This window comes from Daktulosphaira vitifoliae, unplaced genomic scaffold, assembly GCF_025091365.1.
Source record: "Daktulosphaira vitifoliae isolate Bord-2020 unplaced genomic scaffold, ASM2509136v1 Scaffold_5, whole genome shotgun sequence".
NCBI lineage: Eukaryota > Metazoa > Arthropoda > Insecta > Hemiptera > Phylloxeridae > Daktulosphaira > Daktulosphaira vitifoliae.
This window is the reverse complement of record NW_026099576.1, coordinates 15,592,209-15,717,444: the sequence shown is the minus strand read 5'-3', so window position 1 is coordinate 15,717,444 and position 125,236 is coordinate 15,592,209. Positions and strand designations below refer to the sequence as shown.

General features: G+C 25.4%; 6 protein-coding genes across 21 annotated transcripts; 2 read left to right on the top strand and 4 right to left on the bottom strand.

Moving 5' to 3' along the window:
* The first annotated feature begins 7,496 nt into the window (after window positions 1-7,496).
* LOC126906935 (uncharacterized) lies at window positions 7,497-27,988 on the top strand. Of its 5 annotated transcripts, none has more exons than XM_050687890.1 (3): window positions 7,497-7,604; window positions 27,405-27,603; window positions 27,669-27,988. In XM_050687890.1, the coding sequence occupies exons 1-3, from the start codon at window positions 7,594-7,596 to the stop codon at window positions 27,876-27,878; spliced, it is 420 nt and encodes a 139-aa protein (XP_050543847.1). In that variant the 5' UTR covers window positions 7,497-7,593; the 3' UTR covers window positions 27,879-27,988. The 5 variants fall into 5 exon arrangements, 2 of the variants coding, with proteins under 2 accessions (XP_050543847.1, XP_050543846.1); XR_007704389.1 differs by lacking the exon at window positions 7,497-7,604 and adding an exon at window positions 12,532-12,957; XM_050687889.1 differs by lacking the exon at window positions 7,497-7,604 and adding an exon at window positions 16,777-16,813.
* A 30,682-nt stretch (window positions 27,989-58,670) lies between these two features.
* On the bottom strand, window positions 58,671-80,844 carry LOC126906896 (cationic amino acid transporter 2). Of its 3 annotated transcripts, none has more exons than XM_050687819.1 (12): window positions 80,395-80,844; window positions 68,014-68,245; window positions 67,813-67,941; window positions 63,810-63,965; window positions 61,997-62,101; window positions 61,730-61,888; window positions 61,546-61,670; window positions 61,062-61,159; window positions 60,834-60,973; window positions 60,308-60,583; window positions 60,023-60,183; window positions 58,671-59,962 (listed from the first exon to the last, which is right to left on the bottom strand). In XM_050687819.1, the coding sequence occupies exons 1-12, from the start codon at window positions 80,416-80,418 to the stop codon at window positions 59,741-59,743; spliced, it is 1,827 nt and encodes a 608-aa protein (XP_050543776.1). In that variant the 5' UTR covers window positions 80,419-80,844; the 3' UTR covers window positions 58,671-59,740. The 3 variants fall into 3 exon arrangements, with proteins under 3 accessions (XP_050543776.1, XP_050543775.1, XP_050543777.1); XM_050687818.1 differs by lacking the exon at window positions 80,395-80,844 and adding an exon at window positions 69,821-69,968; XM_050687820.1 differs by lacking the exons at window positions 58,671-59,962; window positions 80,395-80,844 and adding an exon at window positions 69,821-69,970 and having other exon boundaries at window positions 60,037-60,183; window positions 60,288-60,583.
* A 1,708-nt stretch (window positions 80,845-82,552) lies between these two features.
* On the bottom strand, window positions 82,553-87,511 carry LOC126907147 (high affinity cationic amino acid transporter 1-like). Of its 3 annotated transcripts, none has more exons than XM_050688243.1 (15): window positions 87,377-87,511; window positions 86,958-87,035; window positions 86,675-86,903; window positions 86,278-86,406; window positions 86,063-86,218; window positions 85,532-85,636; window positions 85,309-85,464; window positions 85,066-85,190; window positions 84,888-84,985; window positions 84,691-84,830; window positions 84,529-84,631; window positions 84,306-84,448; window positions 83,612-83,772; window positions 82,900-83,008; window positions 82,553-82,796 (listed from the first exon to the last, which is right to left on the bottom strand). In XM_050688243.1, the coding sequence occupies exons 2-15, from the start codon at window positions 86,979-86,981 to the stop codon at window positions 82,696-82,698; spliced, it is 1,779 nt and encodes a 592-aa protein (XP_050544200.1). In that variant the 5' UTR covers window positions 86,982-87,035; window positions 87,377-87,511; the 3' UTR covers window positions 82,553-82,695. The 3 variants fall into 3 exon arrangements, with proteins under 3 accessions (XP_050544200.1, XP_050544201.1, XP_050544202.1); XM_050688244.1 differs by having other exon boundaries at window positions 86,675-86,888; XM_050688245.1 differs by lacking the exon at window positions 86,063-86,218.
* A 557-nt stretch (window positions 87,512-88,068) lies between these two features.
* On the top strand, window positions 88,069-92,127 carry LOC126907148 (uncharacterized). Of its 2 annotated transcripts, none has more exons than XR_007704436.1 (2): window positions 88,069-88,261; window positions 89,583-89,771. XR_007704436.1 is itself a non-coding variant. In XM_050688246.1 (2 exons), exons 1-2 carry the CDS (start codon window positions 88,244-88,246, stop codon window positions 91,843-91,845), a joined length of 756 nt encoding a protein of 251 aa, XP_050544203.1. In that variant the 5' UTR covers window positions 88,129-88,243; the 3' UTR covers window positions 91,846-92,127. The 2 variants fall into 2 exon arrangements, 1 of the variants encoding a protein (XP_050544203.1); XM_050688246.1 differs by lacking the exon at window positions 89,583-89,771 and adding an exon at window positions 91,108-92,127 and having other exon boundaries at window positions 88,129-88,261.
* A 4,875-nt stretch (window positions 92,128-97,002) lies between these two features.
* Window positions 97,003-108,468, bottom strand: LOC126907150 (cationic amino acid transporter 2-like). 2 transcript variants are annotated; one of them, XM_050688247.1, is made up of 14 exons: window positions 108,169-108,468; window positions 106,716-106,941; window positions 105,730-105,858; window positions 105,353-105,508; window positions 104,750-104,854; window positions 104,530-104,685; window positions 103,860-103,984; window positions 103,708-103,805; window positions 100,464-100,603; window positions 100,292-100,394; window positions 100,095-100,237; window positions 97,651-97,817; window positions 97,478-97,586; window positions 97,003-97,239 (listed from the first exon to the last, which is right to left on the bottom strand). In XM_050688247.1, exons 1-14 carry the CDS (start codon window positions 108,190-108,192, stop codon window positions 97,142-97,144), a joined length of 1,779 nt encoding a protein of 592 aa, XP_050544204.1. In that variant the 5' UTR covers window positions 108,193-108,468; the 3' UTR covers window positions 97,003-97,141. The 2 variants fall into 2 exon arrangements, with proteins under 2 accessions (XP_050544204.1, XP_050544205.1); XM_050688248.1 differs by lacking the exon at window positions 108,169-108,468 and adding an exon at window positions 106,544-106,653 and having other exon boundaries at window positions 106,716-106,843.
* A 4,523-nt stretch (window positions 108,469-112,991) lies between these two features.
* On the bottom strand, window positions 112,992-122,859 carry LOC126908568 (high affinity cationic amino acid transporter 1-like). 6 transcript variants are annotated; one of them, XM_050690751.1, is made up of 16 exons: window positions 122,673-122,855; window positions 122,192-122,423; window positions 121,087-121,215; window positions 120,787-120,942; window positions 120,476-120,580; window positions 120,252-120,407; window positions 120,066-120,190; window positions 119,901-119,998; window positions 119,679-119,818; window positions 119,518-119,620; window positions 118,869-119,026; window positions 116,300-116,463; window positions 115,822-115,930; window positions 113,855-114,038; window positions 113,598-113,786; window positions 112,992-113,507 (listed from the first exon to the last, which is right to left on the bottom strand). In XM_050690751.1, exons 1-14 carry the CDS (start codon window positions 122,685-122,687, stop codon window positions 113,953-113,955), a joined length of 1,776 nt encoding a protein of 591 aa, XP_050546708.1. In that variant the 5' UTR covers window positions 122,688-122,855; the 3' UTR covers window positions 112,992-113,507; window positions 113,598-113,786; window positions 113,855-113,952. The 6 variants fall into 6 exon arrangements, with proteins under 6 accessions (XP_050546708.1, XP_050546707.1, XP_050546706.1 ...); XM_050690750.1 differs by having other exon boundaries at window positions 112,994-113,507; window positions 113,569-113,786; window positions 113,957-114,038; window positions 122,673-122,856; XM_050690749.1 differs by having other exon boundaries at window positions 112,994-113,507; window positions 113,569-113,786; window positions 113,846-114,038.
* Window positions 122,860-125,236: the final 2,377 nt, after the last annotated feature.

The window sequence follows — 125,236 nt, the reverse complement described above, 5'->3', positions numbered from 1 at the left end:
CTGTAAATATAGTTATAAATGTATATCTAACCGTGTATTGATAAATAATTGCAACATAAAATTACATTAATGTAATAATAATTGTCATAATTAATTATATTATTTTAGTAAAAAGTATAAATATCTAAAAATAAGTTCACAATGTTAATACTGACTATTAAATTAATATACGTTGGGGGTCGATTATTTAGTAATCAACAGGTGGTCTGCTATTGTACAAAGGAAATGTAGTTATAAAGTTAAAATCAATTTATTTTGTATGATTAGTGAAATTTAAAATAGGTCATATTTTTTATAAAGCCAATAAATAATAGCTGATAATGATATAGCCAATAAATGATGGTTCCGCTTGTCGTAAAATGTTTTATTTGACATGGATTGCCAAAGAAGTTCAAACAACACCATTTAATCCAATATTAGATAGCGAAATTACTATTTCAATTATATATATTAATATTTATTGTCATATTTTTTAGGATTTTTTTTTTGAGTGATATGAAGTCAATTATCATCTTAAATATCATTTTAAACTTGTTTTAGAAATTTTATGGTCTTTTTTGTGTAGATTTAATTTAAATAAAAATAAACTGTTAAACAGTTTTATTTTGCTAAAATACTTTTCCTAGTTTTGTGTTAGTAAAGATAGCAATTAAAAGATATACACTATTATTTTTTGAATCCAACAATTAAAATAAAATAAATTATTAAATTGTTTAATCAAAAAATTCAATGAATTTTTGTTATCTTGTTAAAAACATACGACGAAAATATTACTCTAAAAAAATTGTAGTTAATGTAATCAATAATATCAACTACTATAAACAATTAATGGAAACAGTTATCTTGATTACATTATATTTATGGTTACAATTCTTACCGTTTCTCTTATGTTTGTCACAAAAATGTTTCTTTTTTTCTTGTATAATCTGTATTTATAGTTAATGAGACAATTGAGTTCATAATTAGTTCAAATATAGCTAATTATTTGGAAGAAGGGTTAACAACCCCCTAACAACTCTGGTTGCACCACCACTGAATGTCAATAAACTTTATGTTAGTATCAACAAGAATATTAATTTTCTATTGTTATGTTGACTGGTACAGAACTCATTGTAGATAAATTATGACTTTAATATTAAATTGTTGAAACGCTTATATTTTTAAGTCGTTTAAAATTGTTTAAAGTGACCTACTCAAAATGCCTTTTCTGAGCCTCTTGACAAGTTGAATAACACAATTATATCGTGCAAATGTGTACGTTCGAATGGTTACAGTGCACAATGACATAACACAAAATGAATGCGTAGTTATGTCTAGTATTTACAGTGTTATAAAACGATGATAACAAATAAATCGCTTTCTACATTTTATTATGATAAGACATCTTTGTATTCAAATTTAGGCTATCATTTTTTTATTAGAATAATAAAGTCATGATTTATTTCTGGACATTTTATATAACATTTTTATTCGAGAAATCTTCTTAGTGAAATAAAACAAACCAGCAAGTGTAATTCTTATATATTAACAATAATGACATACTGACAGAATATGATTCAACTTTTTATTCTGTTGTTAATTCTGATGCAACATGTACGTGTCACCCTACGATATTGTTGTTGTTATTTTTTGTGATAAATGTTATCACATAAATAAAGAATTAAAATATTATGTTTTAAAATAATTTAATTAAAGTATAAACAATAAATTACCAATGGCCAAAAATTAATTAATAATTATAGAAATTACTGGATGAAGTATTAAATACGCATAGTTTGAATTACAATGTTAGTTTCATACTCAAACAATTTCACAACTTCAAATATCAGTATTTTCATTATATTCCCTTTTGATGATTCAATTCTTTATATATTAATCTTGATGCAAAGCTGAGAAGGTATTGGTTTATTTTTATTTGTTTAATTACTAGGATATCAGTAACAAATAAGTATTAATTAATTTTCAAGTTTTTATTTAGTAATAACACCCATATAATGGAAATACATGAATTTCGTTTGTTTGTTTATTATGCTCAGTTCGTTTCAACTTGGCATTTCAGTTAAGGGACTGTTTGTGTTTGGATTTATTTGAGGCACATTTTTTTTTGTTTTGTTCAGTGTGACATCTTGTATGATATTATAATGAATGCGGTGTAACATTGACATATTTTTTGGTGAACACCTTATTACTGGAACGGTATTTAAAGCAATATCGTTTTCTAAAATTTTACAATATATGATTATTCATAAACGACAGTGTATTATGTCAATGGGCGGTGGCCTTTTTTTGCATTTTACATTTATACCGATGGTAAGGACCAAGTTTCATCTTACACACGCGGGCCAGATAGTACAATGGCACAACGATATTTTGTTGTAAATCTTAAAAAAGGTAAGAAGAAAAAAGTAGTATACGAGTCCACAATGAGGACGGGCGCAAGGTGGTCGGCCACCTGGCGCTATGTGCGTCTACACCTGCTCCCCCGACGACTATGATGACGTTTCCTCCTTCTTAGGTCGCTTCTTTTCAGTAATGCTTAGCGTACGCGTTCATTTCGCCCTTCGTCCTGCTGTTTCTTCATCTTTATTTGAAGGTGGTGGCGGCGGCTTGGGCACGTGCACAGACAAGTCCAGAGATGACCATTAAGAAGACAGCGGTGGCATGAGGCTCGTGCCTAGTAATAAAAAAAAAATACTAAGAAAAAACACATAAATATATGTTCACCATTATTTTTTCATTATAATCACCGTAATGATAATATTATAATACTGATGCTTGATACACCTGCTCTGGTTTTTCTCCTATTAGATGACATTTATGAGAGTACACTGCCGAGAACCAAATAATCTGATACTTATCATCTTCAATACATCGTTGACCTCGTTTTAAATTTTTTCTAAAAACCCGAATGCTGTTTGTGTCCTGGGGTCAACTATCTTTCGATGTACACCCATTATGCATTTATTATTTTGTATATTACTTGTTTTTTATTTTCAAAAATCACTAGTCAACAAAGCTTATGCCAGGTGCTACTGGCCGGGTGGTGGTTATCAACAACGAGCACATGACAGTGTAGTGCTCAAAATTTGTCTGATACGATCAAGTAATGTTTTGATCTACTACAATCGATTTCGAAAGTTAAACATATATTGGTTTTATTTACACTATAATATTAGTTTCTTGATTTTTATAAAAATTGAAATTGGAATATTTTTTAGGGAATATAATGAATATAAATATGTATCAATAAAAGTCTCGGCGAAGGCAAATTTGATTATTGTACCTCATTTTAGACTGTAAAACAATTTTTTAAATTATTAAAACGCAGTTTTATAAAAAAAATAAGTACACGATTAAAACATATTGGAATAAAATTTTAATATTTCTTCTCGAGAAACAAGAATAAACAGGTAGGCTTAAAATGTGTGTTTGTATCAATAAATTATAGATATTTAGAATGTGTTTATATTGATAATTCAAGGAGTTATGCCAATATTGTTACTTTACGCGATTTTTCATAATAGAAAATAAAGGTCAATTAGATTACATTATTTACTTTATAATAGAATAGAATTATTCAAATGTACAATTATTATTGTAAAGAAATGCTCAAATCCTAAAAGTCATTAAATATATAATGAGATTTGGTAAAAATAAATGTGATGGATATTTCAAATTTACATTTTATTTTTACCTATTTACTATAACAATTAAACTATAACATCAAAATAAAATTTCAATATTTCACCACTTGAATATTTATTTATTTTTTGCTTTATAGTAATAAAAAAAATTGTTTTTTATGTTTTAATAATAAATAATCAATCATATAAATTACAAAGAAATGTAATTGATATGGTAATCGCAAATCTAATACTTAGCATTTGTATACAACTACTGTCGAAATTAAGTGAAAAAATAAATAATTTTTATAATTTGTAAGGAAAAGAAAATTTAAGTATGATTAGTTTATCTGTGTTAAATTTTCGATTTAATGTACTGACTAATGTACATCAATGATTCACGAATACAAAATACTCATTGTTAAATGTTCTATTGAACAATATAAAAGAAACCTCATTTAAAAAACTCGTTTTAAAAAACAAAGTAGTTTTGAAATACAGTAGTATTTAGAAATTTACTGTTCTCATAGTTAAGGATGCATACACAATTTTTCATAAGTGCTTTAAGAAAACCGGTAGATTTCGAACAGTTTTATCCATTGCATAATTTTTATGTTACGGAGCTCATTCAGATATTACAATATATATCAGAGTTTATATAGGTATAATATGAAGGTTTAATAGCCCAGTAACATAAGCGTTATGATAATAAAACTCTTTGAATCGCTAAACGCACCGCTCTCGACCTGCACCAATCGTGTTTCAAGTAAAATACCTAAAAAAAAAGAAAAATACTACTATATAACAACAGGTGTTTTGAACGCTTGCGGGCGCATCTCTTCCCCCATTATTTTTTATAGAAATAACTAAATAACATATACGTGATCCAATCTGGACACTAATTATGGACACGCTAATAATTCGTTTTCAATGTTGCCTTTAATTGGGGTCTAAAGCAACCTGCAGCAACTCTTACCTCGTTGCGCGCCTTATGTGTAATTAAATTATCTGACTCGCGAGTTCTTGGCCGAGTGTTTACACTGCACAAAATCATGACCGCAGTGCCGACAGCAGGGGAAACATGATGTACTGTCTCCTACCGAGAAATCTTTTGGATTCGCCTCTTGCTGAGACACTTCTTGGCAAATGCCAACCTTTTGTTATTTTACTACTGTTCTATTTGTCATCGATAGCACTTATAAATAAATTGTTTATTAACGAAAACGGAAAATCTATATCTTCTTGATCACATGCATTTATAGTTTAAGAGAGCATATTTTGGCCAATCGTGAATTTGACTTTTAACTTGAAATTCAATGGCAACTTTTGTCAAATTAATAGATGTTCTTGTTGTTTATGTAATGATAATATTTACATACAAATGCGCGACACGTGTGTTATTTTTTACTCAAGGTTCGTCGACAATAAATATGGCCTAGTAATATTTGTTGCAACGGTTTTTTATGGTAGACTTGAAAAGTCGAATATCGTACTCATTTAGGTAAAATAAATAAATCCAAAAATTTCAGTAATATAAAGTTTTTGTCCTATAAGAAAAAAATTTAGGAGTTCACCGAGTAATAGACGTATTCGGTTGTACACAATATAATTTTAATTATATTATATATTGATTATGGTACATGTATCAAATAATATAATTTTATGCTGTATCATTAATATTTTATTTTAATTATATACTGATAGGAAGCTAATAAATTAAACACATGAGATTTAAGCAAGTTTGTAAGATTTGGCCGAAAACCAATAATACAATTAAATATGTAAAACCTACTAATAAGGTACCCTGTAAAATAGTCTAATCTATTATATATATTTACTTAATCTGCATTAAATTTAATCGAATTAAACTCGATAGTTAATTGTTTAATGTATTAAAAATAAAAAATAAAACAAATATAATCATTTATTTCGAAATGATTGGTTTAATGAATTATTGAAATTCAAGGTAGGTGAACTTCTAGTTTTGAAAAAAATATTTCACTCGAGTGCCTGGAATAAAATTTAGTACATTATTTTTTGAAGTTTAAGGTGTTGGCATGAGTGGTTTGCCTAATTTATTGGTCCAAATCTGATGTTGGTATCGAACTGAACCTGATTTCGAAATATTTACAAAAATAACATAGGAATATTTTGAGTACAATAATTGTATTCCATTGAGTTAAAAAAAGCAGGTGAGTTTTATACACGACAGTCACTGAATATATTATAAAACGCCTATTCGATACATGTGCGATGAATTTTGAAAGATATCTTTTCGTCGTGACACATATGTTCTTTAAGATTGTTTAGGGCGTATACGTCATACGTGTAAAGTGTCATAAAGCAGAACATTTCAATCAGGCGATTTTGAAAGGCTAAAAAACCCTTTGGGAGAAGACATTTATACACGCCTTTCGGAGATACTTGTACACATATCAGCAGACATAAGGCTTCCGGATTATTATAATATAAAAAGGACAGAAACTTGTATACTTCTTCGCACCGTGGGAATATTGTTATTTTCCAGTGGAAGGGAAAGTATATTATAATAAAATTTAAAACTAATGAGAGATAATTCTCATCCGTTCGTGTTGTACCATGCAAGTACATAATTGTTTGTATACAATTTTTAACGAGCTCTATCCTTTTATAAAAGGTATCATAACTGTTGTTCTTTTCAGTAAAATATATTTCCAAAGTAAATATACACCCACACACAAACCTGTGTACATATTATATCTAATGTTCCCAGTCACCTGCAAAATCGATGTTAAACAATCACTTTATGTATACAATTCACTAAACCCAACGGTTTTTATCGATAAACTGGCGAGGTTTCTTTGAAATCTAACAATTTCTAAACCATTACTCGTAGGTAGACGTACCGATATACCTTACTACCTCTTCAGATTGTAAAATGTATCCATTTGTAAATAGGTATCCACAAGTAACTATCCTCTGTAATGATAGTTTTTTTTATTGCTTAGATATTCACTTACTTTATATATATATAAGAGTGTAACAGATATAACTTATAACTCTTAAAACATTAGATATACTTGATTTTTAAATTCNTGTAAATAGGTATCCACAAGTAACTATCCTCTGTAATGATAGTTTTTTTTATTGCTTAGATATTCACTTACTTTATATATATAAGAGTGTAACAGATATAACTTATAACTCTTAAAACATTAGATATACTTGATTTTTAAATTTTTTTATACAATTCTTAAAATCTTGGACTATATTCTAAGATTAATTTTTTTTTTCTATTGCATAAAGTAATTGAAAAATGATTGTTAAATAAAAATTGATCACTTGTGGTAACATTGTTTCCGAAATACCTATTTGTGATTTTTAAGTAATTTTTTGTGGCATTTTGAATTATATATTTTTTAGCTTTAATTTAATAATTTTATATATTTTTTATTTAAAGCTTTTGGAGCATTTTAAGATAGCATTTATTAGATTAGTTTAAAAAATGCTGATATCAAAAACTTTTATTTTAATTCTATTTTTATATGCCACAACTTATTGAAATTTATTAAAATTTGATTTTTTTACGCCTTTTAATGTGGGAGAATATGTAGTATAAATATATACTAGTACGAGCACAGCCCACCGCGTTAAATATCCACTCTATGTATTGAAATGCTTGTAACCCAATAATTACTTATCCATAAGTTGTTATTGAACTATCAACACTTTTTTATAAGAATCATGTTATATACGTATTTAAAATGAAAATATTTGAAAGTCAATAAAAATATACAAAAAATGTTACAATATTATTTTTATTAATCAAAGAGGTTGTATTTTACCAGCTGATTTCGACTATGTAGTGATGCTATGTTATGAAATTACATGTTTATTTATTTAATAATAATTATCTTAATTTTAAACAAAATATCAAAATTCAAGCTCAAGTCTTCAAGTAACTTTTTTTCTCAATTAGTTTAAAAAGAAAATGACTCTAAGGTAAGATTGTCATACATTATTCAACTTAATAGTTTATTGTAACTATTTGATGCATAGATCACTTTTAGTGTTTCATTTTATTGAGATATTTGTCTTGGCCGGATGTATATAAATTAAGGACATAACTGTAGTCGTTCTTTGCATGCGCATATTAATACTAAATTCATGCAGATTCACTTGCACTTGAATAAGAATGAGACAAGTTTTTTGGCAAGCAAACAATACTTTGGAGTGGTGTTTTTTGATATAATAATTCTGTGGGCCATTAATATCGACGAATAATTACAATAGTTTTTTCAACGTACATATAATATACTTATTCTTGAAAAACAGCCAATTCACTATCCCCTCGGCTATTGAAAACTATGTTTTTATATCTACTCATTTGTATATTATTCACTTAGTAAAAAAATTATTAACGTATAAACTATTAACTAACGCAAAGTACGTGCTATTGTCAACTGTCTCGTCTCACCCTTTCTTAGCGTTACGATGTCGCTTCATCGGCTTTGCTTTTTCTGCATCTGTTATTACATCTTGAAGATGAATTCGGACATATAGTTTACTGGATATTCAAAATATTTAGTAAAATGCAACTGTAAAACATGATTTTTTGAGGATAAAAACCGTTATATGATATCATTAATAAGTTATAATATTAATAGACTATTTCTAAGTTTTTAAATTCAGTTCCTCAAAAGACATATTATATACCTCTGAATCAATAGCTACTTATGTGAACCTAAAAAAAACTTATAAATCAGTTTGAATGGAAACATTTTACACCCAGTGTTCATTTATTATTTAATAAGTATATATTACCTGACGGTAGTCAATAGAATCAATTATGGTTAATTTTTTCGTTGTTAATTAAAATTCATTTAAAAATCTATGTTTAACGTTTAAAATTTATATAAATAGTAGTTAGTTGTAAATATTACTACTATATATTGTAGAATTTGGTTGAATAATTGTTTATTTTGGTTATTAACTAGAATATTGGTATAATACCAGCTAACTAAAGTGGAACTGATGTATTTTTAAATAAATTGGAAAGGTTTAATGCAGTGGTTTCCTATTATCTTCTTCACTGGTTATATAGTTAGATCTTTAAATTTTTTTGTCAATTAACAATAAAGAAATGAAATGTAAATTGGCTGGGTTATTTTTTACATTTAATCTCTGTACTTACATATGTATAGTACTAATACTCATGTTTAATACGTACGCTATGGATATACAAATGCCTAGAACTTGACATTATTTGTTTCTGTCGTCGGGAAATATTGGATCCTTCATTTGCCACTTTTAGTCGGTAGGAAAATGATTTTCGTCAAATTCAATATAGACGCACCGGTAAAACAGATATGATGTCGGTGGCAGATGTTTTGAGAAATGAAAAGATACATGTGAAACAACTCAAGTCTCAGATTAATTTAAAAGTATTAATACGCACATAATAAAGTATTATCTGTGTACTTTTATAAATATGTGTGAAAACAAGTTGCATATGATTCTTTCATCATTATCAAAAAAAATTATTAGATTAGACAAGCAATTTACGAATAGGAAAAAAATTCACCACAGTGAAGCTGAATTCGTCCTATAAATAAATATCTTAATTTGGATATATTCAATAAAAGTACTTTTTATGAAATTCAGAGTTGTAATAAAAAAATATTCATTCTTCCATAAATATTGCTACAAGACGTTGATGTTATGTAAAATATATTTACTGATTATTGGATTGGATTGATTCAATTGACGAGTAAAATAGTATTTTGAATTTATCAACTGTGATAGGGTCTTCAAGTTTATTTGAGTTAGGAAAAGATTATTAGACGCTAATTAAAAATGTCTGATAATATCTAGGCTACTTAAGGTTTAATTTAATTATCAAATGAAAAATAAAACAATGCGAATTAGTTTTTATTATCTTTGATATGCATATGAAATGGACATAAAGAACAATCGTAACTTTGCAACTCCTCTGTGTTTAATGTCATGGCCGTGTAACCAGACATGTGACAACTGTACAACACCTATACATAATATTATAGGCGTAATAAAGATAAAGGGAAATAAATCACATTTTTAATGCAAATTTTTGAATGACAAAACACAATCGTATGATCGCGTCGGCTGGCTTGTTTAATCCGAGGCCATTATTACGGCGTAAACCACTGTCAAAGTCAAAGATTCACAAACATATTCACTGATAACATGTTCAAGTTTATCTGATGACATTATTCAACAGTTTTGTTTGTCCAACTTTTTGTAATGTCCACACGTTTGAGATCTTTATTTTATAAAGGGCCAGTCATAATTTCAAAAAAANATTCAACAGTTTTGTTTGTCCAACTTTTTGTAATGTCCACACGTTTGAGATCTTTATTTTATAAAGGGCCAGTCATAATTTCAGAAATCAATGTGGCAAGTTACAAATAGTTTCTTATTCCCCGAAGACTTTAAATTTTGTAGTGTGTTATTATAACATCTTATCACTTTCCCAAATTTGATCATATGTACCTACACAATAGTTGTGATTGCACACAGAATAGTCTCACGGTAAAGGTTTCAGGTGAAAATAATAATTATTGAATGGATATTGACACATTCAGTCTCATTTCCATCGAAATTTAGCCATTTGGCGTGTCCATTGCTAATATCCAACCAACTCTGTGTGCAACTGATTTTGTTGATCTTGCGTATACCTGTTTTTGTTATATAAAAATCTCACCTTTTTTCTGCCCACCGGGTAAACGGGGTTGTGCAAAACAATTTTGCGCAGGTGCAACTTGTACTCTCAATTTTCGCAAAAACCTTTTTTCTTTCATGGATCTGTAGAATCTTTTTCTATTGATGATGGCAATAGCGGTTCAATAAACGTATTGATCCAAGTAATATTTCTTGATACAATGTGTGAACGAATCAAAATTCAGTGTACAGAAATCTGATTCAAATATTGCTAAAAATAAAACGTTCACACGAATGCAGGTTAAAAAAAAAACTATATCATGTTAACACAAGTCCAGTGTGATATGATTCGGTATGATATTACATACATATATGGTTACAAGCAATTTAGAGATTTATTTTTCCAATATCATTTATGATCTTGAATAATCCATTAATTTCTATGTGAAACGTAAAAATACAGTCTGGAAAATAGGGAAACATTTCCATTACTTTTTACAAGTACTTGTAATATAAGAATCAATAAGGACAGTAAATAGGAAGATGAAAGATTGAATTGGTTATTTTGAAATTTAAACAAAAATCTCAACTGACCTTATTTCTAAAAAAAAAAAGAATTATTTATCTCTTTAATATGATAACATTATTTTACTACAATAAAACAATTTTTATTGATTTTAATATCAAAGTTAGAAATAATATATTTATATATATATTTATATTTTATTGCTTTAAGCACATTAATGGAGAAGTTAAAAAAACCCCGAAGGATGTAAATAAAAATAAAAATGAAATACCCATAAAAATATCAATACTTTTTAATAATAAATTATATTAAAATATCATATTATAATAGCAGTAAAATAATTAAGAAAACGAACATTTTTCGGCTGCGCCTTATCGTTAATTTCGAATAAGCTAATAATAATAAAAAAAATGCTATTGTCTTTATATTATTATGAAAGTAATTAAAGAGTGTCGTATGATTTAATTGAATTAGTCTAGAAGCTATCAATAATTATTTTTAATTGGATAATGTATATATTATTTACGGAGTCACCAGCTAAACAATTATATTAATTAAATCGACAACGTTTTTGATATTTTAATAAGTCTTGTGAAATATTTCAACTAATTAAAACGTCAACTGATGGAAAATTTATTTTAGATATTAAAAGTAGATTCTTTGTTATAACTGCAATACTTGCACATTGGATAAAAAGAGAAGAAGAAAACATAAAGTTGTCGTCGTTTAGTAATTATATATCATTGGTGTTGAATATGAGCTCTATCATATTGAAACAATTTTATTCAAATGATTCAATTTTTTAATATTTATGAAAAAAGAATGAATAATAAATACGAAATATAGAATCAATATTTTTTATTCGATGTTTTCTTAATTTAATATGATTCAACCATGCACCCTCATTGAACAATTTCTATAAACAATATTGGACATCATTATAGTTTTAATTAACTCAATTGTTTACAAAAGCATGTTTGCACGTTTTAAGTGAAGTCTTATTAATTTTATATAAAAATTCATCCGTTATTTGTTTAAACGTCATATTGTTGTGAGATATGTTTTTTTTTTGTCATTAGAATATTTTATTTTTTTATTTGTGTATCTAAATTTTAACTATGAAATAGTCCATTGATTGAAATACCACAACTATTTTTCAAGTTTTTAATTTTTATATTACGGAAGAGAGAAGATTTTCTTTTGGTTGGTTAAAAATATTTATATCGATCGATTTAAATATTTTATTTAATATTTGATAATTTCAAATTAATTGTCATTTAGATTACTAGAAAAAAAAAATTTATATACTTGAGATTGTTAACTCTCAAATGTATCTTTGGAATAGGTTTTAAAAATTACGTGAACTAAAAATTATTGCTGTTGGTTCACAACTGCAAGCAATGATACTCGTATAGTTTTTTTTTTGTTAGAAATGTAAATAAATGTTGAGACTTGTTTAAATAAGTATACAACTTTATTGAAGACTTAATATACACATTAAAAACGCACCTCCCGTGTATGCATATGTTAAATACCGAATCTTGTCACATAATTTACGACTTCTACGCAAATACAGAAATTGAAGAGAGATACGAATTAAAATTAGACAGAAAAGGAAGTTATGTGATAGTTTGTTAATTTGCATTCCGTACGAGGACGGTGTCGGCGAATATTATAATACATGTTAAAACAGCGAACGAGTAGGAGAGATAGACTGGGCCGCAGGACGAAGAAAGAACTAACATCGAAAAAAAAAAAAAGGATGTATTTAACAATCAAATTTTTGCGACCGATACTCGTGCGCGGGACCGTTTCCTGTGCTCGTTCCCACGACCCCGTCATTTATGCCATTGCTACCACGCACAAGGAATGCGATTATTATTATGATTTTTTTTTTTATATTTCCGAATGAATCATTGACGGTTGTGAGCGTCGTCTACTTATTTTATATATTATTTTTTTTTATTTTGCGTCCACGTATGACATTTCATATTTGCATATCTATCGCGTACAGGGTGAACTGAATTTTGTCGAAGCCTAATGTACTCTCTGTAACAAAACAGTCGGCCCGTCTAATACTGACGAGTCAACAGAGTTGACATAGCACGTTATCAATACTTCAGTACATATGTAATATATACTTCATAAATTATAAAACTTTTTATTTTGTTTAGCTTGAATTAGATTAATTTTTTTTTTTTTGTAAAAATTAAAAATATACTCTTTTATTTTCCACTATAATGCGTAAGATATAGTTGAATAATTATCAGGCATTGAATTTATTACACGTTTTAATTGTGAATAATTAGCAACGTCGAGTTCTCCCTAGCAACCGTTCAATTTTATTTTTGCTAAAAAATTGATATCTATAACTCGAGGTAGGAAAATTTGTGTGTTTTATGAATACATATTCTCCTCCCATTATCTGTTTATCTCATATTTACTTTATACTTGTGTTATTATTTCAAAACGATTTAATGGAAATATTAAAAATTAGTCATTTAAAGGAAAAAATACGCAAGTATGTGTGTGTAACAAGCACTGTTTTTTAATTAGTTCACTTGGTTTTTTCAAATATACTTCATTCAATCTATCTAGATGGAAAAATTGTCTTTAAAATATATTGGCAATGTCAAGATTTTTTTCAATTTCATTAATACTACTTCGTATTGAATTGAAAAAAAGATTTTTTGGCTTTATTTATATAAAAAATGACCAATTGCAGTTGTAATTTTTTAGAACGCTATTTATATCTAATTTTAGAAACATGATAAAGAGTACTTAAATGTTCTGTAATATAACATTACGAATGCTTTAACTCTTGAATTAATAGTTTTTTTTTGTTTTTTACTACTAGATTATGTCATTGTGGCGACTTATAAATATCATTCAGTGAATTAATCCTTTTAACCTAACATACTAATTATATACAACATTAATAACAAATCGGTACGATAGTAAAATTATGTGTTCCTATAGAAACGCCTTCATGATAATACAAATAGATTCGGTTGATGAATTTTCATTGAATATTCGTGTCTAAAATTACTCTGTCGACTAAGATAGTTTTTTTGTATTGTTTAATAAAAGTTGTAACGTGTAATCAAACTATCTGTGACTACTCGAATTATATATGCATTGTAAGGTACACACGAGATTCTCACATCTTATATCGCTGAATAAGTTAATTAGACGTCGAATTCAGACAATAAATTATACGAGTAACCATCTTAAATTTGCGGACACATGAATTTTATCAACACGAACAGTGCACTTGCAGATCTTTGTACCGTATAAATAAGCTTCACGTGCAATTCAAAATATTGTGGGTGGCCCAGGATAAATAATCGGTTGGCATTTAGGCTATATCTGAAAATACCATACGTGTATAATAAAGATGTACACGAGTGAATACCACTTTTGTGTCCAATTTGTATGATAGCCATAGCCGATAAAAAATGGCACAAGAAATCTTACAGAAAATTGGTGAATTTTGTTTTCTGGAGTGGTTTAATAATAAAGCGTTAAATCTTCGATTGTGATTTATAGGCCGTGTTATTAATCTTCGGTTGAATTACACACCGAATAAAGTAAAAGTTAATGATATGCATACAACAAGTATTGTAACTTAATACTGTGCATAAAATTTAAAACATTTGACGTAACACCGGATTGCTTTAAAATGTATTAAACTCAAGACTAACGTTGCCCTTATTTTAGAAAATGGTCATTGAATATTCTCAACCAAAAACCTAAATACTATGTAGGCTGAATTATATTAATGCATTTTAATTTTAAATTATGAAAAACTATTGGGCGACTTTTTTTTATTTCATAATTTTGATGAATTTAAAACCATACTTTGAAACTTTTATGAAAAAACAAATTTTGAACATTCACCGATAGTTTAAATATTCTATTATGATATATTTGGTTAATTTTTTTGCGGGCTAGAATGATTCTTAGCACGAGTTTCTTTCCAGCACCTCTATTGCTCATATAACAATATTTAATTACTAATATAATTCTAATATTAATGCATAAAATGATACTGTTAATAATATTCAATATTATTTTAATTTCAATTAAATATATATATATATATTTTACAAAATCCGCATTTTACCTTAAATCCGTATTGTACTTATTATGTACTCTTTCCGTTCATTATCAAATACAGTCTTAAATAAGGTACTTTAAAGTAACGATGTTAAATCTAGGCTAAAAATCTGTTATTATCTGAATGAAAAGACAATAGTATAGAACAATTATGAGCGGCATCATTGTACGATTTATATCGCCATATGTTTTCAGGATATTTTACAATTTTGAAATTAAAATATAATAAATAACAACATCGATTAAAAATATTTACAATCAAAATAAAATATAGTTATACCAATATTTAGAGTAATGCTCAAATTCTAGGGGGTTAAGCCTCCTGATGTCCGCTATGGACAAAACACATAATTACACGACTGGAGACACATTAAATATTTATATTGATTTAAATTTATATTTAAAAAAAAAATGTTTAAATTAGTTTAAATAATTAAAAATTGTCCGATTAAAAAGATATTTATTTATGTATAAGTATAATTGGTTTGAATACTATTGTTCTACCTAACTATATCTAACGAAAAATAAAATAAAAGCCATTTATTTAATTAATTTAACAATAAGTTTTAATAATGTAATAATATGATTACGTTAATAATAATCGCGCAAAAGCAATTTCATACATTTAAATGCCAATCGCATGGATATTATGATCACGAAGCGCATGTCAAAACACTCAACCACCAAACGATCACGATTTTGAAGATTACAATTTTATTTATTTGTTTGGTTTAAGGGCCACTCCACACCTTGATTAATTTAATACAAAGTATTTAAAGAGACGGTCCACTCGTGATTTACAAACGTTGATAAATTAAAAATTTTCTTAATTTTTAATAATTTTGTGCATAATTTACTATTTTGAATTAACTTTTAAAAACTAATTACCAAGATTTCGCCAAGTTTCAATAACTGGGTTTAATTCTTTTGTCAAACTAAATACTCTAGTTGTTTTGTTTTTTATAATTTACAATTAAAAATGATGAACTCATGTTCTTGAAGAATTTAACGATCAATTAAGAAAATACAATTTCATGTATAATATTAATAATCAAACAGTTGTTAACTGGCTTGACATCTTTTTTTAAATAGATTATCTGATTGTAAAATATGCTATGGATTTTAATCTGAATTAGTGAAAAAATTAGGATCTACTTTGCTTTTAAAAATTATTTATTCATGTATAAGTAATCATCGAGTGTGGAATTTCTACATTCAAGTTTATATTAACAAGAGAATAAGTAATTGACGATTTTCTGCAATTTTTGCAATCAAATTTTTGTAATAAACTATTTTTTCAAATGCTTAGACTGAAACATTTTGAGAGTAAATTCATACGCAATCATACTCCATCATATACAGACGTTATCTTAATAATTTATAGATTTTTTTTTAATTAATTATATTCTAATGTTAATGCACTCTCTAAAAGTACAGTTCGTGTGAAGGTCGGATTGGACCTTATGAATTACGATTATACAATTATGGGACACGTAAATCACATCAAAACAATTTTTTAGTATGTTTTTTCCCTAGTTTAATCACATACAATAATTTGTCACCTTAAATGTAACACTGAGCTTATGATCTAAATAAATATGTGTGTATTTAAAGTTTTTCTAAATTTTTTAAGAAGATGAAGCATATGACACCACGTTTTCTCAGGTCATCGAACTCGTCGTTTGTTTAAGGCACGTGCTGGTGTAATTCTATACAATTTTAGGCTGTTTTTCCTAATCGTTTATCTACTCCTGTAACACCCACGTTTAATATCACCGGGAAAACAGTATAAATTATAACAATGGGATACAAATTGTACACAAGCGCCATAATATTTACACACAGAAATACATATGACGCCCCTGTTGTAAGTAAAAACTTAATACGTATAGGTACGCTAATACTTTACACATTTAGGGTTGTTGAATATTCATAGTATATGAACCATGAAATTATAAGTAGAATTAAAAAACAATAAAAATAAATATAATTAAATTTAAATAATGTAATTGTTTATATTTAACTATTGTACTTGGGATATTTTTATGTGAAATTAATTTATTACTCACACACAAAATTAAAACAATAATCCTATTTCTTATTGTTACTAGTAGGAATGATTTTGCTGTACATCTGAGTGAAAATTTATTGTTTTCAAAAGTTCAAATATACTGGTATTTTCATTTAAAAGCATAAATGGTAATATTTGTAGTAAATTGTTTACTTAAAAGCGTTATGAATTTTATTCAGACATATAATTAAAATAAGACTATTACGACCGTGATGATTTTTTTTTTATTTTTTACAAGTGTACTACATTTCTAAGCACTCTAAATATATCTAGGGCTATGACTGATTAAATTCCGGGTTATCTTTTATCCATACATAATATGTTGGCGCGCGTCAAGTAGTTGAATGAAAAAAAAATCATTTTTCTTTTACAAATTAAATCAAATTGAAATTTTTTTTTTATGAATTTAATCATATCTTACTGATTACAATTTTGTCTGATGCCTAGACAGTATTGCGAAATAATCTGTGTATAAAGGTCTACAGAAAATAAGTGCAGGTCTTTTCTTTGTCCATTGTCTGGTGAAATAGATGTACGATTTATAATAATGTTTTAGAAACAAAAAACTTTAATAAAATATAAAGCACTGTATGCAATACAAGTACCTTTAATCTGATATTTAATGTCAACAACGATTGGTAGTTTTAAATGAATAGATATAGATTATAGCAAATGCTATAATAACACTCAAATGTAATTAATCATACAAAAAATGTACTGCAGTCTAGTAATATGCTAGCCAGTTAGTAGAAATCGCCAATTTGCAGTAATGTAATTTTTTTTTACGATCAGGCAACGTTCAAACAGGTCGATGACCCCGTTAATATTCACGAATCAATTAAAGCTTTTAAAAAAATGTGTTAATTTGTAGTACACTTTCAACAACTTTATCGTTACTTACTATACAATGTCTGCTGTGATATGAACTATGAATGATAATTCTCAACATATTATCGCACGCTTTTAATTATGATTATAAACTACAACGATTACTACTGTCCTTTTTTTAATTACAACATTGCAGTATCACTAACCATTAATTCGATAATTTCTAAGATATACAAACTAATTCAAACACAAAAAGCATATTTCCTCGTGGCCATAACTTTTTTACATGATGATTATTCGATGTTATCGACCTAAATCAATAATTTCTGACATTTTTCTATAAAAAGCTTTGAAGAATTACAAATATCCATTTCTGAATATCTATTCTTATAAAATTAATATAATATTTTTAATTTAGTTGTTTAATCATTCTTGGTTTTAACGAAATAATATATTAAATTTTATTTGATCGTTTACAATAAAACGTGTCTCGTAATAAATGATTTTCTCATGAATTTTAAAACAAATGATTTATTTCTATTATTTAAACTTTATTTTTAATTTAATATTGAATTAAAACACAATTAAAGAAATTTTTTAAAACAGTTTTAAACAATGTATTAATGTTTTTTAGTAAATTATTTATTCATTTTGTGTACTGATGACTTATTCTAATATTTAATATTGTATTGCAGAGCACGAATAAAGTTAGTTACCTGATCGACATGGTCAGATTGAATCAGAAATTTAGAAATAATATTACAGTTTGAAAATACTTATATTTGTTTAATACTCATAAATTAACTAATGATTTTTAGTATTATTCAAGTTTTTTTAGGATATTCAATGATAAATTAATCTTGTATTACTCTAAGTAATCAAAAATATTTTATTATAGCTTGTTTGTTTCATACTATAATATATTATAATGAATTTTTCAAAAAATCTTTGCATATTATACTTAACTGATAAAAGCTCAATAAATTCATTTTTATAATATTTATTAATTTTTTCAGTTCCTGTCATTATTTTATAAAATAACTATATATTTAATTTTATATCATGTAGTACAGTTTTCACAGGGATTTTCAAGTTCCCTTCATATTTTGATAATTTTATAATTTGTTGTGCATTTTATGTAGTATTGCATGCCAAAAAACATAATAAACAATTAATATGGCATTATATTACTTATGTTAGTTAAAAATATAATATATTTTACTATTTAATTATTCATATTGACGATTAATTATATATTTATATATTTATTTCTAATGTTCAAATATTTGATAAAATAAATAAAAAGTATAGAATAAAATGTTCATTGAAAGATAGCTAGCAAAGTAATAAAATTGTATTAATAATCAAATGTATATTTAGAAATCACAGTAAAGATCACAAAAAATTCTGAAATATTTTTTTGAATACGTTACTATATCCATTTGAAATTTGACATTAGGTGCATTTATTTAGAAAATGACAAAAATTTAAATCGTTTCTAAAAAGATGGAGTACTATTCATTTTAATTATATGAAAAATAATTTTATGTTATTTGTATCTATATATTTTATTAAAATCGAATATTGTTTGAGGTGAATATAATAATTTGTTATAAAAAAAACTTGTAATGGGAAATATCGAATAGTAACTATCGAACTATTCGATAGTCATTCAAAAACTATTCGAATAGTAAAAATAATGGATAGTGACACAATATATTCGAATAGTTTGTAAAACTATTCGATAGTCAATACTAAAAATTAACTATTCGGTTATATAAATACTATTCGAATAGTTAATCGATAGTTTAAAATATTCGAAAATGGTCATCACTAAAAAAACCTATTTTTGTCCTTATTTTTATCTTGGTGATGGTCTGCGCTAAAAAAGAAAAAAGTCATTGTAAAGAGCAAACATTAATTTTTATGTGTAACTAATCCCAAATTTTAACTAAACGTAAACAATTATCGTTGTAATACTCAACAATTTAATTTGAGAAACATATTTTTGACTACATAAATGTATTATATCCCGCTGGTAAAATGGCACTTAATCGGTACGATAACGTTTCTTTTCGGTAAGCTATAATTTTTTATTGTCGATAATATACAATGTGAGTACATGATATTCGTGCTGCAAAATATTCTAAAGACGTCATATAAATAACAATTATCAGATTTTATTGGATTTTTTTTATAATGCAATAATTTTATTTTAGTTATCATTTTTACTTAATGGCATGTTATAGATCATTTATTTTAGTTTAACTAATAATTTGCTTTTTGTTTTTTTATTCTTATCATTACTCGAAAAATGTTTTACAAATATTGATCACAAAACATTAACATAATACAATTTGGTTTATGAACAGTCTTGAATAAAGAGTTTGTCTGCTCAATATCAGATAGTTATCTTATTGTATCACATTAAATAATAAATTAGATAAATTTCAACAATCCCGTAGGTGTAATATATTGAACAAAAGTGTAACAAAAATTAAATTTTGTGCAATGCAATTGCTTGATATATACTGTGCAGTTATTTTTACAAGAAGGATATTCTGTTGTCGCGAGAAAAGAATGGCAAAAAAATAATTTCTGCTGATCTTTTCCCTAGTACCACTGTGGCGACGGCGCGTGTTTGTCGAAAAACGCCACATCGAATGATAACACAATATAAGAATGTAATTAGTTTGCCCATATAACAATAATACATAACATTTTCCTTTATTAAAAATGGTGATCTAAGAATACGAAAGTACCTTTCTTCCTGTTTTGGATCTCTGAGCGATTGTAAGCTATTTATTTCACAATGAGATACTTACACTAATCGGTTAGTTGTCAAAAATATGTAACGATACCCGAAAAAAGAGAAAGAAAAAATCAATTTTACACTGGCGTTAACCAGAAATCACAATAGATTTATAATGTATTTCCAAGGATAATAATATGTACCAAATGATGTAATGAAGTGATGTTAACCTTGTTTTTTTTAATGGAGGCCAGTTTTTACCTATTGTTATCTAAATACGAGACTGCGGTTTCTTTCTAATCTCCGACAGATCTGTTACATTTTTTTTTTTTGAATATCATTAAATATTGGCCAAAGTTTTTATTTTGTGTTTAACAGTTATGGAAATGGGTAGCATTACTGAAATATTTATTGGACGTATTCCTAGAAATAGCTTTTCTAAGTCGATAGGCCTGTACTTGATTGGATATAAATTCGTTAGCGTGTGTAACTTGAGAAATGAGTTTGCTACACATTAATGACTATTATAGCGGTTTATTTTACACCACATTTTTTTATTTAATATTGTCATTTACATCTGTCATTATAAACATGTAATACTAGATTTACGCTATACTTAATAAATTGTTATTGATAAAAAAGAAGTTAATAATTTTTTTATAAAAAAATATTTCACTTTTTTGATTACTCGTAGCATAGTTTTTTTTTTATTATTAAATTGATGATAAATTATATTTTTAGCGTCATATAAAATCGATTACTTATGCATACCTTAAATAAATGAAACTAATTTGTTTAAAAAAAATATTTTTCTTAATAAAACTATTGTTTTAAGAGAAATCAATATCAAAAGAATCACACTGTATAAAATAAACGATTAATATTCGATAATTAATCGTCTGCTTATTACATTAATTTTTGTAATACAACTATTATTTAATCGACGTTACCTAAAAAAATATAAAGATGAAATAGAAACTGTAATGAAAATGATGTAAGTATAATTTTTTCTCGTGGACAACGTTTTGGATATGTCAATAATTTAAAAATAGTACATTTTAACTTGTTTTTGATTTTTTAGTAACATTAATACAGGGTTTCCTCTAATTCTATGAAAATTCGGGTTTTCTCATAGGTACTGCTTATCTAATTAGAGGTCAACGACATAGAAGTGTGGTCGGGAATACATTGGCTTTTATGTTAGTATTTTTAAGTCAACTATCTGATGGCAGGGGGGATAGCTAGACGGTCGGAGATAGAAAAAAGAGAAATGTGTCACTACCAATGTTGTGTTACTGAATATAATGAGTACATGGAATGAAATTAATGTCAGCAGTCGCCGACTATGACTAGAAATAGCCGACGTCGTAAACGTTAGGGCTTTTAATGACGCATACGTTTTACCACCGCGGAGTGTCTAACGGCTACCGCCCCCGCCGTTTTTTCACTCTTCTCATCCATTGCACTCGGGCCTTACCAATTTGTACGTTTCGGTCACGTACCGTACCTCGATCCCTCTTTCTTGTGTTCCCCAAGTCTCCTAGACAAAAAATGAAAACACGTTTCCATCTTAAAACGTTTGTGTATTTTTATACACCACTGTTGAATGTTCGTTTGATTTAAAAAAACACTTGTTATGAACCAATGTGAACTTGTGTTTCAAATGATTTATTTTAGATTTTTCCTCTGATTTATGGTCAGTGTAATTAAAACCATGGATGCTACTTTATGATCATATTTTTAAATCTAATTCTACTTTTGGAAAAAATTAAATTATGGCTTAATATTCGTGTTGAGTATATGAAAAATATAAAATTTCTATGACATCGTTAAATATGTTTAGGGTTAATTAAGTCAATATTATTTAAATTATTTACCAGCCAATACAATATTTCGATTATTTGTATTATGTTAAAATTTTGTCTAAATGTTTTCTCTTATTTTCTCGCCTTTTTCACAACTACTTGGGATTGGTAACCCTTACCCTAAACCTTCACTTTATACGATATCCCACATCATCTACGCACACATTAGCTGTCCTCATATTACATTAAATAAAATTTGTCCATATATTCTTTGGCCCTCCTTTACCTCTTCTTCATTGGACACTCATTTCCATAACTGTTTTTACAGCTTTCGATTCTTCTCTCTGCATAACATAATCAACTAAGTCTATTTTCTCTCATCTTATCCACGATAGACGCTACACCTATACTCCCTCTTATATGTTCGTTCTTTTTCCTATCTTCTCTAGTCACTCCACTAATCCACCTAAGCATTTTCATTTCCGCTACACTCATTCTCTGCTCTATTCTCTTGTCAATTGCCCAACACTATGAACCATATATCATAGCTGAAATTCACTACAGTCTTATGAAACTTATCTTTCAAACTTATTGGAATTCTCTTATTACATAATACATTGGATGTTTCTCTTTTCTTCACCAACCCAAACTAAGTCCTGTATCATGCACGTTCTTTAGTACAATTGATCCTTAATCCTTCAAACTTTTCATCACTCCTATCACATCCTCGCTTAGTGTCACTGATCTCCTCATTTCACCTACACCGTGTTCTCCTTTTCAATACCAACATTGAAACCTCTCTCGATACTTTATCTTACACTTTCTCCGAATCTATAAATACCATACACAGCTTTTTCTTCTTTTAACTTTACTTTTCTATTACTTGTCTTACATAAAAACTGGCTTTATCATTGACTTTCCATACAATAAACCAAACTAATTCTTTATTATAAATGTTTCTTCTCTTATTATTTTGTCTATTACCTTTTCCTAAATCCTTATACTATAACTCATATACTTTATTCCTCTATAATATTCACACTACTATGTATCTTTCTTGCCTTTAAATATCGGCACCACAATACTATTCCCCCATTCTTTAGGCATTTTCCCTTCTAATACAATTTTATTAAAAAAATCTTTCAATTACCTTATGCCGACACTGCCTAATATTTTCCATACCTCTACTGGCACTTCATTGAGTCCTATTGCTTTATTCTTATTTATTTATGCCACGGCCTCCCATATATCTTTCCAACACCGTATATACTAGGCTTCTTTATACAAGCGTTTATGCTCTGTTCCATCTTCTCTCATTTTGCACTTTTGCTATACCTAGAAGTGCTTTTTCTTTCTCTATGATTTTCTGAACGTCCTCATCCCACTATCAGGTTTTTTAGTTTAATCGGAGACTGTTTAGTTGTATTCCTTGTTTAATTGTTTATGTCAGAATGTCTCAATAAAAAATTATTAATAGTTAATGATTATATTGCAATTTTTTTTAAATTAAAAATAACCACCTAAAAATAATATAGTAAATAATCAGCAATTTAAGCGCAAACGTAATTGTAATGAGGTAGTAACTGCAATGATTGCATTAATGTGGTAATTTTTACTTATTTGAAAATAAATTAAGGTTTCTTATGTTTGTTACACGGAGAAATCATAGGCAAACAAAATGCAGTTGAGTAGTATTTTTCTAAAATCTTTAATTGCAAATTTCAAAAATATTTTCTCTAAGCATAAGTCATTAATAATACCAATATTATATATTTTTGTTTAAAGAAACTGTTTAGCTTTTTAATATTTAATTATACATATATTTACTTATCCATCTGATTATTTAAGAATATATCGTACATTCGTTTACAATCACATTTAAGTTCTGAAAATAGAAAATTTAATTTTTGTGTGTATCATATATACACAAATCATATGTATACATATTTATTATTTAAACTAGTACTATGAAATATATTAAAATATTTCATCGTAGATAATTTTAAGGCTAAACAATATTTTGCAGGTGTTTTTATAAGGTTTAACTTTGAAAAATAATTTTGTTTTTCGTTTATCAAATGAATATAAATCTAAATTAATCTAAGTATTGAACTTTAATGTAGTACAAATTTAGCATTTGTCTATCATAGCTTACATTTGAAAAATAGCACAAAAAAATTTGATGTAAATTTTTTTTTTTTCAATGACCTAATTTGAACCCGTGTATATCTCTAAAATAATTTTTTTTATCATTCACTGTATGACGTCAAATCGGGTCAAATAGCATACAAAAATGGTAATTTCATTAAACAGTACGCAAACACTGAAATAAAATAAAACAAACTGTCTAGCTTTACTTCACCTATTCACCTATGATTTTGTGATGATAACATACAACTTATAATGATTTAAATTTTCAATAAAGATAGATCAATTATCAATGTGAAAATAATGCTGTAAAATATTATGTTAAACAATGCATTTTTTTCTATTGCATAATTATATACAAATATTATATTTAGTTTGCTTAGTATTTTGTATGATATATTAATCGAACTCCATTAGCTATCTACAGTATTTATATTAATTAAATTAATTTTATTATTTTCACATTCGTGCTTAAGTTTCAATTAAACTTGCGAATAAAATGAATTCTAATTTTCAATCATATAAATTTGCTCTTAATTCTTCTGTAATCCAAGTAGACTTTTGGCAAACAATGATAGCGGAATTTCTTATTAATTTTTGTTCGAATAACGACGACAAAAGAGAAATCGGAAAGAGGAATTGTTCCTTTTTCTTTTGAGACTCCGATTAGAAGTTTTTGGAAAAAAATGTTGTTTTAAAAACTATCATATAATATCTATAAATAATTGGTTTATTCACGTTGAGATTTTCTCATGTTTCAAATGGGATTTATGTAAGTTCTAGCGTGCAGTTTAAGTTTCAATGAGTACAACATAAGATCTTTAAAGGGAATAGACGTTACGCCTTTTATTTAATGAACTTGACAATGAAAGCAGTGGCCGTCGCGTAACGCACAACTCGAACGCGACGCACGCACACTTTTAAGGACACAAGCTGTGAGTTAGCGGAGTGGTTCACGGCCGGCCGAAAATCCGAAGACCTTCGCACTAACACTCGCATATTTTATTTGTTATTAATTTTTTTTTTTTATGGTACATTCCCCTTATTTACGCACACGTGTGTCCGCCTCTCCTATGTTTTAAGCTCCAAAAACCGACGGTCCTCAGATGTATCATGCGCGCGTAACTGATACGCATAAACGTGTGCGACACAGAAATAACAAAGAAATAAATTGCGTTTCGGAAGTGTTATGTATTTAAATGCGTCTTAACAGTATTTGACGAATGGGTAAAAAATTAAACACGTCCGGAATAATTTACCAAAGTGTTAAATGACAATTTAAGTCGTTAAACTGTTTATTATAAACAGTTAACAGGGCGCCTAAATAATTGATCTGTCTCAGCTTTTGTTGTCTCTAAAAGTAATCGTTTTTATAATAAACTGTGTTGTATAAAATTCTTATTATCAAGATTAAACTGTTTGTGTTATACGTATAGTACGTTTATTTTATGATTTGTTTAGTTAAATAATCGTGATAACTTTAAAATTCTCACTGAAGATGAAATGTTGACATTTTATTACGATTATTTTTATTTTGTTATTAATTGAAATTGAATAAGACATTATAAAAAAAATTGATTTCTCTTGTCTATTATTTTACGAGCTAATATTCGATATTAACAATTGCCAAAATAATAGATAAATTACATATTTTAGGTATTTAAATTTAAGATTTTTTTAATACATTTTTGTTTAATTGTGCAAATTTGTTTTATTTTATTATAAAGTTGATTAAATAATATAAATGTACTTGGTTAGTTAAAATTTCGAGTAATCAATGAACGCGGATATTGGCTAAGTTCCAACATGACATAACACAATTGGTTTTTTGAATAAATATTACACATATATAATGATTACATTTTAACATAATATAAATACATTTATTTAAATGTTGACAACTATGTTATTTTACGACGAAAACATGGAAATTTTTTAATTTAGAGGCTAATTGAAATATACTTCTAAGCCAAAATTACAACTAGTTTCAATTATTTAATCCATGTCCAATATGAACCATAGAACGCTAATAAACAAATAAAAGTTCATTATTTATTTCAATTCAAGTGTATCTTTATGGAAACTGAAAAATTGCGTCATATTTAAATACGTGCCAATATTTTTTAATGTTCTTAAAATAGAGGCGTAAAATTGTCTAGACACTATTCGGGTCATTTTTTTTATAGCTTCCAAAAAAGTGGATTATAGCCAAAAGTTCAATTTTCAGACTTAATTTTGAAAAAGCTCACCATTGTATAAAGAAATTTATATTTTAAATAAATCAATTATTTTTTATTGTATCATGTTCCGCGTTTTTCTTTTAAATCATTTTATAAACTGCTTTTAGTTTATTAAATTCAAATATATTCATAATAATAACTTAATGCGTTGAAAACATACAAATTAAATAATTATTAATCAATGAGAAAAAATTTTTCTTTTACGCTTTCAGAACAAAAATAATCGCATAGTGAAATTTATTTTTGTTTTTCGTTTAGGGCGGGGAATTAAAAAAGTTCTAATGTATATATCTTCCTTTCTAGAACAAAACCGCATTTTATCGAGCTATTACACGTAAAATATATGAAACTATTTGTAATTGATCAGAATAACATATTTGTTTGTGCAAAATCAAGATTGCACTCATTTACATGCTTTTTTCTTGATAGACCTTTAAAATATACTGTTATAATTAGTATATCCACTTAATCGTTTTACTATTTATAAATTGTAACTTTTTGCATGGTGATTTTAAAGGAATTCAATTTTGTTTTTGATAAATTCAATATATGTTTATCAATGAAAGATTTTTATTGCTGTTTAATAATTTTAGTGATTAACAATTATTTTTCAGTAACGATACAGCTAATAACTTCGACATAGAAATGGACCAGCCCAGCTTGTCAACAAAGTGCAACCATTTGTCATTCGCTCTCAACGGAGCACGTCTAAATAAATTAAAATACACGAAGCTAACAGAGAGGATGAGTAAGATTAAGGACGTAAAAAGCGAAAGTGGATTTTCGGACGATTCTAAATATTCAAAAATATTAGTGAGCTTCTTTAAAATTATTTATATTTGTCGTCGTAACCACAACTGTTGTATATTTTTGCTTAGAAAAGCGTGAAAAATCGCTTGACGTCCAAAACGAGCACTAACGTGTCAATTGATCCGGAAGACTCCGTGGAAAAATCTGCAGTTGACACTGCGTGGAAACATAAGTTTCCCGAGCGTCAATCTAATGTACGTTCAAACAAAGATACGATGATATCACAGCGGGAGTCGCACAACCGTTCTGGTAGTAGAGGTTGGTGGTCACGTGTGTAGCCGTCTAAATAGATTGATATATCGGCTTATGCTTTATAAATAGTTGATTTTTTTTTATGATTTAATGTACATCAATACAAGGCCAGATTAAAAGTGAATAGAAAATTAAATCGATTTATTTTTTATTATAAAGTAATTATATAATGTTGTGTACTAAAAGATGAATATGATATCAAATCATTTGAGTTCACTTAAAGTGATTTAAGCAAATACCTTATTACAATAATATTCTATTATGAAAAGAAAATAATCATTAGTCATTAAATTCGTATTGAAGTATGATACCCTTAACATGCAGTCAGATCGGGAAAAATAGTAGGCATAAAAACGAGTTTTTTCAATAAAATATTCAGCATTTTCAGCGTTCGTTACAAAAAAAAAAAACTTAAGATCAAAGAATAGTTTTATGATATGAAAGGTGAAAAAAAAGAATTTGCAGTTTTTAGCTGTTAGTAAAATTGAAAACTGCAAGACTAAACGTGAAATGTGTCTCAACAATTTCATCGGTGCTGACAAATCGGAATTCGAGATGAACCTAAAAGAGAAGACCCCCCTAAGAGAGAGATTAAATACCGACATGGCTGACATTTGTCTTTTTAAATTCAACACGTTTCTCATAATCAAACCACTTTTTTTTAATTTATATGTATATCAAAGAGTACTATATATATTATTGACATACAGCGAAATTTTTTATAAAAGCTATATTTTCATTACACTTTATTGACTAGTAGTATAAGAGTTATTATTCTTGAAAGTTACGGTAATATTTAAAACTCTGATGTACAATCTTTTCGTTGAAACAAAATTTCATTTTAAAAGCTTAGAACGAAACTTCAAATTTTGAATATGGTATTGATGATGACGTGATAAATATCCACTAATAAATACATATTTTCCTTCGAAGGAAATTATTTGAAAGATTGAAATAATACATAAATTTTATATATGAACACATTTAGATTTGTTGTCCTTCCACGTCGGTGACGCAATTTTCAACTAAATTTCACTGTATAACATTTGTAATGTACGACTGTATTTTCGTTGTTGTCCTTGTCGCATATTTATAATTTTCGAAAACAAAAATATTCAATAAAAATTTGAGTGACCCATTTTAAGAGAAAAAAAATGTTCAGATCAATTTACTGTTTTATCGAGTATAAAAAGTACACAGAGCGAATTTAAAGTGCAATGATACTATCGTGTTTTTAATATTTATGTGTGTTACATTTGAAAAGAAGAGCTCATTTTCCACTTCAACCCAACTGAGTGTAGAACCTCGTGTATTTATGGCTAATTAATGTATTTTCTCTAAATGATATAGAGGAAGTTTATTTTCTTGACTGTTTGATTGCGCTGCTATTTTTTTGAACCAAATAAAAAGCTGAAATCGAAGAAAAGTGTAATTTTCAATAACAAGCGCAGTTTTTCAATGCGTTTGGGCTTTTGATTGAAATTTATGATACGGTCGAAATTACTTGTAGCAGCAAATCGACTACACGAACAAAACGGTGTCTAAACGAGGTCGTGTCTACCAGAGCTGCTGTGACGACACACATTTCCCGTGCGAGTCCATTTCGCCTTGAACTCGTTCACTGTCGTCGCATTATACACGACCTTGGCTGTGTACGTGAATGCTTTGCGCCCGCCAGTTTTTACAACCGTGCAGAATAATAATAATAATATTGTTGAGCGAACATCATATCCTCAGGTGTACCCCACTGTTGTATATCATTACTACGGTAACTGCTTGTAGGCCGGACGGGGGGAAAGTGTCAATTTTTTATTGCGTTCATCGCTAACGAACACGGCAGGTCGTTGATTTTTTGGCGGGAACGTTGTGTTCTTCTTTGTTTCCGCGTCTTTGTGTTTTTCGTTGAACATCGATCGACTACCGCAATGACCATGTTTACTTTTATTTGGCCCGGTATTTCTCACCAATCGACCGACAGACCCAAAAAAATAACGATCGTGACACCAAAGTTTCGTTTTGCATTACAACGTGTTAATATCATTTGAAAAGTGTCGCGCTGCAAAGTACTTTAGATTTTCCAGCTTCTTTATTTAAATCGGGTCAAAATAAAATTAAGTTCTATTTTTATGAAAAAGTATTATTGATTTTATATAATTTTAATTTCTTTACTAATTTTATTTAACTATTTATATTTATTTATTTCAGTATAAACATTATTTATTGATGATTATTGAACTTTAAATTGTTGAAAATTGAGATATTTGTTTTTAAGTAGCTATTTTATTTAACTACCGACAAAATACTTATCTTATGACTTATGACATCCTAAAGGCAATTATAATTTTGCACATACTCGTCGATGATGGTATTAAAATATTAGATGAACATTTTTGAAGGAAGTTCTAATTAATATTACTCATTATACATTTTTTTTATGTTATGTTTTTTAAATTATAATTTTCCCGCCAATTTTATCATTCATTCTGATTATGTCACATTACGAAACGTCGTTGTTATGCTATATATAAATTAGTCGCAAATAAATATTTCTCTGACTAAATATTGGCTAATTAAAACATTCTTTTATAAAACAATGTTTTATAAAAAAACATTTTCACTTGACATTCTATTTCGTACTGTATATTTTTGTAATTTTAATTCTTTTACACGATATTATTTGAATAGAAATATTTTTGTTTTCGATGGAATTCTATTATTAATAATCAAATTTGTTTCTCTCAGCAAAAGGCTTTTCTCTCCTATTTTCGAATAATTGTTAATATCTATAGAATACTAATGTATTCTGGACATTCTCCTAAATTATTTGCTATCCTTGAATTACCAGACCAAAACCTTGTAATTCAGAAGTTTTCTTTTCTTTACAAGACTAGGGCCAGGGCCATGACCAAGTAATGAGTGTCACACCAGCTGAATTGATTGTAGTTCGAATCTTCGACAGCTCAATAGAATTTGGTACTGTTTTTATTGCGAATATATTAATATGATTTTTTGATTTGTAATTATATACGATTAATTCTACAAAAAAAAAAAAAAAAATTGGACACATTTATTNAAAAATTGGACAGATTTATTTCTGTTATAATTTATTTTTTTTGTATAAAAATTGGAAAAATAATTTATAATTTAAGTTTTTGTTGAGATATAATTTACATTTAAATTCTTCAAGTGTTAAAAGTACTTACTAAAAATGTATTTAATTCATTAAAATCAAAATATAGTTCACTTAAAATTTTTTAGGTAAATTTCTTAGTCTCTGTTTTTATAAAAATATTAAACGCTTAATTATAGAGTTTTATAACTCTATTCAATATTTGTAACAACTTCAACTTAAACGAATATTACATGATTTGATAATGAGGAGTGGGCGAATTACATATGTAAAAATATCAAATTAATTTACGAGATTATTTTGCAAACTCTATAAATGTGTCAAGAGGCATATTTAGAAATTCATTGTTTCCATTTCATTTGGGAAGACACAAACAATTTTTTTTGAAAATTTGTTGACATACTTTGAACTGATTATGATCAAAAACAAATATCAACATACTTTTATATATCATCTTGCATGATACCTCTATGCCTCCTTATACGTCATTAAGAGTGTTACTATATTTTTGATTTTGATCTCAATCAATGATCTTTTATTTGATGAATGCCAAAGCTTGTCGAAGTCATTTTTTACCGAATTGAGTTTTTACAATCAAAATGTTAATTTTCAAGGAAATGTCAATCCTCTTGCGAGCTTTGTGTTTTTGTTTACCAGACTTGTTGCTTAGTATGATAACAAAAAGGGGAATGAATACACCGAATACCCTCGAGGCGTACTATCCCACTGCTGTCTGAATGATGGCTAACAACAAACACACATATGCATACATAAGTAAAAACAAACGAATATTGATTCTGTCTAGACATTCAGACATACCTCTCCTTTGCTATTGCTTTGACAGAGGTGTTGGGGTTAAAGTATGAAAAGTAGGGTAGGGAAGTGGAGCGATCTTTTCAGTTTCTCCAGCCGCCATTGGGGCGCGGCCCTATTTTGGCACAATTGGTAACTGAAAACGAAAATGTATAATAACATAGTTCATGCACAAAGAATGAAAGGGAAACAACCGCCTTGTGTGGTAACTGAAATAAACCGGTCCACTGTATGCGCAACAGGCAGACGTGTCGAAATTACATGCCGACAGTGGAATTAATCATCACCGGTGGCAATTTATTTTGCTTAAAATATTATGTTATTAAATTACATATGCTTTAATATATTCACAAAATCGAGTTTTTTATTTACTAAATCACGGTAATTAGATTAGTAGAGACGTTTGAACGGTATCGGCCGTACTCTGATATTTCACACGTTTTTCATCCCAACACACTTCTATTATATGTTGCGTTTTTACAACTACTCATAGTTAGAATAATAATAACTAGTACGAGCTACATTTGTAAGATATTGAACGTTCGTGATGAATGATTGACATATTAGATTAATTTCTACTGTTTTTTTTTTCAGGAAGTACAATACACGTGATATTAAAGTGATTAATGAGTCTGTTTCCAAACCATTAAGAGGAAAAAAATCACTTGTTTTTTTGTCGGTGGTCAAAAATTGAGGGTGTTTTTTTTTCACTATTGTCCAAATTGCATTCATAAAGTCATTGCATAGAGTGCAAAGGTATAAAGTAGTGTAACTTTAGATTTGTGCACATGCTTTTAGTTAATAAACCAAAAGATGGATGATTGCAATAACTGAATGTCTGTAGTAATAAGAAATGCAATAGGGTAAAACAATAAAATAATTGACAAAAAGGTCATTTGTCAATGTCTCAAGTTTCACTCTAGGGTGTTAATAGCATTAAAGACTTACGCAAGTATTAAAAATACATTCACTATGTGAAAGCTACAACCAAAAACTTTTTACATGAAAAAAAATGTACTGATAGAGAACTTAAAAAATTATACTGAGGAATATTTTCTTACTCGAACATACCGCTAGATTACTACAGTGTCGCTTTTTTCTAAAATTGTCATAAAATTAAGTTTTATTTTTTGTTTAGTGCTAGACAAACTGTTAGACCTAATGCGTCAAAATTATATAAAAAAAATAGTCTCCAAAAATACTATAAATTATGAAAATATTGTTGTAAATTAAATTGTTTTTCATATCAAGGTTGAGTGAGTGGGATCAATTTATTTTTACTTTTAAATATTTTAAGTCCTTGAACTTCAACAGTTTATTCATAAGTGACTAATCTCTAATTTCAATATAAATTTATAAAAATAGTATTGTAGTTTCATCCATGCTTAATGAAGTGGAGAGGAGATGAATGGGATCCTTTACTTATACATTTTTATTTTATTTGTGTTTTTTAAGGAAAATCTAAGGTTTTTTGGTTCTTTTTTTATGAACATTAATTTATACATTAAGTGGATTTGTAATAATGTATCTTATTTTTCAATAAGTTTACAATTGACAGTATCAATTTCATTAATAGAAATAAAAATTCATCATTGTTACAAAGTATAGGTAAAATATGTGTAAAATATACGTGTTAAGAATAGTGTTTACTTTTCCAAACAAATGATTATGAATTGAAACAAAAAAAAGATACACAGATTATACAATTTGATAATTTGAACATAGGAACTTTTAGGTAGTTTTGATTAAATGATGTTCTACTTGTGTAGCAATTTTAAACATTGTATAATTAAAACANTTTGATTAAATGATGTTCTACTTGTGTAGCAATTTTAAACATTGTATAATTAAAACATACTTTAGATTAAAATAAAATGTTAACGATTGTTTGTTTTTTCAATCTTTGTAAGTTATTATACTATCTAATCAAATTTAGTTATGTGTAGTTACTGTCTANTTTAGCTATGTGTAGTTACTGTCTGCGAAATATGGTTTTTAAAAACTATACTCATATTGGAATTTATACACTACCCGTATGTTCATTTTTTTAAATTAAATTTGTTAAAATTCGGCTTTTTATAATTAATATTATTTAATCTAACTATGTGTAAATTATGCTCAAAATAATATTCTGTAGGTATAGAATAATAATTTTATTATTCTATACTTATAATAAAATGTGCACATATTTTAATTTCTCACTGAACAGGTATTAAGTATTTAAGAAATTGATAGTGTTAATAAATTGTTTAAACAGATAATGAAATAATATTTTTTTGTAAAAAAAAATTGAACAAAAATATCCAAAATAACAAACTACATTCAGTACGTCATAATATTAAAGTAAATTGATGAATTATTCGTTATAGTAACCCTTATATAATCAGTTGTATGTTTACTTTTTTAAACGTAATTTAATAATATTTTTTGAAATGATGATTATGACAGCTATATACCCGTTAATGTGCATTAATCTTGATGCTTAAAATGATTGCAGTTTTTTACTATTTAGCTCTTTGATGGTTGAAAAAATTCGACATACCTTCATGAGTTGATCGATCATCTATCGAAGTAAATCTCACATCGATCAGTATTAATGCTGTAAGCGGTAAGGATCTAAGTACCGGCTGTTACATAAATTATGGTCAAAGCAAGTTCTAATGATTTCCGGTGTACCGACTACCATGCATCCTAATATTGTAACGCTACTGCTTGTTGATAAAACACTTTTTAAATAACTTCTCATAGAAGTCGATGGAACAAATACCTCAGTAATTGTGTTGCATTGAAAAATGTACAGAACTCTAAGTAATGAAGCAATCAAATGAATTAAAAAATTCACATTAATTATTTATAATCATTGCACGTTTTGGTAGGATTTACTTGCTCATTTATGTAAATAGATGTGTATTATATAGTTCTATATAATAAAATAGTTTTTTATTAATCATTTCGTAGTATACATACTGGTAAGGCTAAAAATTCCGGACTAATGAATCGGTTTGTAACTCTGTGTGTAACTAAGGTCAAATGACATTAATATAAATGATGATTAAAATAAAGATTTTCTTATTCTATAGAGGTATAAATCCAGTCCGCTTATTTCAGTGTTTTATTTTATTATTTTCATAAAATTAACAGTCTATTTTTGTTTATAAAATACTCTTTGTCGGTAATTTACAGTGGCCGCAAAACTGTTATGATAAATATCAATGAAGAGGTAAATAAAAACTTAAACTTGTTGATGCTAGGATAATAATAAGATTATTTTAAGTCGTAAAAGGATTTTCATGCGTTTATGGGTCTTTTCGGTTGTGTACATACAACGTTGTTTGTGTATTTGTACGTGCAAATCCTGCCACTACTGACAAGTGTCTTCCGTTTGTATGTGTTTCCTTGTAATCTATTTCCCTTTTGATTAAATATACACGTGAAACTAGTAGGAATCCGGTTAGAGATAATGTTTCAGTAATGACTACTAATCAACCATGACATAAATTTAGCAATAATTTTTGCATGGATGTTCAAAATCACAATACTTGTCATAGCTAAAAAGAAATTGTCAAACACTTATTTTTTTACACTGTATAATTAGTATAGTGATCTTTAATTTCGGTCTTAAATCGCATTGATATAAAAAATTAAAAATACTTTTTTGTTCAAATCGAGTTAATTTATTAATTTAATTCTATTATAAAAATATATTTCTAAATGTTGTAGCATAAAAACTGTACAGTTTTAAATTTTATCAAGTTGTATTTATTTTCAGTTTTAATTTTTTTGTATTTTAAGTTTAGATGTGATAGATTTTATTGACTTAAATAAAATGAATATTTAAGTACATTTGCAATTGGACGACTCACTTAAAGCTCATTAGCTTATCAACAAATACAATAATAAATTATTTATTATATATGAGAACTTCAACTTTAAAATGAAACTGTTTATGATTATTATGTTGCCCACTAAAATATTCAATTTTTTTAACTATTATTATTATTGCATAATAAAATAAGTGCAAAATTATTTGATGCTATAAAATATATATATATATAAATCTCAACTCATAAGATCTATATATTTTTACTATATACAATACAATGCTATATGACCCGAATAAATAATTACGATTATTTAATTATCTGTATAATCATTAAATAGAATATATATGCATATGATTTGAATTGTTTTTATTGGAAAGAAATTTAAAAAAATTATACGAGTTTCTAAAGATTAATCGATAACCCTTCAATTAATGTAATGTTAAACAAAAATATTCTAACTAAAATTATTACTTAAGGACATTTTAATTTAGATTAAGAAAAGTAATAAGTAGTATTAAATATTTGTTAGTTAGATGAAATAAGATAAAATAACACTACAGAATTACATTTAAATTTTTTCACAATTATAAAATTAAAAATAAAAATAAATTAAAGCAAAATAAGAAGTAATAAGAATATTTATAAGTTTTATAAGAATTAAATGGTACATATTTTATTATTTTTTAGAATCAATAGAAATTTAATAAATAATTAGGTATACATTAGAATTTCAAAAAATGTACTAGAGTTTTTGTATTTCATATTATAGTGCCTATAATGATACAAATATTTTTTAAAGTGTTTTGAAATAATTTGATTAAAATCAAAATGTTAAGTATCTTATTGCAGAGTAAAAAAAAATAAAATATTCATTATTTACAAAAGTTCCAGTACATATATTTGATGATTATCAAAAGCTAAATTTAGCAAAATGTTCTTATTTGTCTTCAAAACAGATTGTAATAATAGTTTACTAAAGTATGTACATAATGAATTATTATCCAGTGAGTATACTAATTTTTTTAAATGGTTAATGAATACGTGCGAATTTCGGGTTTAACCCCTCTAATAAAAAAATTAGCTATTCCAGAAAAGTTTTTATATAATAGTAATTGTTAAGATAGGGGAAATTTGAAAAACTTATTCAACATTTATTTTTTGAAATTACACATATGGAGTAGAATATCAGTTTATTGGAAGTTTTACAAAATTCTAGTTATATTAATAGAATATTAAACCCAACCCAACGAAATTTTCATAACATTTGGTACATTAAGAATTACTGCGATAGTTATTCCTATTCATAGTGTAATACCGTAAAATTAACACAAATAACGTACAATGAGCAATGCCATCAGATGATCAGATCTTGTTTGTAATTATACTATGAGAATAATATTGAACTAGCAAATAAATTTATTACAAGTTTTTGAATTAAATACAGAGTCGTTACTAATATTCTTAAAAAAGTTAATTTGTTTCCTCCTAAAGAGCAACAAGGATGAAATGTTTAAGAGAATTAAATTAATATTTCTCCTATCCTAAAATTATTTTTATATAACAATACTTGTAATTTACTATATTTTTTCGGGGGAAATGTTATTTCTTCCACTGGAAGGCACTCACTGCCCCCCTAATAATGATTACGATTGTCTTTTGTAGTCATTCGATTCAATTTTAAAAAAACTTTTCGTTTATATTACGAAAACGATCTTATTCATTTAGAAATCAAGGATCTTTCTTCTTAAGATTATAGCTGTTATATAGTTTTTATGAATGACTACATTGAAAATGATTTAAAGATGTTAAATACATACTTTTTATACTCCTTAAAATAACTTGATAATTTTTTTTTTCAAAAGTACTTTATACATTTTTTTTTTTATCGACTTTGACTTGTATTTGCAACATCATTTTGTTTGGAGGATTTTAAAACACCCTTATAGACTAATTCTGTATGAATATATTTAAGCTTCAATAGTTTATATATTAATGTTGATAATTATGAATTATCTGTGAATTTAGGTTTCAATTTATATTAAAAACTCTTTACAAAATTCATTTTTAGAAAAAAAAAAATGATAGGCAGTTTTTATTTTTAGGTTTAAAAAATATATTTTTTCGTAACGTTTTGTAAAATGTGGATGAATTTATTATATTGATAATTGATTAAATTTATATAAATTATATGTTAAATAACCGTTATTTGATTTTTATGTAAATATGTTATGCATAACTAATTGAAATTTTATATTATTTTTTTTTAAACGCACATACGTTTTTTAATATATGTTTTTGATTGCGATTTTCTCCAATTATAAAATCAGATGATTTACGCTATGCGAATCATTCTGTATACTTTGGAAATTGTTAAAATTACGAAGGCCATTAAAGAATGATCTAATATATTAACCTTTGAAGGATAAAGTGCATCAATGCTATCATATGGGTCAGAATAAAATGTTCAATAATGCAGTATAAAATTTAATTAATTATGCATATAATAGATAATGTATGAAAGTGTTCTAAATTAAAAGTGTTGAATTGCAAACGCACACGAGTTTATCATACGTAAAGTAACACATGAAATGAACACAAATCGATAAAAGTAAAGTAATATATATATATACTACTTTATTTTTCCAATGGAAGTTTTCATAGTAGATTTTTAGCTTATTAATCATTTTTAGATTTTGATTGAAAATTTTAATTGAGAAAATAGATATTACATTATTCTTTCTAGTGAAATATTAAAACAAATATATTGTTCTTAACTATAGTAAACTTGAGTCACCCGAACCTAAAAACTTATATTTTTATTGCAACAAAAAAAATTGTATAAATAGTTGGGAGACTAAATTTGCAGTTATAAATTCAATCATAAAACATGTACAATATGTTCTTTATATTCTTAAAATGTAATTTATTAAAATTATTAAGAATATTTCATTCAATTATTACAGTAACAGTAGTATGTAGTATTTAATATTTTTTATCTTGCATAAAACACAAAAGATGTTGGGTGACTGATGATACATATTATATATGCGTATTGTTAGGGAGAATATAAACAATCACATTTAGTTGCACGCTATGTAATATGACGTGTGTGTTTTAGCCGGATGCCACCGGACTGACACCTGTTGTTCATCAGAATAGGCTCGTCTACAATATCTGTAATTACTTCTGTAGTATATTTTCGACATCAGCAGAAAGACTTTAAAGGATAATAATCGTGGAAGGTACCCACTACTGCTAAAGGAGGATTATGTTATTATCATTATAATCATCAAAATAAAACTTGCACGAACTATCCATCTGGTACGCGTGTTTACTAAATGCAACATGAGTGGTAAAAATAAGGGTGAAACGGGTTAGACCGACGGACAGCCGGCCAAAATAACACTGAACAAAACAGGTGGACCATATACTAAAGGTATCTCTTATTATTATCAACACACGAGCTTCATATAATTGTTATATTATTTTTACATTTTTTTGAGGAAGCGATTGTTTGATCGTTGACCTCTAAGACTCAACACAAATGTTTACAAGACAGCAACCACAATTGTGATCATAATAAACGCCATCTGGAATCCTATAAATAACGCCTATCTAGTACATACCTATTAAAAAATAACAAAATTAAGCTAAATTAAGTATTACCAACTATAAATGGTAGGGAAATATTTTACAAATTATAGTTCTTAGAGTAAATTAATTTACATTATTATTATAATGGTACTTATTAATTCCTCTGTATCACAATATTTTTATATTTCAATTTAGTCAAATACTTCATTGAATTAATTTATTAACCCTGACACCTTGATAGAGTATCAAGGTGTCTAGATTAATCGACAGGTGCATAGATAGTTATAAATATGGAAAAGTAATAATGTATGGGGTGATTCATTTATCATGAACCGCTTAATAAGTCGAATAATAAAAATAAAAAATAATAATATAAATAGTAGTTAATAATATTAAAAAATTGAGAATTTTTGAGGATTGAGAAATTTTATAATCAAAAAATCAACACGAGCAAATTTGCATAATTTGCCATTAGATATACGCACATTTATAAAAAATGATAATGCAATAAATAAATCTAATCACAAAGCAAAGTTCAATGATTTGAAAGACCGTTTAACATGTTTTATCTACATTTTAGACGTAAAAAAAAAAATACTATAACTCAATATATTGACTTTTTTGTTTATTAACGTGCTTAATAGTGCGATGAAATTTAACTTTTAATCTAATATGGAATGCAAAATTCACACCGCCGTTTTTATAGGAATGAATGCATTTTATTAAAAAAGTATTGGGTAATAAATTATATCTAAAGTTATACTACACTATACAGTATATAGTATAAAAGTATTTTTCACAGGAAAAACTAGACAAAATATCATAATTTACAGAAATACGTTAATCTTTGATATTGAAAATGATTTATTCTATTAGTATTTAATTTAATCTGTTTAATTTTAATAAAACTAAAATTTTTGGTAAAATAATTACTTATTTTTATAAGAATTGAGTAAAGAAATCTGCTAGAGGTGAATCTTAAACACGAACTGTTGTCCAGTATAGGGTGCGAGTTAGTATTTAATATAGAATTTAACTTTCTATAGTTTTGATTAGTCGAAGAGAAGCTTAATGTTTTGAAATCTTGTTTAAATAACGTACAAGGAGATTTTAGTGTCATAAGTTTATCTAACATTACTCGGAAAATAAAAATAATTTTGAAATTTTTGAAAAACTTTCTTGTGTATGACTATTAGTTTAATATTTTTTAAGTATTTGTACATTCATTCTTAAAGATTAATGGTGTAATAACTTTACATTTAAAATTTACAAAATTTGTATTTTATCTGTTTACATATGATCTAGTAAGAATATTATTGGTTGATAAAAAATAATGTTAAAATAAGTAAAATTTTTAAACTTATTTGTTACTATATGACTTTGAAAGATAAACACTGCTATAATGGTCTACTCATTTTTTTAATTTGATCATTTAAAAAATCATGTTTGTGGTAAACTTATTGAGCAATTATATTAGGAGATTTAAATGTTATACTCCATTTGATATAATTTGTTGTAATGCCCACTTACAGTTATGTATAAAATAATGATTTGTGAATAGCCTTGAAGTCTAATGTGTTTGTAATTATTTTATGTGTTATATATATATATATATATATATATATATATATGGTATAAGAGTGTTAATCAGGATATACGTAAAATTCAGATATAAGAGTAGCAGTAGTTCAGTAGTTACAATCAACCCTTCAACAAACAGTAACAACAGCTGTCTAATTGCAAACGGCATCATCTTCACGCAGTTAGAAAATACACGTGTCATTTTATAAACTGTTATATTTATACATAAACATAAAATATACACATATATAATATGTTATGTGTCATACATAAAAAGAGTAAATTGAAAAAACTTTAACATGTCAATGGAAAAAAAATCGTCTATAATTTATTTGGTCAATGTACTTATTTACTTGTTGAGTTTCAAGTTTTCTTATTTTTAATTTACGAGCTATTTATTTGAACTGTTGTTAAATTATTTTGTTAGTGATATTTTTGATATTTTATTGGAAGTATTGAATACAAAAGTTTTATATTATAATAATGCACTGTAATTAATACAATAACATTTTTAATTCAAAATTCATTGAAATTAGTTGTATTTTTTTCTATTTTCAAGAATTTAACTATAATATTTAATATTTGTATGAATTTGTTATTAAGTGTAATAATTGATCCAAATGAAACATTCCGAGCTCAACTCACTTCGGTTCGAATTTCGAACAGTTATGTCATTATTATCTAGATTTTAGATTATACTTTAATTTAATCATTGAAAACAGTTGAGAGACGAAAAGAGAATTTGACTAGTTTCACAACCTCTTAGTTATCATAATGGATATTTTAATTATTTTATCTTAATATAATTGAAATTTTTGACGAGTCGGTAAAAAAGGCCTACGATCAAAATTAATTGTACTATAAGTCAGAGGTATAAATCAACCAACTGTGCACTTTTGTGTTCGTGGTACATACAAAAAGTGTTACAACCTAAAATTTAATAATAAAACTACCAAATTTTAAATGAGTGTAATTACTTTTTGTTAACAAATAATTTTTATTTTAAATAGTCACAGTTGACAGTATTATATGTTTAAAATAAATTTATATCATTAACTAGAAATGAGTTTAAGTTTTTAATTTAATAAATTACTAAAATGTAGACATAAAAGTGTCTTGAAAGTCATTTTTTATCTCACCTCAATATTTATTAGTGTATTCAATTGGTATTACATGGTAATTTTGAAATTCTATTGAGTAGTTTGGGTTATTGACCTTTATGGAAAGATATATTCCATATAACCCTATGGTGTAATTATTATTATACTTTATTATTTTTTAGAAAGCCTCTTAAAAGTTAATAATATTTGCAAGCTAAATTTCAAATTTTGTTCTTTTAACAAAATATTTTTTTGTCGTATTTCACTTAATTACTTTCAGAATAAATAATTATTTAAATTTTTTTTTTTTGGTTACTTTTAATTACATATTATTCTTGAATTATTAGCTATTCAACATTTTTTAAGTTCATCCCTTATGCCTTGTCAATTATGACTTTATCAATAGATATGCTAAAGTATAGTAGTATATAAGGCATAATGTTGTGAAATGACGTATGTAAATACACCGGTCAACAGTACAGAAAACATATATCTGTGGTTAGTTATAATTGACAACAAATGTCCTTATCTGTGATAACGACGTCTCAAAAAAAAAAAAACAATTGGTACTTGTTATCCTTCATATGTTAAACATATAATAACTCAAAATTTTGAATTTCAAAGTTTTATATTTAATAAATGATAAAGTTGACACCCTTACAAGAAATAAAGGATGAACTTAAAAAGTATTACATAAATAATAATTCAAGAATAATATATAACTAAAGGTAACCAAAAAAAATGATTAAATTATTTTTATAGTGTAAGTAGTTGAGTGGGTTATGTTAAAATTTCATCTGTATACAAGTCTATTAATACTATTTACATGAAAGTAATTGTATTAAATTACCGCATTATATATTTGGCAAATTAAAAAGGTAATATTTTATAGAGCAATATTCTTAGGTAATATTAATTGCAAATTGCATACGTTATAATTACAATTATGATTGGTCAAAGTTACCAATAGAAATACTAAAAATATTTTTTTCAATCCAATGAACAAATAACTTATTATTTAGTTAGTTATTCTGATAACTTTTATTAGTAGGCACAACATTTAATTTAATTTAAGATTCTAAAAAAAAACTTTTCCTTTTTTTGCATATTAAATTACAGAAGTAATTAGTTATTTAAAAAAAAAACTGCACCAAACTTCCTTACTTCTATTTCGTTATTCTTCTATAATGTAAATTGGCAATACCAATTTTTTCAACCCATATTTATCCCTTTAAAAGAAAACAATATTTAAGTCAATTTAAAAAAGTTAACATTTTAATCGGTCATAAGTTAATGACTTTGTGTACTCATTATTATGATAGTTCGTAAAATCACGTTTTTCTCTTCTATTTAATGCAATCGTTTTATCAAAATTAGTTATATTTAACTTTAAAATATATTGTTATTGTAAACTTAATGTATAAATTAAATTCCTTAAGTTATACTTTAGTAAGATAATTTTGTACAATGTCTTATGGTTGTCGTTACCATGTCTACAACCGACCTCCCGGAGGGATTTCTTGCGTACTAAAAATAGTTAAAAACATATGATACATTTGACTAACGTCCTGTTTAAAATGGAAAGTCATTTTTCACATATATTATCATAAATATTTATATCAAAGAAACTATGAAATATATCTTACACAGAAATTAATTTTAAAAAATTATACTATTTAAAATTTAAAGATTACAGTCATAGTTTATTGTCTTTGAAAAAACAAATAATTAATCTATTGCTTTAGCGGTGTAATGTTACTGAGCTTGATATAAAATACATCCTGTTAAAATAAGAAAAAAAAATGTATCTAAGGGAACGTTATTATGTATGTTGTGCATGTGATAATGTAAAAAAATAGGTTACGCAAAAATAAAATGTCATAGAAAAAACTTTTCATTAACTTTTAACAATATTATAAATTCTATGTAATTTGTCACTTTTGCATGATTCATGTCGTATTAACTCATTCAAATAAATATTGAGTGTGACACAAGTGCAAAAGAATACTTTAAAAAGGGTTGCAATAGTAAAGGTTAAGAATCATAGTTATCAGCACATTTCGTGTCCAGAGGTCATTTCCTTCCGCAATCATTTAAAAAATAAAATATACGTTTATAGCGTACAAAAACCATTATTTAATATTCATTAATAATTTTATTATTATAAATTATACATGATATGATATGGAGCATTTATATTTTATGCTGTAAATCGTTCGATATTAGAAATGAAATAATATTATATTTTGTTTTTATGATACAATTAATGACTCCATTCTCAGAAAAATTTTAGAAACGGCCTTAGATTGGTACAGACCAGACCGGATAATGGCTCGGTAGGAATAGCTCATTAACAATTATACCGAATACTCAGTAAAAAGTGAACAAGAGAATTTTTTCGGGTATACGTCTGTGTATTTCTAATTCTTAAAATAAAAAATGTGCATATGTTGTATACGCTACGAAAAAGCAATATAAGTACCCAATCATAATGTCATCCTACAAAATTTTATACAAATTCTCTTCTAGATACTCTCAAAACTCTAAATGACACATATTATTTTCAAGATTTTCAATAGTTCATTTTAAAATTTAACATAATTTCATAAGTAAAATTTACTATGGGATAGAGCGATTGGAATCTTTGCGTCATTTTTTGTATAGAAACAATTTGGTGTTCGGTAACATAAACAATAAATGAACACAATCAGAGAATGACTACCATAGAGTTTTTAATTGTCTAATATGATTGTAAAAAGTTATCGCTAATAATTTTTATAACATAAAATATTATTTACTGGGAAATTCAAATTTTCATTGTTTAAAAAAAATTATAAATTTTTTTATTATTAATCTATTTTAACTTTGGCATCTAGAACCATTAGCTAAAGAATATTTATTTAAAAATACTTATTATTCACAATACTATAGACCTATTGGTATTTTTGGTATTTATTGAGAATGGATTTTAAAAGTTAGTTTTACGTCTCAGACCTCATATTTTGGAACTTCTTCCTTTTATAAAGATAGTTGTAGGTTGATTTAGTGTGTTCAATTCTTAAGCTGTTCAAGGTAGTGGCCTCTTCTCCCTTACTTTAGTTGTGGATCTGCATATTTCACTAAGTATGTTATATTATTGCTTCCACATATAAGTCCATTCAATGGTTGTCATTTCTTTGTTGCGAAATTTAAAAATTTGTTAGCTATAAACATTTTGATGTTATTATTATAGAGAAATTTCCAAAGAACAAATATTTATTAACTTAACGAGTGTAACATCAAAATATACATTAATAAAGAACTTTTAAAGACGAAAAACTTTTAATTGTTCATTTATATACCCTATATTTAATAATTTATTAGTCACGCACAGAAAGTATTAAAAAATGTGAGCCCCGGTTTTGGCATGTTAGTGTTAAGTTTTTATGAATAATATTATTTCGTAAGACTGAATTCTTGATGTTAACAATAGTGAGTTTTGTTTTAATTATCCGCATATTTATTTAATAACACNTGAATAATATTATTTCGTAAGACTGAATTCTTGATGTTAACAATAGTGAGTTTTGTTTTAATTATCCGCATATTTATTTAATAGTGTTATTAAATGTGTATTTAATAATTATAAATATAATTTGTAATTATTTTTCAAAATTGTTCACACGTGTGAGACAATCAACAATAAAGACATTGCGTTAAGCATCTCTTTTAACTAAATATTTATTAATTTATTGTCATTGGATTTGTGATGCCTATAGAGAGAAAAGTTGAAAGTTAATGTGAAAACAATAAATCCTATAAAACGTTAAGAGGAGCAGAACCATTGTGTACATAAGAAGTTGACAAACAATAGATTTGTTCAAAAATCATTATACAACAACACATAAGAGCGCTATGAATTTTGAACACGTAGACGCAATCCTAAAGACATGTCCTTGATCGGCGTTAACGCGTATTTGGTCAGATGAAAAATCTGTATTTTTTCAAAATGTTTCGACGGCCTTGGTTAATTTTACGTTTATGAACCTAGAAAGTTATCACAAGAGGTACTAAACGTTATTAGTAAACGAGACACTCTTAAGTCATAATCTCGGTAAAAGCTTTTCTTACCGGAGAAACGGTAGACAGGAAATCCGCTGGTACACGAACGCCATTATAATAAAGAAGTGCTCGTAATCCACCCGGCAAAACCTTACCAATGACTTGTTCTTTAAAATATAAATGCAAATTGCATACATCTTTGCTCGCAACTGGCTACACAGTTTATTTTGAACCTTTCTGTTGTTATGGACCACACTGAAAATATTACACCGTAATAAAACAATTTCATACAATTTACTAGTTGCTTGAAGTTTCAAAGTATTTTTTTTTACCAGCTAACCTGATCTTGGTACCAATATAGTCGATATAATCTAATAGTCGATTAGATCGAATTAACGATTATTGATTAACTGTAGTAGTCGCTTACAGTATAAGTACTACAATAAGACTATATTATAACCACATAAATTACCGCACTAAATACCATTCATAATTTTATTGAGCGTAGGTGTATGAACACACGCGCATTTATCTAGACGGAATCTCATTTGCACAGGGTATTCTAATGTCGCAAAAACTGTTTTTTTTCCTTAAAAAATGTCAAGTTCAATATCTGGTACTTGAAAAACATAACGAAAAAACATCACTAGTCATTGACAAAATTATTTTCAACGGAACTGTTCTGTTTACGTGTCGGCTATTTACACTATTTTCTTATTACATTATGATGTATTTATATATCATTTAATTTCAAAATGCATTGATTTTTCTATATCATAGTAATATAATTTGAAATTATGATATTTTTTATCACGTATAAAAATATAGGTAATTTAATTTAAAAAAATATATATTACTATATTAATTATAATTATAATTATATAATTAATTGTATTTTAAATAAAATATTTAAAAATGTACTATTTGTTATGCAAGTCACTGATTTTTTACTTATTAAGTAAACTAAATTAGAAAAGAAAAAACACTTCTTTAAAAGTTGAATCAACAGTTTTGCACTTTTTTGTATTTGGTAGTATTATAGTTTTAACTATATACATTTTTAATTATTTTATTTATGATTTGATACGCTACAACTTACTACTTTTGACAAATATATTCATAGTATACTTAGTAGTAAAATATATAAGTGTACTATTGTTATACGACATAGGATAAAAATAACTTCTTTAAATAATACGGGAGTAATAAGTATTTATTTTTGACCAGTTATTTGAATTTATTGCTCCCTTCTTAAAATTAGATCATGATTTTCAAAAATACTTGCACCTGGTCTCCCCATTTTAGATTTCTGATCCAACCCTGTTTATTTTTCCCCCTATTATCTACAGTTATAGTTGGGTTTGTAACGAAAAAGTTTTTATTGATGGGTGTGTGTTTATCGGCAAGAAGTGATTATAACGGTCGTTAAGCTAAATAATTTCTCAGGTTGGTATGCACAAATATGTTTGGTCTTATCTCAGAAACTTCATTGCTTTACAAATAAAACTAAGTTCCAATACTTAATAGTAAAACGTTACAAACATAATTGTGTTAATGAAACATCTTGAATACTTGTATTTTAAATTTAATCGTTAATTTAAAATACATTTCAGTAAAATCATTACTATAATACAGACAAATTGATTATTAAAATAAACATTTACATAAATCGAAAGAAAAACAAATTTTCCAGAGGATACGAGACAAAGTTGACAAGTCTTCTGAAGCACAGCAAATAGTGTCACTATTTTTGCAGATATTTTAAATAAACAATTTTTCGACTTAGTTAGCTGTTATATTATAGTTAAAAAATTTTAATGAGATTTAATATAATTATTTTTCATACTATATATCTTTCGTTTAAATATTATGTAGCGTTTTTTTTTATAAAAAAATAATCAATCTTTATTTTTCAGGAACGCTGAAGAAAATTGACTTTTGGAAGAATTTTTTTTTGTGGTGGGAAGGTATTTCATTATTAATGTAAAATCAATTTAAATTAAAGAAACTGTTTTGTTAAGAAATAATTCTAAATTTTGAGCACTATAGTTTTATGCTCCTTTATATAATACCTATCACCACATCATATTATGTAAAAGTTTTCCTTCCATTTTGATAATTGAGTATAATAAAAATTGATCACTTGTAGCTAATATTATTTAAAATTAAAATGATATTAAAAATGATATTTTAAAACCACAAAATATTAAAAATATAATTTTAATTTTAAATAGCAATTGAATGTTCATAAAATACAAACATTTAAATAAATACGATGAGTGATAACACTCGAACTACATACCCACTCTATGTATTTAAATGCTTAAAAATGGCTAATTTGAAATTTGAAAAAATTAAACAAAAATAAATTGTTTATATATATTTTTTTATCTGAGATAAATAATAAAAAATATGCTTATAACATAGACCAAATCTATAATAAAGAGTAACCCAATATGTTTACTAGATGAAAGTCATAGAATATGCAATTACTGGTAGTAACTCTGTATATATTTTTTCATCTATGTAGTACATCAAATTGCATATTTCGTGTAATTATTCTAAATTAGTTTGTGTAAAGTATTAAAAAAAAAAAATTAACTACATTGTAAACACATAATTGTAATATGTTGCTATGATAACTTAATTTTTTATTAATCGATTATTTCTATCAATAAAATTTAAAAAGTTTATATTTGATACAATCGAATTATATTTAAAACATACTTTACAAAATATACTTATACTTATAATATCTAATAATGATTTATAAATTTTGTATTTTACCATTTGTTAACAAAAAATATATTTTATTAATATAATATTTCATGTTAATAACGAATGCAAGTCAAATTATTTAATAATTTCACACTATCATGTTAATTTTAAAAGTGTTTTAATTTATTAAGTATAAATTTTAGATAGTATTAAGTGAAAGGAAAATGTTGCATATACATTATTTTGAAATACTGGGTAATGTTGCATCCACATGTCAATAACATATCAGTAAATAAAACATTGTAACTAGATTATAATATTGGATTAGATTATAATAATGCAGTCACATCGCAAACTAAGTTATTTTTTCGAGACATAAGCATTTCCACACATTTTACTTTGACGAGTATTTAACAAGAAATATAAAATTACATATTACAAAGTAATGTTTAAAAAGCATCGCACGAATATACACATCGAAAAACAACAGGAAAATACCATTACACTGTGGGTGATTCATTAAATTCTGAATTTTTATCATAAAAAAATACTGTGTTTAGTTTTCAATAAAAATTGTTTACTAATACGTGTGCAATTTGTATGTTAAACTGATGTAATATTGGAATAATTATATAATTATTAATTAACCTTTTAGTTGGATAATAATTTTAACTTGAAAAAATTTAACTTAACCGTTTCTCCCTACAATTATAATGAAGCTATTAATCTATTTTTAAATCAAAATAACATTATTTATTATATTGCATGTAATAATTTGTAAAAAAAATATACGATTAAACTTTTAAAATTTGCAGTGGTAGAAATACAAGACGATTATTAATATGTCATAAACCATTTTAACATTAAGTTTAAATGACATGTTTCGGTGAGAATATCAATGTGCCAGTATTGCTATGGCTCCCAAGAGAACCGTGTATCTTTTGAAAACAGTCAATATGGATGATTTTTACGAGTACCTCGACGACAACTAATATTGTCAAATGAGTAACTTTATGACTTCCAGCTAGTCACCACCCATTGACAGGCGATAGTGGTTGTCGAGTATATTGGATTTTCGTTAAGTCATCGTTCAGGGGCAGTTTTTTTGTCATTTAATTGAAAACGAACCTGGCATAAGTCTATGTGTTGCAGTATTGTGCTTCCTAATGGTATTATAAAGGCGCCCTTAGGTATAATGACGTGTTGTTACACATATTGTATGAATGTGGAATAAGACGGTTCGGGGGCGCAATACGCGATTTGTTGGATGACTTTCACAGTGGGGGGCATTGTGACCCGGGTAAAAGAAAGAGAAGAAGACAAGCTCGTGCTCAACCTTAAGAGACGCGGATTTATATGACGTTTTACGGGCCCGTGGCTCGCGCCCATCTTAAATCTTTGGCTCGTATCACACGTAATAATAATAATAATAATAATAAATATATATAACAACAATATTAGGCAGATGGTAATGCCCATACAGGTTACGTACGTGCGTGTGTAGTTCCGTGTATACAAAGCCCATCCCTTTTGCATGGGATATTGCCAAGACACCGGGCACAAGACCACGGCGAAGGTGAAATAAATAATAATAAAAATAGAATCGGAGACGAACGAAAAAAGAAGCAGATGGTTTTGGCAAATAATAAAAGAGTGATGCCAGGTGAGAGTGCCGCCCGGCCGTCTCGGTTGTTGTAGACTCGCGCAAGGACCGCATCGTCGTCGTACTAGCGAATTTTTAATGCGCATTCTTATTGTATTGTCCGCGACACCGTCGCGACGGCCCAGATTTTTCGTAGAACCCCCCTTCACACATCAACTCTAAATCTTTTGGGGTTTTCTTTGTGTCTAGCCAACCGTCTCCCCCGTCTTCATCACCGCATATTCGTTTTCCCCAAGCGTACCCGTCTTTGGGAAATGTACAGCCCTCTAACGACCACACCAATATAGAAATTAAAATAACAACAGTATGTTCTATACAATTATAATGTACAAAAACACTTTTTTCAATGCAAAAGTTGTTCGCTCTTAAGAATTACACAAATTCTGCTACTACACCGTTTAATATCGAATGTGGCTCTATTATTAGTATATTCTTCTGTTTATTTAGTTGGGTGATCTATTAAGAATATGTTAAAAAGTGTTGAGAACAGTGCCTTACCTCAGGGTAAGCTAGCTTTAAAATTCTACATTTGAAAACATGTAGAAAATACTTAAAGGAATGTTCTGTGAATTTAGAACATGCTTCATCGAATTGTGATCAATAACAATCAATTAATCATATTGCTAAAGGAAGTAATTCTTTCATTTCAATTAATAGTTATTTTTATATGATTATATACAAGCAAGACTAAAAATTCAATTATAAAGATATAATTTATAAACTTATGTTATTTTCAATAGAACTAATACTTTGTTAAAAATAGGACGCTAATACGGACATATCGATAAATCTTTCAAATGATTACTAATTGTCTAATAAAAAAAAAAAAACAGTTTTTTAAGGGACTTATGTAAAATACTTCATTTGTGTATGGACTTATGACATCATGTTATAATAAGAAATTTTTTAATTTTTCAAGTTTTTCTATCATATAATTGCTATAATAATTCTAGTGGTTTTAAAAATAAATAAAGCTCTATGAGTAAAACAAACCACAGATTTTATCGAAGTTCAAAATAGAAATATTTAGCTACATTTTGCAAATCATGAATATAATCAAATAGTTGATGTTTTAAAGGAATTTGGTATGTAATAAACTAATTATAATGAACAGGGCTGTGAATTATATGAATTTATAAATTTTGTTGGAGCCACTTTTAAGAGTCCCAAGTTTACATGCCTTTTTCGTAGAATTATATAATAATGCTCAAATATTTTTGATTTTAAGGGAGATTAACCGCCCCCACTAGTCCAAAAACTATATAATCGAGAAAAAAACATAACTATGTTTTGAATTCAATAAAAATTTGTACTGACTAATGGTGTATTCGGATTAACTTAACAAAATTAATAAATACATATAACTCACAGCCTTGCTAATAAAAGAACGACTAATTTGAAATTATAATAAATTATTAATAGTTACATGCACTAGTGATTTAGTAGGAAGATTTTACTGTTCATTGCCATTACTGAACTTAAACTATGTATGTCAAAAAAATTAACATTTACGAACAGCCTTTCTGAAAGTTGAATGAACAGCGTAGCCACATTAAGATCATTACCTTGAACAATAAGAATTCTGTTATAAGCTAATGAGATTTCATTGACATTGTTCTTACTTTACTAGGTTAGAAAAATAATTATATAATTCATAAAAAGTATTTGCCGATATATTCTTTATTTTTTAATTCTCGCTCGAACGTTTATAAAAATGTTTACCAATAGCTCTAATACAGTAAAAGGTTCACTAAAGGTTATATATGCAAAACGTTTTTTCGCGTCATTCGACATTCCCAGACAACACCGTGAGACCTTTATGGGGTTAATGTTAGTAGCACTGACCTTGCAGACCCTCTATGGAGCTTCACCGCAGGCAATAATGTTTGACGCCTTAATATTTTTATAGACCCAGTTTTAGTATATTGAACATATTTCATGTATGTTCAAGCATTTTACGAGTAAAACTTTTTCACTGTTGTCAAAGCCGCTCTCCAATTGGATTTTTAACAGCAAGTACCAAGTAACTAACACGTGCCGCCGATTAAGCAGTTTTTTTGGTTTCGATGTTTTGCTCACTGGGCGAACGTTTAAAAATCCAGTTACGATTTTATGGAATTTATTATTTACTATTATTTGTCTTTAGTTGCTGTAATATGTACTTATTTAGTATACTTTTGCATTGTCTCAAGTACAACTTTGATAATCAGATTGTATAATATTGTAAAAGTACTCGGACATTTGCGGTCTATCTGTAATCAGATTAGAGATCATGCAAGTTGTACACCCAAAGAAAAACCTCAATCAAAATTGAAAGAGAAATTTTATCAAGGGTTTATGATAATGTTTTATTAATACGAACAAAATAACTATTCTTATAAATAATTATTGTTCAAGACAAGAAAAAAAATATCATATTGATAAATATATCATAGGTTCAATAGTAATGATATATTTATCAAATTGAACAATGAATTTATTATATAGATCGAGGTTTTTCTCTGGATGTATAAAATACTATTATTTTAACTTAATGTCCATTAATCTATATTGCTATAGCATTTAGCTATTATTTAGCTAGTATTTCAGTAGGTAATTTATGAAAACAAAATTTAGTTATTTTGACGTTTGAATTAAGCTTAAATTATTCAAGTAAATTTTTTAAGACTTGTGAATTAATTGAATTTCAAAATCTCATATTTTAACATAAATGTTGACAAATTTGTTTTCGTTTTACAAAAATGAGGAGTTGTTGAAGCATTTTAAGCAATTATCGCAAAAATGTATTCAATTTGACTAAAATTTACTTTATCGTTTTAATTAAATGATCTCCTGAGTAATAAGTAAAAATGTTTATGTGAAAATATATATAATAATTTTATAAAAGTACCGTCAAATGGGTCAACTTAAGAGAAGCGAAATATTTATTACAATTTAAGTCGTATCAATTTATAACTCTAGTAAAATGTTTACTAGTATTGTTAAAAAACACATAATGTTTATTGATAAAAAATTAAGTGACGAAATCTATAAATATTTAACAGTCCCAAATTTAACCACCACCCCAAGTTGGCCTATTTGACGAAATAATATTTTTAAAATTTTGTTTATAATAGTGCATTTGGGGTTTGTCGTTGATTCCTTGTTCAATAGTTTACTATGATATAATAATTATAATGTATGACATATATATTTTATTACTATCAATTATGTGATGGCAATAGTAGCGATAAAGCAACAAGGATGGGAATTTGAGATATTAAAAACACGTTGTTGAAAAACTTCTGGCAAAAATTGCGTAAGTACTGAGATTTGTCCCTAGCACAGTGGAAGTGGTGGTTTTCGCATGATATATATTTTTTTATAATGTTACACATTAAACGTATAGGCGCATTTTGTGTTATGCTATACAATACAATTACATGACAAAGAACTAGTTTGTAAGTGTTCCATTAAAGTTTCGTCATTTACTGGTCGTTATCTTCCCTAATATTATAAGTACAGTATACACAATCCCTTTATTGTTGTAACATAAAAATAAAATCATAACATGTTTAGACTATTTATATTCATTTATTGTTGTATATTTTATAATATTAATACCAAACTTTCAAGATCCCACTGAAAACCTACTACAGTTTTAATACATTTAAAACACGTTTTCAAAAACAGTGTCTAATGTTCAGGAATATTTTTTTCACTTAAGTGAGTATTTAAAAATGTCAGAATTATATTTATTTACATTATAATCTTTGCACGTTGATATTTTAAAATTTTAATACTTTTTTACCATATTCTGAATTATAAAAAAATATGTATTCTATACACAATGATTCACTGACAACTTAAATAACATTTGATCTAGTTAATATTTTTTATTAAGTTTTTTTTAAATTACAGTTATACGTTAGGTCTATAATTACATTTCAATAATTTATATTTGTACGTTTTATTAAAAATGTTAATTATTTCTAATTTAAATAAAATGTAAAAAAAAAATCTAAGATAGCTATTTTGTAGAGTAGAATTTAAGAAAAATTTTAGTAAAAAAATATCTTATTAATATTCAGTAGTAAATATTCTGTAGCGTTTTGAAGTTTGTAAAAATTTGAATTTTCACATACTATTTTACGGTATTAAACATTGAAATACGTATTGAGAAAAGGACAGAAGAAAACGCTATCTTTTCATGATTACTGTGTATACATATGATGAGTTGATTTTAAGAAAAAGTTTGGTAAAAATATACTTTATTCATATTTAGTAGTAAATAGTCTGTATCACTTTAAAGTTTGTGAAAATTTGAATTTTCATGTGTTATTTTACGGTATTAAACATTGAAATACGTTTTGAGACAAGGACAGAAGAAAAGTAAGATAAGTAGCTTTATTTCTTTAGAGGTAAAACTAATTATTAAATAATATGTATTGTTCGTGTTTTTATTTGAATTAAAGTCATCAGAATGTTAATAATTTTCATGGAAAAATACCATATTCATATCATATTTAGTGTGAAAAGATGCTGTTAACTTATGTCCTTTTTTGTGTTATTATTAACTTTTAAATAACATAGCCAGCGTTTGATACCGTAAAATAAATACAGAAATATTAAAATTTTACGAAATTTAAAATGTTACAGAAAATTAAGTACCAATCATTAATGAGAATTTTTTTCACCAAATTATTTTTTTTTAATCTATTCTAAAAATGGCTATTTTGGAATTTTTTTAAAAAATTTTCGTAAATTTTTTTAATTTAATTTTTAAATTTTAATTATAAAAATGATAAAATATTAATCTAATTATCATTATAGCCCTCAAGTATATTAACTAAAAAAAAAAAATAGCAAAACAAATTAACTGGATCAAAAGTTATTTAAGTTGTCAGCGAATGCTGGACACTCTGTATACCCTTAATGAGCTTATCACATAGTGACGTTAATGATAATAATGTTTCATCATTTACCAATATTTAAAAATTTTTCTTGAAAATGACAATATATCAATTACATTATAAATGATTATATTTTGTTTTTGTAGTTTTTTTATACAAATTGTATTTACATTACATAGATATTCTAGTTTCTTTTTTCTTATTTTGTAAATAATTTATTCCTTTGATAAAATTTATCTAGCGTAGAACTGTAAATTATGTGATCTCGGTAAAACAAATAGATTAAATTTAATATAAATATTGTTAAGAAAATTTGTATTTTATAACTGTATATATATATATATTAATTTAACTAAATAGACTATTTTTTTTAATAATCTCAAAGTATTAGAATTATTTTTTAAAAGAATATATATTTTTTTACAATGAATACCTTTTCAACCATTTATTTGAATACAAAAAAATAAAAGTATATTCTACAAGACTGCTACAAATATATAAATATTTCTAATTATTTCGACGTTGTTCAAAAAGGCGTAAAATTTAAATATATAGTAAATTATTCATCTATTTTGTATATCATTTGTGTAAAAATACCTAATGGATTTATAGTATTAAATAGATGTTTCCATTTTAGAATAAATACCAAATGAAAACAAAAGTATAATTAAAGTGTAGGTGTTTCCTAATATATTAGGAGTTTATTGAATATTATACTTTAAGTTTCAATTTAAACTTACAGGAATAATATGTCATTAAAAGGTCTATAAATTAAAAAAAAATAATAATAAAACTTATTTGTTTAAAAGTTCAACTATATTACCTTTATAGTATTCTCTTGTCATTATTTAAATATGTAACTAGAACATTTTGATTTATAAAATATCAAGTGTTTAACAAATTTTTTTGATTAGATTTATTAGAAATTTTCAATGAAATTTCTTACGCTTCTCTAAAATGTGGTGTGTATCTTTCATGTGATTTTCTTAATTAAAAATTTTCTTTATTTAAACTTATTCATTTAAGTTTACTTCAATGCAGAAAAACCCTAGTACCTTTTTGAAAATAACATTTTTGATTAGGGCCATATAAATGTAAAGAGTCTTTCGGATTTATTAAGTATTGAAGAGTATAATGGTGATAACTATTAACAATAAAAAAAAAAATGATGTAGAATAAAAAAATTAGGTTTTCATTCTTTTGATTATAAGTTTTTTATTAATTATGTCATAATTTTTGTAAAGGTACTTTTATCTGTTATCCATGACTCAATTATGTCAATCACATTAATTTGATTGTAGTTAGATTTATGATGTAATTAGTCTAAGGAATTATTTGAACTTGATTAACCTATTTTTATCTTTGATAATATACTTATAACATATTGTTCTTATGTAAGTGCGATTTTTAATTAATCATTTGTACCTATAACATTGATCAATGATGTACTAACATACAATTTACTGATTTATGAATAATATTTCATTAGTGTTGTATGAATAAAACAAAATTTACATCTAATAATTTTTGAAAATGTCCTAATTTTTTAATAATTATGTATGTTTGTAAGATTGACTACAAGATAGCAGATTAGTTGGAAATAATAAATCTAGATTAAGAGTTTACGATTAAGAGTGAGGAAAATTTTTTTATGTATACAACCTTACATGACCTACTACAACATATTTTCCAAAATAATTTTTTAAGTATAAATGGTGACTATAAATTTCGATTTTCCATCATTATCGGGTTATACATTTGAATTAATACTCCTCTTAATTGTATAAGTAATTTTTTTTATAATAGATTTCTAATTAAATTTAAGAAGTTATCCTTCAAAAATATCCCTAATACAATTTTCTCTGCTTGTTTTTATAATCGGTAAATATGAATTCTTAAGGCACGTGTCACAACATATAGTAAATATTTTTATAATTATATATATTATATGTTTTATATTTATCCAGTAAATTTATTACTTGAAAATTTAACATAATGAAAAAATTATTAAAAATGAAATATGGCATCTGTTTAAATGGCATATTGTAACAGCCCGACATTCATTTTAATTTTGACATTAGAAGGCGCTGATTTTTCAAATGTAATTCCTTTTAAGTTTATTTTAATGTGTGAGTCACACAATACTTCTTTAAGAGCTGATTACAGGTTTAATAACAAACAAACTATAATACATTAAATTAAATTTTTCATATTGAAATGTTTAAAAATTATAAGATAACTTCCTCTAAATTAAAAAAATTAATTACATTAAACTAGGTACCAAATTGTTTTACATAGTACGACAAAATTTATACATTACATGGATATATATATATATGTATATATTATAATATTATTATATTATATTATAATGTATTATATATTATAAATATCCATTATATAAAAAATATTATGTGGCACAATCTATCAGTGATTAAAATAACACACNCATATATACATATATATATATATATATATATATATGTATTATTATATTATAATATAATAAAAAAACTAACAAATGTTAAATATCTATAAGTTTACATAATGCATTTTGTGTTTTTTTTTTAATTTCATAATATATTATGTTATTACAAGAGTAATTTAGGTATGACTGAAGATTATGAGGATCTTGTCTCCTTATAAATAATATAAATTTTCAAAATGTTGATCAAAGGTTAAACGAAAAAAGTTCTCAAAATGTTGAGTAAAAAAATTTATAAAATATAACATAAAATAATATCTGTAAGTTTTATTATTTTATAATGGATATTAAATATCCATTATATAAAAAATATTATGTGGCACAATCTATCAGTGATTAAAATAACACACAATGTTTTTAAGTTAATATGCCATATTAGTCAGCATAAGATCCTACAGATAGCGCTTTATTTAAAAACACCGAGAGTATCAATGAATGGGACTTCTTTTGTCAATTTTTTTTTTACATTTAATTTACTCGGTGGTGAATATGTAGGTAGAGAAAGAAATGGGTTTCCTTAAACACCAATAAATTTATACTGCATATAAAATAATAAGTTAATCCTAGTTGTTTATTCGACTATTATAAAATATATATCATTTTTTAGATTTCCTCTAGAAAAATGCTAGAAATTCGCAATTACCCATTTGGAAAGAGATTAAGCAAATTGTGTAAAAGAAAAATATTTTTCAATTCAGTTTGGTCATATTTAAGGGGATGTAACATTTAAAGGTTGATTTATAAAACTATACAATGTGATTCTTTTAGGTTTACCCATTCGATTTCTCTTAAAATGATAATTAGGTTGAAATTTTTTTCAGTTTATTTTAGTTAAATACATTCTTTTAATTATCAGTCATCAAATATTTTTAAAGGCTATCCCTTATGATTTATAAGGGTATATCTGTATAAGGTATAAGGTATTTTATTTTTTTTCAACAACAACATAGATTTTAAACACTTATATAAAGAAAATGACAGGTGAATAAAAAAATTTAATATGACGTTCTATGCATAAAATAAACAATATTAAATTGTAAAATATGTTTCTTTAACTATTTCTAAAAAAATTTAAGAAAAATGTTTCCTTTTACAATAAAGTGGTGTTTTATTTTTTTATTTAATCAGTTATGTATTATTAATTAATAACCTTACAACTATACTGATATTTTACAATAAGGTAGACTAACAATTGACTAGACAAATTTATGAACCATCATCCATTTAAGTAGCAAATAATAAAAGAATCTGAGAATTTATTTTTAAGTAAGAATTTTTTACGGTAATAAAATGTTTTACATTTTTTATGTCATATTTAATATTATTGCTTAAATATGGCTCAAACAAAAAAAAATCAGTTAACTGTTTGAATTTAAATAAAAAGTGATTTCAACGGTCGTTTTTTTCTTTAAAAACATATGACTCGACATAAAATAATGAGCAATCTATTTCGGTATTGTCTCGTTAAACAGCTTTTTTTTTTATACATTTCTAAAGTTTCATTTTTTACTAGATTTCAAATTCTAATTATTATTTAGATATGGTCAACACAAAAATATTTTATTAAAAAATATATTTTGATGATAAAATAATATTACGTTTTTTATAATTCGTAAAATAACTTAATCATATTACTATAAAAGGTTTCATTAAATAGAATAATACACAACATTCTTATTCTCACTAAATATAATCTTAAGTAAAACAATATACTACACTTTTAGTAAACAATGACAATTAATATCACAATATAGATAAAATAATGATGAAATAATCATAAAAATGATTTTGGTCAGCAATAAATTAATTCATTCATCAATTTTAAAAGACTTTACTTTTAAACATAAACTTCAAGACTAGAAGTTTAAGTTTTACATAGTAAAAAATACTCCATAAAATACACTTCACATTTTAATGTTTTTTCACGCAAGTTCATTCAACAAATCTTAATACTGTTGACATATTTGCATAGATAATCAGTAATTTATGTTTTGAAGTGGAATGTTATAGTCATTAACATATTTGGACATAAGTTTAATTATATATTTTATTTAATTAAAATTATGCCAATAGGTTGACCGGCCTTTTTGTCATTTTCTTGCTTTTGTTTTAGTCCTTCGACGCTATGATCCAAGCTATAGAAAATGTATATTACTAGACCTAAAAACAACCATACACCAAAACGAACCCACGTTTCAATGTCCAACTTCATCATAAGATAAACATTTAACACAATGCTTAAACACGGAATTAAAGGAACAAGAGGTACCTAAAAATGATAAATATTTTAAATAGAAATTTAATTAGAAATAAATGTTAGTTTATGTACTTTAAATGATAGCTCCTTTTTTGATTGTGGTTGTCTGGCTAAAGATAACATAATCAGTAAAAGCCACGCGCCCAAAAATATACTTCCGTAACCAAGTAATTCGTTATGTAATGTTTCTTCTTGTTGTACGACGGAGAAGCAAAACAAAGTTGTAATGGCAACTGAAAAAGATAGATAAATATCATAATTGTCTCATTATGTCCGGCTACATGGTCAATATTTCTATAGTTTTGTTATTTTTGAAATCAAATAAATCAATTATTACCTATAAACATTTTTACTCACTAAAACATAAAGTGTTTGATGTTGCTATGTATTCGGTTTCTTCGTTAGGATATTTAATATTAGACAGATTAAAAAATTTTATCGCTGTTTTCATTATAACTTCAAAAACCCGGTTTTTATTATCTCCGTCTTCTCCTCGGATTTCAAACTCGACGCCTGTCTCATCTTTATAACGTAAAATTAAAACACAAATACATACAATCGAGTAAGCCAATAGCGTCCCGATAGACATCATATCGATTAGTTGCTGCAGATTGAATACAGCTGACATTATACCTAATCACAGTAATAAAAACATTTATTCAATAGGTAAATTACTATGTTATTTGTTTCATATGTCAACAACTATTTCATGGCCTTACATTGAGAGGACAACTTGATTTCAATATTACAAGAGCAGTAATTTTTTTATAATATAAAAAAAATATACTTTTTTTTTCAGAGAATTTCATTAAATAACGGCCTTGAAATAGTGTTATTATATACGTTAAAAATTACGAGAACTTAAAAATTTTAAAGTGTTTACCAGCCAGAATACCAGATGATATTGTTGCAAAAAATGGAGTCTGAGTTTTTGAATTGATACCAGAAAATTTTCTGAATAACAGGCCATCGCATGACATTGCATAGAGAATTCTTGGCAGAGGGAACATAGTGCCAATCAAACTGGAAAAATAGTTATAGAAAGCTTAGTAATAATAGATAGTGTTATCAGATAATCAAAGACAATCCGTTTTTGCAATTTGCAAAGTACCTTGTGAATAAAGCAAAAATAGCTCCAAAAGACACAATCCATTTTACTGTTGGCCAGTTGATTTGGTTGTATACAAAAGGGAATGGTGCTTCTTCATCCTATAACACATTTACATTTTAATACAACACACCTCAACATTTATGAACATAGTAAATAAAATATTTATTTGAGAATATATTAATAACAGACAGTAAACCATTTTTTTTAAAATATTGATCATATGATATTTTCCTTTCTTTTTATGTTGTTATAAGAAAATCAAACATTTTTTTTATATGATGAGTGTTTAAATAACCAAAAAAATAAACAAAAGGAATAATCAAAAATTTTAATACTATGCTCGTTCTACCTATTCTAACATAGAGGCAACAAATATGTAAAACATTACGAAACTGTCATTAAGTACAATTTTAGTTTTACATTGAAATAGTTCTAATTATATTGATCGATTTTTTCTAAACTTTGTATCATATTATCTCATTACCTGATCATAGTATGGCCACATTAGAGTTAGTACTGTACTAACACTGCAGTAAGCTAATGTGATAATAGTCAACGATAGAATGATTGCTAATGGAATATCACGCTTGGGTTTTTTAGCTTCTTCACCTATTTAAAAGTTGTTGAGTAATATTCATAAATATTATTAACTATCGATTATTTCTTACCCGTTGTAGCGACGGCATCAAAGCCAATGAACCCGTAAAAACATTTGGCCGCACCCGCAGTAACACCAGCCCAACCAAACGGCAAAAAACCACCATCGCCGCCTTTTTCTACCCCTTTTGGAATATTTTGTTTAGGAATATTCCAATTGTAAAAATCAACTGTTAATTAAAAATAAAAAAAACATTTTTAGTGAAATATGTTTATATTTAATAATGTTAAACATTAGTTATAATTTTTGGATTCAGTAAAATATGGAAAAAACTTACTTTTGAATAGGCCTGTCACGACGACTGTGGTTACAGTTAACAAATTGACAACCGTAAAAATGTTATTTATTATTGTTGACTCTCGGACGCCCCATGCCAACAAAACTGTAACATACGATTTCAATCATCATCAAAAAATATGTTAAAAGTCAAATTTTAAACTCAAATAAGATTTTTTTTAAAAAGTTTGACATCTAAAACTACTTAAGGAAACTGTCTAAAAATAAAATAAACCAATTATATGTGCATAATATCAAGTAAACATTAAGGTATGCGAATTGAAAGGGTAATTAATTTAACGGAAAAATCAATAACTGGTTATTAAATTAAATAAATATTCGAATTTGGCCCCTCACAGTGGATTTAAATTCAATTCTATTTGGATAAGAAGGCAATAAATGACTATCACTAAATTATGTAGAAATTACAAAACGTTACTATTATGGGTTGGTTTAATTGTATAAGTACTTTTGGTAAATTTATTGTCGTTTATTATGAGTACAGTAATATTTTAACACATAATATAATACTAATTGACATAGAACATAAAGTTAAACTCATTTCAATTTTTAATTTCTTTTAAGTCGAAAAAATTAAATTTAACATTTGAATCAGCTTAAATTGCCAATTTTATTAAAAAATGAATGCCACAAACATTTGCTGATTTAGTAAAAATCATTGCCTGTGACTTTGCAATTTTTCCTTAATTCTTTTTGAGTTAGATTTTGGCATACACTGTGCCGCGACCTCGCTGTGCTACCGTTTTTGGAATAAAATTTACAAATCAGTTTTATACTATAATTCGCAGAAAATACTGCAAGGTTAAATAAAGAGCAAAATCTATTAGTAGCACAAAGAAATTAAAAAAAAAAAAAAAAAATTAGAGATCTAGGACATCTAATACCGGTAATGTAGTAAGACATTTTTTAAAAACCCCGAAAAACTTGCTGGTGTTATTGGTATAAATTTAGAGTTTATTAAAAGAATAAGTATAATTTAAAATCAATTATTGTCAGTGATCGTGAAATTTATGTTAATAAATTTGATAAAAATGCTACTACTGTGCTACATCACACGAAAAAATCATTATTAACTAATACAAATTACAATTAAGTGATCTCAAATATATATATAATTGATTATTTTTTTTCGATAGGCTTGTGATTGTTATTTATTATGTCCAGCTAAAATTGTAATAGGGTCCACTGTGCACCCGTAGCTTTAGAATTGTTCAACTCTATTGCCAAAACACTAATGAAAGTCATTACCATTTATAAGGTGAAAATGAGATTAAACTAGTGTTATTGAACGAAATTTTTCTTTTTTTTTTATATTTCTTAATTGGAAGATGATTATGAGACAATATGTTTTTAAACTTTACCCAACCATGAGCAGGACTTGTGCCTTAGAAATTTATAAAGTTAATTTTTGACATCTCGAGTACACCGTTCGGGATTATAAAAATATAATTTTCATAGGTGTAATGATAAAAAGATATTAGTTTTCGTTTTTCTTAACACTAAACAACACTGTATGTGAATTAGAAATTTAGTAATGGGGCGTGGTGATCACTCTTCTGTCAGAGGAAAAATGTTCCTATGATACTGAATATACCTATGATAATTTTTCATAGTTTGGGTTTTGCAGTAAGCCAAACAAATTTTTTTACATGCATTAAGTTCCGAGCCATGGCCATGAGTCAAGGTGGTGGAATTTCACTTTTACATAAATATTACACACAACTGTTTTATAAATGTGATTGTTTAAAGAAGTATAATTTTAACTCACTAATGATTATTTAAAATTGACTTACTTGAAAGTAGCAAAACAATGGCAAACGCTAGAAAGTCTGGATATTGTGCCAAAAAACTGACATTGATAGGAAATAAACTAATTAACGTATTTTGAATTCGTTTATCGATAAGAGCGTCCAAATAATTACTTAAAGCTTTAGCCACACTTGCTGTACCTGAAAAATTTAAAAGAACATCTTCATTAACATAGGGCGACTTCACCAATGAATGAACAGTTAAATGTTTTTCATATTTTAAAGTCTTTTTTAATTTATATTTTGATGTAAAACTCATAAAGTTAATAAATATTTGTTCTGTGAAAAATTTTCAGTAATAATTATATAAAAATATTCATGATTACCGAAAACAAAAATTTAAATCTGTAAATGAAAAAAAATTGAAGTTTTTAGTGAATAAACATAAGTATATTGTATCAAAAATTGTAATATTGAAGTAGGACTTAATTTGTATATTATCTTTGTTTTTAATCAACAAGCAACAACTTGTCACAATTAATATAGTCAATTTTTTAGATAAAAATTTAGAGGCGTTCGTTCTCTGTTAGTTTTTATTCACTGGTGATGTTATTCAATATGTAAAAACATCCGAAAAAGCCGTGGATTCATTTTATACACATTTTTGTATTTGAAAAATATTATATTTTCATATTTAAACATTTACAAAATTAAATTCACGTCGAGGTCTTAACAAGTTTTCTACTTTTAACATTTAAATCATATATTTTATTTTCAATTAGTATGAAAAAACGTGAAAAACAATTCAGTCTATAATCTATAATTATGATAACTAGTGAAATTTGATTATTCGGTAATTTATAAGAAGATTTCTGAACTATGAACCATAACAAGAAGTGAAAAAAAATGATGGAAGTATTTTGAATTAACTCCTCAATACACTAACTATAACTTAATTAACTATGTAAAAATATATAATTCAACTGTTACTTTCATAATATATTATTTATAATTAAACTTTGTAATGCGAATCGACTTCATAGCGGTACAAGTTATTTTATTCTAAGTAATTTCCTTTTATAATTTAAATTTGTTTGTGGACATTGAAATTTAGTTTGAAAATTTAATTTAAAAATTAACTTTAATTAAAAAAAAACACAGCACAGTGGGGACGTGGCATAGTTGGGACCAGTCTAGATTTAATCTGACAGTGATTAAAATCACTATCATTAGAAACGCCTCGATGCAAATTTGTAGATAATGTTTAATTCTAAGAAATTGGTGAATAATTACAAAAGCAAAATGAACTCCTATTTTCTTATTTATAACATGATTAGTAATTCTTAGATTCAAAAATATAATATATAATTATATAATAATTAATTTTTTAATTATATATTATATCATTTTTATAATTAATTGTTTTTAAATTATTATTGATTTGGATTTTTAATATGTTAAAAGTAATAACTTTTAATCTACTTTTTTTTGTCCTTTAAAGTGAAAGTTTATAATAAAAAATAAATAAATTTATTACCATAAATTTTAGCTCAACTTGCAAGTTTCAAATTTACATAATTCAATAGAAAAAAATGGTATTGTAAAGATTAATATGCACTCAGGAAATTTTATAATTACTATTTACAGTAAATTTATTAGTGAAGCTCGATTTTTTGCATTTTTATCGTAATAGATCACTTAAATAGTAATTATAGTAATCATTTATAATTAACTTTTGGTGTTTAAAAAGATTCTACAATTGAAATATGCAGAACTGAATTAATTTTAATGATTTACTTTAACTAAAAACCAATGGAAAAAAATTTGTTAAAAAGGTCTACTCAATTAAGCGAATTATAAATTTTAATTATAATTGGAAAAATTGATTGTTAAATTCAGGTGAAACTAAAAATCGTTTTTTTTTTTTTAAATTTGTGATTTATATAACAACATGTTACCAAAAAATTTGAAATATTAACAGTCTATAATATTCCAAAAATTTGGAATATTATAGACTATTAGTAACACATACAAATAGAATTAAAAAATTAATAAATTACAAAGTAATATTATTTACTTTTGCAGTTAAATACTTTTATCATATCAAATCTAATTCGACAATAAATACATTAAAAATATTAGAAATTAATCATTTTGATTGTTTGTATGGATAAAGCTGTTTAAGGAACTTTTTATTTGAATAAGGAATATTTTTTCAATTTTTAAAGGTAATACCTTCAACTAAATACGAATTGTAATCATTTGACGTATTGTTGAAAAAAGTAGGACAAGTGAGGGTTGGCAAAATAAATCGTAGCCAAAAAAAAAACCACATAGTAAAATAATATTAACATGAATAAGAAATTTTTTCTCACGAGGGGAGACTACAGTGATAGAATCCTTGATATCTATTGAAGTTAATGAATCTAAATGAGATAAAAATCAAATGATTTGAAAATTTTTCTAACTTGAAAAAAATGCAAAATATTAATCGCCACAGACGGATTTGAACCTGGTACCCTAACCACAAGTGTTACCGCTTCGGCAACTGTTTGTCGTTTAATACAATAGGCATTTTATGCCAATACACAATTTAAAGTTACTTTTTCGACTTTAAAAACGCAAAAACATTTAAATAAGTTTAACTTCTTATGTCTTATGAACTTTATTCTAAATAATAATATAAGCTTTCATTTAAAATTAAATAAAGTGTCAATATTTTCGGAATATTTTCAAAAATTACACTGAAAAAGCTTAACTTGTGTACAAAAATTGTTTTTTTGAATTCCCCCTGGGGGCAAAAAATTATATCAATTGAAAGAAAATATCTAATGTTTCAATGTAAAAAAAAATATTTTAATTTGTTTATTTTTCCAAAAATTATTTTAAGTATTAAAATATTCATGTTAAACAGTGATTTTTACATAAAAATTACATTTTTTGTTTAATTCAACGGGCATTTGCATACAGAAGAAAAAGTGTCAGGACAATTTTTTTTTTTTTTTGAACTTATAGTGCATAAAATTATCTTTAATTTGACTATATTTAAAGCTCGGAGTATTTCCGGAACATTTTCAATAGGTAACTTGAAAAAGTTCTACTTTTTACTCGTATTTTTAAAAATTTAAACCCTTCCTGTATAAAGAAAAATGGTCTGATTTACAAAAAACGTATGTCGGATGAAGGTATATTTATATATAATTTATTTAGGAACAAAAATTTGTATTGATCCATACATTTGTCAAAAAGTTATAAGAATTTAAAGTTGAAAAAATAAAATATGAAATCGTAAATTTTAACACCATAATTGCATGTTTTTTAACTACGCCGACCATTTTCACATAGAAGATAATTCGTCTAATCTAAGTAGTACATAACATAAACTTTATTTTCACATATGTTCGAAGCTCGGAGTATTTCCGGAACATTTTCAAAACTTAAGTTGAAAAAGTTAAATTTTTGTGTAGGAGTCGCTATTTTGAATCCCCTCCTGTAGGCAGGTAAAGAGTTAGATTTTTAAAAAATGTATATAAAATGAAAGGCAAATATCTAAGGTTTCAATATTAAAAAAAAAATAGGTTGATTTGTTAATTTTTGATAAAGTTATGCTAATTTTAAGAAAAAAAAGTGAAAAAAGGACGAAATTTACCGATTTTAAAAATTGTAATTTTTTTGGAGATATCCCTCATTTACGGGGAACCAGGGATTTTTTTTCTTCAATTTTTAAGGGTAATGTCTTCAATTAGATACGATTTGTGATCTTTTGAGATATTTTTCATCAAAATCGGTCCAACGAGAGCTGAGAAAAAGTGGCAACAGACACATAAAAAAAAACACATCATGGCAAAATTAATACCTTCTCAACTTCGCATCGAAGCTAAATTAGTTTGCAATAAATTATACACGTATATGCAAATCGATATGATGATTAAGTGTTTTTTGCTAATATCAACTTTCACAGACGACTTTTACTACAAGTAATTCAGTAAATATATTTTTCGTTTAAAATATTTAACTAATGTGTAGCCAAGTTTTAGTAATTACTTACCGATAACGTATTCAAGTACTAAATTCCAACCGATAACGAATGCGACAAACTCGCCGACACCTACATAACTGTATACATAAGCTGACCCAGCTTTTGGCACTCGAGCAGCAAATTCTGCGTAGCATAGGCCTAAAAATAAACACATCGATCCGGATGAACTCAGACTAACTTGGAACTATTTTTTACAAGTCCAATATTTACCTGCAAAAGCGGATGCCACTGCGGCGAGTACAAATGAAAGAACGACAGCCGGTCCTGCGCTTGTTTTGGCTACATCGCCAGCTAATACGTATACACCGACGCCAAGTGTAGAACCAACTCCAAGGGCTGTCAAATCCACAAGATTGAGGACGCGAGCTAGTTTGCTGTCCTCCACAAGATGATCGCTTTCGTCATTTTTCCGTCTGGATATAATTTTAACCAGGCTTTCTTTCTATAATTAACAAATATCCATGATTATAACAATTGTTTTTTTAATCTCGGTTGAATTCATGAACACTATAAAATATATCAAATAAGTCAATATTTATATCTGTCATTAAACAATTAATAATGAGACTTTTGTTAGTTAGTGACTACAGAAGAGAGTTTTCTTGGGTTTTAGTTTAGGTTATCTTTTTTAGATATACGTGATAGAGGAAAACGCTGAAAATTATTAGTAGCCCAATTGGATCATCAATAAAATCATATGTAAACATTTTTTCACAAATTATCTTATATGATAACTTTTTATGTTTACATATTATTATATTACAACATCAAATTTCGTATTGCACAATACTACTAAATAATTAACTAAAAATGTGGTCCGATAAAATTTTCTATTTTGATATATTCGGTAAATTAAAATAACTGATAAAAAGGTTGATACCCTTAAGAATATTTCATTAATCCGAGAGGTATTTTTTGATTTCAATTAACTTGTTACAAAATTTAAATTGTACAATATTCATTAATTTCTAAAATACTAAGTGTAAAACATATAATTTAATATATTTTATACGAATTTTTACTTATTTAATAACTAAAAAAAAAATTTAATTAAAAATTAAACAGACTTTTATAAAAAAAAAATTATTAATATTTCAAAAAAAAAAAAAAAATGTTTGGTTTTTTTAATATGATAAATTTTATTTAAGTATAAGATGATGAGAAAAATGATTATTTATACTATATTACATATTAAATGAAATTGTGTGTTATAACTTTGGAGGAGAGATAATAATTTTTTGTTAAGTTTTATACACATAGCAAGTTCAATATTAATTTCTCAGACGTGTGGGATGAATATTACAGCCAAATTTAATTGATGCGTTAAGAAAAATCCTAAGCTAACCTCTTAACTCTGATGCGTAAATAAACATCTTGTCATGGACATGTCCATGATATTAATCATTATAATGATCTATAAGCAATTTTTAACCGAGCAGGTAAAAAAAAAAAAAGACTATTTCACAGAATTAAAAGAAAGTTAAAAAAATTTAATTAAAACAAATAACACTGTATAAATATATTTTAAATTTGTAATTTCAGTTCAAGGTTATTTAGTGGTAGTTATTTAAAATCGCTAAGGTAACTCAATTTAAAATAAAACAAGTTTTTATTGTTTTTATTGACCATGCTGTGTCAGGAATGTAATAAACTTAATATTATCAACTCAGTATATTTGTAATGATTCTTAAATTCTAAATCGTCCAACAATTTTAATGTTTTGGTTGTCAGTTAATTTATACTATTTTTCTTCTGAATACATTATAATTTTTTCCACTAATGAGTGATGTTTTGTACATTTTCCATGAAATTCAGTAAGTTAACTGATATTTCAAATTAAACATTGTTTTTTTTCTTAAACAATGAAATTTTAATACTTATTTCTCAGAAGTAAAACAATGTAACACTTAATGAGTAGCCATTCAATTTTTAAATTGGCATACTCATCAAATTTTGGTCTACAGTCCAATAATTCGTTTTTCTAGTAATTAATGTAAATAAATACCGATAATTTTACCTCTGATATAGTCCCATATCCGTACATACTGTTTTCTTTTTTAGTAAGTATATTATAATGATATTAATCTCAGCCGTCGGAGACCAGCGACAGTAATGAATAAATACATAATATTTTAAATATTAAAAAAAAATCATAACTCATATAAAAATAAAATTAGAGTAAAAAAAAAAATTAGGTAATAGTAATAATATTTGGAGCACCGGCTGTGTAATACTATCGAGTTCAATTCAAATCTAAACTGTAACTGGTCCACAGTCGGCTGATATGAAGTTCAATATAAATAAAGGCATATTATATCACGTGCTAGAGTTTGACGTTAGTAATTTGATCATAAAATTGTATTTACACGTTAATATTTACAACATATGAGAAGATGTTATCGTCTATCACATGTACAGTGTCCTTGAACTCATATTTGACTCGTTCTGGGGGCACATTGATTACGGGCTAACAATGCCCGGAGCCAGACGAATCGTTAGGGTTTTTCAATTGTAGTGTTATGAACTTTCGGACGGTCATTGTCGCCAAAGTAATTAATATTTTTGAATTAGATTATTTGCAAAGGCCGGTCAATCTGTGTCAATATGTTTCGCATGCATATCAGTTAAACTATTTTTATTTAATGTGTTACTCAATTAGTTACAGTCTGTAGAATGTCTGCCGATCAATTAAGGCTTCAAACACGCCTACCAGTTTGCTGTACACATTCATTACTACGTATTTCTTCATTGCTGGTTCTACGGTGATAATTTTATACATTATTTCTAGACGGCGTGTATGATTAGAAGACTAATAATTTTTTATTAAAAATAGCTAGTGGAAACGGCATTATTACTTAACAAAATTTAACATAAGCGTTTTGGCGCGTTTCTGCGTGTACAAATTTATACGTCTAATAGCACACTCGCATATGACCGTTCATCATAAATAGAAATGAAATGAATTAAGTATGTCATAAATATATATATACACACACTAGAGTCGTTATCATAGTTTAAGCTTGTGCTATTTCGTGTATTTAATAGAACGCGTCTCAATGATTTTTACAGAGGTACAATCCTCAACGCGTTTATAATAGAAAAAATACTATTAATAAATAGAAGAATAGCGATTATTTTTACCACTTTAGTAAATTGTTTACTTTTATACATAACTCTAAGGTAATAATTATTTATTTTTAGTACATATGTATGTACCAAAAATTCAGTGTTGGTATAGAAATACTGAATAAGCGCAATACAATAATAATACATGTGCATTATTCAATAGCAATACATAGATATCATTTTTATTCTAATGAGGTTACAAAATAATTCCTGTTAACTACTCCGTAATTTTTCTAGTAACCAAACACCAGGTTGAAAATGTGAACTTCTCATCAAATTAGTTTATTCTTTTAAAATCATGAACCCAAGTTAAACACGGTGTTTCCTTGGTTGATTTCCTTCATAAATTCGCCTCCCAATAAAAATGTTGTAACATATATTTTTTTTCAATAAATACGTTGAAAAAATAACTACACTTGTTTTAATTCTTAAATGAAGTAGATGCACTTATTATATAGTGAGATAGTTTAAATAAAAAAATTTTAATTCCATTTAACTGCATGATAATTTTATTTCTAATAAGTCTACTGGAAAATCATCAATTTTGCGTTAGAACCTTTCCATTCACAGACGACGATCGTTTAATATTTGATTTGAGAATTAACTGAAATACCACTAAAGCCGAAATACTACGGTTGGTGTACTTGATCAATTATTGGTCACATGTCCGTTTCTCGCAGATTGTCGGTAAAAGCGACACAAGTCAAAGGAACAAATGGGTCGACAAATTTGTGTATGGAATTAAGTACCAATACTATAAGATACAGCACTCGTCAAGTATGCCAGTCATAGGAACGCTTTATTTGTTAACAGTTGGATAATTCGACAAGTACACCAGCCGTGTTATTTCCATAGATCTCATGAACATCAGTTTCTTTTCACTCAAACGCTTCGATTGCTCCACATAGAATACAATACAACGGCCCTGTTATACATGAGCATACAAATATTTGTTAAAAGATTATTCTCAAATTAACTTCTCTGCGATAGCAATTATTTAATATCAAATGGACATTATATTTGTGTGTTCGAATAGACATTATAATTATGTAAACGTAATTATGAAAAAAAAATACATATTAATTATTGCAACAAGGGGATGGACTAAAGGACTTACACTCCCAAAAAATTGTAATTATAGAATTATAAGAAAATTGTATTTATTATCATATAAAATATGAGAAAAACTATATTAAAATAAACAAACTACATACACATTTTTATTTAATTTTCGCCTATGTCAATTTTTGTAAAATGATTGCAGGAAAACTAAGATACTTTTCCAATTAAGAATAATATTACACAAAAATTGTAATGCTCAATAAGACAAGTTAACACTCTACAATTCAATGGACGATAATTGAATAGATAATAAAAAAAAGATAATAATAAAATTTTAAGTATGATGATTTCATAATTAATTAGCTTTTGACTACAATAATTTTCAACTTATAAATAAATATACTTTTAACAAAAATTCGTGACATTTAATTTAAATATTGTAATATGCTAAATAAATTATCAATTATTTTTCAGTAGTGTTTAAGATGTAAATAAACTATACATTCCTTAACATTTAGTTAAATATTTTCTTATAAAACAAATGTCAATCACATTTTATGACTTTGGTCAGAGAATACTACAAAATATTTGATTATGAGAGAACCTTTTGATACATACTGTTACAATCACAATTAGACTTTTGGTTTTGATGCTAAATTTCAATTGAATAATCAACTAAAAAAATGTTTAATCGTGTTTTAAGAAATAGTATACACTGAAGTAAAATAAAAATTTGCCCCACTAAAATTATAGTTATTTTTTTTCATTTTCAACATGATAAATTTTTTATATAATATTGATAACTTGTCTCGTAAAAAAATATACGTAAACTCAGGAAATATTATCATTAATTCTATATGTACTTTAAGCTTGCATGGTTATTGAATAATTCGCTACATCGTTCAATGTTTAACATGTACCAGTAATTATAACTATTGTTTTTAACTCTAATTACAATAGTTTTGACCACACTTTATATATTTTACTTTTTATAATTATAATATTACCTATCGGTAATTGACCAACCCAATGATAAACAAAAAGAACAATAGTATGTATTAACATATTATTTTTGTAGAAATTATATTCATATTCATTTCGTACGTTAGCTTTAAGCCTAAGCATTAAGCTGAAATGATTGTATTGGAAACACCACATTTAGGCATTATAAAAATAATTGTAATTTTGAATAATATAAAATATGGTTCTGTTTTTAATTTTTGCGCACTAATGAAACTTCGAAACTACTGATGTAGGTTAATACTTGAAACAATTTTTCAAGGATATAATTGGTTTAGTTTAATCAGTCAAGTGCAGTCGTTAATTTTATTAGTATTTAAATACTCAATGTTTGAGGAGTTATAAAGTTCAAACAATAATTAATTATTTCAAGTTAAATTATATACCACACGTTAAATAGATCATGGTGTTATACTATATTATTAGTTTTATTTAAGGTAATATATATATCAATAAGGTCTTACACAAGGTACACAACAAATGAGCAAAAAAATTATAACACGAATGTAATATGAAAAAATCAACAGTGTGTGAAATTTACTCCTTAAAAATATATATTTATAGAATAAAATTGAGAATTAAATTTAAATTACTGGCTGGAGCTAAGACATTAAAAATGGTATGTACTGGACAAGATTTTTTTTTATCGTTGTTATTTCTCAAGGGTATGAACTAATACACTAGTACATTTAATGTCAGGTCAACGCGTACCGCTTGTTACTGGATAAAATCATAGTGAAAAACAATAGAATTCTAAGATTTGGCTAATTGCTATTTTACGAATAACATTATTATTATAGGTAAATATTATTACCATAAAAATCGACCAGTGAAAAATAAATATTATTTTATAATGAGATAGTATACATGGTGATTTTGTCAACATTATCAATTCGATTTCTCTTAAATTAATAATTATGTTAAGAAAATTATTTGTTTAATATCTTATTTTCAAATATTTCTAGATTTATCAATTATAAAGTATTTTTTATTAATTATTTATATCATATTAGGGTGTCATTTTTTTCTTTAATGGCAACATTCATATTTAACTAGCTTATAAAATAAAAAGTGATTTAATTAAGAAAATAACTGGTCGATAACAATTTTTGCCCATTATTTTGGTAGTTATAACTATTGAAAATAAAGAGTGAAGGTTATTTAAAACTTCTGAGGTACTATTTAAAAAGTTATTATCGATCAATCATATTATATTTTAAAAGCTTATTAATTATGTACGCTGACATTTAAAAAAAAAAAAGCTAACACCCTTATAAGGTGTAGGAGATAAATTAAAATAATATTTAATAATTATTATTAATAAATCAAGAAATAATGAAAATTAAAAAATTAACTTGTATAATAGGTCCTCTTTAAAAAACTATGCCCAATCAAATCGTTGATAAATAATTTATTTATTTATAAAATACATTTATACGAGTAACCTTTTAAAATTCATACAAAGACACGCTAAAGATATTTCATAATATATCTATTGCACAGCGAGGTAAGATGTTTGAAACACTTCGAAAACTTAAAAACATATTTAAAAAAATTCTTTAAGTTATTACAGTAATACAGGTAAGTTTAAAACAACCTCCTTCGTTACCAATTGAGAATGATCAATTCATATATAATTAAGTTAACACAAAATATCTAGATTGAAATAAATAAGTTGTATTATATAGCAACAACTCGTGGAAAACATATTTTATGAAGTTTTAAATCTCTTTTTTTATGTTATAAGCCCATCGGAAACTCACCTAATCGCGTAAATATTAAATGTTATCTTTGTGTGCTGATTAAAATATTTTATAAATTGGTAAGAAATAGAAAATTATTGAAATACTATAGGAACTTTTTTGGGGTTAGCTTTGCACAGTAAAATAATTAAAATTGAAGAATATTTTTGTATCAGGCGAAAAGAATGCTTTGAATAAAGTAATATTTCATTCCGAACACTCTGAATGTATTATACAAATATTTATTATTACGTATGTATTACGCACAGAAAATTGGGAATATCCTTAACTATTCACAATACTTTCTCTAATTATAACACTAATTTTTTATTACCTTAAAAAAGACGTTATTATGAAAAATTGGTTACATTGCAAAATAGCACATATGTATTGGAATTACTCTCAATAAATATGTGTAATCATGACAATTATTGTTGTATTAATATAATTCCATAAGTCTAGTAAGTGCAGAATATTTTGTACTTGAATTATTAACTTTTATTCAAAAAGACGTTTTTATTAAATAATTTATACAGTTAATTATTAAAATACCTTACTAGCCATTGAATAACAATAATGTATGATTTTATTTTATTTTAATTATAACAGTTGAAAAAAAAAAATCAAATAACACTATACTTTAATCGAATTAATTATTTTATCTTTTTTACTACAGACAAAACACGCAATTCAGGCTTGTTTCTGTTTCACTGATATTAAGCAAGTATACAATTTCTATGCAGTAATGGAACAAGCAAAATTCTAATATAAAATTAAAATAATTATATAATGTACTTCTCAATTTATTAATTATGAGTAATTATTTAAAATGTATTACTATTAAGAAGCCATTTATTGAAAATCTAATAATTATACTTGTTACACATAATTGCTTATTCAGACAACAGTACTTAGAATAATTATTTCTTATTAAAACTGCGTTATATTACTTCGTTCACTATTTTTTTATATTCTCAATATTTTATATTAGAGTAACTGTCGTCAAATATGATTTTTATTTAATTCAAAAAACCATTACAATATGTATGTAAAAGAAACTTTTAAAATAATCATTTTTGATTTTCTATCGTTTTATTGACTACTTTTTGATACACATACAATTACATTAGTATAAGGACACAAAATATTTACCTAGCCGACCACGATTTACTAACTATTGAACATAAACTGATGTGAATAACCTTGTATTTCATTTTAATATTAAAATACATCCATAAATAAAATTGTATACTACTGCTATAAAAAAAAAAAAACCCTATAATTTTTAAAAAAGAAATGAATTAATTTATTTATTAATTTCGATTTTATTTTCATATGTTTTATTAATATTATTATAGTATATTTATACAATTGTTATAATAATAGATTATTTGAAATGATCCTTATACTATATCTCTCACTTTTTTCGAGTATAGTTAATTGATTATTTTGGGTGTAATAATAAAATTTATAATTTTCTATTAAGATTCATTAAATAGAAAAAATAAACGCCCATAATTTGAGTAACTAATGACTGGTGTATTTATAAAAAGTTACTAAACACGCTACGCACTCATATAAATTCTGGACTGTCTATAAAATTAAGTTTTACCGTACTATTTTTAAACTAATAATAACTTCACTATAATATTAGAATTTTCAATAATTTTTTTTATAAATTCAGGTTTCAATTTACATTTCTGAATAAATGTTGCCATTAAGTACTTTTTTCTAATATAATAATGTTTTATTGCCTAGAGTACATCATCAAAATTACTATTCAAGGTAAATGCTTATTCTTTGTAATGCCCTTCACCTAAACTAGAAATTACCCATATATATTTTTTATGGTACCTATGTAAGTCATAAGAAACGGGAACGGAATAAGTATGATTCACGGTCATATTTAATAGACAATATTTTTTTAAATATAAATTTGTGTAAATTTTTGCGTACCTACAACACATAAAACGTGATTGAATCATTGATTTTTTTTACAAGTTTTGTTGATTAAGATCATAATTTGCTTTTAATGTACTATGAAATGAATTTCAAAAGCAGTGAATTAACTAGTAAATATCAAGTTAAAAACACATTTTGACTCTATATTTTTTGACTGCAAAAATAATGTCTTTTATATATTTTTTCAATTTTATTTGAATTCTCCATTTCATTAACTAATTAATAGTAGTTTAAGTAATTAACAGTAGAGTTAATAGTAATTTCAGAATAAAAATATAGTTTAAGATCATTCAAAACTAACATCGCTTTTAAATTATCATATTACCAGGTAAAATACAAAGAATGATTTGACGTTTTTGAAAAATAATTAGTTGAGCGTTTAACTACTGTATAGTAAATAGTAATTTACAAAACATGAATATGGTATGATCAATAATACTTTTGTGTAGCTAATTTATGAAAATTAAAAAAACCAATCGTATGTCAACCGGGAAAACCACAATAAATATAAATCAAATGTGAACTAATAAAAATAATATGTTTTTATAACAAATTGAATTGTAAAATAAACATGGAATTTAATCTAATAGTAATTAAAATCATTAGACTTTTTTTAATCTCCTTATATAATTGTATGTTTATAAGGATTTTAGAGAAACGGTTTCTTTCTGTTGGGAAATTCAGATTTGTTTGCAAATTAATTACTTTTACTTGGTAAAATATCAAGTTTAATTATTCATTACGATCTAACATTTTTTTTTTTATCAAACTAAAAGTATTACCAAATATGTATTTAATGATAATTTTATTTTATATGGTTATATTTTAAATAAATTATTGGATAAATGAATATCTTTAAGATTATTCTGAATAATAAAACTAAATTTTTTTAATTAGAAATTTAGGACTATTTACTTGAATATTTGATCATATCGATAAGTTAGAATACTCAAGTGTTATAACCATTATTTTTCATTATTTTTTTACATATAGCTACTAAAAAATGATCAAAAATATAATTTCAATAATAGCATTAATATCAAAAGATTTAAAAAAATTGGATACAACACGTGTGTTTTTTAGATATCAGTTGGTTTTTTAAACCAAGTAAATTAAACAGAGGTACTTAATTATAGAATGTAACCACAATTATACATTTAATAGAAATTTCAAGAATTTTTTTAAATATAGTTTTATAATATTTTAATAATAATATATAAATTATATTACATACATAATACGTATTAATACCTACTTATAAAGGGTATAATTATTGCTTATTATTAATTTCATTTAAATACTTAATATTTTTAACGTAGATTTAAATGAAACGTATACTAAATTTAATCTTCTTTAGCCCACGTGATATCTTTAGCGTAGGACGAATTATTTTTAAATGTAATAATATAACGACAAAGGTTTACCGTTATAATTTGTGAATGCCCCTTGATTAGAAATAAGCACACGCAGTAAATAAACTTAATATGAATTTAATATCGTATTCCTAGAATTCCTTTATTATATGAATAAAAGTCAGCGATTTCTATAAAAATTGCGGAAATTAATTTATAGTTTATATAGGACAAATTTCAGAGTAAAATGCTGTTGTGAAATAATAATAATTATTTAAAAAAATTATTGTATCTGATTATTTCAGTTATAAAAACTGTTATTATAAAAAATCCTTGAAGGTCTTTTTATGAAACCGTGTGATAGAAATACCAAATAAAAAATATTAGAAAATAGATAAATAAACGATTATAAGTACCCTTTAGCTAGTTCTAATATTCGTTAATTTATTAAAATAATTGTTCATAAAATAATGTTATAATAAATATGGTTTGATAAAATCATATTAATCGTATAATCACTTACATAAAAAAACCAAAATGTATGTTTTACAATATGAATATAAAATATTAAGGGTATCTTTAAAGTTTACAAATATAACTTTTTATCTAAATGCTTAATGTGCATATAATTAAATGTTAAAAAAAATGAATCATCAAATAAAAATAAAACTCATTTTACAATTAATTTTAAATTTGCAATTAATTTATATTTGTATAGAGTGAACCGCTAAAATTGTATTACCATAACACTATTTGAGGTCACTTGACTATTTGATTGATTGAAGCTTTATAGAAATTAATGAACTATTGTATAATAAAATTAATATTTGTTTAAAAATTATTTTATATCTATTATTTAAAAGTCAATTTAGAATAAAACTATTCTCAAATAGCTAATTATTTTTAATAAAAATGAATTTTCAAGATAAAATATTTAAATTTGATTTTTAAATTTTAAAGTTGCCACAAAAAAAGAGAAAATGAGACATGAGTATTACAATAATAAACATTCAGCTCATCACTCATCATCATGCAATTGAGTAGATACGGAAAGACCATTTTTCTTATCTGATATCCACCATTAAATCAATAAATTAAATATTAGATACTGAATGTTTAAAGTAGAAAAACACATACTTTTAACATTCGATATTGATGTTCAGCTAATCTGAATTTCTATTTCTATGAATAACAGGAAACATTTTTTTGCTGAACTACCCTATGCTTTAAGATGTTCTTATAANAACAGGAAACATTTTTTTGCTGAACTACCCTATGCTTTAAAGATGTTCTTATAAAATAAAATGACGAAATTTTATAATCGAATAATATAAGTTGTAATATAGTTAAAAATGAAAAAATTAAATACGGAAAATACATAAATGTTTTCATCAGAATATAGTATAACATTTCTGATTTTTTTTTTGAATCTCAATAGCCAGATAATTGTATGTTGTGAGGGATGAAAACCAATTATTTTTGAGATAATTTAAATTAAATAATTGATTAAATAATATTTAATCAATTATTCAGGTAAAATATAATACATTACAATTTACCTATTTTAATTTAGAAATTTTAACCATACTTGAACTATTCAATTCTTATTCGTTATAAACTAACTAGTTATCACAACTCTACTAAAAATATTTAAACATTCAAAAATTGTTTGGAAAAATTGAAAAGTATTTTATTTGTCTAAATAATTGATTTAGTTTATAGTGAATGAACTACTTGTATATTCGAAATATTAGATATTAATACAAAAAAAATAAATTCAAGTGTTTGCACTTATTATCCTTATCACTCATTATTAAATGATAAATTAGATATAATATAGATTTGTCATTAATTTAAGTAGTCTAGCAATATCTTATAATTATAATGAAAAAATTAATTCAATGTTGTATAATTGTGATTATCAAAGTTATGACAAAACTATATCATTAATTAAATATTAAATTGTTAGTTTTTGATTATTTGAAATTGCTCTTTTCTGTTACATTTAAATTCGAATTTTTGAGTTTTTTACATTTATACATTTTTTTAGTACTAATTTATTGTTTCAATTCGATCAAATGATCAATCAATGAATTATGATTCATATTTTTTGCTAATTTTGTTCTTAAATCAAGTTCAATTTAACGTTAATCTCTAATATTTAAGTTAAAATAAGATAGATTAATAATGATTAAATGTATTTCCATTGTCCACGAAAGCGTTTATTATATTTGAGCTATATATTTGAGAGAAATTAACATTATAATTATTTTCACTATCTTAGTTTATTTGAATTTAAAAAAATTAATTACTAATAAAGTACTTACCGATGCCCACCATGACCCATCCATGCTAATTGTTTGAATTATCCTCAAGTTTAGACGAATAACTTGTGTAGTAAAAAAATGCTTTACAAAACTGCTGTACCAATAGGAGAAAATTCGCTTCGTTATCCTTTAAAGGTATTGCAGCCGTCACCTGTTACACTCACCGTTACAATTTCTATTGTAAAAAAACTTAAACAACCACAATAAATGAAGAACTCTTTGTAATAAAATGGGTATCGAATGAATCGAAATCATACAGGCGATTAAATATATTTAATAAAAAAAACAGTTAAAAACATCATCGAAGTAAAAAAATCTTTTACTAATTGAATTATATTTTAAATTATCAACAATGGAATTAGTGGACTACCCCTACATTTAAATAACAAAACATCTATGTTGGAGTGTATGTGTTTGAACGTGTATCTGACTGATTAGAAATAAGCTGGGGGCACGTGACTCATGTAGTTTATATTTATGAATGCTACCGTCTAGCGCTCCAGGTGAGCGATAGTAATATACGAGAGTCAGTGCGGCAGATTGCATTGCCATAATTTTTAGACATGGTAGTAGCTGTCGTCTGCGATTTATTTTATCATTCATGCGTCCGAGTTCAAAATGAATGTAAATATCTAATAGAAATTAAATAATAAATATTATGTTTTACATTTTTACTATCTTCGAAATCTGTCTTTTAGTAATATAATTACTATTATTAATCTGTTTATCTCTCTTTACGTTATCGATGAAAAGCTATGATTGTGTTAGAGAGAACGAAAAATCTTATATAGGCCAACGCAACGGAATTTGACATTATCCTGACTGAACTAATTTGGTCGCCTTTAAAATATATAAAATTAATAATAAAAAATAGTTTTCTCAATTTATGTTTACATCTGATCGATAAATACAATATATTTATTTTAACTTTAATTATACAAAACTTAATAAATAGATTATTAGATTTGGGACGAATTAGGTATTCAGGTATATTCCATACTTGTCTATCAATGAACACTATGATGTATTCAAATATTAAAAAGAACTAAAATACTCTTTTTCTCTAATAACAAAATAAGTAAATAGTCCGTATCACTTTAAAGTTTGTGAAAATTTGAATTTTCATGTTATTTTACGGTATTAAACATTGAAATACGTGTAGAGACAAGGACAGAAGAAAAGTAAGATAAGTTGTTTAATCTCTAAAGAGATAAAACTACTTATTAAATAACATGTATTGTTCGTGTTATTATTTGAACTGAAGTCATTAGATGTTAATAATTTTCATGGAAAAATCCATAATCATATCATAAAAGTGTAAAAAGATTGTGTTTACTTTTGTCTTTATTTATATAACATAGTCACTGTTTGACACTGTAGAATAGATACNAGATTGTGTTTACTTTTGTCTTTATTTATATAACATAGTCACCGTTTGACACTGTAGAATAGATACAGGAAAATAAAAATTTTTACGAAATTAAAAATGTTACAGAATATTAACTATCAAACATTAACGAGAATTTTTTCATCAGATTATTTTTTTAAATCTACTTAAAAAAATGGCTATTTTTAAATTTTTTTAAACAATTTTCGTAAATATTAAAAAAAAATTTTTTTTTCATTTTAATTATAAAAATAATATTAATTTAATTATTATTATAGTCCTCAAGTATATTAATTATTAAAAAAAAATTAACTGGATTAAAAGTTATTTAAGTTGTCAGTGAATGCTGGGCTACTCTGTATACCCTTAGTGAGCTTATCACCTAGTGACGTTATCATTGAGAAATATTATCACATTTTTCCAGCTTATACAAGTTTAATTATGAATTTTTCAGTGGGCCAAGATCTCAATTGATTAAGTAGTTCTTATTCTTACACATTTCTATTGCCTTCCTTATATTAAGTTTTTTGTAATTATTTTTTTTCTATGATTTTAATGAAATAGTTATGCATTAATAAATTATGATCGGCATAGTTTTACCCTTAATGTAAATTTTTTATTACCGCAAAAGTTCTTTTTCTTTTTTAAATATTTTTTACACAATTAATGTTTTATTTAAATTATATGATTTTTCGTTTGTCGAAAATTACATTTTTATGGCATATGTAGCATCATTAAATACGTGTCTAGATTTCTTTCTTATAAAAATGATTGAAGAGATACAATTTTATTGCATTATATAATTAATAAAAAACATACAAGCATGGCTGATACATTAAAAATAATTTTTTTTAACAAAAGGATTTTAATTCTTAGTTGCATATTCAGGGTTCATAAAATATTTTATAAAATGGTTAAATTGTTGTTTTATTTTTAACTTCTCTATTGTCTTTTAATAGTTCTTTATTATTTTCAGTACTATGATTGATACTGTAGCAAAAATATGTTATTAAACCTGAAAACAAAGAATTAAACATATATAATATTATTGTTTTTTATGTAGTTATTCAAAAGTTGATAAATATTGCGCACAGTTAAATTAGATATAGTAAACTTACCAAATATAAGCCAAAATATGAAACGTACCCACGTTTTGTAATCCAATATCATCATGAAATATGTATTCCATACTATGCTCAGACATGGAATTAATGGAACTAATGGAGTCTATAGTAATATAATTGAATAAAGGTTATTTTTAATATTATTAGGATAATAAATAATTATAATTGAGATAATTATCATAACTGAGCTCCAATTTAATTTTTACAAAAAGTTTTTTTTTTTTTCAAAATATTTCTTTGTGTTTACTAATGTTTATTTGGTATATTGGTTTGTTATAAATTTTTAAAAATAAAAATAACATAAACAAATTACGTAATTATTTTTTATTATACTGATGTAATGGAACATTAAAGTGTGTTAGATTCATTTTAAGGCTCTAATACTAAAAAAAAAAAACGAATTCCTGAAAAGATATTTTTGAGTTCAGAAAAAAGTATATAAAAATTATTATTAGGGCATAAAAATTTAATATACTTAAACAGGAAGTATTAAAAAAATTAATTAAGAATATACTTAAAACTTTTAATAGATTTGAGAGGACTGCACTGACTATTAATTATTTTAGTAAAAAATAAAAATGTAAATATAAACTTTTGAAGTAAAAATGACCAATTGAAATAGTTTTTGCTCGAAAAAGAAACAAATAGAATTTAATTTTTCTTACTTGAAGTTTCTCAGTTTATTATAATACTAAATTTAGCAAACCTTAAAAGAAAGATCTTCTTTTACTTTTGGAAGCGCACTCAACATCATTAATGTAATAACTAAAATTAAAGCTGATATCGTACACAATCCATAAGTAATATTTTCATTTGAAGAATTTTCGAACTTTGATAAACTAAAACCAAATACCAATGAACTAAAACCTGTTAAAATTTACACGTGTATATTTATTCAAAGAAATTATGTTAAAATATGTCATTCAAATAAATAAATAAACTCTCTTAATTTAATATAATCAATCATCAATTATTTATTAAATAATAATTTCTTGCAATAATTGTTAAAAAAATAATTTCATAGAACTTATTAAAAAAAGTATGACCTTACCCTCTTTTAAATAACTAAAGATAATTTTTTATTTTGTATATTTATTATGTCTTAGAAATAATAGAGTCGTATTTAATAGAGGATAAAATGTCGGCCTTTGTTTTGATAAGGAAATAAAAAACCAAATTTTAGAAGTAAATGATTTTTTTCAAAGGTGTTTTAATAAAATAAAAGTTATAAAGACATAAAAACTTTGTTACCCATGGGAAAATTTTCAATAAATCTTGGGAATAATTTATCTCTTGTTCTCTCTTTAAAGCATCATTATTAATTAAAGTATTTTAATTTTACAATTATGCATTTCAAAAAAATTAAAAATTATTAATACACTTAAAAAAAATGTCCTTACAAAATATCGCAATAAGAATTCGTGATACATATTGGGTATCGGAATTTGTTGTTTTTAAATAAGATAGATGAAACAACTTTGAAGTAATATTTTTCTTCGTTCTAAAGATATAATTTTCATTTGATAAAGTATCATCATTGTAACTAAAACAGATGAAAAAAATTACGACATTGTGTCATTTTTATATAAATTTTCATTTAATATAATTTTAAATATCACCTACTGCAGAATTAAAATGCTTATGCAGACAATTGTATACGCTTGTAAAGTACCTATAGAAGCCATATCAATGAGTTGGTCAAGATTGAATATAGTAGCCAATGTACCTGTTAAAAGATGTTTTACATAATTCGAAGTAACAATAATTTTATAAACGTAATACAACCTGAAAAAACTCCACTGATAATTGTTGCTATTATTGGAGTCTTTGTAGTAGGGTTAACTTTTGAAAGAAAATTAAACAATAAGCCATCTTTAGACATTGCGTATAATATACGAGGTAATGGGAACATCGCACTCAGCAAACTAAAATATAAATAATATGTTCGATTAAATTTATTGTAGTATAATTAATATCCATACCTTGCACTTAAAGCAAACAGTGCACCTCCACTGACTAAATATTTAATTAATTGCATGTTTAATAAATCATAAAGATGAGGGAGTGGTGCCTTTGAATCCTAATTTTAGTTTTTGTTTAGTATAAGTCGTAAATCATATATTATGCATGTACTAGTTAAGTAATTTATATTTTTATTACTTGTGAATAGTAGGGTAGCATGAGAGTTAAAACTGTAGCAACTCCACAATAAGCGACCGAAACAATAAAAAGTGAAGTCATAATTGCTAACGGAATAGTCTTCTTAGGATTTTTTGTTTCTTCACCTAGGTTTTTTTTAGTATGATGGTATTAAAAATAGAATAGAATGTTTTCATATTTTTGATATAGATAAATGTAACTATTTTCTTGGATATTATAAATGATGTATATGATATTCGTTACCAGTTGTTGCAATTGAATCAAATCCAATAAAAGCATAAAAACATTTTGCAGATCCTGCTGCTACACCAGTCCATCCAAATGGTAAGAACCCTCCATTTCCACCATTTATTGTTTCTGGTATTGAATTTTTTGGAATAGACCAATAAGAAAAATTAACTGCAATTAAACAATAATTTAGAAAATTTATTCATAATAAACAAAAATAAACGTAGAAAAATATTACCTTGAAAAAATCCTGATACAATTACTAAAATAACTGTTAGTATATTTATTGTTGTAAATATACTATTTAGAATAGTTGATTCTTGTACGCCCCATGCTAGAAGAGCTAAAAATTATTTTATCAAAGAAAATCAATAAAAGTAAATAAAAAATTAATTCAGGGTGGTTTAATGCTTTATTTTTCACAAGCACTCAAAGCTTAATATAGAATAATTAAATTAAAAAAAAATCTAAATTAATTAAATAATATGAATAATTAAATAACACGTAATAATTTGTACTGTATTATTTCAATGATGTAATTATGATAAATTATTTCAATGATGCTAATTAATGTTAAATAATAATCTTTTTTTCTATCAAATAATCTAAAAACCCAATTTCTGATGTGTAATAATTTTAAAGAAATCAAATATTGTCACGCTATTTGTTTAATTTTTTAATGTTTCATATTAAGAAAAAAAAATTATTTATTTAAAAAATTAATTATGATAAATATTTTTATTATGAAATTGAATTTTAATTTACTCACATGTCACTAAAATAACTGCTATAAACGAAGCTATGTCGGGGTAATTTGCTAAAAAACTAACATGAATTGGAAAATACTCAGTCATAATTTGCTCTTGCGGATAGCCCAAAAGTGAGTCTACATAATTACACATAGCTTTAGCAACGGCTGCTGTTCCTATCGAGGCATAAGAATAAAATTTAACGAAAAATGAATCAAATTATTCTTAAAATTACCTATAATATATTCAATTATAAGATTCCAACCAATGATAAAAGCTGGAAATTCGCCAACTGTCACATAGCTATAAATATAAGCTGATCCTGCTTGTGGTACTCGACCAGCGAATTCAGCATAACATAGTCCTATGAAAGAAAGTATCTAAAATTAGTTTTGTCTAGTAGTTAATATTCATTCGGCAATGCCATTTAAATTTTCTATTGGAGGACATATCAATTTTTGAAATTATAAAAAAAAATCATTTAATCAATGTTTTACATATTGTTCACGTTATGTTGTGTAAGTAGTATCTTTTCTCACACATTATACAGAAAAGACAAAGACAAACACTGAATTATAATATCTTCAGGTAATGTTACTCACATCTATGTTTTACTTATAAATATTACTTACCAGAAAAAGCAGAAACCACTGCTGCTACCATGAAAGATAACACTACGGCGGGTCCAGCAATAGATTTTGCTACTGCACCTGCTAATACGTATACACCACATCCTAAAGTAGCACCGACACCAATTGCAGTCAAGTCAAAAAGGTTTAAAATTCGTTTCAAGTTGTCTTTATCGTTATTTTCTGATATAGTTTTTGTTCTTGTTAATACTCCCCACTGAAACTTATATTTCTGCGACAACAAACATTTTATTTTTATTATTCAATATTTGTAAAAAATACTTACCGATTTCTTAACAGACATACTCATATTGATTCAATGAACAAAAAAGAAAAAGGTAAATTTTTGTAACTATTATTTTACCTTTAAAACAAAAATATGTACATGTCATATATTATTTTTGTAATTTTAAAAATTATTTTCTTATCGTTGTCTATTATAATTGCATTGTTGTTTTTCAATAAATATCGTACTGAAGTTAATAATGTCTTTTATTTTGCCTAAAATTATATTATACTTGCAAATCGAATAGCGATGATAAAAAATAATTAATAAAAATAAAAAAAGTAGTCGTTATTGAGTTTTCATATGAAGACTATATTATTTCTGTACTTAAATATGCTTAAATTATTAATTTATAAGGTATAAATTAAATATACAATGTTAAGATATTAAAGATTTATTTACTTAAAAAATGAACTTACATTATGAAATCATTACTGATTAGCACTAATATATCCAATTTTCATTTTCTTTTAAAAAAATGAATAAAATTATAATTTATTCCATTAATTTTTATTTTTTTAAAGGCGTTAGATGCTTATATATAAGCTAATCAAAAAAATTATACTGATTGTAAGGTTAAGCATACCACGCTTCATTTTATCTTTACTTGAGTACCTATTATTGATTATTCAAGGTACAAAAATGTATGGTACCTATACATTTAAGTATTTATTTATATACTATATAATCTTTTGTTTTTTAAATACTACTAACATACTTAAAAATGCACTCAATATTTTAATATTTATACTGCTGTTCTTTTCTAAAAGTTCAATCATTTTTCATGGCTATGTTCATATTATTTAAAACCACTGAAATGTAATATCGTATGTTAACTATCATTGGAGTCGTTTCTAATTAATTCATTTCAAATAAAACTTTTTACTACACGTTTTGTCATATATAATAAAAAAGTTAATTTGATATTAATGTAACATTCATACAAAATAATGACATTTATGATTTTTAAATGATAATATATCATTATTTTATATATTTTTTAAATATATAATAGAATTTTTAATATTTAATCAACAAAGTTAAATATAATNAGCAATCAACAGCCTGTAAACATTTTATAAAATATATGTGATTTTGGTTGCTGAATTAAATTACCTAATTTGTAATGTGTAAAACGTAAAGATTGGGCTTTGATTTTTCATGTAATTAAAAAAAATTTTAAATAAAATATGTGACAAAATATTAGTAAACTGAAAGCGACATCTAATTAAATCATTCTTGTTATATCATTTTATATCTTTTCATAGATAATAATTGTGAATTATATGTGCAAGATAAAGTATGTAAGTACCAAAGATTATGAATAATTTTGTACACATTAAATGTGAACAATATCATAAATTGTATGTTATTGTTCACAGTGGCGGCTCGTGTGTGCTGGTGGTCGGGATACTACTCTAAATATAATACCTTTAGTCATAGGTATAAAAAATTGTCAAATTAAATATATTAAAATAGAACACAATACACACATTATTATTTTAAAGGACAAATGTTTTATAACTATTTTATTATTTAAAAATTTGCATTTTTAATAAAAATGTAGAATTAAGAATAATACAATTAATTTTCTTCTTTTAATTAATTTTAGTAGGGGGTGCGATCGTCCCGTCGTCCAAGCCACGAGCCGCCACTGTTCATCTTCAATTTATATACATTTTATATATATTTAAAAAATAAATTTTGTTCTAAAATGTCGGTAAAATAATTTTTTTATAAACTCCTTTCATGCTTAAATTATAAAAATTATTTTAATTTTATAATGATTAAAATTTCAAAATTCAAATACATATTTTTAAGTGTTTAATTATTAAAATCGAGTTTTTAAAAATCACTTCAATACTTTAACACATATTTTGACTTCCTTCTGTCTTCTTGCACACTTGCATCGAAGCGTTTTATGATAGTGATTTTAATCAATGTATAATAGAAATTATTAATAGATTTAGCTATACTTGGTCTTCATTAAGTCGGTTACTGACTGAGATGAGTTTTTCGAATTTTTATATATTACCAAAGTATTGAGAGGAAGCGTAATCATAATATCAAGAAATTTGACTTCTTTAAACCTAATTAAAATTTAAATGAATACAATATATTTTTAAAAGAAAAATGGAAAAATTTTCGAAATCTCAAAATTTAGGAGTTATTCAAGCCAATATTAAAAATACAATATTTTTGGCAAAAATGGCTAATTCTGTATAATTTTTTCAAATTAATGAATTATTAGCATTAGTCTAAATTATTTCAAATTATAACAAGTTTAATTTAATAAGTGATTAAAAACTGAATAACCTTCCGGTAATTTTTATTCTATAAGCAATTGACTTCAATAGTTAAGTAAATTTTTGTAAGTATAATTATTTTTTTAATTTATTTCAAATACGTATTGAAGCGTTTTACTATAATTATTTGAAATACTGTCAGATAATAAATAATAATATTATAAAAAAATATTTAACTGTACTACGCCGAACCTCGAAGGCAGTTAACTTTTTTAATTGACAATTCAATATTCCTATCTTTCTTTGAGCAATATAAACATTAAAATTATTAAAAAAAGTCCATGAAATGTTTATTAAAGAAATAATTTGTCTGCTCTAGTATGTCCAGGACTTTCTCGCGGTTATGCCTAAAAAAGTTCAATGGGAAGACGAAGTACACCCCTTCGTTTTCATTCATAAAAAGTTAAAAAATCATACCAATGGAACAAATCTAACTGATTTAACTTCAATAACTTTTAATATATCTAAGTGTTTGTTGTATTTTTTTTCAAACTGTTTTGTATTGTTAGACTACTTTAAAAAGTTTTTTTTATTATATGCTTTTAATAAAAATCTTTTAAAAAAATATTGCTTTTATTTGTTCAAAAAAATGTTTTAGGATAGCCAATTTTTAGAGCTCGATAGGTACAGCTTGTACTGATATAAGGTGGCTCTCAAAATTTGAAAGCCATTTTATTTTTTTTAAACTATATCTTAATTTTTCTTTAATATTCATAAAATAAGCTGTACAAAATTTGGGACCGATCCTTTAAGATTAACCTATACAGGCCTCTTAAATTGAATTGATAAGATTTGTTTCTTCTTAATTTGAAATTAATACATTTGAAAACTACAGAAGACTCCTATTTAATGTCATAAATAATATTGTTAACTGTTTGATTTTATTCACAACAGATTTCCAAATAATAATTTACATGATACTTTTGATTCTTATTTTTTTAAACAAATGTATTCATTATCATATAATGAATAAATATAGAAAACCACCTACATATACAGGATGATTCATTATGGATAAGACACTCATTTTCTCGGTAACTATTGAATATTGTATATAAAATAATGTTTCATTCAAAAAACTCTACAATAATATGTAGTAAAATCATAATTTTTTTCATCCCTTCAAGGTAAAAAAACATCAACTTGATTTTTCTTAAATGAGTACCCTTATTTTGAATTTGTTATTATGATTTAAAATAAAAATACATATAACTTTGCTCTTATAATTGTTTTTTTCTCATCAACCGTTCGTCTGTCATATCTTGTTTAAGTTAAATATAAAAAATAATAGAAATTTATTCCAAAATCATTTAACTTTAACAAGCTGTAACAGATGAACGGTTGATCGGAAAAAAAAAATTATAAGAGCAAAGTTGTATATATTTTTATTTTAAATCATAATAACAAATTCAAAATAAGGGTTCTCATTTAAGAAAAATTAAGTTGATGTTTTTTTACCTTGAGGGATGAAAAAAATTATGTTTTTACTGCACATTATTGTAGAGTTTTTTTAAATCAAACAATATTTTCCTTACCAAAAATTAAAAATGTTCAATAGTTACCGAGAAAATGAGTGTCTTATCCTTAATGAATCACTCTGTATAAAAACTGTGTAAATAAATTTAAATAAAGCTGTAAAAACATTTCACAAACAAATTTTTCTTTTTAAAAATGTGTCTTATTTTTCACTTCTTTATTTTAACTAACTTAGTTGCATTCGACGAGAATACATTAAATTTAATCAATTAAGTAACTGTTCAATATTTAATTGTGTATTTACATTTAAAAAAATGTATCTCAAGTATGTAATTTGTTTTATTTACTTATATATTTATTTTTTTAAGACGTTTTCAAAAGGTCTAAGTCTTCAACAAGTTGATATATTAAATAATTTGATAAAAAGTAAAATATGGTACCAGAACTATCAAAATACTGAAAAACCTTCATATATTATTGATATTAAAAATGAAGAAAGTCATCAAAAGTATGATACAATAATGGTATTGAATAGTAATTCAATAGATTATAACTGTGAAATCTCTGTTTTTCAAACTAAAGTGCGACAGTACCATTTATTACTAAGCAGTTTCTATGCTGATAATCTAATAGACTTCATAAATTTAACCAAATATTTTTGGAATTTATGTATGGATGATGTAAGTAATAAAAATATATTTATGACAACATTTACTGGAGCTAATACTTATTTAATAAGAATGTTAAATACGTTAAATTATTTTTCTGAAATTTTAAATCCTGATGCATCATCATCAGAAGATAATTTATTGAAAAATCCGGTACACAATGCAATAATGAGTCTCAAAGGAATAGTAAAATGTCAAAGTCATGACAATGATTGTATCAATAGTCAGCTTAATCAAGCGCTCAAAGATACAATGAACTTTTTTAAGGTTCATAATCCAAATGATACAAAATATTGTGTTTCATATTTAAAACAACTTTACGATTCTTCTTATGATAATAATAGTAAATTATTGTCTGATAAAATCAATCTTATAAAGTATTTATTTGAATTAAAAGTTCAACAAAATGAAATGTTCATTGAGCAGTTTTGTTTTTGATTCAAAGAAGATGAGTCTGTAGCGTTTTATCAACTTAACCAGGAAGTCCAATAGAAAATAAAAATAAAACACAATGCTCTGAATTTTAAAATTAAACTAAGATAAAAACATTTTTAATTAAACTGTCTTGTTAAAAAATTTACGTAATAAATATATATTTAGAAATCATTACATTTTTCGATAAAATGTAATTTAATTATTAAATAATAATAAACAAAATTTGTCTATAAACTTTAACAAAATTTAATGTTATTAAAGTAATTACCAATTATTTTATAATTATAATTATAATACTTATATTATATAATACTATTATACTTTATAATTATTATCATTATAAACATTTTTTTTAAGTGAAAATTATAATAGTGAACAATGAAATTTATTTTAATTTTGTTATTACTGTTTATTCTTTTAATTAAAAATTGTAATTGGTTTTAATTTTATTAATTTACATTGACCATTACCTAATAAAATCACTTAATATTACAGCTTAACATTGTTTAGATACAATTATTTAGGTTTGTTGTGTGATAAAATTAATGACTTTTGTGTCTGCATTTGGTTCTTAGATTTTACAGAAATGTCTTGGAAGTTGATTTTGCTTTCTTGCGTTTACGTATCATCTGTTTTCTGTGAATATGCGTGTTTGACTGTTAAAGATGTATAACAACATTGGCATATTGGTTTATATTCCATTTTCATTAAATATGAGTGAATTTCATATGACTAAGTTTAAATCGATTAATTATAATTTCATTATTCCTATTACGATTATTATAATTTTGCCACTTTTTAAGATTATTTTTCATTTCATTAATTTTGTGTAAGAAAGCTACCTATTTTGCCATAAATTGTATATATTTTCATGTATTATTCTTTTTATATCCCGAATCTAGTAAATCAGTTATTTCTGTTTGGTGGTTATTGTTTGTTAGCTGCTTTGTCTGTCAATTCGTTGGTCTGTCAGGTATCCATATTAAAGTTACTTTTATTTCCTTTCTTTTTCAGCCTAGCTATTTTATTTTGAATGGTTTTGGCTGTATCAATTTTACACAAAAGTAGTGTATTTTTGAATAAGCCAACTCCAGAGGTCAATTTTTTTCTTCAAAAATGTTGAATAAAAAAGAATTTTAGGTAATACCTTTATTTAATAAATAAAGGTGATCGGATTATCAGATCCTACTTGATTATTTGCAAAATAAATACAATATTTGAAAAATAGTTTGTGATTTCTTTTAGTTTCTAGTTACTCAATTTATCAGTAATAAAATATTTCTTATCCTTAATATCTTATAAGGATATCAAGCTTATATTTTCAAAAGGCAATATACAAAATTAACTAATTTATTTATTATATAGGGTGTTCAGTAATTAAGGACACGAGTTTCTACTGTTCTCATTGTTTGTGAGAATTAATCTATTTTCTTAGAAGCGGAAGAACTCCTTAAACAAGGACACAAGATATGTAAAAGTACCTTGCAGAGAGAAAAGAGTAAATTTATGAATAAATTATTAAGTAGTACCGAACAGGATTATTTGATGATTAGGATGCCAATATTTTTTATGGATATTAAGAAGTATAGAAAATGTATTTCTATATTGAAGCCATTATGAATGTAGATGGAAGGATATTGATAGATCCTGGTGAAAAAGTAGCTAGGTGAATAAAATACTTTAAGAATCAACTTAATGGGGAAGTACCTGAGAACCTAAAATCTAGATGGAGTTAATCAGGAGATAGGCGAAATAACTATAAATGAAACCAAAATAGCAATCAACAGCCTGTAAAATTAGATGACACCTGGTACCTATGGTATTCAGCCAAACCACTGAAATATGGAGACGAGACACTATATAAAAATTACTCATGAATTGTGCTTGACTATATGGAAGAAAAATAAACTTCCGGAGGATTGGAACAAAGCTATTATTATAGCATTAAATAAAAAAGAAAACAAATAAGCGTGTAAGAACTACAGATGAATCGCCCTTTTGAATACAGCGTATAAGATGTTTGCTAGGGTGTTATTGAACAAACCATTGCAAAAGAGTAAGTATGAAATATTAGGAAAGAAATATGAATTTCGACAAAATTTAATGAAAGTATTTATTGATTTGAAAAAGACATACAATAATATATATATTAGAGCAGCTATGTTATGGCTGAATTTTGGTTTCCAGTAAAATTAACCATTAACAAAAGTGTATTTGAAAGGTACAAAGTACCAGATATTGGTTGAACAATTCACATCCGAAGAATTTAGAATAAGAAGTTATTATACGCCTAGAAGTTATTCTCGCCTAGCTATTTATTGTAAAAGTTAAAAGAGATTATAAAAAGTGTTAATGAGGTGATAATAGATATGGGCTAAGGGTTGGTATATGAAAGCCAGATTAGCTAGGGTTGTCGATCATCTAAACTTAATTCGAGACAGCAAAAAAACTATAATTTCATCTTTAAATTTTATTATGATTTATTGACTTTTATTAAAATTAAATTTAAGAATAGTAATGATAATTTATAGACGGTTGATAACGTTAACATTGATAAATGACAAATATATAGTAAGTTAAGCACACAACAAATTTAATTAATGTAAATGTATAATACCCTTTTGAGGACACTTAATTAGAGCACCTAATTTACAATTTCTTTGTTTTTAGGTTCGAGTGCAGAATTTGGTTTAATTTAATTTGTGGTCTTATAAACATTTTAATAAAGCCAAATTATGATAATCACTTAAATTTCACTAATAATAGCTTATGTCTATGACAAAATAATAACAATGTATTTAGTAGGCTTATGATGAAATAATAAATATTAATTATTACTAAAAACTTATCTTACTACTATAAAACATTTTTTAAAAATTATAAATGTCTACTTGTGCAAAGTATTTTTTTAGCTTCGATGCCAAGCTGAGAAGGTATGGTTTTACTATGATGTGTTTTTTTTTTGTCTGTTACCACTTTTTCTCAGCTCTCATTAAACCGATTTCTTTCAATGGTACGTCAAAAGATCACAAATCATATCTAATTGAAGAAATTACCCTCAAAATTTGAAAAAATTTTCATCGTTCCCCGTAAATGGGGAAACCTCCAAAAAAATTACAAATTTAAAAATCGCTAATTTTCAGAATTTTTAAAATTTTTTTTACTTAAAATTGAACAAATCAATATAATTCTTTTTTATAGATGCATAATGTTTTTACCTTTCATTGGGTATATTTTTTTTATAAATCTGACCCTTTATCTGCCCACAGGGAAGATTCAAAATGACAAATTTTTCACAAAAAATTGACTTTTTCAACTTAAATTTTGAAAGTGTTCCGGAAAGTCTGACACTTTTATATATACCTTAAATTAAAGCTAATGTAATGTACTTTATTATGGAAAAAAAAAAAAAATTTCGGTATTTATTTTGTCTTCACGCTAAAAATGGCTATCGAATGCTATTTTTGTGTTAAAATTCTCGATTTTATTTTTTACATTTTTAACTTTATAATGCTATAACTTATTGAAAAGTGTATGGATCAAAACAATGTTTTATAAGAAATAATATTTATATCCCTTTTTAATTCGATATACTCTATCTTAATCAGGATATTAATAAGGATCTAGCAGTTTATGAAGCTTTTGGAATAATCCACTAATTTTTTAAAATTAAACACTATCTAAAGATTTGCATCGAAGCGTTTTTTTTTATAGTGATTTTAATCACTGTCAGATATCATTATACTTGATCCAACTATGCCACGTCACCACTGTGCTACGACCCCCCTGTGATGGGGTTTTTTATTATTGTTTTTTATATAAAATAATTATAAGGCACACAATTGTTTTAAAGAAACGTTGTTAACAAAAGACGAACTCACCCACATAGGAATGAAATATTTCTAAAATATTCCTAGAATATTTTGAAATATTCTCACAATGTTTTCTGAATATACTTTGGCAGCGAATATTACATTCTTACAATATTTTAAAGGTATATTTCTAAAATATTATAAAAAAAATATTGTAACAATATTTTGTAAGATGTTTTATGAATATATTAAAAAAATGCAAAAAATAAGACCACTATGCAGATTTAAACCTCGTACTTCAAGGGCTAGAGACTTACCAATTGACCCTTCAGATTGCTACTAATATAAGAGGATAAAATAGTCTATTTAATGTAGTTCAAAAAGTTTTTTGTCTGTTAAGTCATTTTTCCCGTATAAAAAAATTCAAAATAAATGCAACTTAATATTCAATTTATATTGGATTCATATAATTTTTTTGAAAATCGTCGATTTCATCACCACGATCTCTCCTTGTAAGTTAGAAATTTACCTATATTGTTGGTAATATAAAAATATATTATAACTATAATTAAAAAACTTTTTTAAGATTTTAAGTTTCACAGGGCTATAATACGATATCATCGCGCTGATAAAACTAAAAAAATTGGCCTGCAAAATATAGCAACAAGGGTTTTTTTTACTGTACCTGACTTACCTAGCTTAATTGAATTAGGTTAATTAAAATTGATACTAATTAAAGAAAACGTCTGTTTACTTATTAAGGATTTAGGAATATGTATATATAATACATAAGTATTATATAACTAGATACCAATAACATCCAAGGGTGTAACTAAAGGGAGGCAAGAGGATGGCTTGTCTCTCTTAAGTTTCCACAGTTGGCCAACAAGATATATATTTATAATATTTAAACAATTATATTGATAATATATTCAACAAATATTTCGAGTTAAATAATCTATATTTATTCTAATTAATATATTTTCATAATATTTATAAGCAAATATTTAAAAAGATATTTTTTAAGCACATTGTAGAAATATTTTTAGTGTAATATTCGGTAACCACCCGTCCCGGAGTATCTATGGTTAAAATATCTCTTCTTTTGGGGAAGCCACTAAGGCCCTTAATAGGCTTATAAAACATTAAAAAAAAAAAAATATATATATATATAACAACCACCAGTAACCACACTAATGATATACTATGTACCTAACATGCCTGATGTTCGTGAGTATTGAAATATTATATTTATAGGTCTTATATAGTGGAATAAAAGGTGCAGACAAACTTAATATAAATATATATTGTAAAATAAAACTTATAAAAAATAAAATAAATTCATGAATCACAAGACACAGGATGCACTGTCCGAATTTATTGGCTAATCAATAGAATATATATATATATATAGGATCATCACAATAGCATTTAACACGTGTGTATATTTAATTAATGAACTTTTTCTGCTGCATAGTTCAAAATAACTAGTAATTTGACACTAATTCATTTCTATTTTTTTCAGCTATCGTTTTCTTACCTTCCAAACTGTTTTTCATTCCATAAAAAAAATATATTAGTAGTCCTAAAACATAAATAAATCCAATAAAATGTTTTTAAGAACTTAAATAAACGGCTATTAATTATATACCCTGTAATCACAAATAAAAAATTAGGTATTAGTGAATCTCATTTTTTATAAAAAATTATATAAAATATTTTTACGAGTAAAGTTTACAAATAATATATAAATGTTCACACTGTAAACATTATTCAGATGTTCTATATACATATATTAAATATCATTGATAAAGAATACTCACCACATGTTAACCATACTGAGAATCGTATCCAAGTTTTGTAATCTAATAATATCATCAAATATACATTAAATAGTATACTTAAACATGGCACAAGAGGCACTAATGGCACCTATGGTAAAATAAAAATTGCTTATTAGATTAAAAATGATCGTACATAAGTTTAAAGATATAACCTTAAAGGGGAGATTTTCTTTCGCTTGTGGAAGCCTTGACATTAACAAAATTGACATAATAATTATACCTAGAGCACAATAGAATAGAATAATGAATAATACTCGTTCACTAAAGTTAATGACTTCTAAACTAGCTAGGCTGATACCAAAAACTATCGATGCAAAACCTGAAAAAATGTTATATTAATAAAATCGCCCTAAAAGATTTTAGGACAGTAACTAAAAAATTTAGGAGGAATGAAGAAAGTTATCTATCATTAGGTTTTATGAATAAAAATGATAATACTCAGTGCGTTATATGCAGAAAAGTTTTACCAAATAGCTTTATGGCTCGAGCTAAAATCGTCGTGGCACAGTGGTGACGTGGCATAGTTGGATCATTTATAATGATATCTGACAGTGATTAAAATCACTATAAAAAAAAACGCTTTGATGCAAATCTTTAGATACTGTTTAATTTTAAAAAAATTGTGGATTATTCCAAAAGCTACATGATCTGCTATTTCCTTATTAATATCCTGATTAAGATAGAGTATATCGAATTAAAAAGAGATATAAATATTATTTCTTATAAAACATTGTTTTGATCCATACACTTTTCAATATGTTATAGCATTATAAAGTTAAAAATGTAAAAAATAAAATCGAGAATTTTAACACAAAAATAGCATTCGATAGCCATTTTTACCGTGAAGACAAAATAAATACCGAAATTTTTTTTTTTTCCATAATAAAGTACATTACATTAGCTTTAATTTAAGGTTTATATAAAAGTGTCAGACCTTCCGGAACATTTTCAAAAGTTAAGTTGAAAAAGTTAATTTTTTGTGAAAAAGTTGTCATTTTTAATCTTCCCTGTGGGCGGATAAAGGGTCAGATTTATAAAAAAAATATACCCAATGAAAGGTAAAAATATTATGCATCTATAAAAAAGAATTATATTGATTTGTTCAATTTTAAGTAAACAAATTTTAAAAATTCCGAAAATTAGCGATTTTTAAATTTTATGAGAGCTGAGAAAAAGTGGTAACAGATAAAAAAAAAAACACATCATAGTAAAACCATACCTTCTCAGCTTCGCATCGAACCTAAAATGTAGAATTCTTTATTCGAAAACTATAAAAACAATAAACTTTATGGTTTAAACCACAAAAATCGTAAATGATAAAGCGCAACCAAGGCATCTTTTTTAGTCAGCTCTCAGATATCTCAACGCGGTGAAACTTACTCAATTGCTGAATGTCTTATAAAACCTTATACTATAGAGATGGTAAAATGTATGTTAGATGAAAAATTGGCAAAAGAATTATATAATATTCCATTGTCGAATGACACGGTAGCTAAGCGTATCATTGATTTAGCAGCCAATATGCAGAATGATCTTATTTGTCGTCTCAAATTGTGCAAATTTGCCTTACAAATGGACAAGTTTAACGATGTTGCTGGCCTTGCAATATTAATTGTCATCGTTAGTTATCAGCACGAAAACATATTTTTAGAGGATCTTCTATTATGCAAATCTCTACCAACACGTACTACTGGAGTTGAAATATTGGGTCTTGTAAATTCTTTTCTCAAAAAAAATAAAACACAATGGAGAAACTGCGTTGATATCTGTACTAATGGAGCAAAAGCTATGACTGGTATAATTAATGGAGCTGTACAGTTTATTAAAATATTGCCAAAACTGTTCTAGTAGCCACTGTATGATAAATAGGCAGACACTTGTAGCAAAAAAGTTACCTATAATTTTTAGAAAGCTCTTGATGAGGTCGTAAAAATAAATAATTTCAAAAAATTTTGAACTCTTTAAAATTGTTTATTCTAAATCTACGTGAGAACATGGGAAGTGTACATACTTTTCTTCTCTTACATACTGAGGTCAGGTGGTTATCTCGAGGAAAGACACCATCTCGTATTTTTAAATTAAGAGACGAGGTGCATGCCTTTTTTTTGGAACACAATTTCGAATTAAAAAATTGATTTCTTGATCTAATTTGGCTACTTAAAATCGTCTATTTAGACGACATTTTTACAAAGATCAATGAGCTTAATTTCACACTTCAGGGTAGATAAGTAAATAATTGTACTGCTCACAAAAAAAATCATGCTTTTCAAAAAATTGGATTTTTTAAAAATTTGTATGAGCTCTAAAAAGTTTGATTGTTTTCCAACAACTAAAAGTTTTTCAGAAGAGGAAGAGTTTGAAATAAATCAATTTTCACTGATAAATCCGAATTTTATGCTTTTTTAAAGTTTATTTTAATCAAAAGTTCATATGGTATTTCATGGAATCGGGCGTCCTAGAATTGGTTCAATCCAATTTTATAAATGCACAAAGTCTCGAATACTACATATTATTTAAATCCGGAAAATTTTTCCCATACCCCCTATGAATTTTAGTTACTATAAAAATATGTATATAGCTATAAAAAATTACATACTAAAAGTCATGATTAATATCCTGGATAAATATTGAGTACTTGAATTAGGCAATTTTTGCTTCGAGAAAACAACCCACATATTAGAGGATTTTAGATTTTTTTTTTCTTCAGTCATTTCACATGGTAAACAATTATCTTGATAGCTGAAATAAAATTATAATGAATAAAAATATAGAATAATATTACAAATAACTAACCGTAGTATCAGAATACAAATACAAACTATTGTATAAGCTTGAAAAGTTCCAATAGATACCATATCAATTAATTGCTCCAAATTAAATATAGCTGCTACACTACCTGTAATATATATTAAATAGTATATATAGTTAATTATAGTTTCAAATTTACTGAACAAAAAATATTAACCGGAAAAAAGCCCGCATAGTAATGTAGAGATCACCGGAGTTTTAGTTGTTGAATTAACTTTTGATAAAATTGAATATAGAAGACCGTCGCTAGACATTGAATATAATATTCGCGGTAGCGGAAAAAGACTTCCTAATAAACTGAAAATAAAAGTTTCAAATATATTCCATGAATTGATTTATAAAGCAGGTCAATGAATATGCAGTGAAATAAATATTTTTAATATCTAGGTTGAGTAACAAATATCCAATAAATTTTGATTCAATTATCATCATTTTTCTAAAATTTTATTTTTTAATTATTATTATCTTCTTAGACTACATTCAAAACAAATTGTTTCTCACTAATAAAAAAAAAATTATATATTTTTTGTTAAATATTGAAATAGCCATTTTTAGATTTTTTCTTACAACAAATATCTATGGGTAGATAATAATTTTAGGACATGTTACTCATGAAGTTATAAGTATTTTAATACATGAAGTAATATGGATATGAAATGTGAGCGAAGTAGGGGAATGTGAGGGAAGACAGGGATGTTAACATTTGCAAATCCATAATTATTTTAAATTCTTATTATTTTTTTAAATACATTCTTAATTTTATGGATACAATATTTAACTCATACCAATAGTAGAGTTATAAATATTTATTTCATTACTAAATTTAAGTGTGATTAAAATTAATAAAATTTAAAAATGTCATTTGTCCATAATTGGTTACATAATATAAAACATATTTAAATAAAATATGAAAATATAAATATTTATATAATCCATAATTTTTATTTAAATTAATGTATTTTTTAAATTTAGTTTGTGATTTTTTTTAGTTTCTAGCTACTCAATTTATTAGCTATAAAATATTTCTTATTATCATCCCTAATAATTATAATTATAAGGATATCAACTTAAAATTTTTAAAAGGAAACATACAAAATTAACTAGCTTATTTATTAGATAATGTTGTAATTAATAAAAGGACTGTTCAACAACTTTTGGGCCAGTATTTTGTAAGTTATAAATAACTTAAAAACATTACTGAAGGTAAAGCGCAGGCGCAACTATTTTTATCACTAGTCATTTCTAAGCCTTACTCATTTCGCCGCCTCGATATAAAAATCTTAATAATTTCTGAAATATTGATGCACAAGTTATTATCGGACAGTCTTTTTATTAATTACTTCATTATAGAGTGTTCAGTAAGTAAAAAAATGGGTTTCTATTGTTTTCATTATTTATAACAATCGACCTGTTTCCTTTGTTATCATTTTTGTATTAGTTTTCTTTGTATAATGGCAGCGGAAAAATAATTTGTTTGTTTCTTTGAATTTGAATTTCTTTGAATAAAATTTGTTCCTTGAACAAAAATGCAAGATATGTAAAAGGACTTTACAGAGAGAAAACTCTCTGTATAATAAATTAGTTGATTAATTATGTATGTTCCTATTTGAAAAATAAAGTTAACACTATTATTAAATATAAAGGATGAACATAAAAAAATATTTTATATTAGATATATATATATATATATATATGTAACAAAAGCCAAAAAAAAGTTATTATTTAAGAAAAATCTAATAGTTAGCATTAAAAGAATTGTTCCGTGTACATAGCATATCCATATATTATAAGAGTCTAATCAAATTTTTTTTAATAGAACCATACATTTTCACTACTTTACAAAATAGAAAATTATGCAATTTAGAAAATAATTGGTCTAACAACTTTTGAACCAGTAATTTGGAAGTTATTAGCATTTTATAGTGAACCTTGTTTTATAGTGAATTTTATAGAGATCTAAGTGTTCTTATTTTTATCAATATTTATTTTTCGCATTTAAAGATGGTACTAAAAACTCATCTAGGTTATATTTCGGTAAAACTATACAGTAATACTTGTATATACCCATCAGTTAGTTAAATTTAAAAAAATTGGCAATAATCTCCTTTTATTTCAATGTATGTTGAAACAATAGGCTACCCAATAACTTAAAAGTTATTACCATTATTATACTTAGGCATAAAAAATATCTAATGTTAATATAATTAATTTCCAGTCTATAATTAAAAATGTTGATAATTTCCTAAATATTGATTCAAAAGTTGTTATTGATCAGTCATTTTCTTAATTAGAAAATTTTTTTTATTGTATGCTAGGTAAAATTGTATGTTTAAAAAAATATAAAGAAATAGAGCTGGACCTAAAAAATATTTGATGATTGATGAAGACGTATACAAAACTAAAAAAAGTCAAACAATATTCCCGAAATTATTTGTATTTTGTGAATTATTGAATGGGTTACGATAAAGTAATCACCTATATCTTATATTTAACTGAATATTATCAATATACATTTTTATTAGAATCGAATATACCAAAAGATTCATCAAATATGTATGAAAAATGTCTAAAACAATATAAACAATTGTTTTTGTATATTTATATCATGTTATAATAATATTATAAGAAAATTAGCTGCTATTTTATCAGGATGAAATAGCAACTGATTTGACTTAAAGCCTTGTGTCACCTGAAAGTTTCAACAGTGTCACTCACTTTACCTTCATAATGAGGTAGCATTAGGTCGGCATCTAGTGTAAAAATTCTGTTAAATCATTTTAAAGTAGAGCCGATCCCAAATATTTGGGTAGATGCTAAAAGGAGATAACAATTAAAATGTAGACGTGATGTGAGAAATCGCTCTTGCGTGGACCTTAGTTATTCATGTGTATTGTTATTTTTTACTATTATTTTGATAGTTGAATGGACAAATGTTGTTATTATAGTTATAGTTAGTATTTTAATGCATTATAATGCAATAAAATGTCATTATAGTAATTTGAATTTACTGTTATAAAAGTGTTAGTATAAAAAAAATGATAGTGGACTCGGCAAGAAGGGGTCATCTAATTATATATTGATAATTTATTTTAGCTTCGATACGAGGTTAAATATAGTAACTCATTTCAATTAAACCATTTAAATAGTTAACAATTAAAAATAATATTGAGAATTTTTTTTAGTTTCTATTAAATACGTTTTTTTAAAAAATAATTAATTATAAGATATATAATCCTATATATATATATATTATATATTCATTCCTTATATTTAATAGATTTCAAAATGTATAGTTAATATTTATAAATTGTTTAATATGACTGTAATACTTAAAATACTTATAATGAAAATATAACTAGTAAGTAGTGATTTTAACCACATAGTTATAAAATTCAACAAACCTTGCACACAACGCAAATATAGCACCTCCTAAAACAACGCATTTAAGAACAGGTAAATCCAAATTGTTATACAGTGTTGGTAATGGTGCATCGGGATCCTATATAAAATAAATTTATCAAAAATTTATTGGTAATTAATATAATATAATTACTTGATCGTAGTAAGGCCACATTAATGTGAGCACTGTAGCTACACCACAATATGCTAATGTAATGATAACAAGCGTAGTAACAATTGCTATAGGTATATCCTTCTTCGGGTTTCTCGTTTCCTCTCCTAAAAAGTTTTATATTTTATGACATCAAATTGAAGTAACTATTTGGCTTGATGTCTATTAGCAAAAAAGTTTTTATAAATATAACTTTATTTGAATTGTCAAGTTATACTCAAAAGAAAGTAAAAGATTTTCATAAATAAATAATATTTATGAGATAGTAATGAAAAGATCTAGTTACTAGGCTAATATTTAGCCAAAGTTTAATTTTTCTTAAAGGAATTATTTAATTTCAAGTAAAATAAATAACATATATTACAAACAAGTTCATATTAGGCATTTTATGTTAACTTTTCAAGATAGCTTGAGTACTGAAAATACAATTTTTTTTATGAATATACAAAAAATGAGAGTATCATAATAAAAATTTTCTTTTTGAACTTAAACATATTTAGTACTGTATGAAAAATTACCCCGCAGTTAATTACTATTATAATATTGTAATAATACAATATCGATATCGAAATTATACTACAAGAATTACTGATTTCAATATTATATTGTAATTTTATAACAGTTGTCAATCATCAATTATAATTAAGTTTACCAGTTGTTGCAATACAGTCGAAACCTATAAATGCAGCAAAACATTTAGCAGCACCAGCAGCTACGCCAGCCCAGCCAAATGGTAAAAATCCACCTTCGCCTCCCTTAACACCGATCGGAATTTGAGTTTTGCTTATTGACCAATTAGAGTAATTTGCTAGAATTAATGAATATATATTGTAAATTTATGATATAATTTTTTATAAATGTGAAAACTTTACCATTGAAGAATCCAGAAACAATGACTAGGCATATCGTTAGTAAATTTACAATAGTAAAAATATTATTAACTAGCGAAGATTCACGAACACCCCATGCCACTAGCACTAGAATGAAAAAACTGTTGTTTTAATAAAAGCAGTAATTTAGTTTCAATAAAAACTAAATACCTAATCATAATTTAAACTAGGAATTTTTTTACTATTCGGGTCCTAGTAATTTGTAATGCTATTGTTAAATTGTTAAAATATAGTTATAGGTTTGGTTTACGACCAACCTGTATATCATAGTTGTATATTGAAGATTTAATATAGTAAGTAAATATTATTCCAATGCATATTTTCCAAAAGACAAACCATGCGAAGAAATAAAGAAATAAAAGAATTAATAATAAAAGAAAAGACATTAAAGAAATGTGACAAACTTTTATTGAAGTTATTGATGAAAAAATTTCAGATTTTTATAGTTTTGAATCGATGTTTATCCTAAGATATTTCCCATCCCTAGACAAAATTGTATAGAATTTAATATAATATAGAGGGTCTATAGATTCGCTACAGTATGCATTTATCTATACTTTTTAATTATTTATAATGTATCCTTACTTGTAGTAATAAATATAATAAAAAATGATATAAAATCTGGATATTCAGATAAAAAGCTTATGTTTATTGGCATAAATTCTAACATGAAAATTTTGTATGGATTTCCAAGTAAAGTGTCAACATAATTACTCATCGCTTTAGCCACAGCAGCAACGGCTGAAATAAAATAAAAATTTTAATGAAGTTTTTTAAAAAATACAAAATAATAAATAAAATTAGTAATAAAACGGATTAATATAGTTATATTTTTAAGCATTGAAATAATTTCATCATTGTTTAATTGAAAATGCATTTTATTTATTATACGCAGGATATTATACACTATTATAAATATAAGAAGTAAAAGTCATTTTTTACTAATGAATATAATACTTTACCTATAAGGTGTTCACTAAGTAAATTCCAACCAATTACAAATGCAGTAAATTCACCAACTGTCACATAGCTATAAATATAAGCAGATCCAGCTTTTGGGACACGACCAGCAAACTCAGCATAACATAATCCTAAATAAAAATTAATAACTTTTTAGAAACATTTTTACTTAAATTTAACTAAATTTAGTTTACATTTTTATTCAATACTAAAATATATAAAAAATATTTAACTCAAAAGCTATAAAAATTATTAAAAAAAAATTGTGAATACGTATTTTGGGGAAAGTGTTACTATTATTAACGCTGAAAACATACTGACATGCCGACCTAAAAATACTTCCTTATAAACCCTTGTTCTTTATCAATTAGTGATGTTATCACTACTTGCTGTTATCATATAGTCATTGTTACATTTTACTCTAGTTTCATAATGAATTATTTAGTGGTCCAAAATCCCAATTAATTAAATTATTCTCATTTTTAAATTTTACTATTGCTTCCCTTATAATTAGTTTTTTCTAACTATTTACGTTCTTTATAAATATATATTTTATTAATCGAAATAATCGATTAAAAGCTGCTATTTTGGGTGGCCAACAATGGTTCAAATTGTTCTGAATATACTCGAACGTGAGTGTGTTTTTTCGAAATTATTTAGTCTTTCCCTATTTTTTTAATTAATACAAAAATTCATAAATTTTCCATCTACTTTCTGTACGTGAGTTTGATTGATGGATAAAATGAATTTAAATGTTGTATGAAAACCTCCATATTAAAATCTTTGTTTATTACTACAAAAATATCATCTACATACCTAACCCAAATTTTTGGAAAACCGCCATAAGTGTTTTTTTAAAATAAATATGGTGATAGCGGATTTCCTATTGCTGTGCCCTCAATTTGTTCATAAAATTTATTTTGAAACTGAAAAAAATTTTGACCCATGCATAAATTTTTTTATTAATCAAATTGTGCTTTGCGTTTACCAGAAAAAGCAGAAACAACGGCAGCTATAATAAAGGATAAAACAACAGCTGGACCTGCTACTGATTTTGTTACAGAACCAGCTAATACATATACACCACATCCTAACGTAGAACCTATACCAAGAGCAGTTAAATCAACAAAATTCAAAGCTCGTTTAAGTTTTTCAGTGCTTGGTTCATCAGTGTCAGTCTTTTTCCTCGTTAAAGCTTGTTTTAAAGTTGTACTCTAAAATAACAAAAAAATATGTAAAAATAAAAATGTATTAAATGACGTTATAAAAACGTTTAATAACATTATTAAACGTTATGAAACATGAAAAAATACAATGATTAAGAAAGTGTGGAGGTAATAGTCATATTTTATGAAGCGGTATATTTAAGTTACACATGGAGGTCAGGATCTCATTGGCCTCCCCTGGCTTTGCCATTACTCATTAATTATATATTAAATTAAAGAAAAAATTGGAAATTTTTAAGTTATAAATAAACAATTTTTATTGAAATTTTACAGATTCACATCGAAGCGTTTTATTAATGTGATGTTAATCGCCGTCAAATATCATTTATACTTGCTGCATCCAATGTGTGTTAGAGTTTTTTATTATTGGGAATTTTTTATCCCCACTACTGAATTAACTCATTTTAACTTTTAACGGTAGAGTGTGTGGACTTTTTCTTTGTATATAATTTAACGTTGTTTATAATATGTATATGTATGTGTGTTATTTTCGTGAATATTAATAAACCCACTACTTGTACATTCATAAATCGTGATAATTTTTTATTATTTCAAATGAAGATAAAACACAAAAATGTTCATTTGTCTTGTTACAAAATTATATAAGAATTTAGATACAAATTACTTAAGAAATTCATTCAGTTTGTATCTAAATAAATTTTTCATAACAATTTCATGAATTAACACTATCGATTGATTTTTAAAAATTAAATTTCGTGATTAAATGCATAGTAGTAAAATAATTTAAGCTTTTCTGATATATTTAAACATTTTACCAAAAAGGAATAGTTTAAAATTATCCCATGGATTTGTTTTGATTACAATATAGTGCTCTATTTTAAAAGAAATACAGAGTGAGCACTTATATCTATGGAATCTAAGGAAAAAGTCAACATTAATGATTATTTGAAATTAAATAAACAAGTTGAATTTTTTATTAGTTTTTAATTTCATAACATGAAAAATCATTTTAATTCAATAAAAAAAACTAATCTAAGAAAAATTAGTTAGGATTAAGATTCACCATAATATAATCATATAAAATAGACTGAATTGTTATGCCATTAGTATTATTTTTTACAAAATTAATAATAATTAAAATAATTTAAGAGTATATTATAATTCTAAATCTATACTCAGTCAATTAATAAAAAATTAGTTATTGGAATTTCAATACATTTTTAAAATAAAAATAAAGGTAATTATAATATTTACCCATTGAAAATATTGATTCCTCATAATATTGTATGATCTTAATGAAACCTGTTGCTGAATTACAATTGAGATGAAACTAAGTACTCAACTTAAAATATTTTTAACAAAAATGCACTAGAATTAAACAAAAGTTAATTTTCAAAAATGTTATTTCAATACATGTACTAATTGCATTTGTCAACTTCGTTGTATTATTGATTCTTCAAAAATAAATCACCACCATCGTTTAAGGTTGCAACACCTTAAAATTTCCCACCTTTTACTGTCAGCACAAGCGTTTACTGTCGCCCAAGTCATTATACTAATTCTAGTATTAGTACAATACAATTTACAAAGTGCACGCACAATTTTCTATTATTATTGTATGTTTATTATATGTTTCAAGCTTTATTTTTTTTTCAAGAGCAAGGTTATTATACAAGGTGATTTTTTTAATGCAAGCTACTTAATTTCTCTTAAAATAGTAATTGTGTTAGGAATATAATTTTTGAAATTTTTTAGTTCAAAACAATTGAGATTTAGACCCATTATTTCAAATTTTATTATCATATTAAAATATAGACTGGAGGTGAGATTCCGTTATTACAATATTTATCTTAACACGTTACTTGGCCACATCTATCCTACCACTTAGATATAAAAATGTTAATAACTTTCGAAGAATTGGTTCAAATGTTTTTATCGTACAGTCATTTTTTAAGTTAAATCATTTTTTTATTGTAATCTAGTTAAATTTGTATATTACAATTTAAAAAGGAAACTAAACGCCATTATAAGGTATTCGTTATAAATTCAAAAAAATATTTTATATTTGATAAATAAAAAATAAAAAATAATTTTCTTAACACATTTATTTTATTAAGAGAAATCAAGTGACTAGCATTAATGAATCACCCTGTATTAAAAAACACTAATTTTTCTTAGTTTTGCTAATGATGCTTAGTAGATTCGGGATACTAATCACCTATACACATTTTATCACTTATTTTACTAATACTATAGGTCTTACTGTTACATATTAAATACTGTTTTTATAGAAAACTAATAATTAGGATTATACAATTTCATAAAACGCATATAGCGGATATTTTGAAGAAATATCCACTATATGTATTAAAAGCTCAATAGGTACTTGCTTTAAAATTGTTATTGACCCATCTATCACCCAGTCTAATGTACTTTGCAAAATAAATTTGGAAAATTATAAAAAAATTAAATATTATTAGCAAATATGAAATTTTTAAAATCGTTTTAAAAGAACTAAAAATTATCTTTTATACCATTTAATTGCTTGAATCATTCAAAACTTAAATCTTTGTTGATAATTTCAATTGTATTAGATCACCGTTAATTGAATTACCTATAAATATAGCGTTAATATTTCATCAAAATCTAGTGTATGTGAATTTTTAATTTCTTGGATTTTCTGCTTATATAGCTTTAAATATTAGTTTTAGTCGAAAATCAAAAGGACATTTCTTTTAAATAATCATATTTTGTAATTTTTTGTTCATAAATATTTCGTATTTTTTAATATTTAAAAAGGTCTTCTTCTATCCCAAGTATTTGGGGTCGGCCAACCTTATCCTAAACTTCCACTTGACACGGGAGATCGTGTCTCGTTATCTACGCACACATTAACAATTTTCATATCGCATTAAATAACACCTCTTTTTTCATTTGAACTGACGAGATTGAAGATTTATACCACCGATTTTGAACTTACAACACACCTGGATTGTCGGATGGAATCAAATCTAGCGCGCCAAAATTCAACATATGAAATTATGTTAAATCATAAATAGTTTAATATTAATTTAAGCTTATAACATGTTATTGAACTTGAATTTTATATATCTATACGTTATTAAGGGTTCAAGTCATTTGTGTTATCGTATTTATACGATCTATAATAATACTACGCTATAAATATTGTACAAATTATTAGTTATCAAGCACTTTCTTTGTTATAGCATTGTTATTTGTGTGTACACCCATCTATTATAATTTATTTTTACAGCTTTTATTTAAAACAAATTTAAACGATATGGAAGTTGATGATGTTGCAGATTATGTGTTCTAAATATAACAATCCATGAAAGTTTTAACACATTCATAACGATTGAATGAATTTTTGAAAATAAGTAGTATCAAAGTCGATTTAAAAAAAACAGCATTGTAAAGCAATATGGAATAAGACATACAAACTATTGAGAAATTTGTGTACGCCAACATTGCCTGATGAGGATTATAAAACATGTGATCTATTAAAGAAATATTTTTCTCCGAAAACTAATAATTTTTGGCAAAAGAATTAGCTTTACTCTGCATAGCAGGAGGACACAGAGTTAGTTTCAAATTGTTTGGCTAGAATTAAACAGTTATCTAATAATTGCAAAATTGAAGAATTATTAGATGACATTCTTTCGTACAAGTATGTATTTGAGTTAAAATAAGACAGAGTCAAAGACCATGTTTGCGAAGTGGAACCGAATGAAGAAACAACTGTTTCTAAACTGGTTTAAATCGCTGCGTGCCAAAGAAAGTGATGTACTGAAAGATCGCAACAGCATCAATTTGGTATATAATCAATAGCAAAATTTTGTAACCAGAACGGGTAACAAAACATATTCACATGCGGAGTTGAAGTATTCAGGCAAATTGAGTGGCAGTGCAAAGAGGTCACTCAATAAAGGTTACCAACAATGTCAATCACGACCAGGGTCATCAAACGGTAGTATTCCATGCAAGACTCGTGGAATACCTTACACGAGTATTCAAAGTTGAAAATATAAAGATTATAAGTTTAGACTGTGTAACAAAGGTTGATAATTTACAAATAGTATATCACAATAATAATAGTAATAAAAATAATTTTTCTTAGCATTATTCAAACAATGATTTTGGCAATTTAAACTGTGAATCTGTAATTTTTAATATTAATAGTGATTAATCTTGAGGTTATTGTTAAAAAGTGTGTATTACAACAAAAGTAGATACTGGTTCAGACATAACCGTTATGCCAGACAAATAATTTTTGTTGAATTTTTCTAAGCTCTTTAAATAGTTAAATCCAACATTAAAATAATGGGTTATACTGGTGAAGTTATAAAATTATTAGGTTATTTAGTAATATAAGTAAAAAAACCCAGCACAGGGGGGTCGCGGCACAGTGGTGACGTGGCATAGTTGGATCAAGTATAATGATATCTGACAGTGATTAAAATCACTATAAAAAAAAACGCTTCGATGCAAATCTTTAGATAGTGTTTAATTTTAAAAAATTAGTGGATTATTCCAAAAGCTTCATAAACTGCTAGATCCTTATTAATATCCTGATTAAGATAAAGTATGTCGAATGAAAAAGGGATTATTAAAAAATAGTATTTCCCATAAAAAAATTATATTGATCAATACACTTTTCAATAAGTTATAGCATTATAAAGTTAAAAATGTAAAAAATAAAATTGAGAATTTTCACACAATAATAGCATTTGGTAGCCATTTTCACCGTGAAGACAAAATAAAGTCCGAAATTTTTTTTTTCCATAATAAAGTAGATTACATTAGCTTTAATTTAAGATATATATAAAAGTGTCAGACCTTCCGGAACACTTTCAAAAGTTACGTTGAAAAAGTTCTACTTTCTATATGCATTTTTATGTTTTGAATCCCCCCTGTATTTAGGGAAATGGTCCGATTTAAAAAAACAGTATGTCGAATGAAAGATGTATATAAATACTACTTCTAATGAAAAAATTGTATTGATCCATACATTTTTCAAAAAGTTATAGCATAATAAAGTTAAAAATGGAAAATACAAAATCGAAAATTTTCACACAAAAATAGCATTCGGTAGCCATTTTCACCATGAAGATAAGATAAAGTCCGAAATTTTTTTTTTTCATGATAAAGCATATTACATTAGCTTTAATTTAAGATATATATAAAAGTGTCAGACCTTCCGGAACATTTTCAAAATTTAAGTTAAAAAAATTAATTTTTTGTGAAAAAGTTGTCATTTTAAATCCCCCCTTGTGGGCAGGTTAAGGGTTAAATTTATGAAAAAAATATACCAAATGAAAGGTAATGATATTATGCATCTATATAAAAAAGAATTATATTGATATGTTCATTTTTGAAAAAGTTATGGCACTTTTAAGTAAAAAAAATTGAAAAAATTTCGAAAATTAGCGATTTTTAAATTTGTAATTTTTTTGGAGGTTTCCCCCATTTACGGGGAACGAGGGAATTTTTTTCAATTTTTAAGGGTAATGTCTTTGACTAGATACGATTTGTGATCTTTTGACGTATCATTGAAAGAAATCGGTTCGTTGAGAGCTGAGAAAAAGTGGTAACAGACACAAAAAAAATAAACACATCTTAGTAAAACCAATACCTTCTCAGCTTCGCATCGAAGCTAATATGAAAATGAATTATGTAATAATCTTTAGTTTATTTTTATTGAAAAATGCGCATTATTTCTGTTAAGTAACGACTTTTTATAAGATATTATTTTAAATTTAGATATTGTTTATGGGGTAAAGATAGTTTTCAAAACTTAAAGTGAATAATTTATGAACTCTTAATATTGTCAAGGTAAAATTGATAACTATAAATAGTGAAACATATAAAAATTGTTTTGTATTTTAAAATAAAAATAAAATAAAACAAATATTTTTTTTTTAAGTATTAAAAGTACATTTTACGAAAAACAATTAAAAAGTACACGTAAGTATACGAGTAATTTTTAAACGTGTATACTATACTGTGTATATAGTATAGATCATAAAATAACAATTTGTTTAACACAAAACCTTATACATAACGTTAGTTTAGAAAGATATAATAAAAATTATGTATTTTTTAATTTTATATATAATAGATTATTTATTGTTTTATATACAATATATATGCAGTATACAGCATATAATATCAACTAAAAAAATCAATTGATATGTTAAATAATTAGATGATTGTAACGTTCTTGGTCTCAAATACCTGTTATGCCATACAAAAAAGATAATTATTTTTACAATTGAAATTTAATATTGCGTGGCTATTAATTCACTAAAAGAAAAGCCATTTTCAATAACAATGTCAAAACTCACCAATGAGTAAAAATAGTTCAATTTCGTTTAAATCTAGTTAAAATATAAAATATAAATTAAAGATATATTGAAAATTCTATTATAATATTATATCATTGCACTTTAAAAAGTTATTCCATAAGTACTCATATGTGGTTTCTCACGTAAGTAAAATTTGATATATGTTCGTGAACGCACGGATAAAATGACTTTGTGTTTTCTATTAGTCCACTTGTATCTACATGAAAACTATAAAAAAAAATTCTAGTATTACATTTCTACCTCTAATTAAAAATAATAGCGTGATTACTCTGATAGAAAGAGACAGTTAAACTGCACCTAGGTTATTTTAAAATTACTTCCTCTTAATGGTTGCTGATATACAATTTAAGGTTAATGGTCTGTTTATATGAACCATTATTTCCTAAGCAAAAGATCTACTATACATTATTAGCCTTAACTGTTCAAACGCATCAAAAGACACTTTTCCATTCTCTTGTAACAATTTTGTCGATAAGAGTAAACTAACTATAAAATTATAAATAAAAAATTATATTGTTACAAAACAAATAAATTTCAATATATACAATAATCACTTCTAATCATCGTAAGTTAAAAATTAAAATTTCATAATTTATAAAGAATTAAAAAACTGGAATTTTCATTGACTTATTCACATAAAAAATACATTTATTTACAATTTGCTGACTTCATTTTCTTCTTTTTTTTCAGACGATTCGAGGCTATGTTTAAATCCATATAGCCAGTAGATAAGTAATCCTACAATTTTACAATATTTAAATATCAATATTTTATTTGACTTATAGAATATTTTATAATATTTCATAGTATAAATCATTTACACAAGTTTCTTATTTATGTAATCACAATTAATTGAACATTTACAAGATAATTAATTAAACACTTATAAATGATTTTTAAATCACTATAAGACACCCAATTTAAACAAAAATTATCATAAGTATAAACAGTACTACAGGAATATTTTTTATTCTAGTGAGAAGTAATCTCTCTACATCCCCAACTAAATTTCTAATAAATATAAACTTTTCCGTGTTAAATAAATATCCCCGGAAAGCTAAAATAAACTTTATAAATGTATTAAGTTCAGAGCCCTGATTATAATCAATACTGTATTAATAAGGTTTGAACATTTTAGTTTGATAAAAGGCGCCATTTTATTTTAGCTGAAATTATCAAAAACTTACCCAAAGAGTATATACAAATATTTATTAAATAACTATGGATATACATATATATATATACACACTCTGTATATATGCTGGGCCACTCTGGCCCAGCATCACTGACAACATAAATAACTTTAGATCCAGTTAATATTTTTTTCTAATTGGTTTTTTTAATATATAACATACTTTAGGTCTATAATTATAATGTAATTAATATCATTTTTATAATCAAATAAAAAAATTATAATTTTAAAAATTTAGGAGAACTGTTAAAAAAAAATCCAAAAAAGTTATTTTTTAGAATAAATTTTAAGAAATAATTTGATAAAAAAAATTTTTATTAATGTTTTATAGTTAATTTTCTGTAACATTTTAAATTTGGTAATTTCAAATTTTTCTGTATTTATTCTACGGTATCAAACGCTTGCTATGTTTTATAAAAAAAAGACAGAAGTAAACACAATCTTTTCACATTAAATATGATATGTGTATAGTTTTTTTTATGAAAATTGTTATGGTTCTAATGACTTGCTTTAGATTCAAATAACAATACGAATAATACCTATTACTTATTAGGTAATTTTATCTCTTTAGAGATAAAACTACTTATTCTAATTAAAATTAAAATTTATAAATCAAGAGATTTATATTATACTAAGTATAAGGTCTATTATAGTTATAAAGTTGGTATTAACACGATGATGAGAAATTTGATAAGGCAATCATTACTTACCTCTCTCATTTAAAAGTATAAGTAATTTTCATGGAAAAAGTTACACACCTCCAAACTATAGTAATCATGAAAAGATACTGTTTTCTTCTGTCCTTTTCTCAAAACGTATTTCAATGTTTAATATCGTAAAATAATATATGAAAATTCAAATTTTCATAAACTTTAAAATGCTACAGAATATTTACTACTGAATATTAATAAGATATTTTTTTATCAAAATTTTTCTTAAAATTTACTCTACAAAATAGCTATCTTAGATTTTTTTTTACATTTTATTTAAAATTTAAAAATAATCAATATTTTTAATAAAATGCAAAAAAATGAATTATTGAAATATAATTATAGATCTAACGTAAAACTATTATTTAAAAAAACAAAATCAGCACAAAATATTAACTGAATCAAAAGTTATTGAAGTTGTCAGTGAGTGCTGGGCCACCTGTATATATATATATATAATTTTGGTTGCCACAAAATTCTATATATTAATTTTGATTAAGTGATAATAATACATTGGTATTATTATTATGGTAATATTCTGTGAATTGTCATTTAAATATATGAATGAATAGTTAAAATATAAATTAAAAGTTTTTTACGCAAGTGAGTGTCTACTTACCTAAAATAATCCATACAAAGAAACGTATCCATGTTTTATAATCTAATGTCATCATTAGATAAATATTCAAAAAAATACTAAAACAAGGAATAAGAGGGACACATGGCACCTAAAAAAATATATCAGTACTAAAATACAATATAATAAAATGTAAAATTTAGTATCATATATCAGTAATCCACTTATATAAAAAAAATATTTCAAAGTGATTGAATGATTTGTTCAAAACTAAACCAAAATATCTTATTATGAAAAATTCAATTTTTTTAAATTTATGAACCAGAAATAAAATCGAAGAAATTTACAAAGTTTTATAGAATAATTTTTATTAGAAATCGATTTAATATCAATTTCATTTGTTTGATGAAATATTTTATTTATGTTAAACTGAAAACTGAATTTAAACGTGTTAAAAATAGTTTGGTCCACAAAAGTATAGTTTTCATCATTAGTAATTAAATTAAATAATCATTATTACCTTAAAGTACATATTTTCATCAGCTTGAGGAAGACGATTTAAAAGGCACATGATAAAAATTAACATTACGGCTAATATAACACTAACCACAACAAAATAATTTCTTATGCTTTCATAGACATTAATACTCGTTAATGAACTAGATAAACAAAATGCAGCAAAGACTAAATAGAACACAATTTTTGATCTTTTACAATACATAAATCAGTTAAAACTTAAAAATATAATTAAATTCTCTGTGAAAATAACGTTCAAAGTAACAATTTTTCGAAATAAAATTCAGGTTTCATGCGAAACTAAGAAAGTATTGGTTATGTAATATTTTTTTTTTTGTATTTATATGTCAATGAAATGCTCACCCCTCACTGGACTGATTTTAATCTAGTTCGACCTGTCGTCACAAAAAGTTTAGCTAAATATATCAAAATTATGGTATAGTAAAAAACCCAGTACAGGAGAGTCGCGGCACAGTGGTGACGTGGCATAGTTGGATCAAGTATAATGATATCTGACAGTGATTAAAATAACTATCAAAACAACGCTTCGATACAAATCTTTAGATACTGTTTAATTTAAAAAAAATGTTGGTTTATTCCAAAAGTTACATGATCTGATATTTCCTTATTAATATCCTAATTAAGATAAAGTATGTCGAATTAAAAAAGGATATAAATATTATTTCTTATAAAAATATTGTTTTGATCCATAAACTTTTCAACAAGTTATAGTATTATAAAGTTAAAAATTAAAAAAATAAAATCAAGAATTTTCACACAAAAATAGCATTCGGTAGCCATTTTCACCGTGAAGACAAAATAAGGTTTGGGTTTCAAAATTTTTTTTTTTAATATTAAAGTATATTACATAAACTTTAATTTAAGATATATATAAAAGTGTCAGTATTTCCGGAACACTTTCAAAAATTAAGTTGAAAAAGTTCTACTTTCTCTATGCATTTTTATGTTTTGAACCCCCCCTGTATGGTCCAATTTATAAAACAAGTATGTCGAATTAAAGAAGTATATAAATATTATTTCTCATAAAAAAATTGTATTCATCCATACATTTTTCAAATATTTATAGCGTTATAAAGTTAAAAATACAAAAAAGAATTTTTTTACAAAAATCGTATTTTTTTTATTAACTTTGACGACTGTTTTTACCATAAAAACAAAATAAAGTCCGAAATTTTTTTTTTCATAATAAAGTATATTACATTTGCTTTAATTTAAAATATATATAAAAGTATCAGTATTTCCGGAACACTTCAAAAAGTTAATTTTTTGTGAAAAGTTGTCATTTTATATCCCCCCCTGTGAGCTGGTATAGGGTTAAATTTATAAAAAAAATATACCAAATGATAGGTAAAGACATCAAGCATCTATAAAAAAAAAAAAATTATATTGATTTGTTAATTTTTGATAAAGTTATGGCAGTTTTAAGTAAAAAAAATTAAAAATTTTGAAAATTAGCGATTTTTAAATTTGTAATTTTTTTTGGAGGTTTCCCCCATTTACGGGGAACAAGGGAAATTTTTTAAATTTTTGAGAGTAATGTCTTCGATTAGATACGATTTGTGATCTTTTGACGTATCATTGAAAGAAATCTATTCAGTGAGAGCTGAGAAATAGTGGTAACAGACACAAAAAAACACATCATAGTAAAATTAATACTTTCTCAGCTTCGCATCGAAGCTAAAATGACAATTTTCAAATTTATTTTTTGTATTTTAAACTGTTATAACTATTTTTTGAAGCTTAGATTCTAATGAAATTTTAAAAGAGTAAATCAAAGATAATGAAATTTTTTTGGATATACTTTTTGTCATAATCAAATAACCTATGTATAAGAGCATAAAAGAGACCATCCGCGTGTAAAATTTGTTTTTTCATACTAACTTTAAAAATGTTCCGGTTGGTCAAAAACTGCTAATCTATATGAAATTAAAGATTTTGAAATACACCACAATACCAAAACGTAAAATTTTTTTATTATCTCTCTATTGTTTTACTATGAGATATTGGCCGTCAAAGTTAAAATATTCGTAATTTGAAAAAAAATTATTTGGTTTTCATTAAACAAATAATTTAACCGGAATTTAATATTTTAGTGAAATTTTAAATCATTATAAAATTACAAATATTGAAATTATTGTGAAATTGCACTCTCACTGAAGCGTTTATTATAATAGTAAAGGCGAATCACTGTCATATATAGCTATGTTTATCTAAATTGTTCCGAAACCCCCTGTGCTTGGTTTTTTATTTGTGAAATAGTGTTGTACAGAAAAATCGTAGTATATATTTAAAATAAAAAAACGATTCCATCACTAAAAAAATTATGTAAATACGGAACTCAACGATCAATCAAATAAGAGTATACATTGTTATATGTATTGTTTATTTTGATTGTTATAAAATTTACAAATTGTTACTTAGCACGTTATTCTCGCCTAATTTTCAATTTTTTAATAAAAAAAAAACATGAATAAGAATTTTTTCTCAAATAAAATCAAAGAAATTATTTTCAATAATTACAATTAAAATAAAATAATTTAAAATATACGTACCATAAACCAATATATACACTCTAGAAACAGCTTGAGTATCTGAATTAGGAGTTTTTATGCCTAACAAATTGCACCATTTTATGAGAATACGGTAAATTATACTTCCATTACTATTGTTTAGGTCTATTGTATTTTTCATTTTATTATTGGCTTTGTATCTGAGGGGAAATATCAGCCATATTAATAGTTATTTTGTAGAAAACAAAACTTTTTTCTTTTAAACTTTGTAATATACGTTTACATTTTACTGTTTTATACATCCTCTTAAATAAGTAACTCTCACATGTTAAAACTCGGTAATATAAAATAGAACCTTGGCAACTATGTACCGATACACGGCCGTGCTAGTAGGCTATCATGATTAATATTACATAAATATAACTATTATGATTTACATTGTAATGTAATTGAAATTCTTTTAATGACTTTTAGTTTAAGACTAATGATATAAAGGTTATAATAATGTCAAATTAAAAAAAAATTATGAATTTGGCATTAAAGCTAATCGAATAATAAATATCATTCATAGCTTAATACGTTGAATACTACAACTGTAGAGTTTTAAGATGTGTCAATTGTAAGCTAAGTGCTATTTAGATACTGAAGAATACTTTATAAAATCAATAAATAATTTTATGGTATAATTTACCTGAGCAAAAGTACACATATACAAACAATAGTATAAGCTTGGAAGGTACCAATAGAAGCCATATCAATAAGTTGCTCTAAATTGAATATAACTGCTAATGTACCTGAAAATTTGTTTATTTTCTTAATACGTACTTAATTAAACAGCATATTACTATGTACCTGATATTAAGCCACAAATTACGGAAGATATAAATGGAGTTTTAGTAGTGTTGTTGATGTTTGATAAAATTTGAAACAGGAGACCATCACAAGACATTGCATATAAAATTCTTGGCAATGGAAATATAGCACCTATCAAACTATTTTTAATCATTGTAATATATTTATGTAAAAAATAAATAATTTGATATAAATAAAAAATTATTATTTTTTAGTTCTCACGTAGTTGTCAAGGCAAATATTGCTCCTCCGGAAATTATGTACTTAATAAAAGACATCCCCAAATTGTCATAAATAACTGGCAATGGCGCATTAGAATCCTCAAAAAAAGAAATCTATTAGCAAAATTTGTTTTCAATCTATTTTTTTTTCAGGTTTAAACAATACTTGATCATAATACGGCCACATCATTGTCATTACGATAGCTATGGATACATAAACTGAAGTAATACAAATAAGGGAAATAATAAGTGCTAAAGGAATATTTCTTTTTGGGTTTTTCGTTTCGTCACCTTAAAATAATAAATATAAATGATTATTATTGTAGTTTACAGTAAGTAATTATTATCTTACCAGTAGACGCTATAGAATCAAAACCTATAAAACCATAAAAACATTTGGCAGCCCCTGCAATCACTCCAGACCAACCAAAAGGTAGGAATCCGCCTTCGCCTCCATTGACCCCGGAAGGTATATCACTTTTTTTAATAGTCCAATTAGATATACGGGCTAAAAATTATTTTTTTATGATAATGACTTAAATTATTTTGATAGGAATTACTAATTGTTTATTTTACCAAAATAACATCCAGTAAGTACAACTGTAAGAATAGTAAGCAAATTTAATAATGTCAAAATATTATTGACCCGAGAAGACTCTCTGACGCCCCACGCAACTAACACTGTAATAAATTATTTAAATTAATAAAATATAATTAATTAAGGTATTATTATTAAAAAAAAACAGCATTGTCTAATAAAAGAGAAATAAGCCTAAAGCTATAATACTCTAGTGAAATAATAAATTAAATTGCTTTATTCATAACTTTAAAGTATTAAAACATACTTCTCAATCTACATAAATTATAAACAAATAATTTTCATTTACTTGTTATTAGCATAATACATAAAAATGACATTATATCTGGAAATTCTCCTAAGAATCCCACATGAATAGGAAAATGTTTAAGCATAAATTGTTTTTGTGGATATCCAAGTAATGAGTCAATATAATTACTTGTAGCTTTTCCTATAGAAGCAACTCCTAAAATAGAACGTGTGGTTTTATGAGTAATTAAAACAGTAATATACAAACGTATAGTTATTACAGTAATTTATTATTAATGTAAGTATAGTAATACATTTTGGAGATACAAATTTGCAGTAGCATTACAGTATAAACTCTCACCAATGATATGCTCTATAATTAAATTCCAACCAATTATAAATGCGGGAAATTCTCCTATTGCAACATACGTATAAATGTATGCAGAACCGGCTTTAGGAATACGTCCGGCAAATTCGGCGTAACATAAACCTTAAAACAAAACAAAGACTCATTATTTGCTATTATTAGCAAAACACTAAAATAAGTATAATATGCACATTTAGTTATAACTAAAATAAATAACTTTTAACTTTTAGGAGTTTCAAAAAGATATAAACTAAATATACCTTTAATTAGTTTAATAGTATATATAAATGTAAGTATTACAATTAAAATTAATATAAAATGAAATATATTTGATAAAGACTTATTTTCAATCGATTTTGAATTAATTATTTCGAATTACTGATATAACTAATTAATAAATTATTAATAAATAATTTTTCTCAATTAAATTATAATAGTAGTTAGAACTAGTTCTTTAATAGCTACTTTTAGAAAAATAACTTAATATTATCTTAGAACATTTTAAAAAATTCAGTATTGCTGAAATTTTTAGGAAATTTCTGTTATTATAATTATTTTTATTTTATGATTGTCTTATAAAAGTAAGTGTTAAATAAATTTTATTCTGTATTATCGTTAAAGGCCAACTGTCTGGATTATTCAATTCACGAACGTAGTAAAACACTTATTATAATCATAATTATAGTTATACTCGCCATAGAAAAGAAAAAATAGATGTTTAAAAAGTAATTTATCAGACACTGTTAATAAAGATTTTATAATAAGCGATTATTCTTAATCATCAAACTGTAAAAATCATTATAATTATTTTATTATTTTTTTGTTTTGAATGACCCAGTTGCTACTTCAGATTTAATTAAACACCCTTATGATCTATATCGATTTTAATTCTAAAAATTTTTTCAGTGATCATTGATCAAGTTATTAATGAAATAGTTCCATATATTTTGTGTTTGATTATTATAAATTGTGACAATTATTTTTATCTAATTTTTTAGAAATTTTTAAATAAAAATTTTTATCCTAAAACTCTCTCAACAATATTAAATAATAATATGTGTATATAATTAAAGAAAATATTAAAAATATTAATTGTTACCTGCAAATGAGGATACGACAGCAGCTAATATAAAAGATAAAACAACAGCAGGTCCAGCAAATGTTTTTGCAACAACACCAGCCAATACGTAAACTCCAGCTCCTAAAGTTCCGCCAGTGGTCAAAAGAGTTAAATCGAATAAGTTCAAAGTTCTTATAAGCTTATTATCAGTCGATTCGTCATTTTCTTGATATTTCTTTTTCCTTGTAAAAGCTGTCTTGTAGTTATTTTTCTAAAGTATCAATTTAGTACTAATAATATTATTTTTTTGTAAAGTTGAAAACAAAAAAATTCTGTAGTATAACAATTTTGTTTGAGCTATTTTATAGAATAATGGTTTATAAATGCATTAGTACAAAAAATTATGATAAATATGATAAATTTAAAAAAATGTACAAAACGATAAAAATATTGATCTATATTTATTTTATTATTTCTTAGATAAATTCGAGTTAAAACTGTAAGTTTTGTAAGTAATTACCTTTTCATTTGTCATTTTGAAAAAAAAATTAATAGTTAAATAATATTATCTTTAACAACAAGTAATTAAAATTAAAATTAAAACAACTAAAAACACATGCAAAGATTAATATCAGTTTTTGCAGAAAAGTAAACAGTGAGACAATCATTCCTATTTGATGTATATAATGCATGTATATTATTTTGTATAAACCGGTACTGTTAGTAGGGCGTTGGTTCATAGTTTGAGTAATATTTTCCCCTCCAAAACAGTACGTCCTTGGATCTATCTTACGAAAATGTGCGTATTAGATAACTTTCTTATTATCTATAAAGTATTCTTTTTGTTTTTAATAATATTTTATTATTACTTATTTACTTAATTATTTTTAAATATAAAAATGTCTATTAATATTCCATGTAAAAATGGGATAAGAATACTTGCACGGCCAGTCGTAAGAGGCGACTAATGAGGTCAAGTCGACAGCTGATGTAAAATTTTGTCGAAAAATTTGAGGATACTACAAACCGACAGTACAAGCAGCCGAACATCTGTAAATAAACATTAAACAAGCAATAATCTGGCCACGTTTGCATCAACGGACCAACCACCAACAACAAGCTTTTACTTGAGTTACATCGTTTCAACTGGTGTCCAAATAAAAACTATTTTTTTAAAGAATATGATAGTATTCTTTAAATCACTCTATCTAATTGAGTAATACACGGGTTAAAATAAAATTTTAATGGTAATTTTAAATCTATTAATGTCTTTGAATACTTTGTTGAAAATAAGGTTTGGATGGGTATAATTAAAAATATACGTCTGCATATCAGTCATACAGATGCAAATTCTCCGTATGTCTATTATGATGAGAAATACTGGCTAAATTTTATCTACTGATTTGAATCTTAATAAAAAACAAATCAATTTACACTTAACGACCAAATCAATTGTGACTCCCCAATTTGAATTAGCAGTAAAATATAATCGTGATTTTGAATCTCTTATATATTTTTTAACAAATCTTAACGAAAATAGTTAAGATCATTCTGTTGTTATTTGTAATAGTCTGTTGTGGAAAAATTAAACATTTTATAAAAATGAAATTCAAACCATACTCCTTTATATACAAAGTATATACAAAATGATTAATTAAAAATTATGCCTCACGCAATATATTTAAAAGTAAAAAACAGATTATAATTTTTTCTCTTCAGGATAAATCCCTCCTCTTTTACCCTTAAAATGTTATCAACATTATTTTTTTAAACTTATATATATTACATGTTATATGTTGTATATGTTTAACCAACATAAAAACAAGAAAAAGAACTAATTAAATAGTTCTGGTTGTTAACAACTTTTTAACAAATATTTTTAAAGATATTAATACTTATATACTAGAGTTTATATGACTAAAAATAAAATTAAATAGATTCATGCTTCACCTACAGTTTACATTGTAATATGATCATCAGCAATCATAACTATAAAAATACTGATTCAAAAATTGTTATCGACTAGTGATTTTTTCAAAATAGATATTTTCAAGTTGGTTATATATGTGTTTTTTAGAAAAACTTAATGTGATAAAATTTTAAGTTAGGAAGAGAGGGGATATAATCAAATCAATTTCTAGAAATTGTAGAACAAATAATCATCTGAATTGAAAAGATTTTAATGTCTTTTACATTTTTAAAAATATTGCGTCAAACACAGTTAATCAATTGATTCAATCAATAACCCTGTAGTTATATTTATTTAAAAATTGTGTTATTAATTTCTTAATTGTTTTTTAGTTTTACACTTACCCATCTAAACCACCGTTAAGAAGCTTTACTTCCGTCGTTCATCAAAAATAAAGCACACAAATGTAATTTAATAATTAATATTAATTGTTTATGTGTGAATATTTGATATTGTTGGACATAAATATTTGACCTTATCTGGCCAAAAATGTAATAAAAATTTTGTAGCCAAATCTTATAACTTAAATAATTATCTAAGATAATTATTCCAAAAGAAAATCTAAGAAAAAAGTAAAGACGAAATACACTAAAGAAAACTATTAAATTAAAAAAATAATTCACAAGACAATATTTTTTAAATTTATTATTTGTACTAAGTACAAATAATATTAAAGTATGAATAATGTGTCAATAATTTTACTTCCATATTAATCGTATGCATTAATTTAAGTTAATAAAATTAAGACTGTCATGAAAATAAATAAAGTTACTCGATTTATTTGTTCCGCTAGTACAAATTATGCAATAATCGGGGATATTTGATCTCAGATTCTTCTTTTTCATTTTGCTCACCTTTATCCCAAATACTTGGGGTTGACCACCCTTATCCTAAACTACCACTTGACACGATTTATCACATAATCTACGCACACATCAGTCGTTCTCATATTACATTAAATAACGTCTCTTTTTTGACCTTCCTCTATCTCTTCGTCTTTCAACATTCATTTCCATAACTGTTCTTCCAGTTTCCGATTCCTCTCTCCTCATAACATGATCAAACCATATGTTCGTTCCTATCTTCTCAAGTTACTTCACTCATCCATCGAAGCA

Bases quoted from the DNA above. Each gene is read 5' to 3' on its own strand.
- LOC126906935 (XM_050687889.1), top strand. The intron at 27,604-27,668 runs GTGAGCTTCTTT...ATTTTTGCTTAG, and splicing joins CTAAATATTCAAAAATATTA to AAAAGCGTGAAAAATCGCTT.
- LOC126906896 (XM_050687818.1), bottom strand. From the start codon at position 69,847: ATGTACGGATATGGGACTATATCAGAG. The intron at 60,974-61,061 runs GTACTTTGCAAA...CTATTTTTCCAG, and splicing joins ATTTTTGCTTTATTCACAAG to TTTGATTGGCACTATGTTCC. The intron at 60,184-60,307 runs GTGAGTAAAAAT...TATCTTTTTCAG, and splicing joins ATCAAACACTTTATGTTTTA to TTGCCATTACAACTTTGTTT.
- LOC126907147 (XM_050688243.1), bottom strand. From the start codon at position 86,981: ATGAGTATGTCTGTTAAGAAATCG. The intron at 85,637-86,062 runs GTGAGTAAATTA...AATAATTTTTAG, and splicing joins AGCAGTTATTTTAGTGACAT to CTCTTCTAGCATGGGGCGTA. The intron at 83,009-83,611 runs GTTTGCTAAATT...ATATTACTATAG, and splicing joins AAGAAGATCTTTCTTTTAAG to ACTCCATTAGTTCCATTAAT.
- LOC126907150 (XM_050688247.1), bottom strand. From the start codon at position 108,192: ATGAGGAATCAATATTTTCAATGG. The intron at 103,806-103,859 runs GTAATTATATTA...TATTTTATATAG, and splicing joins TGTGGCCTTACTACGATCAA to GATCCCGATGCACCATTACC. The intron at 97,818-100,094 runs GTATGTAATTTT...ACATTTTTTCAG, and splicing joins GATATTAATCATGACTTTTA to GTTTTGCATCGATAGTTTTT.
- LOC126908568 (XM_050690750.1), bottom strand. The intron at 120,943-121,086 runs GTGAGAGTTTAT...GTTCTATTTTAG, and splicing joins AATTATAGAGCATATCATTG to GAGTTGCTTCTATAGGAAAA. The intron at 115,931-116,299 runs GTAATAATGATT...ATATTTTTTTAG, and splicing joins ATGAAAATATGTACTTTAAG to GTGCCATGTGTCCCTCTTAT.